The sequence below is a fragment of the Acipenser ruthenus genome, chromosome 13 (genome assembly GCF_902713425.1).
Source record: "Acipenser ruthenus chromosome 13, fAciRut3.2 maternal haplotype, whole genome shotgun sequence".
NCBI lineage: Eukaryota > Metazoa > Chordata > Actinopteri > Acipenseriformes > Acipenseridae > Acipenser > Acipenser ruthenus.
The window spans coordinates 7,358,541-7,463,474 of record NC_081201.1 but is presented as its reverse complement, the minus strand read 5'-3'; the positions used below and the strand labels follow the sequence as shown (position 1 = coordinate 7,463,474).

At 40.8% G+C, this 104,934-nt stretch overlaps 6 protein-coding genes across 10 annotated transcripts; 4 read left to right on the top strand and 2 right to left on the bottom strand.

Annotated features, from left to right (window-relative positions):
* The first annotated feature begins 6,905 nt into the window (after positions 1-6,905).
* Positions 6,906-20,265, top strand: LOC117418565 (ras-related protein Rab-40C-like). Its single transcript, XM_034031740.3, has 6 exons — positions 6,906-7,884; positions 11,998-12,058; positions 14,040-14,100; positions 14,455-14,532; positions 15,572-15,794; positions 17,169-20,265. Exons 1-6 carry the CDS (start codon positions 7,731-7,733, stop codon positions 17,441-17,443), a joined length of 852 nt encoding a protein of 283 aa, XP_033887631.1. The 5' UTR covers positions 6,906-7,730; the 3' UTR covers positions 17,444-20,265.
* Positions 20,266-21,635: 1,370 nt separating this feature from the next.
* wfikkn1 (WAP, follistatin/kazal, immunoglobulin, kunitz and netrin domain containing 1) lies at positions 21,636-25,600 on the top strand. Its single transcript, XM_034031739.3, has 2 exons — positions 21,636-22,354; positions 23,350-25,600. The coding sequence occupies exons 1-2, from the start codon at positions 22,079-22,081 to the stop codon at positions 24,898-24,900; spliced, it is 1,827 nt and encodes a 608-aa protein (XP_033887630.3). The 5' UTR covers positions 21,636-22,078; the 3' UTR covers positions 24,901-25,600.
* Positions 25,601-28,741: 3,141 nt separating this feature from the next.
* LOC117418226 (transmembrane channel-like protein 5) lies at positions 28,742-48,650 on the bottom strand. 5 transcript variants are annotated; one of them, XM_059035599.1, is made up of 24 exons: positions 48,563-48,650; positions 48,375-48,464; positions 44,281-44,455; positions 43,209-43,435; positions 41,598-41,690; positions 40,720-40,845; positions 40,404-40,506; positions 39,583-39,667; positions 39,121-39,372; positions 38,654-38,826; positions 37,754-37,898; positions 37,229-37,384; positions 36,784-36,953; positions 34,390-34,471; positions 33,849-33,946; positions 33,479-33,574; positions 33,225-33,300; positions 32,895-33,028; positions 32,319-32,495; positions 31,851-31,929; positions 31,209-31,298; positions 30,834-31,052; positions 29,921-29,966; positions 28,742-29,132 (listed from the first exon to the last, which is right to left on the bottom strand). In XM_059035599.1, the coding sequence occupies exons 3-24, from the start codon at positions 44,352-44,354 to the stop codon at positions 29,023-29,025; spliced, it is 2,811 nt and encodes a 936-aa protein (XP_058891582.1). In that variant the 5' UTR covers positions 44,355-44,455; positions 48,375-48,464; positions 48,563-48,650; the 3' UTR covers positions 28,742-29,022. The 5 variants fall into 5 exon arrangements, with proteins under 5 accessions (XP_058891582.1, XP_058891580.1, XP_058891581.1 ...); XM_059035597.1 differs by having other exon boundaries at positions 48,381-48,464; XM_059035598.1 differs by having other exon boundaries at positions 48,375-48,650.
* Positions 48,651-50,514: 1,864 nt separating this feature from the next.
* On the top strand, positions 50,515-62,953 carry LOC117418227 (transmembrane channel-like protein 7). The gene is made up of 16 exons (XM_034031019.3): positions 50,515-50,703; positions 51,719-51,989; positions 53,258-53,406; positions 53,805-53,960; positions 54,072-54,157; positions 54,513-54,658; positions 55,001-55,148; positions 55,488-55,658; positions 57,717-57,871; positions 58,016-58,127; positions 58,239-58,336; positions 58,619-58,802; positions 59,023-59,153; positions 59,599-59,754; positions 60,025-60,103; positions 60,568-62,953. Exons 1-16 carry the CDS (start codon positions 50,688-50,690, stop codon positions 60,736-60,738), a joined length of 2,229 nt encoding a protein of 742 aa, XP_033886910.2. The 5' UTR covers positions 50,515-50,687; the 3' UTR covers positions 60,739-62,953.
* A 1,196-nt stretch (positions 62,954-64,149) lies between these two features.
* Positions 64,150-70,049, bottom strand: LOC131740192 (uncharacterized). Its single transcript, XM_059035595.1, has 10 exons — positions 69,944-70,049; positions 69,639-69,717; positions 68,311-68,502; positions 68,023-68,075; positions 67,803-67,917; positions 67,440-67,508; positions 67,032-67,070; positions 66,621-66,733; positions 66,413-66,495; positions 64,150-66,177 (listed from the first exon to the last, which is right to left on the bottom strand). Exons 1-10 carry the CDS (start codon positions 69,988-69,990, stop codon positions 64,418-64,420), a joined length of 2,550 nt encoding a protein of 849 aa, XP_058891578.1. The 5' UTR covers positions 69,991-70,049; the 3' UTR covers positions 64,150-64,417.
* A 563-nt stretch (positions 70,050-70,612) lies between these two features.
* Positions 70,613-82,953, top strand: nomo (nodal modulator). The gene is made up of 31 exons (XM_034031016.3): positions 70,613-70,882; positions 71,910-71,999; positions 72,175-72,220; positions 72,357-72,457; positions 72,818-72,924; positions 73,032-73,104; positions 73,195-73,347; positions 73,557-73,694; positions 74,401-74,490; positions 74,630-74,735; positions 74,957-75,107; positions 75,411-75,588; positions 75,771-75,912; positions 76,051-76,182; positions 76,384-76,520; positions 76,772-76,859; positions 76,958-77,021; positions 77,250-77,345; positions 77,456-77,665; positions 77,784-77,866; positions 78,000-78,159; positions 78,402-78,528; positions 78,814-78,927; positions 79,100-79,227; positions 79,527-79,668; positions 79,747-79,830; positions 80,460-80,570; positions 80,700-80,801; positions 81,124-81,243; positions 81,380-81,472; positions 81,662-82,953. Exons 1-31 carry the CDS (start codon positions 70,754-70,756, stop codon positions 81,791-81,793), a joined length of 3,627 nt encoding a protein of 1,208 aa, XP_033886907.3. The 5' UTR covers positions 70,613-70,753; the 3' UTR covers positions 81,794-82,953.
* The last annotated feature ends 21,981 nt before the right edge of the window (positions 82,954-104,934 follow it).

Below are 104,934 nucleotides of genomic sequence, written 5' to 3'. Positions count from 1 at the left end.
AATCACAGGTACTCTTAGGTCATCAGGAAGCATTTCCCATCTGAGAAAGACAAAGCTTGAAAAATGCCTTCTTTTGTCACTAAACATACAACAAAGACAATGATGTCTGTGTTTTTTATAAGCCTGAACAGATTCGCTTAGGATTTTGGTTTGGGATTGTCGTTATACACCTAGTTGAAATTCTTGGTGCTCAGAGTTGATTTAGCCTGTTTCTGAAACATGTCCAAGTAAAAACTGTTTCAGATGAAAAAAAAAGATAGTATATTCAATCAAACAAGTCTGCTAATGTTTTTTGATATTCATTGATATTACCTTTAATAATTAATATTCTTTAATTAATATAACCCTATTTCATTGGTATGACATCATTTATACTTTGTTTTCTGAATTAATTACTAACTCTTATTAAATAATAGAAAGTCATTGGTAACAGGTGAAGTAGAGTGATTATTACACAAAACATGTGCAGAGAATGACTGCTGATTCTCCCTTGTGATCATTATAAAGGAGATGATGGAGGTTCAGCAATCCTGTGGTCCTAGGACTCAGATTCTTTTTGTTTGAGGTGCAGGAGGAGTATAATGAGCTGTAATAGCCTGCCATCTGCAATGTAATGAGTGAAAGGGGGAGCTGTAAGTGATGCTGCCTCTGCTAGGGACCCCAGGGGTGCATGTTTGTGTGTCATCGGTCTGTATAGACTGCTCAGTTAGGTCCAGATGGGCACCCTCCCAAGGGACTTCTCTTTGCTATGGACAGACACAAAGAAAACTTTCCTAATTTACATTTTAATCTATGCCATGTTTTTTTTATTCCTCTTCACTAAGCACTTATCCTCGCTTCCATTAGCCTTTCTGTTAACCCCTTAATAGCTGTAATAATTGGTAAGGAACAGGATTGAAATGTCAATGGGTGCTCAGTACTGTAATATACAAAGACTGTAGAGCTACCTGGTATAAAGCATATTCAAGGAACGAAAACCCAGCCAATGTTGTGTACTGTATCTTTTTAATATATATATATATATATATATATATAAGAAGGTTGTTTCCTTGTGATCCCTTGTTAAAAATAACATTTCTGTAAGTGTTTCCTGTAAGATTTTATCAGGATAACAAACACTGTTTGGTAAAACAAACTGAAGGCCACCCCTTTTGGGTTTTGCTTTCGGTTATTTTAATGTTAGACAACCAGCATTAGACATTAAAAACCATTGCATTAATACATGGCAAACCAATATCTTCCAAAATGTATATATTTTTTTAAATGATAATATTTACTATAAAATACACATTTCTCTGTTTAATTGTACAGTTGTTGCTATACCATATGTACTTTTGTACAGGTAAAGTATGTTTATCAAACATATGTTCTTACAGTGTCAAGAGGAAATGGCTGATGGTGTTTAGGTGGTGAAATTGCTGCAGCATATGCAGTAAACATCATTAGAACCGTTATTACAAAACACTTCTCTTCCTTTTTTAACCCTGTACTCCCTGCTTATTGCTTTTTACAGGGTGCTCCTTCACACCACGATGCAATCTGTTTAGCAATATCGAAATTCGGCTGTTATGAACATCATCATGAACATCCAGCATGTACGGACACTGTTATTAACATCACCATGAAAATCCAGCATGTACGGACACTGTTATTAACATCATCATGAAAATCCAGCATGAACGGACACTGTTATTAACATCATCATGAAAATCCAGCAGGTACGGACACTGTTATTAACATCATCATGAACATCCAGCAGGTACAGACACTGTTATTAACATCACCATGTAAATCCAGCATGTACGGACACTGTTATTAACATCACCATGAAAATCCAGCAGGTACGGACACTGTTATTAACATCACCATGAAAATCCAGCAGGTACGGACACTGTTATTAACATCATCATGAACATCCAGCATGTACGGACACTGTCATTAACATCATCATGAACATCCAGCATGTACGGACACTGTTATTAACATCATCATGAACATCCAGCATGTACGGACACTGTTATTAACATCACCATGTAAATCCAGCATGAACGGACACTGTTATTAACATCATCATGAACATCCAGCATGTACGGACACTGTCATTAACATCATCATGAACATCCAGCATGTACGGACACTGTTATTAACATCATCATGAACATCCAGCATGTACGGACACTGTTATTAACATCACCATGTAAATCCAGCATGAACGGACACTGTTATTAACATCATCATGAAAATCCAGCATGTACGGACACTGTTATTAACATCACCATGAAAATCCAGCATGTACGGACACTGTTATTAACATCACCATGAAAATCCAGCAGGTACGGACACTGTTATTAACATCACCATGAAAATCCAGCATGTACGGACACTGTTATTAACATCATCATGAAAATCCAGCATGAACGGACACTGTTATTAACATCATCATGAAAATCCAGCATTTACGGACACTGTTATTAACGTCATCATGAAAATCCAGCATGTACAGACACTGTTATTAACATCATCATGAAAATCCAGCATGTACGGACACTGTTATTAACATCATCATGAACATCCAGCATGTACGGACACTGTTATTAACATCATCATGAACATCCAGCATGTACGGACACTATATTCATATCTAGCACTCTACTCAAAATAGTTAAAACAAAGCCTGGTAATGCATGGCTTAGTATATAGTACATCCTCAAGATGACTTAGATCCTAAATGCAGTGTAACAAGAGTAAAGGAGCAGTTGAAATAGGTTCAAACAGCTTCTTATTGATTAGATTGTTAGACTTATAGTCAAAACAGTCAAATAATAATTGTACTAGTTTATTTTAGTTTCACTACATATCTTACAATTCTGTTTTTTATAGTTATCAGTGTTATGCACTTATAGTCTTGCACTTTACTGAGGTTTGTTTTTATATTATGCATAATCACAAGCAGTTTATGTTTATATTTCTCTCCAGTTAAAATACTTTTTTTTGTCGAAACCCCTAAGACCTTTTGAATAAGCTGTGTAAAGTGTTCTGCATTTTAATGAGCTGCACAAACTGCCTTTCAGAGTAGCAACGATACACACAATGCTAAGCCTGGCCCGGAAGGGCATTAAACAACACAGTGATAGATTTAAGTGCAATCAATAGGCAAGGAGGAAATAAATGCATTAAGTGTGATCAATCCAGTGGATGGAGGCTGGGGCTGTATGCACAAGTTGCAGCCAGATTACAATTCGCTCCACTTTCTAAAGTTTTCATCTTCAGGGGGTGTTGCCACAGGTTATTTCCCCACCCTTTCATCTTGAATCAGTTCAAAGTGAAACGAGTTTGGTATTCTTAGTGGAAAGCAGTCAGCATGACTATCATGAACTCACAGTAATGTGTATTTAAATGTGAGTGTCCTTACCATATGATCTTCAACGTCACTGGCATTGCCACTAAAATCATAATTGTATCATGAAGTATAGATCAATATCAGTGTCAGCATGCAATATTTGTTCCATAACCATTGTGTTGCTGGTAATGTTTGCAAAACACAACAAAAATTACACTTTTGGAAGATATGCGATCACATTAGACACATGTCAAACAGGATATCTCAAGGTTTTGGTCACCTGTCTCAATATGTCACACTAATGTTATTTATATAGTTTCACTATCAAATTTGGATGTTGATGAATCTATTCTCTGGTTTTTGAAAGGACTTCATTTTTTACTCATTCTTTCTACTTAATAAATGAAAGCAAATGTTAGTAGTATTGAGGGGGTACCTCTTATTCTAAGTGATGGAAGGTGACTCAAACCAATAATTTTAAAAGGGAACATTAATCCTTGCATTGTAAGGTAAAAAGACTGATATATGTTGCATATGCTTATCATTTATCTCATCCATCACTGATAGATTTAAAAATGTTGGGCAAAGCATTATGTATATGTATACACACACATGTACCTCCTTCCAGATTCCAGTTGACAGATTTTTGGTTTGCTGTCTGTGTTGACCTGCCACTGTTGGAGCCCAATTTAGTCTCTCCAGTTCATCCATTATTCACAAAGCACATGCTGAGTCGGCAGATCGCCCGAGGGAGGGATAGGGTCTCCGAGGAGGAGTGCTCCAGAGATTGAGCCTTTCATTCCAGACTCGAAGTGTCTGGGCAGGTTGCATCTGAGCACACCAGTCCAGTGAAGTCTTCCCTCTAGGACTTGATACTACAACAAAGGTTCAGGGCTATTTGAATCCTGCTTTGTGAAGAAGTCATTTAATATCAATATATCCACTTCAGTTAGGAGAACAGTTAGTTGGTTATTTTAAATCAATAGAAATGATCACATCTGGTTTTCAAGAATGGCCTTGGAGAAGCTGACAGAGCACATGACCTACACACAGCACAAGGAATAGAACAAAGGAATAAGAAACATGCTCAAAAGGACATCCAAGGTATCATTTATAGGCTACAAAGCAGTACAGGCTGACAAAAGGTACAGTAAGCAGAGGTGAAGTATAGGACACTGGACCCATATCACCCTTATGAAAAAAACATACACGTTATAGTATGCTATTTCATATATATTTATTATGCATTTGCAATTAGGGGGCTATATTGGTAGTGTTATTGTCAGGGCTATACAATATTATAGCAGAACTGAGCTCAATATAAGACCTTTGCTATGATGAAACCGGAGGTTACCTCGTCTGGGCATGAGTATAATAACAATTTGTTGAACATTTCACTTTCATTGAAATAGAATTTACGATGTCTCATTGAAAGGAGGTCAAAGTAAGGCTCCCATGGGGTAAATATGATCATTAAATAGGGACATAACACAGGTAGTAAAATGCATTTTCAATTGAATCCTACCCTAAAAGATTAGCTTTTATTAGGAGCTTATATCTCTGAGAGTCTTACAAACTGTGTTCAATATGTATGAGCTTAGCACTGTGGCCTAATGTTTAGGGCAAAGATCCAGCTCAGATCCTGGCTCTCTGTGTTACACTTTTGGGTGAGCAATTCATTTGATATCCTTGAGTATCAGTTCCATACAGCACAGGCGATCTTGATATTTGTATTACTTATTGTCATGGTTGCATAGTAAAAACCTGGTGAAATTATGGTAAACTGATAAAATTATTATACACATTTACCAAACCAAGGCTATTATGCAGAAACAGCAGGAAACGTTTCACTGCCCTCAGAACACTTTTCAGCAGCGATATTATTGTGCATGCCACCAGCAGATCTATACTACATGCATTATTGATTGTGCAAATGTACACTGTCTCAAATTCATTGGGCAGTGTATAAATAATGCACATTTCTCCAGGGTCATTGTGCTGTTCCATAAAAAAAGGCACAATATGGTCTTTTGCATGCAGTGGACCAGGCTGCTTCAGCAGGCTACAAGAGGAAGAAACCCCATCAACAACCAGCCATGCTATTTAAATTGAAATTACATCTTTAAACCATGGGTTCTTCAGAAAATTAAATGTGGCATAAAAATGCATTCTTGGGATTATCAGAACCATAGTGCCCGCCTTTTATAGGAGTTCTGCTATGCGATTGGTTGGACTAAAAAAAGCTATTAAAAGCTATTATTAGCTATTATTCACACGGTAGTACACTAAGTGAGAAAATAAATGAAGAGATCATTCAAACAAATTTGATGGACAGATTGCAAAGCAAAGGGATTGTTTGCGTTGTGTGTTATTTAGCCTTATTTGGAGACACAATGGCACGCCTTTGATTTTACCTTGATGTTCGATGAATAATTATCTTGGAATGTATTCTGTTGTGTTTGCCACCTTATTTGAATCCGTACTTTAATCCATTGGTTTACTGCCAACGTCTTTTTTTGACATTCCACTATTGTTTTAGTATCTTCATTTTAAAGAAAATCAAATTAAATATTTGCATTAGCAGTTTGTCTGTATGCTCAGGTGAAAATTAGTGGTTGCTAGAAAAAAAACACTGGACACCCCTTACATTTAGCTATAGTCTAGGCAGCAGATGGGAATTACAGTTTATGTACAGTATGCATTATTCACTTCAACAATTTCTGTGTTGCTTATCAATTCTGTGGTACACATTTTCATACACTGTTTTTCCCATTGCAGAACTGAGGTTGTACATGACAATAACCACGATTCCACCTGGGTCCAAGGCGTTGTTAGGGTCTTGTGATTGATAACGGTTTGTACCTATCTGAGTGCAGTTCAAACCTTGTGACCAATGGAGCTGACGGGAGGCGGGTTTTGTGTTCGCTCTGTGTGGGCCGACTAGCTTTCAGTGTTAGTGTGTATAGTGATAGTTGGTGGATATTGTTTGTCGGGGCACGAAAGAAAGTACATAGTAATACATATGCATTTGGCAAACGATAGATAGATATATACTTACTTACATACATATTTATTTATTTATTTATTTTATTGTTTTTACCACGCCGGGGTTTTGCAGTTTGTGAAGAGTCTACACGATATTGGACCGAAGAAGAGGGAGTCCGGTTGGTTGGTGAAGATATCAACAGCGCCGGAGTTTTCTAACTTTGTTGTTCAGGGCCACACTCAGACCCCGGATGCAAGTAACAGCAGTGGCCGGGTTTTAAGCGCTTCTGAGCGGACTACACTCAAGCACTTCCATCTGCTGGTTCGGAGGGGAGAATTCCTGTTTATGTCTTGATTAAAGAAAAAAACACCCAGCTCAACACAAGAAAGCACAGTCGGTTATAAATGTTCTTAAAAATGTATGTTTTATTTTGAATAGGCAACCGGGACTAGTCTAGTGCTGCTTCTGACAGTCGACTTCTTCAGTAAAGTAGCCCTTAACATAACGGAGACTATCTGGGCTGTAATTCAACCAGATATATATATATATATATATATATATATATATATATATATATATATATATATATAAGCATAAGCTACACGGTGTGATTTATTTTTACGGTATGTGATCTGGGATGGCTGTTTCCTAAAAAGGTTACGACACTTTTAAGACTAAAACCAACATTTGCTCTCTTGTTTATGCCGAGTTTTTTTGGAACATTTTCTTGGGTATTTTTGAAATACTTTATTTGTTGATAGTTTTAACCCCAAAACGAGAACAATTAAGAGACTTTGCCAGGGGACCGCATCATCACAAAAAACAACGATGTGTTTTGTCCCCTTGGGTACCGGATTGCATTCTGCGTTTCCTGTCCAGTTTTTTTGCTAAGCAGCAATCATGTATTTAATAGCAGGACTAATCGATTACACATCAAAACCAGTATTCTGGTTATTTGCTGGTGGCAAGCGAAGTTGGACTTGGATCAGAAGATAAATACATTGTGTGTCTTTATTTTCTTTTACTTTATTCTGAACCCTAGACATATAATTTGGAGAGCTGTTGGTGTTCTTTGATTAGGAAAATCCTGTAACAGAGAGAGCTGCCTCTGTGGTATACGTTTGTACTTTTTATGTCACGGATACAATTCATATAATGATAAAAGTCGTCGTTGTCAACGAACACATTATCAGTTTTTGTGTCCTTGGCCTAAGGAGCTTTCAGGTCTGATCAGAGGCAGAATTTCCTCTGTCAGAGCCACATAGGAATAAACAAGGGGCTTTGAAAGCTGCCTTCCAAGGATATTAAAGAGGACTCGCTTTCAACCTGTGCTGTGGATCAGGAGTGATAGAGTGCACTTCTTCGGGTGTGCACCCATATCTCCAAGCTTGCTGTCAGGTACCGATGCCAGAAAGGATGGGTACTCAGGGCAGCCCCGTCAAGAGCTATGACTATCTCCTAAAATTCCTGCTGGTGGGAGACAGCGATGTAGGGAAAGTGGAGATCTTGGGCAGTCTTCAGGACGGGTCGGCTGAGTCCCCCTATGCCTACAGTAGCGGTGAGTGACTCAAAACAACCATCATATTTCACTGATTAGCACAACATCATACATATACCGTTTATCCTAAGGCGGAGGTGTGCAGCATAGGTCAGTATGACTGATTCCAAGTTAGGATCCATGTATTTTTCTGGAAAAAAAAAACAATTTTGTAGCGTGTATCTGAGGTGTGTTGTTCGGTTTAAGGTCCATGTTAGCATTGTACAATATAAGCTAGTCACTCTCTATGATGAGTATCACGGTTAACACAAGCTTGAATAATCATAATAGGCATTATTGAAACCACAGTGAAAATCCTCATTTCAAACCAGACACCTTGCTGCTGGCAATTAAGTGATTCTAAACACCTGTGTGGGGCAGATCCCATCAGAACACAAGTCCCCAACTCCCCAGCGATGACATCCCACAGTTCTTAGTACTGGTCTGTGAGAGAAAGCACTGTACAAAAGATAGCATAGTAGATGTATATATATTTTTTTTTACTCTGTATTTTTGTGAGTAAAATAAAACAGGAAACACAATTAAGAAGGTTCATATTGTTAAAAGTTGTACCATTTGACAGTTAAATTTGGTTTGTACAAAAAATCTTTCAAATTTGAATCTTTAAATCTGACGAGGCCCTTTATTCAAATTCATGATTTCCGTCTCAAAATGCCAGTGCACACCTTTTAAGCTAGTGTGAGAAGGTCATTCTGATCAAATATGAAAGACTAAACATCAGTGTGAGGAATGTGGAGCAGAATTGAGACCCAGGTACAAAAAGTACTGAACTGTAGTGCTGTGAAGTGTCTGAACTTGGAAACAGGTGTGTTACAAACGTGCCCCAAAAACTTTAAGAACGTTTATTAATAAGGGTCTTGAGACCAAACGGGTTGAGAATTAAACAAATAAGCAATATGGAATTGAAAAGGTTACCATATCAAGCTGATAAAGGTTTCTTTGTGAACTGTGCAGCCTCAAATAAACATATGTAGACTTTGCTGGTATAGTACTAAGGCTTCGAGTCATGTCAAAGAAAAATATCTTATTTGTCTAGTTTGTCTGATGCATAGATATAGAATCGGTTAGTGTTGAAAATTGAGACTGAGAGTCTTGCTACTGTACAGGGACAATATACTGCTGTGCATCACTTCATGGAGCACCTTGCTTCCACTTCCAAAAACAGACTTAATGGAAGAGTAAAGCATGTACAGGAAATGGAAGAACTTGTGTTTGTAAGGGTTTTGTCATTTTTTTACATTCTCTTCTCAGGGGTTTCCAAAGCTTAGCCTTACACTCCAAAATAATGGTCTAATTCTCCCCCAAGCTGCTGCAGCAGCAATTGAGAAGTGTGTCTTGACAATTAAAGGCCCCCAGACACATAACCTTTTTTAAAATGACCTAAAGATACATTGAAACAACTGTTGAAATCACAGTTGAGTTAGGGTTTGAGTACAGGTTTGGCAGCATGCTTAAGCTTTCTGCTGAGGAGAGGGTTTCAGGAGGACCCCAGATTATGCAGTGTTTTTCAATTTTCTGCCATGATGCATGGCCTGATGATCTTGTGGACTTTGGTGATGAACAGTTAGAAGTTTCACTGAATTGGTATAGTGACCTTTTAGCAAGGAATGTTGATGCAGTTCACCCAGAATGGAGAATGCTTGAAACACTCTGTTTATGGATAAATCATTTATTTGTTTATGGGAGGTCATGCTAACAAACAAACCCTTTTGCACAGATTTAAAGACAAATCTTCTACATTTAGTAGAAATCATGCTTGTGCTGCCAATATCAGCTGCCCAGTGTGAACGTGGATTGTCTGCACAAAACAGAATTAAATCCAAGCTACACAACTCACTTAATGTGGCAGCTGTTAAGATCTTGTGAGAATCAGTGCAGAGGGCCCTTCCCTTAAAGTTTGATCCAGAGCCTTGTGTTAAGTGCTGGCTTTCCTCGGGTAAAAGGAAACGAAGACCAAATTACACATCCTGGCCAAGTGATGTAGACATTTTAACTGTTGGCGACACTGTCTCAGATTGTGAATAAGAATGATTTGATAGTTGTATACATTTGTTAAGACAACATTCCAATTAGTTCAGAGGGCTGAGTTAAGGAACACATTGCCAAAAGGCAGAACTGCAGGAAATTGAAGTTCACTTTTCAAGAACCTTTAGGTCATACGTTGTGGCAGAGGAAAATGAGGATGTGATTCCATGTATCCTGTTACCCTGAGTAGTCTGTGACTATGACTTTCAGGCAATAGATTTGCATAGAGACCCATTTTCTCCTCCAGGCCACTTTCATAATAGATATAACCATTTATTTCCATTGCACCTGCTACAAATAGGTTGGAGCTACAGTTCTAAAACAATGGACAAAACTTGCCTTGACTAGTCGGAGTCAAATTAAGATATTATGCAATTAGGAAGGTCTTACGAAAGATAGACTTAACATCCCCAGGCTTGATCAATGGAACTTGCGAGAAACTACAGTAAAAGGTCAAGATAACTATCTAAAAACTGAACATGATTTTTGTTGTGCAAGAGATTTGAAGAACAAGTGTCTGGCACTCTGAGACCACGAATTTAGCAGGACTGACAGATTTAATAGAATAGGCTTAAATGAAGTAACAGGGTGGCCAGCAGCCTTAGACTTTGGAATGAAGCAGTTTTGCCAGGTTTCATTGTACAGCACAGGGGCTGCAAGGACTCAAGTCCCAGTCTGAGAGTATAGAGAACTGTGCTGCACCAGAATTAATTGGATGGCTAGCAGTCCAATAACTAGTACCAAACAAAATCAGTTCTGCCAAAATTGGTACTGCAACAAAATGAATCGTGGGATTTGACTGTTCAATTTTCTAAAGTTGTGATTTTCTTTTTTACAGTGCAATACTTCCTTCAGATTACTGAGCATTTGAAATAAGTGACTTAAGGAGCAATAAAGCAATATAACTAAGGAACAAAGAGAACAGCTTTAATGGACTCTGGACAGGAACTGAAATTATAATTGAGAGGCAGCCTTAAGGACAGTGATTTTGTTTTTGTTTCCTAAAGGGGACAGACATAAGAGACAGAGTCTGAAGACCTGGTTAATAGGAGGAGATTGTTAAGGTCCTATCACACCAAGCGTGTCGCGTCACAGTGTCCGTGTAACATTCTTTTTTTTTTTTTTTTTTTGTGGAGGCTCACATCGGCCGTGTAGTGTAAAACAGAGTCTGTAATCGACTGTTTTCCTCTGTGTGCGTCCGGCTTATTGCAATTGTGGTGTTATGTTGTGTGCAGTTGTATAACTGAGGGTAGCATGACTGTTGTCAAATACTTGAGTCTCAATCATGACAATCTTACAGTGATGTAGATTGTCTGTTTCAGATTATTTACCAAATATATATTTAAACAGGAGTGTGTTTAAATATTCGGTCCTTTACAGGAACACCCAAGCAGCGCCTTTAGGATAGAATCAAACTGTATGCTAATAATGCTTAACATATTTAGCCAAAACAATCCAAATATTGAAATATCTGACACTCCCCTGGTAAACTGTCAGTAACCACTAGCTGTAGCAGTAGCTAGTGCCACAAATACCAACCAGATTTATTCTTGCCATATATATATATATATATATATATATATATATATATATATATATATATATATATATATATATATATATATAAGCATTCTATTGCCAACATTTTCTAATTCTGATTAGTGTGAATTCATGTTTTCAATTGAATAGAGTGTATATGCTATTTTCAGGCAGTTGTTTTGTAGAGCTGTGAGTTGTGGTTTAAAGTTCCATTACTCACAGGTATACAGTACTGCCATCACATGTGACCAAAAGTACATCTGACCAAAACTGAAATGCATAATCTACTAGTGACAGAATAGTATAATTACTACCAGGTCATGTTTGTATTGCTTGCTCTGCCAAGAGTACAGCATGGCCACTTAAATTTACCTGTGCCTTCTTGAATGGTTTTTCTGTCCTCACAACACAATATGATGTGCAATGTTTTATGATATGCAATATTAAGTTTTCCTGCCTTGGCTTCCACGAGCTGACACAGTTTGGGGGGTGGGGGGTAGTTTAATTTTTCATCGCTTTCTGATTTAATTGTTTCATCTTTTCTTCTAGGAATTGACTACAAGACCACTACAATCCTCCTGGATGGGAGACGTGTCAAACTGGAACTCTGGTCAGTGCTATACCAGTGTTCTGTTGTGTAAACCATCTGTAAGCTTTACCACTCTCAAGTGTGTGATATGATTATGTTTAACATGTAAGTTTATATATAATACGGTGCTCTATTAGGAAAGATGTGTTGAACAATTGAAACAATATTAGTGTTTTTTACAGCATTGGTTGTGGGTAATTCCTCCAGTCAAGCTATGTTGTATTCCTATTGTAACTTAACCTAACTTAAACAGCACCAGTAAGATGAACTAATAATGTTGTCTTGGTATTTTTTGGCTTCCAATCTGCATTACTGTTCCGGCAAAAGAGGACATTTGTGTTTTGTTAATCCAGAGTTTCTTCTGTTGGTTTGTCTCAGTATATTTCCTGGAATGTGAAAGCATGCAGTAAACAGAATCAATGGTCTGAATCAGATGTAGGATGTTGACAAATCATTAGGTGATGAGCACTGCAACTGGAGACGTTTGCCATTTTGGTTTACTGATATTCAATGCTTTAAAAGCACATTTTAGATAGTTAGGTCTACACTTTCAGTATTACATATCCTGTAATTGCAGAACTACAAGCTGAGTCGAACTTTGTTCTGCTCAACAGAATGTATTTGTCTGACAGTTTGGCACATATTAAAGTATGTCCTCCAGCCCTGTTTCCTAGGTCTCAGATGTAAATGATAACCTGTTGCATTTGTGAGGACAAGCAATGCTAACTGCATTATTTATTTAATTATGTAATTATTGTATGCATTTGTCTTGGTTAAAGACAAAGTGTGCTTTCGAGAGTAGGTTAAACCCACAGTTGTGAGGGGGCTATGTGGGTTACTAACTTCCTGGCTTGTTTATGAGGTGTAGCAAATAATTCAATTTAACCTCACTTGAAATAATAATAATACAATGTTTGTTATGTCTCATTAGGATTCTGATTTAGGTTATAAAAAATAGAAGGATGAACTTCAAATAACAAAACTGGAGGCGCGTTCTCTGTTTCCTGCTCCACTGCCTTCAGTGTTGCACATTACCGCATGTCCAGTATTTTAGTTTCTTTCCTGTTTGTGAAAAGTCCCCTAGCACACTTCAAAGCTGTGTGCCACCCCCTACAGCTTCTAATTACAGTAGACAGCTAGTCAAAAACTAACATCAGCTAAGCTGCCTATTCGGCAGCGTCCTTCATCATCCCTGGCTTTCACGGCCACACTGGGAAAATGAACCTTACATGTAGACAATCGGAGCAATTCAGCTCCTCATCCGTTTGATTCAGATCTATTGAATTTTGCAATTAGAATGTTCCTGGAAACACGTGGGTTGCAGACACACCTACAAGGCAAAAGCCTCAGTATCCAGACCAACTAGGTCGACACAGTAATATTTTGCAATTATTGTCTCACAGTGGTGGTATGATTCCAACTCCTTATGAAAACTAAAGCGCTTCCAGGTGACACTAATGAAGAGTGATTGTAAATTGGAAACAAAGTCTTTATTGTAAAATTAGGTTAATGTTTGGTAATTGTTTGAAGATTAATAAAATAAAACAAGAAACTACAGCATTTTAACAAATACAATTGATAGTGATTTTTAAAGTTTCACAGTATTTTTCTAGGCATCTATTAAATGGCTTAATGTTTATCTTAACCCAGCTGTTTGGTTTGACTTAGATTTGTAAGATTGCAGTAATTCCTGCTCTATTCCTGCATTGGCTGTTCAAGGTCTTCAGTTAGTCAGTTATGGTATTAAGGAATGTGGATTTTTGACTGATTCTCTGATTGTAAAATGATGTAGTTTTGTTTTGGAACCAGTTGCTTGGTTGCTAGTTGCATTGAGACATAATGTATCACAAAATAATTACTGATTGCAGTATCATGGAAGAATATTTTTCAGGATGAGGGCAATGTCCAGTATATTTCTGTTTATCTCCAAACAGTCCTGCTGTTGTATTGTAAACTCTTCATCGTTCCTTTGTATCTGACCCCCTTTCTGTTTGTGTTTCAGGGACACATCAGGACAGGGCCGTTTCTGCACCATCTTCAGATCCTATTCCAGAGGGGCGCAGGTAACGGGAGCTACATTCTTTTTTCAGGGAGTTAGGAGGGGTGGGTCCATCAATTGGTAAAATTAACAGTAGCCATATTAATTGAAAACACATCTTTGCACCGTTTAGTATGAAAGACAAGTCGGGTACTAGAACAGGTTTAACCAGTCGGGCAGATGAAGTGGTGTGTATATAATATGAGAAAGATATGACAACAGGCTTTATCTTGAGGAACACGAGTTGAGGTCTTTGTTACTGGCTGCTAAGTGTGATGCAATCTGCCCTTGGAAAGGCGGGTGTGGTTTCAGTTTTATTATCCTGTTGTAATGATGCCCTGATGTAAGGTGTTATTTTTTTTTTGTCTTTCGCTCCAAGGGAATCCTGTTGGTTTATGACATCACTAACCGCTGGTCCTTTGACGGCATTGACCGTTGGATCCGCGAGATAGATGAGGTAAGGAGTTGCAAAGAAACTTGTTTGCACTTGTTGTCTTATGCATGTCAATTCTGGTTTGAACTGGAGTTCACACACACTGCCATCTGTTAGAATTTGAGTTAATCTTTTCTTGACTTGAATTATCTTTGTCCTGCCCGTCTCTGCTCCCTGTCTACTCTGATATATGTGCTATTGGCTGCACACCAATTCCATTTCAACTCTGAACTTAAATTACATTTCTGTCTGAGATATAGATTTTAGTTTGTATTTATGGATAGTTTTCTTTTTTTCATTCTGAATTCTGTGAAAGAACTGATAATGCTGGGAGAGGCAGGGCTGGCAGGCTCCCCCACTGCTGCTGTTGGACAATGTCTGTTACTGGTGTGAGCCGGTGTTCACTATTGTGTGGCTTCTCAGATTCCCACCCCTGTGGTGCTACACCCCACCTCCTCAAGTCACTTTAGTAACTTGAAAATAATATTTGTGGATTTGCATTAGCTCCCCTTCTGCTCAAAGACACATACTTTAATGCCTGTTCACGCCCCTTCTGTTTCCTGCCTCCGCGGAAGGAGCTTTTCCATTTCCCTTCCCTGTTTGTTTGGGGGTGGGGGTGTTATTTTAAACCTTTCCTTTTTGAGACAGACACTTCAACTTGCTGCTCCTCCATAGAGGGCCTTTAGCGATATCATTCAGATTTCAGAAACAGGATTTGACAGCTTGAAAGCTTCTGTACAGACAGAGGTGGCAGTGTGTGTCATGTATCAATGCTGGTCCCAGCACTAGGTTTCGAGCAGTCTAGGAAATACTAGTATCGTCAGTACCGCACTTTTTAAACACAAAAGAACACCAATGCTAAAGGGGGTTTCACCTCTTAGAAGATTTAAGTAAAACTTAAACAACTGTCTGAAAAAAAATGTAGCAGTATCAGCTAGTACATTCATCAATATAATGTTCCGTGTGGATATGTGGACTTGTGGAGAATGTCCTTTTTCAATCCTCCACACCTTTTTATAGAGAGAATCCACACCCCTTAACTCCTGTATGTCTGTTTTACCAGCATGCGCCTGGAGTGCCGCGGATCCTGGTAGGAAACCGGCTTCACTTGGCATTCAAGCGTCAGGTGCCAACGGAGCAGGCACGCGCCTACGCAGAGAAGAACGGCATGACCTTCTTCGAGGTTAGCCCCCTCTGCAACTTCAACGTCATAGAGTCTTTCACGGAGCTCTCGCGTATCGTCCTGATGAGGCACGGCATGGAGAAGTTCTGGAAACCCAACAGAGGTGAGGGGCTGCAGAGTTTGTGCTGGATGTATGGTTTGAATGGTCTGAGCAGTATTGGGGGAGGGTAAAAGATATGAATTGGGGTGACAGAATGATTAATGATTCCATAATACAAATGCAAATCTGCTTGCAGCCTAGATTTCCAAGTGATCCTTTGCACTGTACCTTTAGCCTGTTGTTAGTTTAGAAAAATTGGCACCTGCCCACAAAATAGGAGTAAATATAATATTGTATGTAACATATATTTTGTCGCAATCAGCAAAACTCTCCCATTACTGTCCAGTAACAGCATTCTCCTGATTTCACTCCAGCTACATTTAATTAGAGACAACAGTCTCTTGTAATTATTTTTATTTATTTTTTTTACCACAAAATTACATTTTCCCATTTCCCATTGTAATGTACTGTCTACTGTTGGCTGAGCGTCTGCTCTGGATACATTAGGCAGCATTAGAAACATTCCTTTATAGGCACTGCCTGAGTGCAACTAATGCACCACTCTGGTGTGTTTCTTCCAGTTTCCAACAAGTGCCAATGAGAATACATTAAGAGCAGGAACTGATTGAGTGTTTTTTTTTTTTTTTTTTTTTTGAGTAAACAATAAATTTGCATTACCTAAATATGCACTTAGCAAATATCTTGAATATTGTAGCTGAAGATTATCATCCATTTTGTGTGTTTTTAAAAAAAAAATGTATTTATACTCCCCTCCCCACGTCTGTGAATCCTGAAATAAGAACTGTTGTAAGAGTTTTGTCTGTTTTCAGCAGTACAACGTGACTGCCCTCTAGTGGATAAGTGGAAATCACTCTCTTACCTCATGTTAACTTTGAAAGAGACTTTTTTATTTTAGTATCTAAAAGAATTAAAAAGTATGCTTAATGTAATTTAACAGATTGAATAGATACTCTCAAATAGTATGAATGTATACAGAGTGAGGCAACTTGACAAACATCCCTGTCTGGATACTGAATAATAAATGAACCCGATTTCCACTTTTTATTTATTTATTTATTTTTCAAATGATTTGTACCATTCAGCTTTTGATTAAGTAGGGGGGCGAGTAGAGGCTCTGTATTGTAGAGCAATAGACCAGCATTGTCATTCCCTTGGCTTTAAGAAAAATGTCTATCAGCTGCTTGCTTCACAAAAAAATGAAGTATTTTATTATACAGGTCTTATGACAGGGAGTGAAACACAGCTTTGTACTATTGTGCGTGCAATGCACTGTACAAATCTGCATTCCTGTGTGTGTGTGAAGATAAGCCGTGTTTAAGAGAGTAAGCATTTTGAAGTGCTGTCTGTTGTGGGAGGTTGTTTTTGTGTGTGTTTGTGTGTGTGTAATAGCTTTGTGTGTTTGTTTCCACGCTGCAGTTTTCACCCTGCAGGACCTGTGCTGCCGAGCCATCGTGTCGTGCACCCCGGTTCACCTCATTGACAAGCTGCCGCTGCCCGTGGCCATCAAGAGCCACCTCAAGTCCTTCTCCATGGCCAACGGGATGAACGCTGTCATGATGCATGGTCGTTCCTACTCGCTCGCTAACGCGCCCGGGGGCCGCAAGGGGAACAGCCTGAAACGCTCCAAATCCATCAAGCCCCCCCAGAGCCCTCCTCAGAACTGTGCCAGGAACAACTGCAAGATCTCTTAGCGTGCGGGTGCAGACCAGAGCCATCAGACCTCAGCAAGACACAGACTCCGCCTCCGTTTAGGCATTTTCAGGCTGCCTCAGTCATAACGAAGAACTCTCCACCCAACCACAGACAAGATTTGAAATTCCTGCCCAATAACCTGCACTAGTCTCTCCTTCTATAAGACATCATCTCCCCGATCTCCCTATCATTGGTTACAGGGGACTCATTTAATCAGGAATCACCATAATGCCTCTTCTGCTTAGCCAGAAAGCAATGCGCCTGGAGTCTGACTATAATGTTTTTGAATTATACTATTTAATTATTGTATTTTTTTTTTTTCTTGGAGAAACAAGAGACCTTTTCATTATTTTTTGCACTGAAATTCCTCTGTGTGCTGCTTTACTTTCCGATGGTGCTTCCCTGGGATGTTAAAGGGACACTTTCGGGGATGTGAATGTGCAAGTGAGCACAGTGGCTGAAGCAATAAAATGTGGCAACCATGCCTGCCTTGAAGGATTCTGTTTAGCCGTACAGACAGGGGAGCTTCAGAGATTCATGAGAGGTTTTGGGGGTGGCATCAAAAAGCATCCTCCCCTGGACTTAGAAATTACAACAGCTTAAAAACAAAAAGCCTTGCTGTTTTTTTTTTTGTTTGTTTTTTTACCATTACTTTGTATTTATCTCTTTCTCACTCTCCATCTCTGGAATTCTGAGTGATTCACACTCGCCTGATTCTTTAACGCACTAGTCATTAGTTTCATCATTTTGCACAAATCATAGAAAAAAATGAGTATCACAATGTGTTATTCAGAAGGAGTAGCAGTCAGATTTTCCTGTGTAGTCTCTCTGGACAATTATACATTGAGAGTGGTCAGTCCCTGAATTTTAAACAAAAATGAAGAAACTGATACAGGCATTCAATACCTCTCTATGTAAACAGAAAGTTAGTCTCCAGTGCGGTCAGTCCCTTGCCTTTCACAGGATTCATTCCTGTGCTGTACCTGCCTTGAGGATGTTGGACCCTGATGTATACAAATTTAATGAGAGCTGCATCTGAACATGTGTGCTACTCCTTGCAATACAAAAATACACTGCATGAATCGCTGAATCACAAAAATTCTTACTGTAACGATTTCCACAAAATGATGGGAGTTTATCTGGGTCCAAATGATCCTTCAGTTTGTTGTATTTGTTATAGCTTTTAGACACTCTTTTTTTAACCTTTACAAGATGGACACATTTCAGTTTTATACTGTGCAGAATTGGTTTCTCCACAGCAGGGTTAAACTTTAAACTTGTCTGTTTTTCATACAGCCACGTTCCCAAACAACCCCTTCAGTTTCATATTAGGCTCTATTTGACTTATTTTCTCCTTGGATAATACTGTATTGTCCTCACAATTTTAAATAGGAAGGACTACTTAAAATACACTAGCTGGGGCTCCACTGTAGACCCTGTCATTGGAAAGCACACCATTGTTTGCATCAGGTAATATTAACTAGGATTTATTTAGCATGCCTTATTATTCCCATGGGTTTTTGGGGGCCATAAAGAAAAGACGCCTAATGAAGGAATGAATCTAATCTGCTGTTTGAAACTCTGGCTATATACTAAATCAGGTGAAGTAAAACCCACAGAACTATTTGTACTGGAGCTTGATATAGAGACAGCAGTCTGCAACACTCTTAATGTTTTTCATTTGCTTATCTGGTATTTGGTATGCAACACAGTTGTCTTCCAGGCTTGTCTTCAGCAAGTTTATTGAAACTGTCCATTGTTATCAGACCAGTCCTTGTCCCAAAACTTAGCTTAATACAAACAAAGAAAAACTGTTGAAGCTTGCAGTTTGAGGTATGCAATATTCCATACTGCTTATTCTAGTATGATATTGTACCCACAACACAGTTGCATCTTTAATATTGTTTTTCCTTTTAAAGTTGTTTCAAGTTGCTTTAATAGGGGCATCCAAATTAGGGTTTTGGTGCTTTGACAACTGCTCTCACCAGGTTCATTATTAATACTCTGCATTACCCTTCTGAAGTATAATTTGGGTTCACAAAGTTCTTAATTTCTACACCTTATAGTTACTAATGGCCTGTGAAAGCTGATTAACAGTGAAGCACCACATGGAGAAAAGGATGAAGTTAGGAAGTTGATGTGTTATATGTCCCATAACCAATTATTGTTTTACCTTACTGGCTAAATTGACAGCTGCTGGTATTATGGTCAAGGGGTTATGTTCAGAGGAGTGTAAAGAAATGCGATTTGAATTGTTTTTATAACTGCAATCTCATTATTTGAATACCAGGTTTCTCTTTTGCTGCAGTACGTACAACTCCCGTATGAATCAAAGGTAAACAGTGTCATAACAGGGATGTGATATTAGCCAGAATAGTCCAGGGTTTTTTTTTTATTTATTTATTTTTTTTGGCAAATGCAATCAATGTAAAGGGATTTTGTAGAAAGTAATAAAAAGCAGTGTTCTTTGTTGGGTTATTGTTCAAGATGGGTGACTTATATCACCTTCTGATAATGTATGCACATTCCTTGCAGACGTTTTAGGAGTCGCTGGAGCTCTTTAATGAGACACAGTTGGTTCAGGCCACTGTGTTGTTTTCTTCCCTGCAAGGGTGGAAAAGGGAACATGGGTATGTTTTTATTAATGTGTAAACACTATTTTTGTCTGGTTGAAGCTGCTGGGTGAATTTAATGAAGAATGCTTTTTTTTTTTATAGGTGTTCTCAAAAAAAGCCCTTGTTTTTTTTATTCTTGATTGTACATTTTTAACGTTTACAGACTGTGAAATACAGCCTTTTTCACAATAAAACAGTTAACAGTATACCTTGGTCTTGTGTTAATTCTTATTCCCTCGTGATCTTCAAGGTGTTACTTGTGTTCATTTTTATTCTCAGCAGGGATGATTTTGTTTTGGCCTGCATGCCTGTCTTTTCTGGTATTGCTTATTTAATTTTTTTCCCCTAAAATGTGCTTAAATTTTAGAACTTTTAAATAACTGACCACCATATGGCAAGTAAAAAAACACTGTAGAACCTATTGCGAAACAATTGCAGACTCGTTCACACTTCCCCTTTTAACAACTGGGGTATTCCAGTCTAAATAAATTAGAATTTTTCTACTTCAGTGTTTTTTTTGTTTTGTTTTGTTTTGTTTTGTTTTTTTCCACTGGATAAAGTAGCCTCTCCAAATTCACTAAAATAGAGACAAACTGAATAGATTAGCCTTAGTTTAAAATTGATGTGTTTCTTTAGCCAAGTATCTTCCCCAGGCTTACAAAAGCAAAGGTCATGAGTCACGGAGAAGTCAAGAGGTCATCTTGGATCAAAGAGGAGGAAATAACTTCTTGGAATCTCCCAGCCTCCCCTCCCCCCCAGGGGTCAGTAGACAAAGCAGGGTAGCAGTACAGTGTCAATCTCTTTCTGAACTTTTTAGCACCAGAATGAGGCATCTCAAGGCTTTGTGTGACTGAACGGTGGAGTCCGCAACCCAAAGTCTGCTATTCCAAAACAAAACACACACACGCACCTTAGCTTGTTTTTCATATTTATACCCATGGCAATAAGGTATTACAATATACACTGGTGTTTTATTTAAAAAAAAAAAAAGATATCTTTAAACTTTATTTTTCATTGTGAGATAGCAAGTTGCAAAGTTTAACCCACGGGGCTTCTCATAAAGGAAAGAAATAGTGCATTCCTGAAAACTGCATTTGCCAGAATGTTCAGGTAGGGCTGCCACTTAACCTTGACCTGTCCAACAAATAGATCTCAATCTAGGCCATATGGGATGAACTTGACTGTCACTGACATGTCTAAAGAAGGTAACTCCAGATTTACCGTGTTGCAACTGGTCTGAGTACAAGGGTTAAATGCTACGGTATGAGTACAGAATAGCTAATTCTATGTTCATGCTGCAAAATAATTCCAGACATAATATCCCTGTCCAGAAAAACTAGACAGTTTCAATTAATTGGTGCCCAATTAGCAGCGGCGAACTGAACATTTTCCAAAACTCCACAGCTTTGAAGAATGGGATGCCAAGGCTGCCCATGCAGTCGACTGTGGGATCGAGTCCCTGCGGATCCCGCCGTCTCTTTGATCCCTTAACAATGTTTGTCCAGTCGCTCGGTGCGGTCTCTCTTTTTTAATAAAAGTCCCAGACGCTTGAAAGTTTAATGAGGGCGGTCAGGGGGCAGCCCTTTCTGCTTCATGGCACACAAAGACCGTATTTGCTCTTTTCACAGTCTACTGAAACTCGCCCAAGCTCGTACATTCAACTCAAAGCCAGGATCAAAGACAGTTATGGAATACAGTTTACTTGCTACATTTAAATTTGGTCTTTTCTTATTTATATCTTTTAAAAAAACATTATAAATTCAATCGTCGTTGCCGTTCGTACTGGATATTCAAATCATTTTCCGAATGGTTTTAAATATGTGAAATGTGTGACATATTATTGGAAACGGGACTTTAACTTATGCAATTCTTTTAAATTGTCTTCAGTATAAACCAAATGCCTGTAGTGGACTTTTAAACGTGTACTGTAGCTACCTTGCCGTTGCTGGAATTGCTGTATGTGGAAATGTCATTAGACGTAGTTTCCATACTGGGTTCCTATACAGCACAACGTTCACAATGACTACCTACTTTCTGAAACAGCAGGAGACATGGGTTCAACGTTATTCCATCAGCCGCCGGGGATATGCAATGGTTCAGAATTTGCCTAGTCGCAGAGTACTTGTGTCGCTTCTTCTTGGGCTGGCGTTTTCTACTTTATCGGTCCCAAAAACACAAGGCGCTAGCCTCGTTCATTCCAAACCAAGCCACCTCGGCGTATGTCCCAACCAGCTGAACTCTAACCTGTGGGTGGACGCCCAAAGCACTTGTGAAAGGGAGTGCAATGTTGACCAGGTGAGTCTGTGTGTCTCTGTTTGAATCAGAGCTTACTTCAAACTGAAGACAGAGGCAGGCAACTGTACTATATTTCTCAATGTTCAGTTTGAGGCATGGGCTGCATTTAGTTTGTCGCAGCTAAATTTGAGTATCCCACATTAGTGATGATATTCTATCAGTATTCAATACTTGCGTGTTTCCTATTTCTTACATTCTTCTTTTGTTTATTTGGTTAATCGAGTGAATAATTACGGTCGTGACTATATATCGTACACAGACATTTCTTCATTATTCTCTTAGCTAACGTGCATTATCCCAATGTATTTTATAGAACCAAATTGAAACCTTTGTGTGTATGTATTGTGCTAGATTAAAATATTGAGTATTACATATTGCACGGATTCCTGTGCATTGGGGAGACTTAGGGTACACTTCGTATTCATTTGGTAGCGGTTGTAAACTAGCCAGTGTGTTCCAGAATATGTGTGTGTCATTAAAATAAATAAATAAATAAATAAATAAATAAATAAATAAATACTGTTTTCATGCTGACGGAATCACATTGCAAAATACGTTTTAAAATGAGGTTTAATTCAATGAGCACCATTTGTTTTTTTGTGAAATTAACAGTTTGTGAAATTAACAGTTTGTGATAAACATTGCTTATATTATTATTATTATTTGTTTATTTAGCAGGCGTCTTTATCCAAGGCGACTTACAGAGACTAGGGTGTGTGAACTATGCATCAGCTGCAGAGTCACTTACAACAATGTCTCACCCAAAAAACAGAATACAAGGAGGTTAAGTGACTTGCTCAGGGTCACACAATGAGTCAGTGGCTGAGGTGGGATTTGAACCAGGGACCTCTTGGTTATAAGCCCTTTTCTTTAACCACTGGACCACACAGCCTCCTTATACATTGGATATTTCTGTGTTTTAATAAGAATAGAGGGCCCTGATAAGGTGTCTGGAAAATTCACAATTGCTAGTTCTTCCCCTTGCTTTCCTCCAGGACTGTGCTGGCTTTGAAAAGTGCTGCACGAACGTGTGTGGTCTGCGGAGCTGTGTGGCGGCTAGATTCTCTGATGGTTCCCCTGCCCAGCCTGACAGCCAGGGTGGAGGAGGTGGGGCTGGGGCAGGAGGCGGGGATGGGAGCTTGAGCTGCCAGAGCTTCATGTGCAGCCAGCAGGGGGCGAGCTGCGACATGTGGGAGGGCCAGCCTGTCTGCAAGTGCCGGGACCGCTGTGAGAAGGAGCCCAGCTTCACCTGCGCCTCCGACGGCCTCACTTACTTTAACCGCTGCTACATGGATGCTGAAGCCTGCATCCGGGGGGCCACTCTCACTGTGGTCACCTGTCGTTACCACCTGGCCTGGCCCCACACCAGCCCTATACCAGTGGACACCACTGCCCACCCCACCCCCACCTCCCCCCAGGAGGAGCCCCTGCCCCCAGCCCTCTACAACAACCCCAGACACCAGTCTGTCTACCTGGGGGGCACTGTTAGCTTCCACTGCGACGTGGTGGGCAACCCCAAGCCCGACATCACCTGGGAGAAACAGACAGACCACCGCGAGAGCCTGATCATGAGGCCTGACCAGATGTACGGCAACCTGGTGATCACCAACATCGGTCAGCTGGTCGTCTACAATGCCCAGCCCGGAGACACTGGAATCTACACATGCACTGCCCGTAACACTGCCGGGATCCTGCGCGCAGACTTCCCACTGTCTGTGATACGGCGTACCCAGGAGGAGACATCAGAGGACGGTCTGGAGAGTGATGTCAACCCTGGGATAGATCGCCCCTTCTCCCCCGGGGACTGCCTGGAGGAGGTTAACAAGAGGGATTGTGGGGAGAAGCATGTGGATTGGTACTATGATTCCAAGCAGGCCGCCTGCTTGACGTTCACCCACAGGGGTTGCCAGGGCAGCAGGAACCGTTTTGAGACCTACGAGGAGTGCTGGGTTGCCTGTCAGCGGGAGGGCATGGGCATCTGCTCTCTGCCCGCTGTTCAGGGGCCGTGCAAAGCCTGGGAGGCTCGCTGGGCTTACAACTCTCTGATCAAGCAGTGCCAGGCCTTTGCCTACGGAGGCTGCCAGGGCAACGGCAATAGCTTCCACAGCCGGGAAGAGTGTGAGGACAGCTGCCCCCAGCGAAAGGGTAGGCCCTGCAAAGCCTGCAAGCCCAAAGGCAAGATGGTGCCAAGCTTGTGCCGTAGCGACTTTGCCATTGTGGGCCGGCTGACTGAGCTGATCGAGGACCAGGATTCAGGGATCGCCCGCTTCAGTCTGGAGGAGGTCCTCCGTGATGAGAAGATGGGTCTGGCCTTCTTTAACACCCGCCACCTGGAGGTGACCCTGGCCAAGGTTGACTGGAGATGCCCCTGCCCCAATGTGACTGTGGAAGAGGGCCCCCTATTGGTCATGGGAGAGGTGCAGGACGGCATGGCCATGCTCCAGCCCGACAGCTATGTGCGGCCAGTAAGTGACCGCCGTCTCAAGAAGATCCACGAGGTGCTGGACAAGAAGACCTGTGAGCTGCTACAACGCTTCCAGGACTAGCCGGTAGCTGCTGAGGAAATTACATCTATAAAAACCCCATAGAGACTAAAATATCCTTGTGTAGTGAAATGGTTGGTTAATCCCCAGGCTTGTGGCATCGACTGCCTCTATGCACAGGTGATTCAATGACAAATGAATACACAGGACTATGAAACTTACTCACTCCATGGTGTATAGCTGTGTGTGAGGAGATACTGGCAAGCACTCGTTCACTAGGGGAGGGCCATTCTGTAGCACGTTTAATAGGTTTAGGAAATAGATACCATATCAATATTGCAGATGTAATTGCTGTGTATTAGGAATTTGTTTTTTTGTTGCTAGGGGAAACATTAAACTTGGATGTTGATTGGCTAGCATTTTTCTTATGTCAGCAACTTAATCCTTCCTGCTATTGCATTGGCCAGGAAGATGTTTTGATATAATCATTTGTATCAGCTACATCAATAGTACTTTTCATCGAACTTGCTAATGCAGTAATACGCCTGTCATTGTACCTCAGATCTAAGCCTACCTCAGATTAAGTATTAAAAGTATTAAAAGAATAGTTTTTTTGAGAAAGCAGAATTGTAGTGTATGTCCTGACACAGAATCTGTGTTACCTAGTTCAAAATGTTCGCCTAGCGTAGTTTCATTCTCATTGTATATTGCATTTATTTTAGGGTTTTGCAAAGTAACATCTGAATAAACAATTTAAAAAACATGCAGTTTATTGTGTGTTATAAAATAAATTCTATAAAATACCCTTATCTAACTTATGATTTATTATAACAATTTTGTCTGGCAATGCAAAAGTCAATTTGTTACCTCGTAACACAGGTAATTTTGTGAGAAATAAAACAAAGAAAAAAAAATCATGTTAAGTTAATTGCAGTACGTGCTTAGTAAACATGGAGCACTGTTTTGGCTTCTTGGTTTAATTGTTCAAGGTTGAATGGTCCTTAGGAGTGATGTTCAGTTTTCATGTTTTAACAGTACTTTTGCTCTCCCAGGAAGAGAACAATCAAGACTAATGTTTCATTACCATAGATGCACTTGATACAACAGCAGACCAATTTAACACAAAACAAAGAACAATGACTCAGAAAGAAGTCCAGGGGTGAGTGAGTGCAGTGTTTTATGACTTGTATCTCTGGGATTTTAAATAGCAGGTTACTTAGGAACACGTGTGCTGTTAACGGCATTTTCTGCTCCAAGCTAGACACAACTTGACCCTGTAGCTTGTAGACTGTGCAGCAGCATTCTGCTGTGACTGTGGTGTGTTCTCTTTACAGAAGAGGAGGCACTTGTTATTGGCTGGCCATTCCACCTGCAAATCAAGAAAAAATAATAAAAAAAGTCTGTCACAGGAGAAACTACACTGAATTACACCTATAAAACTAGGATCATTCCACCTGTCCCCTAATCATCTTTCAATAAATAAACTCTACGAACCTCTTCAATCAGGCTTTAGACTGCTACATAGTACTGAAACAGCCCTTGTCAGTACTATGATACATTTTTTATCATTTAACCCTTTTGTGTACATCCACCTGCCATTATACATTCTTTTATAATTATAGCCTGACAAATTGCTGGTTCATACTTAGGTTTGACGACTAGCTCCCATGAATTGGCACACAGATAACTCCAGGCTCCAAGTACAGCAAAAGGTTGATTTGCTGGCAGATAAACAGGAATGCCCCACACGTTTTTTAAATAAAAGACACTCCACTCTCTCTCTCAAAACATCCCGTTCTGCTCCTCTAGCACTCCCAGGAGGGAGGTGTCCCACAGACCCCACTAAGGATTTCTACCGGGGTGTCGGATCAGACAACAGAATCTGTGTCACTGGAAGAGAAGCATGTCAACCTACAGAGCTTAATACCAAGAGGCAGTGTTGCCCACTGCTTAGAGCAGGCAGGGGATTCTAGTGGTGGGAGTTGGGCTGAGTCCCACCCCAGGTCTCCCAGCTCTGTGACGAGTCCAGGGTAAGGGACGGCTGCACATTCCCAAGTCGCAGTGCCCCTCTGTAGACATATACTAAAATGCAGTTGTTATTGTTTGCATATGTATGACTTCAGAGAATCCTTGGCTAATCTTTTTACATACCACAGCAGTATCTGAAATGGGAACACAATTTGCACCTGCCCATGTGCAACCAAATTCCCCTCAGTTTACTGCCTTTGAAGATCATTCGATAAGCACTTTATGATGTTGAAAATACCATCTCTATAAGTGCAGTGCTCCCTCGCTATAAAGCTTTCGATAATAATGTGCCTCGGATATAACGCTCCTACAGCAGGTCCCCCAATTCCCTATACTAATGATTCATGCAATATTTCTACAGTAAATACAGTACTGGTGTTGTTCAAACTGTAAACAACTTCTCAGTCTAACTTCGGTTTCTGTCTCTCCCTTTTGATACAGTTTTAGTCAGATGTGTGTTGTTGTGTCTCGCGGCACCCTCACCCCCGCGCTCATATTGTGTGTCCCCCGAGACCCGCGTTATAAAGACGTGCTTTCTGAAATGCACAAGAAAGAAAATGGAAAGATGTATTATATACATTATTTAAGCTTCTGTATCTAACACCGGTCCCCGATGCTCTGTACAGCGCCATGATCGACAGGTTGAGATCCACACATTCCCTGAGCACAGTCAGGATTGGATCCTTGTTCCTCTCTGCAGCATTTAGCTTTTTGCTTGCTGGGAGGATAATGGGATCTGTAGTCTTTCATACTTGTCACAGATAACATCACAGTAAGCTGAAAAAGTTTAAGAACTACATTACCGACAAATTCTTACCCCGCCCATTGCTTTTGCTTGTCAGATTGAAGTTAGTGTTTGCGGTGTGGGTTCATATCTTTCTCCCTAGGGTTGATCTGCGGTCATTTCACAGAGCGTGTGTTCACAGTCCGGTACAAAATCAGATTCTATTAATCTTGTTTATCTGGGCTCATGCATTCCTGGCCTACAGATCTAATGGAATTACACCTTTTTAGAGATTGATGTGGAGTTGACCAAACATTTATTTTAAAATGATTATTTGAAATCACAGCAGGGTTTTGGAGTTTAGAATAAAGCAACATTCATGAAGAATATCTTTTATCCAAATTAATATTTCTCTAATTTTTGTAATTTTACAATGCTTTTTACACATATATTTGAACCTATGTCATTTAATTACAATCATTAAACTTAAACCATTCAACTGTGGTATAATATATCAATTCCAAGGATATTGCAGCGTAGTATTACCTAAATGGTTAGGTCAATATTAAAGAGTTACCATCAATGCTAGCTTTGTATTAGGTAGTTACCCATGTCACAAGGGCTTAGTATTCAAATGAAGAACACACAGTCTGAATTGAGTAGTTATTTTAGTTGAACAGGTTCAATATAATCATTGGGATGGCTGCCACATGACCAATCAGGTCAAAGGAGAGTGTTATTCCCCCAAGTATTCCAGCAGGATGTGTTCTGGATCTGTTCTCTTAAACAAATTCACTTCCCACCCTATCATGGAGACACGACCTCTATACATTGCAGTTGTGATCAGGTACACGCCCATGACCTGCATCCATAGCATATACAATGATACATGAAATGCAACAAATGGGAATGAGCGATACAAATGACCAATCAGGTATGTGAATTATAAGAACAAGCGGTCTCAATGAGCTACATTCACAGTATGTGAATAACTTGTGTGGACTAATGTCAGTGTTTCTGAAGTTATATCCTTTGCTTCAGAGTTTAAATACTGTATCAACACTTCCCAATCTCTTAAGGAATCATCCAGTTATTCTAAAGCTTAGAAAGAAGGTTTCCATTTTGGGAATAAAAAAAACCCCACAAACACACTTTTCACATTTAAAATCTGCTGTATTTAAATATGTTTCAAATATATGAATTCAAAATCGACATTCTTTTTGCAATTAAAAAAAAAACTAAATCTCTACGACTGGAAGACACTCAGGTTTAAAGCATTCAAGTACAGAAAGTGGAGTTTTTGATAATGAACGTTATCAATCGCTATGCTAGGTCAGCCACACGCAGGTGCAAAGAGGTGCTGAATACAACCAGGTTGCTCCACGCAAGAGAACTGTGCGGCTTGTCTAAGGTGCTGGATTAATCCACTATCTTTAATATCCCTCCTCTTCATCCTCTTCCTCAGCCTGCCTCCGTGCGAGAAGAGCCTGCACCAATGCACTGGGGACAGGGGGCCCTGTGCTGTCTTCCTGGGAGTACGGATCTGTAGAGAAAGAGATATTGTGCATTTTAAAAGGTTGTAACAAGTTTTGAGATTACACATTGGGTGCTTTTGACTGAAGCAAGCTTGCCTACCATAAATTTACACATGAGACCTACCTGCTGTCTCATGTCTTTTTATTGCTAGTCAGCCATTTGTGTACAACACAAAAAGTATTAGTTCACTGTTAATGTGCAAGATTTCACTTCATTGTCCCTGAGTGGCTCATCCAGTTTAAGTGCTGCCGCTGGGAGCGCAGGATGAGTTACACAGCTTGGACAGCGCCGGTTCGCATCCAGGCTGCGCAAAGAGGCCGAACTTTGCTGGGGACTCCGAAGGGGGCGTCACATTGGCTTGGATGCTCCAGCGGTGGGGGATGGGAAACTGGCAGGGACTCTTTCTCCTCGCTGCGCAACAGCCAACCCTACTGGCCAGACACAGAGCACATTCAGTGGATAAGAGGCAGGGCTGGTCTCTGTTCTCCGGAATCGGTAACCCGACCACCTCTGCTCTGGATTGCTCGGCGTAAAATCGATTCTGGCTTTAGGCTTGTGAGATCGGAGGACGCTCACACGCCCTCAGAACGTCTGTGCTGTGTGGGGACTCGCTGCGGTGAGGAGAAAAAACATAACTGGACATTCCAAATTGAGGGAAAAATAAATAGAAATAATAATTGTTCACTCTAAATTAAAAAAAAAAAAAGATTTTACTTCATTGTGTTTTCAAAATAATACTTTTGGAATATATGCTCCACCTGGACTCCTGGATATTGACCGGTGTTTTAGACTCACCTTCCTGCAGGTAATCGGCTCTTCCTGGATATTCCCTCTCCGAGCCCTGAAAAAGCAAAGGGGGTTCAGTCCATGGGATAAAGGTAAGGCTAGTCATGCATGGAAACAATGGCAGCCCACTAACCTACACACATTAAAGGAACTTTAATTTGAATCTGGCGGAGTCTGCTGCAAACCAGCTGCCTAACATCCCTTAGGGAGCCTCTTAACAATGTAATCTGTTACACTTCACCCTTCTGAGCCCTTGCTTATCAGCTGCAGACAGTATATGAATGCAGGTCCTAGCACCCATGTATAGTGTGCAAGCTAGCTGCATCACATTCCACTGCTCCAGAAGGATCTGTAATAGATTCAACAATAAAATACATGTGGTAAAGACTTTACCTGACACTACACAAGCAGAGATTATGGGTGCTTTGGATTGGGTTTAATGAGCTCAAGTTACTTGTGTTACCATTTGCAATCCACCTGCAAGAAGTGTTGCAAGGCAAGCATGCAAAGTAAAGAAAGGCGAAGTTCAAGCCCACAGTGCTTGGAAATGCAGAAACAGCCCATTTTCCATTTTGAGAGTTCTTTTTCTTGGACCGCTTTTAGAGGCAGCGGTGGTAAAAAATATATATATATCCAAATGAAAATTCATCAGAACCTTTATGAATTTTAGTTTTCTATATATTTTTAGATGTGTGTTTGCAAAATACTTTTTTTGTACTACCATTGTTTATAAATGACAGGCAAGCAATCTAAACTGAAATCAAGAAATATTAAATCAACTGCTTTGGAGCGATAATATGTTTTATAGTGTAGCTCTTGTTCTAAAAGCTTGTAAAGGAGATTGACTTTCTACCTGCAGAAGCGGCATGCTGTTAAGGCTAGCTGTGTGGAGGCCCGCTGCCCTGTCCCGCCCCATACTCACCAGCATGGAGGCAGTCCCTATACCCTCCTGTACATATCCAGGCAATGCTGTGTCCCTTCCTCTGGAACGCGGCTCATATTCAGGCATCCTGCCCCTTCCGGGGCTTCTTGAACCCTGGTCAACAGTTGACACCCTGCCTCTCTCTAAGCCTCTTGAACCCCGATCCTGACTCCTTCTCCGGCTCCTTTGGAAAGCTCTCGAACCGGTGCGGTGGCTCACCTGCAAGGAGGAAAAGTAACTGTAAGTAAGTATCTAGTGAAAGTTAATGCTCCAATGTATGCTTGATTTTTGTTGAGTTTTACTTTTGCCCATGGTGCATTGTTAAGACTGCCATGCAGAAAGCATTGTTCACTGACCCCAGTGAGGGTCACTGACCTCTGCCCCTCCTCTCTGTGCTGTTTGAGCGCTGATCTGAGCCTTCAGCTTCTCTATCTTCTCTAACAGGAAAGTCTTGTCCTTCCCCTCCTGAAATGAGAAGTCCCCATTGTATGTGTTTTCTTACTCAATGCAATTCATATGTAAGAACAAAATGATACCAAAATCATGTTATTTTACACTTAAGTAAATATTGGTGTATTATCACTATATTACATAATTTAGACTTCTGCACACTCAGCTTTATCAGAATAGAAGTGGGCCTTGTCAATAGCCTTTTGAGCTATAAGTGAATGTAAAGACCTTTATAAAAGTTTACCACACTATAGAAAAGTGTAATAAAACATAGTGAAAGCATGGTAAAGCATGGGTAAGCATTGTAAAGAATAGCAAGGTATGGTAAGACAAATTAATAAACATGGCAAACCTATGATAAACTATGGTAAATGCATGGTAAAACTGCTCAAATACCATGGTGAACGTTTATAAGGGGATGTTAAGGAGATGTCAAGCAGGAAGCAGGAACATGCTTTAATGACCTTCGGGGCATGTTGAACAAGACCAGGCATGCTTTTGAGGCTAGCAAACTGTCATCAAGGAAGGAGTTGCAAAAAGGAACTTGTGAATGAGAAACAGACTCACGTTAGAGATCTGTTCCTGAAGAAGGACGATGAGGACTTTGCGCCCTGCTACGATCTGCCAGTAAAGGTAGATCAGAATCCTGAGAGAGAGAGAGAGAGGGAGAGAGAGAGAGAGAGAGGGAGAGAGAGAGCGAGAGAGAGATGATAGAACTGTTCATCAAGCTTCATGTTTTCATTAAAAAAAATAACCAGATTTAATAAGGAACTAGCTGTTATATAAGCACTGCTGTCAGACAAAACACACATAGTAAGTATCACAATCTGTTGTGTGTGCAGTGAAATACTGCAGATTTTAAACTGATATTGAAATCTGTGTTTAATTTTATAACATACATAAGGTTAAACGCTTAAATCAGCAAACAGCAGCATAGTGCTAAAAACAGACCAACATTTTTAGGAGAAATCCATCTGAATGCTTTCATCCCTGAAAAGGGGAGTAGCTCCTGTATTTAAATCAACAGGTACCCACAAGACAAGGAGTGTGATGATGAGGAAGAACAGGACGCTTTTGATCAGGTTATTGTAGATCCACACAGCACAACTGGACCCGTGGAAATCGATATCCACAGAATCCATCCACTGAGACACGGCATCGTAGGGTACAGCCAGCCCTCGGAACGGACCACAGGACTCAGAGGGGGCCTTCCTGAAACAGGGGAGAGGGCAGGGAGAGTGACAGGATGAGGCAGGCATGACTAGTTCAGTCGATTCAATGGTGTCATGCACTGCACCCCAACGAGTGAAACAGCAAGCAAGTATGACAAGGGGACCCCTTGCTCACTTAGTATCATTATATCCCTTAATAGATAATCATCTTCAAACATGAGCAACATACTATCTACTACAAATGCAGACAAACAGCTGGGATATTTGTTCTTCATTTTACCCTCATAAATGGTGCAGTACCAGTCTTGGTAGTTGCCATTGGCCCTGTAGAAAATGTGACTGAATGTTGCCACAGATGTGGGGATTAACATACAGAGTAGCACTGTATTGTTATTCCATTGAATCCCACAGAGCGGCCAGTGATTCCAGAGAGCCCTACCTCCAGACAATGAATGCCACCACGGACAGCGCCCCGGAGAAGGATGGGAAGAAGAGGAGGAGGATGAAGGTGGTCATCATCTGAGCTGCCCGCCACGATCGCTTAGGAGGTTGGCAGTTCTGCATCAAGCTCACCTTAATGTATTAAAGGCATCAGGCATTAAAAAAAACAAATTGCAGACTTCTGAAAAAGCTTTCCACTTGGGACACAATTTATTAAGCAAGTTATCTTTCATGGTTTGACACCTAACCTGGTATAATGAGTAGAGACAAAATAAAGGAAAGAAATAAGGTAGCCCTACTGGCAAAAAAAGTCTTTTACACATCTTACCTTTTTAAGGTAAAAGATCAGGAAGAGTTTTATGATCTGAATGGCAGGCAGCAGCGGAGAGAAGAAAATCCCAATCCTGCAATAATAATTATAATAATATTTACTTTTTGTTACAAGATCTACTCAAAGTTTTAGGAACATGGTTAGTGGGGTCAAACTTTGCAGTGGTGCAAACTTAAAAAAAAAATAATGATCGCACTTGCCACTAGATGGCACTGCTGCACAGGAGCAGCTGAAAATGGAGAGAAGCTTACCAGGCTAGAGTCTGTGCGTAGATCAAGTCTAGAACGTTCCGCGCAATGTCAAACTCCGGAACTCCTAGACCACTCAGGCACTTTGTCCCGATCACACTGAAGTTGGGAAGGAGGAGGGAGAGGATAATAGAATTATACACAATAATGCTACACTACACAAGACTTATTCTTATTCAGCATATAATAATTGTGTAACCTAAACAGGGAACTTTATTTGAGGATTGTATGTATTTGAGAACAGTATTTGATCAGCATTTTGCTCTGCTTTGGGGAAATTTATAAAAAGAAAACTTTGTGCGGACAAGAATTAAACAATAAAATATACAATACATGTCATGTAGCAATTCCTAAATAGCAAGTCAGTACTCACTTGTGCAGGAACTCCCCGAAGAAGGAGCCCAGGAGACAGAAAATGAAGTCGATGATGATGAGCCTGTAGATATCCTGCCCCACGAACGTCTCCCAGCACTGCGGACCACATCATAAACCACTGAGCTCAGCTCCATTCACAAACATTCCTACACAACCTTAACAATATAACACTGCAGACCACATCGTAAACCACTGAGCTCAGCTCCATTGACAAAAATTCCTACACAACCTTAACAATACAACACACAACACTGGGGACCACATCATAAACCACTGAGCTCAGCTCCATTTACAAACATTCCTGCACAACCCTAACAATACAACACATGGTGGTATATGTAGTTATAGTAAAAGAAACATACTGTATATACCAATTCATAATATTTGAATACATTGAGAAAGATATATAGTTGAAAGGTTTGTAAAGGGATGATTTCATAAGTATTACTACACTGTACATCCTGCTTTGTCAGAATTGCAGGAATGACAATGTATTAAAAAACAAAGACTCCATTATTATGTTTCTACAGTATACGCACATTGATGTTATCATTTTCCACAACTTGTTCCAGCCAGAAGTAGCAGAGCATAGCCAAGATGGACATCTTCAGAAGAACGTTCCTGGGGGCGGACAGACAGACAGACGGACAGGGTAAGAGATGATATTAATGTTATTGCTGGATCTGAGTTTAAATGAATAGTTTTCTCTTTCTCTCTCTCCCTCTCTCTCTCCCTCTCTCTCTCTATATATATACTGTATATATACTGTATACAGACGTGCTCAAATTTGTTGGTACCCCTCCACAAAAAACGAAGAATGCACAATTTTCTCTGAAATAACTTGAAACTGACAAAAGTAATTGGCATCCACCATTGTTTATTCCATATTTAATAGAAATCAGACTTTGTTTTTGATTTTTTATTCAACATGATATTGTAAATAATAAAACAAATGAAAATGGCATGGACAAAAATGATGGGACCACTAACCTAATATTTTGTTGCACAACCTTTAGAGGCAATCACTGCAATCAAACGTTTTCTGTAGCTCTCAATGAGACTTCTGCACCTGTTAACAGGTAGTTTGGCCCACTCTTCCTGAGCAAACTGCTCCAGCTGTCTCAGGTTTGATGGGTGCCTTCTCCAGACTGCAAGTTTCAGCTCTTTCCATAGATGTTCGATAGGATTCAGATCAGGACTCATAGAAGGCCACTTCAGAATAGTCCAATGTTTTGTTCTTATCCATTCTTGGGTGCTTTTAGCTGTGTGTTTTGGGTCATTATCCTGTTGGAGGACCCATGACCTGCGACTGAGAGAGCTTTCTGACACTGGGCAGTACGTTTCACTGTAGGTATGGTGTTCTTTTCTTTGAAAGCTTCATTTTTTTGTCTGTGAACATAGAGCTGATGTGACTTGCCAAAAAGCTCCAGTTTTGACTCATCTGTCCAAAGGACATTCTCCCAGAAGGATTGTGGCTTGTCAATATGCATTTTAGCAAATTCCAGTCTGGCTTTTTTATGTTTTTCTGTCAAAAGTGGAGTCCTCCTGGGTCTTCTTCCATGGAGCCCACTTTCGCTCAAAAAGCGACGGATAATGCGATCAGAAACTGATGTACCTTCACCTTGGAGTTCAGCTTGTATCTCTTTGGCAGTTATCCTTGGTTCTTTTTCTACCATTCGCACTATCCTTCTGTTCAATCTGGGGTCGATTTTCCTCTTGCGGCCGCGCCCAGGGAGGTTGCCTACGGTTCCATGGACCTTAAACTTCTTTTTTTTTTTTTTTTTTTTTTAATTTAGTCGTCGCCAATTATTTTTACCCCGGTTTTCACCCCAATTTAGCATGCCCAATTATTATCTGTATCCCCGGCTCACCGCTCGCAACCCCCCGCCGACTCAGGAAACGGAGGCTGAAACACGTGTCCTCCGAAACGTGCTCCTTCCAAGCCGTCATTTTTCGCACTGCAGATCCACAGCAATGCTACCAGACCTATAGTGCCGGAGGACAACACAGATCTGGCGGCTCCGCTGCAGAGCCACAGGCGCCCTATCAGCCACAGGGGTCGCTGATGCGCGGTGAGCCGTGGATTCCCCTGCCGACCTAAGCCCTCCCTACCCGGGCAGCGCTCAGCCAATTGTGCGCCGCCCCCTAGGAACTCTCGGTCACGGTCAGCTGTGACATAGCCTGGATTCGAACCAGCGATCTCCAGGCTATAGGGCACATCCTGCGAGGAGCGCCTTTACTGGATGCGCCACTCGGGAGCCCCCTTGACCTTAAACTTCTTAATAATACTTGCAACTGTTGTCACAGGAACATCAAGCTGCTTGGAGATGGTCTTGTAGCCTTTACCTTTACCATGCTTGTCTGTTATTTTCTTTCTGATCTACTCAGACAACTCTTGCCTTTACTTTCTCTGGTCCATGTTCAGTGTGGTGCACACAATGATACCAAACAGCACAGTGACTACTTTTCTCCATTTAAATAGGCTGAATGACTGATTACAAGATTGGAGACATGTGTGATACTAATTAAAGAAACTAATTCGTTTGAAATATCACTATAATCCAATTATTTATTATCTTTTCTAAGGGGTACCAACAAATGTGTCCAGGCCATTTTAGAATATATTTGTAGAATAAGCAATAATTAATCTCTTTTCACAGCTTCTTTGCTTTATTCTATGACATACCAAAGGCATGCAAGTATACATGATAAAATAGCTTTTAATTTCATCACTTTTCAGGAGGAATGAAGCATTATTTCAATGAGCTGTAAGGGTACCAACAAATTTGATATATATATATGTTGTTTTGATGAGGCATTTTAAACTCAAAACAAGGAAGTTAGTTATCTTGGATTCCTTAATATTGTTTGCAGTGAAGGTGAAGGGAGAGAGGAGAGCCCCTATGAAATCCTGGAGGGGGAGATGCACATACCTAATGATGAGAGCGTAGATCTGGTGCCGGGGGAAGGTGAAGGGCTCCACCTTCTTGAACAGGGAGTAGAGGAGTGGGATGACCAGGTTGATGAGGGACACCACGACGGGGAGGAGCAGAGTGCCTGCCTCGGCTGTCAGGCTCTGGGATGCAGGGGACTTATTGATCAACTGAGAGACCACAGATAGAGAGGGTAAGAAACCGAGTCGGGACAGACACGATAGCTCCATTACTGCAGAACATTCCAACTCAAGCACAAGTGAAGGAAACACCTCCCCAGGATTTGGTCCACATGAGCTGGAATGATCCAGCTGGGAAGTGAATTTCCCATCATACTAAAATACCTCATGATGTCGCCATGAAAGTTTCCAGGTGTCAATTTTAAGGAAGTGACTCCAGCAGGGGAGACAGGGGCTTCAGAGGTGTTGCTCAGTAAGTGACTCACATTCATGTTGTAGCAACACAGGAAGTAGACGCCGGCGCAGCAGCCTGCAGCCATCCCTGTGGAAACGAGCCAAGCAGCCACGTGGATCCCAAAGCGAGCGAGTTTCTGGGATAACGTGAGCGAAAGATTCTCATTGGTCTTCTCAGCCAGTGACTCCTGGAGGAAGAGAGAGCATGAGTGTGAAAAAGACCGATGAGGAGAGGGCTGTGTGTCTATACCACAGCCTTGTTATTATTCATTCATTCATTCATTCATTCATTCATTCATTCATTTAAGTCAAGTTTATGGTATACTATACGGCAGCATCCTCTTATCCACAGAAGTGTATTGCCAGGAAAGCAAATGGACAGCTGATGCGTCTATAAAGAAATTTTGGCTGATCTAGCCTAGATTATATCTATCTATATCTATATCTATCTATAGACCTGAAACTCCTTAACCCAGATATGGCATTTTGGCAACAAAGAAAAAAAAAGGTATTGGGTATTTGAGCACTGGGAGCTGCACTCCCTCCCGCTGCCCCACCTTGAGCTGTGTGCGCAGGTTGTCCTGCCTCAGACGCACAGCTTTCTCGTTGACTACACTGAAGTCCCAGCTGCTCAGCAGCCTCCCAGCATTGCCGACCACAGCCCCAGCCAGCATGAAGTTCTCCCGGAACGAGCGTGCAGCGCTAGAGAGAGAGAGAGAGAGGTCTGTTTTTAAAATGATAATATTCTGGATTGCCACAGAATCTTCTAACAATGTTCTAAATCTGCAATCTAAATTGAATGTACATTGTTTCTATTCCAGAATACTAGTGCCACCTTATTACATAGCTCCCCTCTGGTTCTCAAAACACTGACCTGTCTGCCTTTTATTTACTGTGTTCAAGATAGTACTGTCAATGTAAACTGTAAATTGCTAGCTGCTAACCAATCGTATGTGAGGGAGATTTATTTGCACATCAAATATGAGTAAAATACAATAGAAAATGTTTTTAACCACATTTTCAATTTGCTGCTCATCTTTGGTTTACATTTAATTCCACCCATTCTAAGTAGAAATCTACTGGTGTTACTAGTAAAGTGCAATCAGATAGGAAATTGTGTTATGTGTGTGTAACGGGCAGTGTTGTGTGCCGTTGTGGATTCTGTCCTGTCCCCCAGCTCTTTTGCACTGTGGATGTTCGTGCCCAGCCTCCACCATGTTACATCAGTGGGATATATTGCAATACTACAACAGTAACCCTCTGGCAGAGTTAAGGGAATCATTGAAAAGCATGTAGTTACAGGTGACTAGAAACAATGCATACTTCTGTTTTTCTGTACAAGCTGTCTGGGATCCAAGCCATTCCTTATCCTCAATATAAAAATGATTTTCAGACTGTCAAACATAGCTAAATGTTATGATATCAAAAGGTATAGACTGGTAGGGCAGGCGACTCACCTGTAGACAAGGCTAATGCAGCACAGAACCAAGTAGGCTCCGATGGTGAAGAAGTATGCCAACTGCATGTTGTACTGAGGCATCCCGGATGTGGAGTTACCGCTAGCACTACCCCCAGACACTGTGCCATTTGAGTAGAAACCGTAATACAGCACAGAGTTGCTGAAATAACCCTGGGGACAGAGATATACAAATACTGTACAAAAAAACATACCAAGAGCACTGTCTGAATCACAGATTTCTTTTATTTAAACAATAAAAATAAAGGCAATTTATAGATAAATATTAGATGTTGACTTTTATACCACTGGTGCAAAATATATTTTGAAGCATGTAAGCCCTGTCTGTATTTAGTTTGGACAGTTTTAAGATTAAATGAATAGAACCTATTAGAAGGTTTCTGAATCTGGACATCACCCCTAGACTCACTCATAGACTCACACTCATAGTACTATTTGGTCACTCACCGCTCCGGTCAGTATCTCCAGCCCGCGGAATGTCCCAGTGTTCTTGGCCTCGTGGTCAAGCAGCTGTGGCACGGTGATGAAGCCGAAGTTGACCAGGAAGGAGAAGATGTTGAACATGAGCAGCCATTTTAGGAAGAGGAAGTAGGAGAGGACACTGGTGCCAAACTTACCCCCGATCTCCTTCAGGGTGCCCTGCCAGAGCTGCAGAGCCTGGGGCACGGCGGAGAAGCTGGCACCGCATCTCCTAAAAGACTGATAGAGGGAGAGACAAAGAGCAGAGGAGGGTCAGTACAGGAGCACTGCTCATTCAACAAACCACAACCTACACAGAACTCCGTGCCAGTTAGTAACAGGAACGAGGAGTTCAAACTGTGGCAGGGCATCCTTATAAACAAGATGTTGCATTTCTATATAGGCTGCATGTTTGGTCAGTGTATTGCGGTATGTCTCTCTGGCTCTCACCATTGAAACGTTCTGTGAGCAGTCCGTACAGCAGTTCTGTTCCTGGTGCTGTTTCTCAGACGTCTTCTTAAGCAGCACTTTCTTCCTAGGAACGACACCACAGGGGATCATGAACATAAGAGAGGAGAGATTTTTTGCATCATGACTAAGTACCACCAGCCTCTATCAAAATAGCCTAGCTGCAGTCTTACCCAATTCTGACTGAAACATATATGTACATATAGGAAACACACTTGCAACAGATTCTTGCCAAGAGGACTCCCTGACGACCAATAAATACCTGTGGTTATACTAACAATCACCAGAAAGAAACCCCTAGCTACAGGTTTCAGCAGTTGTTATCATTACCAACATGTTTCATCAAGGGAGGTTTCATTTAGAAACATAAAGGCACCTACTATATTTTTAACAAAAAAAAAATGCATTTTATTGTGTTCTCTAGAAGGTAACTTGATCTGCACTTATTGTACACGTGGTTAAATTGTATTTGCAGCATTAAAAGTGACAATTTGATTCATTCTCAGTGACTCCTGTGTTCATCTGTGTGTAAACAGCAACATAAGCTGCTGTTTAATTATTAAACCACAGCAGACAAATAATTTAGAAAGCATTGCAGCTAAAAAGGCCATGTTTGCATAATGAGAATGACAGGACACATCTGATAACATTTACAAGTCCTGTTGGAGACCAGGTAAAACCTACAAAGACGTTATTAACTATCCGATACTTGGGTACAATATTTAGGGACTGTGTGCTTCATTTCAGTTCATGCCGGTGAGAAAACTAAAAATGAGGGGTAACCTTTGGTGTGCCCCACCCACCTGATCTGGTCCTTCTCCTGGAGGTTCATGGGTAGCTGGCGGACAGCTCGGACACGATCCCTGGAGGACATGGCAGCCAGCTCTCTGACCAGATCCTGTCTCTCTGGACAAATAAGAGAATGAATAGAATTACAATGCTGTCTCTTCAGTGTTACACTTAGAAGAGCTCAGCACAGCCATTTTTGCCATAATATTTATATGCTATAAATGTACTGTGCTTTATTGAGTCATCTAACAGACCTATGGTCTTTCTATAGGGATTATCACATTGCTGTGTGTGGGATTGTTTTTTTTATGATAGAAGGTGTTATTGTACCTTCCTCCAACACATCCTGGAACTCATCCTCTTTAAATCCCAGCCTTTCCAGTGCGGAGGTGCTCAGCGTTCCTGTAGGGAAGAGGCTGTATTTCCGTACTCCTCGCTGCCTCACCGAGCTCTCTCCTGCCGGCAGAACACAGTCATTACAAACGCAATCTCCCCTACACCCTGGCACCTTTCCCTCTCCTTTCAAATATTAAAGCATCAAAAGCCAAAGCACGACACAAAAGCAAGCAACAGAGTGACAGGGATAAGAAGGCTGCTTCAGTTTATTACATTTTGACAATAGTGGATTTCCTGTATACCAGTAGGATCTTACAGTTAAAACTACCTTGGACTTTGAGAGCTGGGCTTTATTTCTCAGAAGGGACTTCTCCTGTGCTGTGGGCTCAAAGGTTAATGAGCCTGGCTCTAAACAAATCCCTTCTTCTCTTCAGTTAATCTCTTGTACACTCAAAGGGCTGCTTCAACAACACTGCTATACTGAACTGTGGAATGCCCTTGAACACAGAGTTCTCTATAATGTATTGAATTTGCTGAAACAAAATATATATGAAATATACAAGAAACATATACAGGCTTTGTTTGCCAATGCTATATGTACTTTATGTCATGTGTAGACCTAGATCCAACTATATTTATAAGCTGAATAATTACAAGGAACTGTTTTTTTGGGAATGTTAGTACGTATGAGAATTTCCCTGTGAACTCCACTCCTTCCTGGTATGGTTAATCAATGATATCGCTGAGTTACCACACAATTAAAGTGTTTTTGAGGCGATTTCTGCCAGGAATACACCGTGTCTGTATGTGTGTGGTACAGGGGTGTCTGTGTTGACCGTGGGAATGGGGTCCAGTGAAGGGTTGCTGTTCACCTCCTTGTCTGTATGCTTGATGGCCCTCAAGGGAGTTTTGCTGCCAGCCTGGGGGTGCCAAGCTGTTCTCATTGGCTGGTTCCCACTCGAACCCTGGGTTATAAAATAATTTATTTCTTAGCAGACGCCCTTATCCAGGGCGACTTACAAGATATCACATTATTTTTACATACAATTACCCATTTATACAGTTGGGTTTTTACTGGAGCAATCTAGGTAAAGTACCTTGCTCAAGGGTACAGCAGCAGTGTCCCCACCGGGGATTGAACCCATGACCCTCCGGTCAAGAGTCCAGAGCCCTAATCACTACTCCACACTGCTGCCCTGTTATCTGCCAATAAGAGAGAGCAAGAAAGAGAAAAAGAGGAGGGTGTCAGGTGAACACTGAATTTGGAAATATCACATGGTTACTGTCAACATTTACTGTTGACGTCAAATTCAACATCAATATTGACACTGAGGTGTCAAAATGCATTGAATAATCACACATATTTATTATGTGAACGATTATGACTCAAGTGTTCTGCTTTGTGTGACTGCCTCCTGTGATATCACTGATATTTAAATGATTTTTGCAGGTGGTGTTAGATTCCAAACAGAGCATAAGAAGAATGGCATTCAAACTATTGAATTAGTGGCGATATCTCTTAGGTTTCCCATAATATCTGTTCCTATATAAAATCACAGTGGTAGTCTCCACGCTACACATTTCTAATTCTAACCAGCCATAGTTGTAGCCCTGCCTCAAGATACATCAAGCTTTAAAACTCTTTCATCTTATAAACAGATTAGTTTGTTGTTTGTTATCAGCATTGCAACACAATTTGTCTTAAGAATAAATACACAGAGGTCAGTCGTTTATAATCAGGTAACAATTCTGCAGAATGCTATTTAATATCCCTGGGGATGGGGCACAAAGTGGAGGCGTATGTCAAGTAACATTTAGAACGTCCTGTCTAGAGAATTGCTTGTGCAGTTGTGAAGAAACTTCAATTTCTGTCCAAGTTATTGATAGTCTCAGAATGTGAGTATATATCGGGATGCTTGTCAGTGTTAAGTCACATACTGTGGATGTCGATCATGGTGATGGATGTTTTCATAGTGCTAGCTCAGCAGGGGCAGGGGGACATGAATGCTACTGACATACTTGTTACTCATTTATTAGCAGATCTCTTTACCCATGAATGATTATCTTAATGGCTGATTCTCACTCTGTTTTATTACAGTTCTTAACAGCACAGTCACAATGTACCCATGTGGATAGGTATCCCATTGAGCATGAGATAGGACACAGTCCATATAAACTCCCTTGAAGAGGTATGAAAGGGCTAGTCCACAGAAAATGCAATGAGCTTGGTCAAGTAAAAGTGAAGAAATAATAAAATAACAAGTATAGACTAAGAAATAGATCTGACTGGATGGCTCTATCACTGGATTGATATCCAATAATAATAACATGTCAAATGTATTCATAATGCAGTATGTACAGTAGAAAGTTATAAACAATGTACAGATTATTTATAAACGCCTCCAGATTGTTATCTTACTGTGCTAGTCAGGTATACTGGCGCAGCCTGCCCTCCTAATTCCATGGAAGATCAGCACACTCACCAAACCCATTGTGGACCTGGGGGGAGGTGGAGGGGTACCGTTCACCAAAATCCTGTTCAGAAGGTAGGGGTCTCATTGGGATGGTCTCTGTAGTGTCCCAGGGGCCTCGCTCCATATCATAGGGAGGCAACACCTCCGGGCCGCCCCTCCCTGCCGGCCCCCCGTCCCACCGTGGCCTGAAGTCTTCACTCGCATAGGGGTTCTGGTGCTGTGATCTCTGAGGTGAGCTGCAGAAAGATAAAAGAGTAAACACTGAGACATGACTGGGAGGCAGTGTGGCTAGTCACCAGAGCTGAGAAACTGGGAGGCAATGAGGCCTAGTGGTTAGAACTGAGGGACTGGGAGGCAATGAGGCCTAGTGGTTAGAACTGAGGAACTGGGAGGCAATGAGGCCTAGTGGTTAGAACTGAGGGTCTGGGAGGCAATGAGGCCTAGTGGTTAGAACTGAGGAACTGGGAGGCAATGAGGCCTAGTGGTTAGAACTGAGGGTCTGGGAGGCAATGAGGCCTAGTGGTTAGAACTGAGGAACTGGGAGGCAATGAGGCCTAGTGCTTAGAACTGAGGGACTGGGAGGCAATGAGGCCTAGTGGTTAGAACTGAGGAACTGGGAGGCAATGAGTCCTAGTGCTTAGAACTGAGGGACTGGGAGGCAATGAGGCCTAGTGGTTAGAACTGAGGAACTGGGAGGCAATGAGTCCTAGTGCTTAGAACTGAGGGACTGGGAGGCAATGAGGCCTAGTGGTTAGAACTGAGGAACTGGGAGGCAATGTGGCCTATTGGTTAGAAATGAGGGACTGGGAGGAAATGTGGCCTAGTGGTTACAGCTGAGGGACTGGGGGGCAGTGTGGCCACGTTGTTAGATCTGAGGTTCTGGGGGTTAGGGTAATCTAGTCAAGTACAGCTGAGATGCTGGGAGGACAGAAATCCTGTTTTTTACACGAACAGCGTTCAAGGCTTAAATCTGTGGAAATTAGATGTGCATAGAAAATAATTCTGGGGTCAACATCAACAGGATAATGTTAACTAAAATGTGTGCAAATTGATTCGAAGTGTAAAGTGACTCGGGACGCACCCTCTGTCCATTTCCAGGGTCTCGGAGTGGTGGTACGCAGGGTTCAACACCCCATCCCTGTTTTGCTGTGACATGACGGAGTAGTCCTCTAGCCCTCTCGAAGCACCTCAATTCCCTCACAGCGTCATTTGGGGTCCAGTATCCAGAGTTAGGGTTTAGGTCAGTCAGTCCACACCTGCCATAGACACTGGGATTAGAGCAGGAACATGAAGGAAGAAAACAAACACATCATATTGCCTAGCATTTCCATTTTATAAGTGGAAGTTCTTATTTAAACAAATATCTGTTACTTCCTTATTTTATTGTAGTTGTATTTAAATAAAAACTTCTTTTGTGGATATTCATGAAGAGTGAGTCTGGATGGAGACAGTCTGGGGCATTAACATGACAGCAAACATCCCTTTGAACTGTTGTAAGTACAGTAGTGTTGTACATCTTAAACTATGCTACTGTTATGATAATGTATTCACACTTTTATTCTGATTCAGTAGCACACTGTTACTGATTCATAGCATGGTACTGCTGTGGATATCAAGCGGAATGTTTCATGCCATTGATAAATCAAAACTTGAAGTTACTGTGGTATCAGTCTACCAATGGCAATTGTACAGTACCTGTGCTACTATTGCCTTTAACTTCTGCATTGCTATTGAAGTTCAGTGTAAGGAGTTAATAATTCACATTTTCAGAACTGCTATAGGATACAATTGCACCTCTAACAATCATTTCTATACATTGCTCAGGGTTAAGTTATGTATGCCTATTTTGCTAGGAGACAGACTGGTATAGCAAGCATCAATGACGAAGAGAATGGAATTGGAGGCTGGCTGAAATGAGGACATAACAATGACAGCACAGACGTGGGTGTGCTAGTCTTTCATGTAACTGGAACTTGAGTTCCCTTTGATGTTGAATATAAAGGTCAGCTTAATGAAAAGTCAAATTCTATAGATGATCTGTATTTACAATGCAATACAATGCATTGTATCATTTTCATAAAGCGCTTTACAAAGAGTAAGAAAAACATACACTTTAAAAGACAACAACGTCTTCTGTCCCTGTTTGCTGGCTGGACCCTTACCGAATCATATTTAATTGCAATGCAGGGGATTACAATGGCAATTCAATGGTTCTGAGTTATGTGGCAATAGTAGCACAATGAATCGTTGCTAGCAAAACCAGTTTCAACACCAGACTTCCATCAGAACTACTGTTTTTCCAAATGTATTGTGTTGTCTTTGCTGGTAATACAGTGGTATGCTTATGGTTTTGCTATGGTTTCCTTTTGGTTATTTTTCCCGTTACAAAAAATGTAATCCATTACACCTTAAAGAGTAGGGTACTTTATAGCCCTAATATTAGAGTATTTACGAACTCAGACTATCAGTGTAAAGGGTTCCTAAAAGTCCACCTACACCCTGCAGCCAGAAGGAAATCGAAGCCTTGGCAACTCTCACAGAGCAGTCCATTACAGATTCATGTGAAGATCCTGTTTCACTTAGCTCCTCCCAGGTAACACAGTCCACACGTAAAAACAGCACTGTGTAGATGTGGGGAAAACTTCCTCTTTAGAATGTTACTTCCTAATGTGTTTATTATTATTATTATTATTATTATTATTATTATTATTATTATTATTATTATTATTATTTACCTTTAACATACAGTAGTGTCTTTTTATTTTTAAAGAGCAAATGTTTACTGGTCCCCCTTTCAAATATTTTGGTTCTTAATTCAGAATAATATTTAAAATACAACACTACAGATAAGTTTTGCCTTTAAAATATCTGTATATTACAATATTCAAGCAGAACCTAAATATATTCAACAGAAGGAAAAGGCCCAGTAATAACATTGCCAGTGCTAGAAAATAGATTTTAAAACCTCAGTTAGTGCTTCTATTTTCTTAGAATTGTTGGAGTCAACTTTTCATTTGTAATTTGTTTTATTAGCTCTGTAGTAAAACAGGGCTCTTGTGGCATTTAAATGTTTTATTTTTTGTAAACAAGGAAGCTGCATAGGAGCAGGTTGTCAGCTTGAATTAACTTCCATTCAATGTTTTGCCAAACACTTGTTCTTGCATTTAAAGAGACTGCATCTGCATATGTATATATAGCATAAGATCATTACTATCTTATGATATTAATGATCTCACAAGTCAAATGCCTAAGACATTACATTATTATCTATTAAATACGGATCTGTAAGTTAAAAATGTTCTGGCACATAGAATACCTTTAACTAAAGTATTGTTTAATTCTCTGCCGGCTAGTTGTTTCTGATGAGAAATGTAAAATTCTGTCAGACAAGCATTGTGTGAATGATAACAGTCATAGTCTAACATTATCATAATACACGAATAATGAAAGAAGAGCACAGTGTCATACAGTAAGTTTCAGAAGATAACCTGAAATCTTTTTATTTTGTGATTAAGGGTTTGGATTTTTGTGGCATGCAGTAGCCCAGTGTTAGTTGCTATCTGATGTACTCATTATGTTTTTTTAAGCATAAAGCTTGCACTGTTATGAATAAAGAAAATCAAATACAATGTCTGTCCATCAGTTGGTGCCAGGCCTATCTGTTTTCAAGTCTGATAATAACATATGACGTCAGACACTGCATTTGCACACAGGTCAAAGTTCAATACAACCATTTTTATCACTTTATATTTATCCTTTCATAAAAAAATGCTCGCTCAAGATTCAGAGAACTTTTGGTTTACAGTAAACCAAAACATGAACTTCAATATATATATAAATTAATTTATATTTAAATTATACATTCCTAGCAACTCAGTCTCAAAATATTTAGGGATGATTTTGAAGTATTTTAATCAACTCAACATTTTAAAAACATTACTGTTCTTTAAAAGTGACTGTCTTTGAATGTTGAATTTCAAAGAAACGTGTGCTTCTCCACTTAATAAAGCGCCTCTGCTCCGTGTCAAACCAATTCATCTTTTAAAACATTTTTGTGTAATGGTGCCTGTAGTTATAAAACGGAGCCACCTCTCAACATTCTTATTGCTTGGTGCCTCAAACCCTGTGACAGGTGGGGGGTTGCAGTATTCATTAAAACAACAACACATCCTAAACACAGTATGGTGCTAATTAATGTCAGATCTTTTCAACCATGATATACGGCACTGGAACACAACTTGTCTTGCTGACGCAGGGTTCTGAATGTCAGTACTGGCACACTGCCAATGGGTGGACACTATTGAAGTCCATATTAAATAGTTAATTTACTATTAAATCAGAAGCTGTATTTATGTAATTTGATACATTACATTTAGATTTAACTTTTAACAAAATTTTAGTAATTTATAATAACAATATAGTTAAATAGAACATTAAAATAAAAAGCAGATAGATGCCAGTTAAAAATGCTCAATAAAATTACAAAGTAGCCTGTCCTCAGATGAGAACAATGGCACGTAATGGGTTAAGGACTGTTTGGCTTGGGAATGTCTTTTTTAAATATCATTTTGATTAATTAAATCAAACTGTCGGTTTATGAAACCTTTTCCTGCTTGTTTGACATTTTCTCTTTTTTAAAGTACTGTTAGTGTAAGAGAATATTTATAAATGCTTAAAAAAAACGCTATTTTTTTGTTTCATTTTTTTTGTATGAATAGTTACCAATGTGTGTTCCAATTCCAACTTTTATGAGAATTTCAAGCAGGATAACATGATCGCTGAACAAGAGAACCGTGTGCGTTAATCTATTTGGCTGTTTATATATATATATATATATATATATATATATATATATATATATATATATATATATATATATATAAAAGGAACAGTTGGCTTTGGTATATGAATTCAACTTGTAATAAACACACACACACACACACACACACACACACACATACTACAATAACCCGCCAGTCATTTTCAGGGCTGCATCGAATGATCATAAAAAAAACACACAAAGCAAATATAAATTCAAATTCCACGCAAATATGCATTAAAAACACATTTAAAAAACAGCTACCGTTTCTCCAATTACACAGTTAAATACAAATAAAACAACATATTCAGCCTGCTATACACTTTCACTAAGAAAGCAGTACGAGGCAACCGCACCTGTGCCTGTATTGCTGCCGGGATGAGGATAGCCTGCTGGGTTGGCGATCAGTCAGGGTCTCTGCAGTAGGAGAAGCAGCCGACTCAGTTCTAAATTTTTTTAAAAAAAAAGTAAAAGCCGATATAATGTATCCACGTCGGTTTAGACAGGCTGTAAAAACGACAAATGCTAGTGATAACGTTCTTACTTCTCCAGAGAAGCCTACAGCGATCTGCAGTGTTGAGCTTTCTTCGGATACAGATAATGCACCCACAGTAACAGAGATCATATCGGGTTACACCTCCCGGAACTCTGATAACAAAAAAAGCTCTGTAATAAACGACTAGAACCATTCCTGTTTATCATGCTATAGAATTTGACGTTCAATAATTAGAGGTGGTAGTTGTTCGACTGCTCATGCTTACAGTATAAAAGCACCTTTGGACTCGTCCCTTTCACGGGATTATCCAGAAGATGTTGCCTAAAGTGATATTATCGTTAGATCTGTTTGTTGCTGAAAACATTTGTTTTAAATACAAACTGTAATAAATACATGTACAGTACTTCGTATATATATATATATATATATATATATATATATATATATATATATATATATATATGAAGTACTGTACTTGAACATCAAGAGTCTAAAATGAATTAACGATACAATTGAGCCATCCTGAGTGTGAGACCCACCCAGACTCTGCAAACAACAAACAAGTGGACTTTGGTTTGTCTTTTACTTAACATGGTTGATGACTAAACAGAGACTACTTTTTCATATTCTATGCCGTTTTGGGTCAGCACCTATATGAAAGATTTTTAAACTATATATATATATATATATATATATATATATATATATATATATATATATATATATATATATATATATATTGTGTATGTGTGTTGAAATATAGCGGTACAGTACACAGGCTGTGAAAGAACCTAATCTTATTTTTGTTAAAATAGGTATATAGAATGGCTCTTTCCTCCCTTGTATATAAATAAAAACGAGAATATAAACTGTTTGAACCACTGCAGGGAAGGTTATCGTGAACAGCACGGTGTTGCATTTCATTTAATTGGCCTGCACTTAACAACAGGGGACTGGAGCCACACAGGTGTACCGCTATTGGTGACTCGTGGCGTGATCACAGAACAAACAAGCAACCACCAGTTCCTCATTCCTTCCGTTAACTCACGATGAGTCACATTTTGATTATTAATTAGGGCCTAGTGTGTTTTGTATGCCATTTTAAATTTACAGTCTGGGTTTTCTTCTTCGTCTCAATGCAAACGAGCTGTTGCCTCCTGAAAGAAACCAGTTTAAATACTCAATTTAATACCCTATGGAGTTCTCTGTAATGTATCATAGATTCAGAACTTTTTAGCCAGTCCTTCCTCAGTAAACGATTCAGAACCCTGGACAGTTCTTAACACTGTATCCCAGATTCAGAACCCTGAGCAGTTCTCAATAGCGTAATGGATCTTGGGTAAGGTCTATATTCCCCAAAGGATATGGGCATTGCGAGATTATATGTAACAGTCAGTGAAGCAAAATAGAAATAACAAACATGATTTATAAGGCTTACAGTAACAACCTTCATAAATATATCAGAATAATAAAACCTACACCTATTACAAAACTCAAGAGAATAACTAAACAGTCAAAGCAAATGTAATAATTTTAAACCCCTTCAGATAGCCCATTGCAACGTATATTCCTGTAAGGATACGCTCTTTAAAATCAACATTATGTATAGGGCTCATTAAAACAATAGCTGTTTTATCTTTGTTTTAGGAAAAAATGCCCATTTGTTTCACTAGACCAGATGTACTGTGCTTTTGTTGTCCTAAAGAGTGCTTGGCTTTATGTTAATTCAATTGTTTAAATTCGTTTTTCATTTATCCTTAAGCTACAAACCATCAATCTTAAATTAAAATAAACGTTTTTGGTCCATACAGTTCAGACAAAACTAACGTTTTGCCTCAATCTTTGCCTTCAATTGTACAAGCACACTCAGCTTGTAGGCAAATAGGCAAACGGAAGTACTGTTTTGTAAAATGTGGAATTATGGAATATCCTAATACATTTAGGTAATTTAGCCTATTGTAGCTAGTTGTGTCACATCCCCGACTCTCCTCCTTTCCAGGCGGAGCACTGACGTCTCGTCCTGACAGAGAGAAGGGGGGAGCGGAGACCGCAGGCTGAATACCTGGGCACAGCAACAGCAAAAACAGACTTTTTTTACACACATCAGAGAACCCACAGAAACCGACCTACACTGAGATCGACCCTAGTCTGCCACAGCACCAACCCGGACAGGATGGAGTCCGACGGGGGTAAGTCTGCAGTTTGCCCGCTCGCTTGTTCCCATCCCGCAGAGCGTCCAAACTTAGTAGCCGGGGGGAAGGTATTTTTAACCGGAAGTTGAATATCACACCCAACTTTTTTCGGAAATTTGGTTTCAAACAAACTGCAAAAAACTTGATTTTATAAATTAGTTCGATAATGTGTTAGTAGTGTAGTGTTAAACGAGACTGTGTTTACTGTTCTGTCATAAAATATTTTAGGTGGATTGCATTTTTCCAAAGAGTTGTTGACAAGCTTGGACAGTTACCCCTTTATTGTTGATGAAAATAAATACTGTTTTTCCGCCTCTTTTTTGTTTGTTTGTTTGTTTTAGTTTTTTGTTATGTTTGTTTGTTTGTTTTTTAAATGTAGCACTGTGCTTTATTTATTTACGCATCTGTCATTGTTTCAAGGAGATAACTTTTTTTTTTTTTTTTTTTAGTTACGGTCTATTTCGGATTGTGTGTTTACGAATTGTTAAATCTCCTTTTGCCCGCTCAAAATGATTCTTAACAATATTTTCCAATGAAATTCAAGTGATTGAGGTACACTAATATTTACTTTTGAGGTACACTAATATTTACGGACTGTTTAATTTGATGTAATGTTTAAAATTATTATTGTATGCTGAGAAACTGCCACTTGCCGTCCACCCTAACTCTGAGATTTAAATTGAGTACTGGTGCTCTCCCAAGCAGAGATGTTGAAAAAAGTCAACACTCTAAAACCACAAAACTAATTTTTAAGACTGCTTAACTTCAATATCGAACTTTTATCATCTTTAGGTATAGACTTGATAATCCTTTAACACACACTGGTCCTATTCAGTCTGTTTGCAAAATTCCTTAGATTAACCAGGAGTGGGCAGTTAGTTAGTGGCCTATTGGGGAAATTAGTCCAGGGAATGAGGATTGTCTAATGAAGATATTTAATGAAAAGTTCCTACACCAATAAACCATGACCAAATTGTCTCTGTCTGTCTGTCTCCCTTGTCTTTCCCTGCAGCTGTGTTCCACGCAAATTCTGTCAGCTGTCCGGCCAGTAACCCGCTGCTGGACCAGCTGCCCAGTTACCAGTCTCTGCTGTACCGCAGGAAGCCGTCAGCAGGGGGCAGTGGGCGGGAGCGCAGAACGAGCACCTCCCGACAGCGAATGGGATCATCTTCCAGCGGCAGGTGGGCGGGGTTCAGCACAGAGGCAAGGCTCCCAGACCCCACCCCACAACGGCCGGTCCGAGAACTGTCCGTAAACATGAAGGAGAAGCGGCGGCTGGCCAGGTGAGCCGAGTGTGTGAACCCTGATATAATAACACAAGCCAAACAGCAACGCTGAGCTTTTTAAGTTTGTTCATAAGGGAAGCAAATTGCATTTAAAAGATGAGACCCTTTCTCATTTGTGTAATTCTCAGGTGTAATTGTAGCCTGATTGAGCGGTGGTAAGGAAATGTATTGTGGGTCAGGTTACACAGGACCCATTCTGTGAGCTCACTGTTATTGAATTTCCAGTCTGATGAGAAGCTAGAGAGTATACCCAGCCTGCCTTTAATCCTGACCCTAAAGCTGCAGCTTCCACAGATATTAAATATACTAACTGTGAATAGTGCTTCATCACTAGTCAAGCCGAGTACTGTGCTTCATTAATGAGTTGTCATATACAGTATAGGTATATTTGTTTATAGGCTGTGTGGTCCAGTGGTTAAAGAAAAGGGCTCATAACCAGGAGGTTATACCAAATCCCACCTGAGCCACTGACTCATTGTGTGACCCTGAGCAAGTCACTTAATCTCCTTGTGCTCCGTCTTTCGGGTGAGACGTAATTGTAAGTGACTCTGCAGCTGATGCATAGTTCACACACCCTACTCTTTGTAAGTTGCCTTGGATAAAGGCATCTGCCAAATAAACAAATAATAATAATAATATACACTGCCCATAAATACTGTTTTAATACTTGTACTGTGATTCTTGAAATGTATTTTTGTTTACGACTGTAAGTCGCCCTGGATAAGGGCGTCTGCTAAGAAATAAATAATAATAATAATAATAATAATAATAATAATAATAATAATAATAATAATAATAATATTGAGATCACCATTCAGAAAGAGCAACCCTTAACTAGTAAACCTTTAGATTTATTTCACAAGAAATGTTAATGAGGTCTGTTTGTGTTATTTCCATTATATAACCTTTTCAGTGTTTCTTCTTTTCTCTGAACCCCTGATATCCCTTTATTGTATTACTTGTATTGTAACGCTTGAAATGTTTTTGCCTACGATTGTAAGTCGCCCTGGATAAGGGCGTCTGCTAAGAAATAAATAATAATATTGCCAATCTCTATAAATTGTATAGGTACACAACTATAATGAATTGTATAGTTACATAAAATTGATAGACAGGGCACCAACCCGTCTACCCAAATGCCAAAGAGTAACTGTGTGCCAAGTATAGTTTTAGATTGAGAATTAGAAGGTTGATGAAAAGAGAATGTCTTCCTCCTTGACGGATCTGCTCACTTGCTCCCTCTGAAATCTCTCTCTGGTCCTCAGGGAGGAGCGACTAGAGCAGAGCAAAGACCTGAGCAGGTGGGAGCGGTTTCACCTGAGGAGATTACGATCCTGGAGGCGATTCAGAGATGAGAGCCATGAGGTGCTGTTAACATTGCAGCTCTGGAGGAAAGACATCCACACTATAGAGGGTGAGAGTGTGTGCGAGAGAGAGGGAGGGGGATAAAGAAAGATAAGGGAGAGTAAGATAACCACGAGAGGTGCTGTCTGTCCTGGCTCTGTGGAGAGAAGAATCCACAGTAGGGGTGGCCAAAGTTGTCCCTTCCACTCCTGGTCTTTGTTCGAACCCTGTTATAAACTGCTTAATTGAACCAATTAAACCTCCATCCAGACCCTGAAGTAGGTAATGATGTAATTTTACCTTTTAAACCTGGGCTGTTTAAACCTAAACCTCCAGGACCATGATTGGACAGTGTTCACAAATTATGAACTTGTCTCGGATAGTAAGGTCTTTGCTCTGCCTTTGGTCCAATAGCCATTAGCCTGGATTTTGAGCCTCAAAGCTGACAGCCTTTCCCTCGTTTTCAAGGTAAATTCGGTACCGGAATACTGTCGTACTTCTCGTTCTTGAGATTCCTGGTCCTTTTGAACTTCGTGATGTTTATCCTGATATTCGGCTTCATCACCCTGCCAGTAGTCATCTCCTCATACGGATTTGGAAACAGCACCTCCACCTACACAGAAGGTAAGACTTTAAATAGGACAATAACAAAAGGCTTTGGGCCCTTGTCCAGGGCTGTTAGTTAAAGCAGGCCTATGACATAGTTACACCCTGTCTGTGTCCTGTGTCCTCCAGTGAGCGATTGCACAACGTACCCTAGCAGCTCACGCCAAGGCCTGGTGATCTTCCATCAATACATAATAGACCTGCTCTCAGGAACGGTAAATATGGGGCTAAAAACATGATCTGTTTTTGAATTAGTCTAGGATAGGCTCAGTGTTGAAAACCATTGACCCTTTTATACTAATAACAAGATTGTGTCTTCAGAAACTTGCTGAAACTTGGTTGATGCTATCAGAATATAAACCAGCATTGCGGTTCTTGATAATAATACAGCACCTGTTTTATGGGTAATAGCACAGGTTATTTACAAACACTGAAAACAATGCACTTTATAAAATATCCCAATGTATATATGAAGATTGTAGACCCTATGTCATCCTTTATTATTCTCACTGAGTTTATTAAAAGTGTTTCTAGTGGTGGGGTATAATTCATTCCTCTCTGTGTTTTTAGGGTTTTCTGGAGCAAACGTACCTGTTCTATGGCTTCTATAGAGTCAGTACTGTGCACTTCACTAAGTTTATGTACAACGTTCCTCTGGCATACCTTCTAGTGACCATCGGCTACCTCTTACTCAGTCTTCTCTGGATTGTTAAAAGGTAATCCTGCAATTTTACTATGGAGATCTGAGCTTAGGGACAGGAAGGCACTGGATGCGTTAAGTGTAAGTAAGTGAGCCGCTTAGAGCAGCTCGATGAAAGAATCCACTTAGCGGCACGTGCTCAGTTCTGCTCCCCCTGAGCAGCTCAGCGCTCTGCAGAGCAGGGTTCATCAGTGATCCGAGCGAGCAGGAAAATTCTCGCTCTGAGCCGTTCGCTAAGTTACCTAACGCACCCACTGTGGCCTGATTGTTTGAGATGAGGGATTGGGAGACAGTGTCTAAAGGAGCCTGACCTTTATATGTCTGGTTATTTATTATTTATTTATTTATTTACACCTAGGTCTGTGGAGGGGTTCAAACAGAATCTGGTCCAGGATGAGGATCACTTCCAGAGCTTCTGCAACAAGATCTTTGCCGGCTGGGATTTCTGCATCACAGATGAGAGTGCTGCTCGGCTGAAACACAGCAGTCTGCAGTACGAGCTGAAGGTGAGAGCTGCCTGAGCGACACTGGTTTATACAGGTAGGGCGGCTAAGAGGATATCTAAGTGGCACACTTGCATACATTTAGCTATTTCTTGAAAGCTAATGAAGCTAATGAAGGTTATATCTTGTGAGCCATCGGACAGAAACGGTCGGATGATTTTACTGGGAACTCACAGTGCTGGATCTGTTCTGGAATGAATTTGCCCGGAACACCATTGTGAGTTATGTTATTTACTTACATGATTTTAAAGGGGCAGGGTGAGGTTTGGAGGTACACTTGTGATCTGCTCATGGTTTTTAATTAAACCTTATCCACCAGCACTGTGTCCCTCCTCTCTGCAGACAGACCTGGAGGAGGAGAGGATCAAGCAGAAGATTGCAGAGCGAACTCGCACAGAGAGGGCCCGCATCTACCTGCTCAGGCTGGTCCTCAATCTCTTCGTACTGGGAGTACTGGCAGGCTGCTTCTATGCCATCTACAGAGCCACCATCTACTCTCAGCAGACTACGCAGGTGCGTACAGCAGACAACAACACAGTGACCATCTTTCCCCAGCAGAAGATGATTTTTCATGTTTTATTTTTTTGTTTAACACCTTTTTTTTTCTTGTTTCGAACAGCAATCAAGAAATGTAATCTGTTACTGGGGAAAGATATGAAGTTAATTTACTGAATTTTCTGAAGAAAATTATCTGTATATGGAGCTAGTGACATCCAGTGGCCAGATATGTCCACTAAACATTACTCCTACAGAGTCAGGTGTACCATTATACAGATAATATATATACAGTGCCTTGCATAAGTATTCACCCCCCTTGGACTTTTCCACATTTTGTAGTGTTACAACCTGGAGGATTTTTTGTCACTGATCTACACAAAATAGTCCATAATGTCGAAGTGGGGAAAAAAATCTACATATTTTTCAAAATAATTTACAAATAAAAAACTGAAAAGTCTTGATTGCATAAGTATTCACCCCCTTTGCTGTGACACCCCTAAATAAGCAACCAATTCCCTTCAGAAGTCACATAATTAGTTGAATGGAGTCCTGCTGTGTGCAATTAAAGTGTCACATGATCTCAGATTAAATACACCTGTTTCTGGAAGGCCCCAGAGTTTGTTAGAGAGCATATCTAAACAAACAGCATCATGAAGACCAAGGAGCTATCAAAACAAGTCTGGGATAACGTTCTGGAGATGCACCAATCAGAGTTGGGTTATAAAAAAATATCCCAAACTTTGAACATCCCCCAGAGCACTGTTAAATCCATTCTTAAAAAATGGAAAGAATATGGCACAACCGCGACTCTGCCTAGAGAAGGCCGTCCACCAAAACTCAGTGACCAGGTAAGGAGGGCATTAGTCAGAGAAGCAACCAAGAGGCCAATGGTAACTCTGAAGGAGCTGGAGAGATCCACAGCTGAGATGGGAGAAACCATACATGGGACAACTATAACCCGGACACTCCACAAAGCTGGTCTTTATGGAAGAGTGGCGAGAAGAAAGCCATTGCTGAAAAAAACCCATATCAAATCCTGTTTGGATTTTGCCAAAAGGCATGTGGGGGAGACAGCAAACATGTGGGAAAAGGTTTTCTGGTCTGATGAGACCAAAATTGAACTTTTTGGCATTAGTGCAAAATGCTATGTGTGGCGCAAAGCCAACACTGCTCATCACCCTGAGAACACCATCCCCACGGTGAAGCATGGTGGTGGCAGCATCATGTTATGGGGATGCTTTCCATCGGCTGGGACTGGGAAACTGGTCAGGATTGAGGGCAAGATGGATGGAGCCAAATACAGGGAAATTCTAGAGGAAAACCTGTTTCAGTCTGCAAGAGACCTGGGACTGGGGCGGAGGTTCACCTTCCAGCAGGACAATGACCCTAAACACACAGCCAAAGCTACACTGGAGTGGTTTAAAAACAAGAACCTGAATGTCTTAGAATGGCCCAGTCAAAGCCCAGACCTCAATCCAATTGAGACTCTGTGGAAAGACTTGAAAATTGCTGTTCACCAACGGTCCCCATCCAACCTGACAGAGCTTGAGCAATTTTGCCAAGAAAAATGGGCAAAAATTGCAGGATCCAGATGTGCAAAGCTGGTAGAGACTTACCCAAAAAGACTCACATCTGTAAATGCTGCCAAAGGTGCTTCTACCAAGTATTGACTCAGGGGGGTGAATACTTATGCAACCAACAAATGTCTTTTTTTTTGTTGAATTAACTTTTGTGTCACAATAAAAAATATTTTGCACCTTCTAAATGTTAAGTATGTTGTGTAAATCAAATGGTAAAAATCCCAATTAAATAGATTTTAATTCCAGGTTGTAACACTACAAAATGTGGAAAAGTCTAAGGGGGGTGAATACTTATGCAAGGCACTGTGTGTATGTGTGTGTGTGTATATATATATATATATATGTATATATATATATATATATACACACACAGTGCCTTGCATAAGTATTCACCCCCCTTAGACTTTTCAACTGGTGAATGGCTAGTGCTTTACCTTACTCTACCAATTAGCTCTCCGTATTATAGGTTTACAATTTGTTTTGCTCTGCACAGATAAAATCCCAAAACTTTATACTTGACCTGATCGTGGAGTACCTGCCCTCCATTGTCATCACTTTAGCCAACTTCATCACCCCACTGATCTTCGACGTGATCATCCAGTTTGAGGACTACACCCCTGCCTTCGAGATCCGCTTCACGCTCATGCGGTAAGCTGCCCAGCTCCTCATCTTCACTATGTTGACTTGCATCGCGCTTGTTGATTGCTGGAATTGTGGCTTCTCTTTGCAAGGCTGTCACGGTGTAGGATTTCTGAAGCAGTGACCGCGTGTCTGTGTGTTTTCCCCTCCCAGGTGTGTGTTTGTCAGGCTGGCCAGTATCGGGGTGCTGCTCTTCTCCCTCTGGTCCCAGATCACTGCCTGTGTGGAGCCCTGCCCTTGCGGGTACAACCACAAGCTGTACCCGGTGAGTGAAGTGGGATTGTGGGTATGAAGGGGAGATGGGAGTGTTCTTTGAGCCCCATCATGTTGACGGTGAATTTCTAACACGCCCCCTCTTGTTTGATTTGGGTTGCAGTGCTGGGAGTCCCGAGTTGGCCAGGAGATGTACAAACTCATGATATTCGATTTTATCATCATTGCAGCTGTTACAATATTTGTAGAGTTTCCAAGGAAGTAAGTACAAATTTCTGCCTTTTGTTTTATAAACAAAAACTGAAATAAAATGGGGCTACTGTGTGTGTGTCTATATATATATATATACATATATACATACACGCATTAAAGAAAGCATTTATTTGGACTTCTGATTTTCCATTACTTTATTCCAAAATGTGATGCAACCTTTCAACTTAGCTGGCTCTATAGTATTACATGCTATTTGATGCAACCTTTCAATTTAGCTGGCACTATAGTATTACATGCTATTTAATCTCTGTCTCTCTGTCTCTGTCTCAGACTCATCGTGATGCACTGCCCGTGTGCGCTGACTCAGTGGTGGGGCCAGCAGGAGTTTGCCATCCCGCAGAACGTTCTGGAGATTGTGTATGGCCAGACAATCTGCTGGATCGGAGCATTCTACTGCCCCCTGCTGCCTGCCATCAGCACCATCAAGTACTTCATCATCTTCTACATCAAGAAGGTGCCCGTTGGCTTTAACTGTGCATTGCATACTTTAAGTAATAAAAAGTCAAAAACTTTTTGTTTCACAAAAGGGTTGCATAATTATTTCAAAAAAAAAAGTCTCAATGGTCACCCCCAACTGCAGATTATTATCCTCGTGGAGAAACCCAAATGGTTGTGTTCTGGCAGCTCTCACCCAAGGCAATGCCTCTAACGCACGTGCCTTGTGTGCCTCCCAGGTATCTCTGATGCAGAATTGCCGCCCGTCGACTCGCCCTTTCCGGGCCTCCAGCTCCAACTTCTTTTTCCTGGCTGTGCTGCTGATCGGCCTGGCAATGGCCTGCGTGCCTGTGGGAGTGAGCATTGCAGAGTAAGTCCCTCCGAGAGAGAGAGAGAGAGAGAGAGAGGGGGAGAGTCCTGCTGTCCTGCGCGTGTGTGTGAAAGAAAGGGGCCTATCTGATTCTTATTTCTGGGATTCACTTTATTTTGGTTTCATATGTTTTATTTTTCATTAAGGGCTCTAATGAAAAACAGAGACACAAAAATGAGGCATGCTTTTTTGTACGAAGCTGTCTTACAGATTCATATTTTTTTTTATTTTTGACGAGTGTACAGTAAATTTAAATATATCTAATTTGTTGAGCCAAGCAACAGTGAGCTGTTTAATGTTGTTTTCAAAGAAAACCGTTGATGCTGATGACTTTAATTGTATTAAGAGCCGTGGTGGGGGGATTCTATCTTAGACTCCTGTTATAATAAATATGACAGACACTCATTGCCCACAATCACAGTGTCCCTTTCGCTCTCTTTCACAGGATCAACTCCTCCAAGGCCTGTGGCCCCTTTGTGAACTACACCACCTCATGGGCAGTGGTGCCTGACACCATAGACCAACTGCCCCCCAGCCTGCGCTCCTTCCTCCTTGGTGTCAGCTCCGAGGCCTTTGCTGTGCCCTTCTTCGTGGTCGTCTGGTGAGCCTCCCTCTACCACAGCGGTTTAGCCCTTTGTTAGAAACCTCCCCAACGACTGAATAATGTTGACATTTTCAAAAGTGAGGTTAGGGTAAATACTGTATGTTTCCAATAATAACTGTTCACACCGGTCACAAATTCTAATAAGATAAATAAATCTTAACCACAAGTAGTAAGTAACAACGTTTCCAAGAATGTTTCACTTTATAGACCCTGACAGCTATGTTTTGCATTTCCTGTCCTAATATTTCTCGTGTTGTTGTTCGGCAGCATGGTCATGTTTTACTTCATCGCCCTGGCAGGAGCGCACAAGCGCGTTGTGAACCAGCTGAGAGAGCAGCTCATCATGGTGAGCACTGCACACACTCACTGCAACACTGTGGTCTCACAGTATTACCTTAAGTAATAATTGTATATTCCCTGTACAAACTGCAATAGTTATTTTATGACTTTAATGGTTTGTCAATGCAACTACAGACTACAGTGCTCCCCTGGCTTCCACTTGCCCCATAATGCCATTACACTAGCTAAGGCGGAACACAAAGTGGGAACACTGTGTTTTGTTTAAAAATATACATATATAACTACAGTACGTTGGTGTTTGAACTTCAGTATTTTTCCAATGTGATCGTGTTAACAAACAGCTTAGTATTAAAACCTATCCAGACCTCTTTGACTGTTTTTTATTTGGATGTCTTCCTATGTGGCCTATGATTCTAGACTTCCGAAAGACACTGCATATTGACACAATGATCCCTATTGTTCTTTCTTTTGACCTGCCAAACCTGGCCTTTTTTCCCCCCTGCATTTCAGGAGGGGCGAGACAAGCGCTTCCTTATCCAGAAGCTGTACCAGGCTCAGAAGGAGTCCTGGATGTCTCCACACCACAGATCAGGTTCAGGAATCAGCCAGCCAAGGGGGTCGGGCCAGCTGTCAGGGGTGTTCCTGGAGCAGCACACAGGGGCCAATATGACGCACGCCTGACGCAGAGACACAGACTGGCACGAATGCTGCCCTGGCACACAGCAATAGAACGGAACACATTGGAGTTTTTGTGCTGATGCGAGACAGACTCTTTATTCACTTGTTACAATTTCTCTTAAAGGTTTCTTGGGCCACTATACCTGTCTGTACTATTGAAACTGAAAAGCATGTCCTGGATATCCATGGCTACAAGCCTTACATTATCTAGCTGCAAGCCAACCTTTTTTAAATGGGGTGTGACAGGCTGGCTCGCAGTGGTGAGGTGTGGTGACGTCACGGACCAGGAAGTAACTGAAACCAAATAATGGATGGGCAAGTGAAGCTGAATGCTACTGCACTCAGCGTGTTTAATTAACCAAATAAACAAAACAAAAGATTTAAACAAAACAACAAAACAAAGGGCACGAGGGCCAAACGAATCAGACAGACAAACAAGTAAGTGTTGTGCTGGCTAATCCAGCACGTTTTAGCAATTGTTTCTAAATGCCGTTATTCCTCCTTGCTCGCTCTCTCCGCTCCCTGTACTCTCCTCTGTACACTCCACCCTGCAGAACGGACAGCTGCCGGTTCTTGTACTCTGGCCGAGGGGTTAACTAGTTGTTAATTATCTTATTACCCCTCGGCCAGAGTCTGCACGCGTTTGGTAAGGATGCATGACTGTCAGCTAGTTAAATAATCAGTAGCTGATCAGTCATGCATCCTCACAGGGTTTTTTAAATATAAATAATAAAAGACGCAGAGCTTTTAACTGCGCCGCAAACAAAAATACAAATAATAATAATTAGGGGCGGGACACTCCGCCACATGGGGGTAAAAATGCACAAGGACAATATAAATATTGTGGCCGTTGTCCCATCTGACACTATGTGGTCATCTGGCCAATTTTTATAGGAACAGTAATTTAGGTCATTCTTCCACAGCTGCTCAGAATATATATGTATTTGTTAAATTGTTTCAAACAGAACAGAGTTATAGAAAGCTGTTCTTGCCATTACAAAGCTAGGTTAGTTCTAGGATGCTGTAATCTGCTTTTTGGTGAAGTTGAAGCTGAATGTTTATTTCTGCTTTTTGTCTAGTCTATTCTGCCACAAGCCCGGCAAGCCAGTGACTTTCTTCTCTTGCTCTTTCAAAAATGCTTTTTTATTTTGTGTATATACCATATTCCTTCAAATTTAAGATGCACTTTTTTACCAATTTTTTTCTTCTAAAAAATAGCCTGTGTCCTGAAAATACAGTATAGTGATGCGTGTATTAAAATCGCCAACCAAAGATGTGACCGCACGAGTACACAAACAGCAACGTGACTGACTGGCAGCTGAAAGGTTCCCTCGTAGTTCTCCTGCGGAGCGGACGCTCTCCTCCTCCATGTAAACAAAGCAAGCTTTCGCTTAGCACCCGCCTGTGTAGCTATGCAGCAGCCTCAAACTGGTGCTGCTGTGTTAAGCAGGTTTAAGCTCCCCGAGCACGCCCCCCCAGTCAGCTCATCACCGGGAAAGCCTTCCTGTATTCCACAGCAGCAGCGTTTTGATATTAGGCTCAGTTCTAATCAGACCCCTGTATTTTTCTACTTGCCAAGCAATACCACAGTTCACAAAAAGAGAGAAAAACATGTGAGTAATCACAACTGGAAATGAGAAGCAGCTCATAACTGTAATGCTCTGTGTGACAGCAGACTGGAAATGAGAAGCAGCACATAACTGTAATGCTGTGTGTCACAGCAGACTGGAAATGAGAAGCAGCTCATAACTGTAATGCTGTGTGTCACAGCAGACAGCTGCGAACTGCCTCCATGCATCGTTTTCTTATAGGAGTAGATGCATCTTTGTAAATGCATCTTTATTTGATTTTGATGGTGGGAAATGTGGACTGCATCTTAAATTCGAAGGAATACGGTAATTACTGACTCAAAACTTAAAAACTGCTTTTTTTTCTTCCACTGTCTGTGGATGAAGACCACATTTCTGCTGCAGCTTGCCGCTGAGTATAGAATATATAACTGGGTGAAGGTGGTGTGGAAAAACACACATGGTTTTTAATAACTGCTGTTTATTTATATCCCTTTTTGAATGTTTTTTTTAAATTATATTGTTGTTTTAACAAAACACTAAACTGGTCATAATGTACAAAGGTATAACTGATATATGTGAACAATGGTGTTGCTTAATCCGCTATAAAACAAATGTTTGGGAAATAAAGTGTTTTTTTTTTAAGCACTGTTGATGTTTAGTGTGTTTGGTGGTTCCAAGTAGCTTTGATCAACCTGGCAGATTTTCTGAATATTGTGAGACAAACTGGCGATAGTGTAACAGGCAGAGTTGTGTGATACACTGCCGTTATGGATTCTGTTCCCTGTCGATGAGATGAGGTTAAAAGCTCTAAAACCACGAATGCAGATGAGCATTGTGGTTGAGACACTTGCTTGTGGTGCACAGGGTCGCTGGATCGCACACAGCCTCTGCTCTGTTACACCAGACCCTGTATAAAAGTATCTGGTTTTTCTTTTTGTGAATTTAGTAGATCTGGCTGCAGTCAGCTTAGCCTCCCGCACTGCTCTAGACTTGCACTCCCACTGTTATTTATGTTTGATCTGATGGCCATAAAGCCATAAGAAGTTGTTTTACTGCACATATAAATACATCAGTCACTATGTGCTCTGGACTCTTGACCGGAGGGTTGTGGGTTCAATCCCCAGTGGGGGACACTGCTGTTGTACCCTTGAGCAAGGTACTTTACCTAGATTGCTCCAATAAAAACCCAACTGTATAAATGGGTAATTGTATGTAAAATAATGTGATATCTGTATAATGTGAAATAATGTATAATGTGATATCTTGTAACAATTGTAAGTCGCCCTGGATAAGGGCGTCTGCTAAGAAATAAATAATAATAATAATAATATGTCAGAACTAAATAAAGAATGACTTGTATTTGCACAGGAACAATCTGTTTGTACCTGTATATTATTATTATTATTATTATTATTATTATTATTAATTTCTTAGCAGACGCCCTTGTCCAGGGCGACTTACAGTTGTTTCAAAATATCACAGTACAAAGTATCGCATTACAAAATATCATATTATAAGAGTAAAGTCCATTAAAGAGCAAGTAGTAAGTACCATAAATGGATAAGAACGATTTCAAATAAGAGCAATTACAAAAAACGTGAATACGGATGCCTATAAGAGTAAATTATTATATCTAATCATTTTCAGCAGAAGGCTTTTATTTGCCTGGTATTGTTTGGGTATTGAATGGTGGCGAGTGCCAATAAGTTGTCAGTTGTGAATGATGCAGTGCTTCTTCTGTCCTGTGGATGGTGAATGATCAGTGAATGAATGATAAAACACAACCAGAAAAGAAACCAATGGAAATACTTTCACGCATTTTTTTATATTTTTTTTATTGGGTTACACTGCAAGCACCTTTATTGCGTATTGTGATTGCATAGCCACTAAAATGACTGTAAAAGAATCACCACTGTGCAAATCATAACAGAAATCATTCCCTCATATTTTAGAGCCCACGTGAATGTACTAGATTCTTACTTGGTGCCTTTAGATATTTCATGTATGATAATTCAATGGCTGATCATTTATATTTCCCAACAATCAGCCCCTTAGACCACTGTATTGCCCCACAATGTACTCCACTGCCTTGCTTTTTTAAAAGGCTACTCTCAGATATGAAAAGCATGATAGCAGCTGGGACTCTCAAAGAGTGCAGAGGTGACGATGGTGTCGCTTCTAGCAGATAGTTCTGAATTGGATACATCTGACAGCACAGAGCTTGTGTCAGTCATCAGTAAGTTCAGAGTGTCGGTATCCTCGTCTCTCTTGCGTGGCGTGTGAGGCTCACAATCTTCTGAAAGGGAGTTGGGAGGGAAGAGTGCTTCATAAAGGCTCAGCGTCGGATCATTATGGCCAGGGGAAGCCTCTCCCCAACCACATGCCTCTTTGCCCTGCTCCAGGGAATGTTCTGTGATCTCACTGGCAGCTACTTGCCCTCCACCATGGTCTTTCCTCTCATCCTTCGACCCTGGGCTGCTGGTGCTGAAATCAGTATCACAGGAGGACATTGCCAAGCAGCTGTGCAGGAAGGAGTGTAGTGGCTCGGGGGTGATCCCTGCCTTACCCTTCTGATCCCCAGCACTGTTTTCTGATTCGGATGTCTCTCGCTGCTGACGATCTTGCCACAGATTTGTTTCTCTAACTTCGTCGGACCTAGCCTGGAGATCTCTGGCGCTGTGGATCTGGTTAACCTTTTCAGGTAGCTTGCAGTCATGTGTTTCCAACCCGGGTTGGTGATCCAGTCTTCTTTGGCAGTCTTGATGATCAACTCTTTCAGGGTCAGTCTGGAGATCTCCAAGGCAGATAGCGCTCTGGTTAACTTTCTCAGGAGACGTGCTGCTGCTGCTATCGACTTCATCAACTGCCTGGATCTGAGGAAGCGACTCGGCAGAGTCAATGACTGGCGTTTCTGGTCTCAAGGTAGCCCCCAGATCCTCTGACTCATTCCTTTCCACTCTCACACCAACCTGGTGCTTTCCATACTCAATGCAGCCCTCACTCTGAGCTGAACCCTCCCTGTCCTTGCCACTGTCTGCTACATGGAGTAACTCGTCTTTCTCTTTACCTTCATTCTCTGCTTTCTCCACTACACAGCGACACTCTTTCCTCTCTTTGTCACAAGCATATTCATATCTCTCTTTCTCCAGGATCTCATCTCTCCTGTCATCTCGTGCGCACTTCTCACCCACCTCCTCCCCACACATGTCTTTCTCCACAGCGCTGCCCTCTTCTCTCTCTCCTTCAGGAGCATTCTCGTCTGTGTTATCAGGACACTCTTTTCTCATTCCATTATATAGGCCCTCCTCCCCATCACGTCTACTCTGCTGTCTTTCATGGTCCCCTGCTTCAGCTTGTTCTGTTTGCAGCCCCTCCGGCTCTCCGTGAGGTTTCTCACACTCAGTAAGTCTGCCCTCTGACTTGGCCACCTCTGCTTTTTCACCTGATGGCTTCTCTGTCTCGATAAGCCTTTCCCTACCCTCTCCCCCAGCTCTATCATAACTCTCCTGCCGTGATTCCTCCTGAGTGTTCGCCACTCTGCCTCGTGACCCGTGCTGGGATTTGTGATCTGATCTCTTTCTGAATCCAACTCTGGATCTAGGGGCATTCCTCTGCTCCGACCCGGCCAGGATCCTGCCCTTTCCCTCACTATGGGGAATCACGCCATCCTTTCCAAGGCTGCTCTTCCTCTGCCTTGTTTGTGTCTGTTTGCTGTGAACCCTCCCGGCACTTGGGGGCGCCCCACTTAGCACATTATAGCTGGAATCTGAGCTGCAGTGGGAAAATGACTTCAAGGAAGCCCTGGTGGTGTCTGCTGCAGTTCTTTCCCTCCTCTTCACCACTTGCTTTTGTTGGTCCTTCTTGTTGAACTCTAGAACAAACAAAAAAAGACAGTACAGTAAGTAGGGCCATCAGGGATATTTTTGGATGACATTCAAAGGGAGTGCAGGATGAACAAAGCTGTATGACAAGCCCCATACACCCAATTCAGTGACCTGAAGCATTCATATGGAGTTATAACTTCTATACATACTTCATCCCTGATCTAGTGCTAACCCATAAGCATCCAGTCTATACAAGCACTGTACAAGAATGACAGACCCTACCTCCTTCATCATCTCTGTGCTGGGTCGGTACACTATAATCTTTCTCACTCCCGTTCTCAGCCAAAAAACTTGATTCTTGAATTCTTTCAATAAAAAAAATATAGGGAACATTATTATTAGAACGAGGCGCCAGACTCCTTAAGATTATTAGAGAGGCATATAAACATCAATAAAAGAGCATTAAAAAAGCAATCCCCCATCCCCTCACCTATCCTCTTCTGTGCTGTCGTGGGTGCAGAGGGTTGAGGTGAGAGATGAGCGGTTACACCTCTGCTCTGCAGCCTCGCCTTCACCCCCCACAGAAGAGGCTGTGTCTGACCTCTAGGGAAAGAGGTGATTGGATAGCAATAAGGGATTAGCAAGTAGTAATCTCTACCCACAACATGCATGGTATCTTCAAAATTTGTGCTGTTGCCATAAGGACACACAAGGATATTTTTGTAACTGATTCTCTCACACAGATCTGCCACTCTGTGGGTGAACATTCAGCAGTAACTTGTTGAACCAAATCAAAGCCTGAATGGCATCAACCTTCGAAACACCTGAGTGTCATAAAGCTGCATTTAACTTGCCTGATTCAGACCATCACATTACTCATATATATATATTGAAACTGTACCTGTTTCCTTATATGTATTTGTGGTAAGGAGTTCCAATTCTGAAACACATTAAAGCAGAAGAAGTTTTATGAATCTCAGTGTTGTGTGTAACATCATAGTTGGTTTTGTGATATACAGAAATAGCCCTAAACTAATTTGATTCTAGATTTACAGTGAAAGTCTCCACACAGTACACTAGCATCGTTAATACACTTACCTTCAGTTTCTTGATTTGATCTTACCGTTATCTCTTTGTTTATGACATTTTGGGGTTATACATTTGGTGCTCCTGAAGTGTTAGGCAATTTGAACCATGGCATTGCCACCCTAATCTATTTCAATGTCCACTGTGCGCTTCTAGCAAATCAGAGTGTTCCTTTCATCTGCGTACCATGTTTAGCAAAACATTAAATATAAAAATGACAAACCTTTGATTGGTCTCTCTCCACTGAGAGATGGAGTACATCCTGGTCACCGGAGCCAAGCGTCAGCACTTCCTGTTTCAATTAACATAATAAAAAAAGGCTTTAGATCTCTTTTCACTGGCCACTCAGCATTGTTGAGTTAAACGTTACATTCAGAGTAACTTTGAAAAACTTCTTACAGTGCAATAAAGGAAGCACAGAAGCAATTGTATTAGAGGTAGGGGTAGTAGTGAAAATAGAAGCTAAAGGGTAGGACATTAGAATTGTATATCTTACACCGTTAAGAAAGTATGCATGCGGCTTATTTGTAAGTTTACTCAATGCACACCCCACTGCAGTGTTATGGAAGGTTTGACCTGAACTTACTGTGGCCACAATGAGTTTGGAAGCTGAGGAGACCAACCTGACCAGCTCCCCCTTTGTGACGTAAGGGGGAGGGACTCGCGAGACAGATAAGGCCTCTGGCCAATGGCTTGGTGCTCTGGAACAGGGTACAGAATCAGCTTGTTACAGTGGCATTAACTGTAGTCAATTCACACGGCACACAGAATCCTAATTCACTCACACACATACACAATCATTTTACCTCTTCCTGCCAGTGTAAGGCTGCACTTTGTAGGCACCAAGGGGAACAACATTCTGAGAGAAAAGATATAAAATATTAAAAAGCAGAGCTGTGTAAATACATAAAAACTGTGCACAGCTACTCAGACGTTTCAAGATTTTCAGTGTAATGTAGTTTGAACCCGCCAAGGGCCAAGCACCGTTTACAGAAGCTTTCTGACACCTGCTACTGTTACTTTGAATACTTGACTGTCTGCTGCCATACTGTGTCTACTAAACTCAATTCAATGCAATGCAATCCTAGTCTTACAGTGAACTGAATCTTGGTCATTGCTGTCTGGATTTTCTTCCTGACTGATTGCTGCCTGACAAGACTAAGCGGTGGTTGTCTGCTCTCTCCACTTCTCTCCAAGTCCAGCCGCAGCGTTGCTCTGTCCCCCGAGTCCCTGAAGTAGTGCTTCAGACTGCGGTCATGCAACCTCCCCGGGGCCAGCAGAGTGCACTGTGAAAATACGAATTGAAATTCTCTAAAAATAAGAAGGGGCACCATTAAAATATATTCAAATGTAAGCTCTCTTTGTATATGGTACATGGCAAGGGTTTTAATACACCATACAGCTGACACAGCTGTAAATTCACATTTAGAGCCTCTGGTATCATTAAAAAGTCACCATTGTACCAACAGATAGACAAATAGATTAATCCGTTAATAATCCCCCCCCCCCCCCATTGTGACACTCAATAAGTTACGCACTAAAGAATGCCCTATCCACGTTCCATTACAATTTGATAGGCATGTTTAAAGATATAGGTAAAAATGTAAATCTGGCATATGTCAGGGATGCCTGCATAATAAAGTTCCTATTCATAAACTCCAAGAACCTCTCCAACTGCCCATCATATCCAATTAAAGAGGCAATAATTCAGAATGATAGATAGTATAAGTCAGCTAACACGTATACACCACAGTATGTGCCTTGAGTAAACAGTTACATGTTGTCATGCAACAATAACGTATACACTAGTAATTCTTTCATGAAGGTAAACCAATCATTTCTGTTCGACGTGTAAGAACATGCTTAGGGAGTAGGGGGTGACTCATGCTATGGGCTAAAGCACTACCCGAACATCACCAGACTACAGCTCCTATTAGGCAATGTAATACAAAGAACCTGGGGATAGTTCCTTTAATGTAGATTGAAGTCAAATTTTATAGTGTATAATTTAAACTGGTCATATGCCCTATTGCCAATCCCTGGTCTATAAGACCCATAATGCAGTGCTACTTCACTTGTTTAAAAACAGAGACTAATACATGGCACAATACCGCTGAAATAAAAATAAAAACACTATGTAAATAGTACTGTCAAGTAAAGTTGTAATTTAAATAAGGTTGAGAAATAATTATATGTCTGTTCTTTAATTGGTATAGAAACATACAGGGTGATTATAAAGTGAATTATAAAGCTGACTTTACTTGTTTCATTGCTTTGTGGGGCAGGTTTATCCACAACAGCAGTGCAAACTAACATCCTGTCTCTATGCATCTATATTGACTTATTTTGTTAATATTATGAATCATTCAGGTCAGGCAATACGATGGCTGTGTGATGAAATAGCATGATTACCCAAACTTACCCCAGTCCTCACAGCTGTCCTGTCAGCAACAGAAAGATCAAATCCATCTTCTTTTCTCTCAACATCAATGTAATATTTTCTATAAAGAGAAAAATTAATACAATATGAAAGATATAATAGGATTAAGCCACAGACTTTCATGAGGCAAGATGACTTCCAGTAATAGCTGCATTTTTAAGATACATGGGACTACAGTAAACATATCTCAATAACACTGCTTAAATAAACTCCCCTCAGCAATCACCTAGGAAATATGAACTTTAAATTCATAGAGATGTATTTGTTAAAGTCACAATTCAACTCACAGTCTCTTGGCCACTGAACTGGTAACATCCCTTGATGACAGTGGCATATCTCTGCCTATCCTTTGATACAGTATATAATACGGTCACTAGCACACTTTATAGTCCAGTGAGATACGTGGCTGTGTGTAGAAGTTGTTCCCTCAGATGTTTCTCACCTGCCTACACAGTATCCAGGTGTGGCCTTGGAGACACTTTGAATGCCTGCATAAGCTGCCATGTATCTACAGTACAGTGGGTAGGGTAGTCATGCTAACCAGTCACAGCCGGACTGAACGCTGCCATTGTAAACAGTGTTGGCTGTGGCAGTCTCACTATTATGTTGAAATGTACACTTTAATATGGAATTCCTTTGTGGCTGTTTGTCCTTGTGTGTGCTCCACCTTTTCAAAAAGCAGATATTGTTGACCACTTTGTGGTTACATGATAACCATAGGTACTAGTATCACAATATTTCTTTACACACGCATCATAAAGATTAACAACTGTCACAGTGAACTAACAGAACACAATGTCATCGTATGCAATCTGATATTTAGTTAATTTCTCACTTGCAATGGCAATTGCCTTGGTTTGTGTCGGTTAAGTCGTCAGGCATGTAGTGCCGACTCCAGCCCTTTAGATGTCGCTATATCACACAGAGACCACGCACACTCTTTCTGCCCCGGAAAGGCATTGTCTAGGAGCGGAACCGGCAGCCTCGGACTTGCACAGCAGCGAGTGATAGAAGACACAGCTCGGAGGTTGGTAGTGGCTACACAGGCAGCACAGAAAGCAAATTCAGCACAGATAAGTACAGACAGACCGGTAAAGATGGTGATGGTGTGGGTGTTTTTGGTGTTTCTGAGCGCAGAGTTAGCTCTTATTAAAGGCGAGGATATCGTCGTTGGCTGCGGGGGATTCGTGAAGTCGGACCTGGAGATTAATTATTCCCTAATCGAGGTGAGTGTACCCGCAGCGGGCCAACAAGAGCGAGTCATCGCTCACTGACTACCAATGTCTGCCCCTGCTTGAATGAGAAAAGGCCACATTGTTTATTTTCATTATAAAAATAAGAGAACAAAACGTTTTAAAACGGGGGGAGTGCAGACTGTGAGTTAACTACTCATTCATAGTGCAGTCTGTCAAACTATAGTCTCTCAAACCTGGTTCAGTTTTCAATAACCACCAGGTAGCCAGTCATGCAAAATGACTCGGTACTGTACTGTCACCAAATGTCATTCGATTACTTTTAAAATATAAATATATAAATTACACTAACAGGAGAGTGTGAAATTATTGTTGTGGTTTTACTACAGCCTGAACAGGAGGCAGGTGATCACCCCGTGAGTGCTGACGGGAGTTTAAAGTAATAGGATTACATTGGGGGCTGGGAACTGGCTAAATCTAAAAGTCAATGGATTATCATTGCCAATGCTATTATATCTATTTCACTTTATAAGCTGCTGTAACACAATTTGTATTAACTAGGTCTGTTGTCTAATGTAGCTATTAGCTGAATTCTTAGTCCAGTTCCTGTATGACACATGAATTAAGCAATAAACTTACTGCTTTTTCCAAAGCAGTCCCTTTTCACAGATTGACTAGGTTTCAGGGTAAATAAAGCAAAGTTTGACAGCATTTCCAGAATGACCTAGTTGCTAAGGATCTTAAGATTTATTCAAACGTGCTTGTATCTGGGTATCTCAATGCTGGAAGAATACAAGCATGCTGGGTATGATAAAGCTAAAAAGAAACTAGTTTAAAGTTTTGTCAGTGTTAGAAGTTATTGTTGAAGTGCCCAAGTCCAGTAAAAATGGGGAGGTCAGCAACCTATATATTATTATTATTATTATTATTATTATTATTATTATTATTATTAATATTTATACTGAGAGATGGCATCACACTCCTTTTCTCTCAGCTACTTCCCTGCACACAGTTTATTGCTGTACATTTAGCTTCATTGTTTGTTTTGTCTCTATTTCAGATAAAGCTGTACACTAAGCAGGGATCACTGAAGTACCAGACAGACTGTGCCCCCATTAACGGGTACTTCATGATACCACTCTATGACAAGGTGAGCTAACACAAGGAGAGCAGTGCACTTTTTATATAAGACTGGAGTGAGAGGGGGATTCGAGGAACATGGCAACAGGTAGAAAGCGGTACTGTGTAACGATTTCCGCTGTCCCTGGCATTCGTTTTTCTAGTTCCACTTTCTCAAACGGTAATTCTCTCGCTTTCGTTTTCAGGGCGATTTTGTTTTGAAGATTGAGCCTCCACTTGGATGGAGTTTCGGTAAGTTAATGCACTGAGATTTGTATGTTCTGCAAGGTGATATTCAAGTTTACCCCTGATTGTCTTATATCCTCAATACATTTCAACCAATGTTCTACCTCTCTCTCTCTCTCTCTCTGACACTCACTGACTGCAGAGCCTACCAGTGTTGCTCTCCATGTGGATGGGGTGACTGATATCTGCACCAAAGGAGAGGACATCAACTTTGTCTTCACTGGCTTCTCTGTCTCTGGAACAGTAAGTTGTAGTGTGGTACAAAATACAGTAAGGGAACATAACATTTGAACCATTATGTTCAAAAATATTAGCGATAATAATTTAGAATTGAAAATATTAGTAAATATTACCTGTATGACCTTCAATGTCATTCAAGCTTTTGAAGGTCAATAGTTAAATCATGGTGATGTGGTATCACACACAGTAACTTATTAACTAAAAGAACTATGCATTTACCAACAAATGGTATTGCATGCCCTGTCCTGTGTAGCTGGATATTTGTTGACAGAGTACTGCCATCCACAGCCAAAATGTGTATTTCCTTCTTTTGGTTAGAGAATGCCTTGTGAATATGGAGTGTTTTTCCATTGTAACCCTCAGGTGCTGAGCAAGGGTCAGGAGTCTGGGCCTGGTGGGGTTCAGGTGTCCTTGAGGAAGTCTGGAGATGATGCTGACCTGCAAACCATCCAGACACAGCCAGGGGGCAAGTGAGTGGTCCAGCCAGCAACTCACCTAGCACAGTTACATGGACTTAAATAACAACTTAATAAAAATAGGGTTTTGAAAGCATACAGTAACACTATTTCTCCAACAGATACACATTCTTGAAGGTGCTGCCTGGTAACTATGATATCTTTGCATCTCACCCCACATGGACCCTGCAGCAGGTAAGAGATTGCAGACCTCTGCCCCCTAGTGGGGAAAGTGCATGCAACTGATTCTGGGTGTATAACCCTCTCCCTGGTTCTCTCCTGCAGGGTACCACCTCTGTACGTGTTTCTAACACCAATGCCCAGGCCACAGCACCCCTGGTGGTAGGGGGGTATGATGTCTCTGGAGCCGTGCGCAGTGATGGGGAGCCCATGAAGGAGGTCACCTTCCTGCTGTTCTCCTCCACCGTCAAGAAAGAGGTGAGAACACAAGGATGACTGGCTCAGATTCTGCAGGATATCAGCTGAGCCATCGTATTGTTCTTTTTTTTTAAAACGTCTTTAGCTTGCTTGCTTACATGAATTAATTTCCATGATGTAAGAATTATAACTTTTTGTAGTATGAGTGTATAACATTGTGGTTGATTTCTGCTATGATGAGTATAACTGGCTGTGCTGCTCATTCCCAGGATATCTCTGGCTGCAGCCTGGCCTCGGTGGAAGGCTATGAGTCTGAAGAAGACTCACTGTCCTACCTCTGCAGTGTGCTGTCCAGAGAGGATGGCACCTTCACTTTCTCAACCCTCCCCAGTGGAGAGTACACTGTGGTGAGTACAGCATTGGGCACTCTGGTTGTCTGTCTCAGGGTTCTGCTAGACTCTACATTTTGCTGTTTTACAACAGCCCTAAACCAGGTGTGCTTAATAAGCTAACCAGACTGAGCACAACTTCAATTCCTGCCATCATCTACACCGGGTGACTCAAAATTACAGCCTGAATAGTAGTGGTGCAATTGGCACCCTAATTTTGTATTCGATTATCGATGCATTGACGTTATATTTTTCAAAATAAAGAACTAACGTTCATTTTTCTTAACAGAAAGATTTTTTTTAAAAGAAGCGCATTCTCATGCACTCGCTGTTTTAATGAAAACCGGCAACAGGAGACTTCAAACTGGGTTCTAATTTGATGCATCGATTCACCAATATGTAATCGAAGCTCTGGAAATTTATGGACAGATGATGAATAATCGATGCACGATTAATTGTTTCACCCCTAGTGAATAGTCCTTCATGACCTTCAAGTTGAAAGGGCAATGTCATCAAAGCAATTCATTCAAACTTTGGAGATTGATTTGATACATTCAGATATTCACACCAAGAGAAATAACTGAATGGTTTCTTGGGAGAGTAGAGAAATTCTTGGATGTGCAAGATAGCAATTTACAGTGTGATGGTGTGATTCTGATATTGTCAAGTGCTGCAAAATGATGATTGAGACATGCTTTATAAACGGATCTAAATTATTTTATAGGTACCTTTCTATAGAGGAGAGAGAATTACCTTTGATGTTGCTCCATCACGGATGGACTTCAAAGTAGAGCACAACAGTTTAAAACTAGAGGTGAGTGCTAAATGTTATGTTCTGAACTACAGAGGTTTCTAGAGTTGAGTTGACTACCGTGTCATACCAAATTAGGAGGTTGAATGGATCTGTACCATGTAATGTACATCCGCAAATATGTTGTTCTTTTAAATTGCAGCCCGTTTTTCGTGTGATGGGATTCTCTGTGACTGGCAGGGTTTTGAACAGCCCAGGAGGAGAGGGTGTACCCGATGCCACTGTGACCCTCAATGACCAAATAAAAGGTGAGCAGGTTGCTGACCCCAATATTGCAGTACATGATAAATATGAGCAGTAAAGACAAAGTACCTTCATTACAGTCCCCTTAATGTCAGATTGCAGTATTTTTACTGACAGTATTTCACCCCTGTGTGCGTGAATGCATTTCACTCTATTGATGACATTTGTAAGAATGTGTATAGAAGCGATTTGTTGACAAAGCTACCTGTCTTTCCCTGCCCTCCAGTACTGACGAAGGGCGATGGTTCTTTCCGCTTGGAGAATATGACTACAGGGACCTACACCATCCGAACCAACAAGGAGAGTATGTTCTTTGAGCCGATCACTGTCAAAATCGCTCCAAACACACCCCAGCTCCCTGACATCATCACTGCAGGGTGAGATACTAAGAGTGGGATTAAACTGGGGTATAGGAGCTACCAGGAACAATAATTCTACTGGAAACTTGGTGTTGCCAGTTAAATTTTAAATGGTTAATTTAGAATGTAACAAGTAAAAACATGGGTATATTATCAGGTGGGGCACTAGTGAAGTTACAGCAAAGGGATTTGTACTTGCAAGGCAAAGCATCATTGAAGGGAAGCCACAGTTATTATTTTATCACTGCGAGGTGAAGCATGTTTGAAAAGGAAAGATCAGTATATTTTGTACTCAGTCCTGACCTCCCTCTCTCCCTGCAGGTTCAGTGTGTGTGGCCAGATCTTGATCTCGCTCCTGGCCGAGGGGATTAAGCAGCAGGGCCGCTACAGAGTGACACTTACCTCCCAGGACAAGGAGAAGACATCCTCCCGCACCGTTGAGTCTGACCACCAGGGGGCGTTCTGCTTCCAGGCCAAGCCGGGAGAGTACAACATCCAGGTAACCAGAGAGCACACACTTTTGCTCTTTCATTCAATGTTTGCCATTATATGTTTCTATGTATCACAATGCAAGAAATCTTGGCATTTCAGCTCATTCTCAATACTAGCCCTTAACAGACTCATTCTCCCTTTTAATTATGTGCCCTTCTCTAACCCTCCTTCTTTTTTCTATCTCTTTAGGTGTCTTTGCCTGAGTCAGAGGTGAAGGCAGGTCTGGCTCTTCTTCCCAAGTCCCTGGCTGTGTCTCTGGTCGACAGGCCCCTGGAGGATCTCCGCTTCACTCAGTTCATGGCTTCTGTCTCTGGAAAGATCTCGTGCCTGGGTAAGCCAGCCTCCAGAACTGTTAAGAACAGCCATTCTAGTTTAATATATCACTGGAACATTACTGCTTGTAGACCATGCTTGTCCAAATGAAATGTTCTCTAGGCTGATCTGTGTAATAACTGACCCTTTTTCGCAGCTGTCTGCGGTGACCTCACAGTGACCTTGCAGCCTGTGAGCCGCCAGGGTGAAAAGCGCAGCGCTCAGCTCTCTGGGAAAAGGGACTCCATCCCGTTCTCCTTCGACAGTGTCCTACCCGGCAAATACAAAGGTACGGTCCGGATTAGATGTCCAAGTGTTTTTATTTAATTTTTTTTTATAAACACCTGCTTAGGGTTAGTTGTTTGTGTACTTGATCGAGTCGACAGCAAGTAAAAATTAGCTTATTCCAGGTAAAACAATTTTTATAAGGGAGGGGATTGGGAAGGATTTTCTCAGTCTGTATTTTTTTTTTTTTTTTTTTTTCCCCCAGTGAGTATCGGACACGAGGAGTGGTGTTGGAAACACAAGTCTGTGGAGGTGGAGGTGTTAGAGGAGGACGTGCTGGGGGTGGAGTTTAAGCAGACTGGATACATGCTGCGTTGCTCGCTGTCCCATGCCATCACACTGGTCAGTATATGCAAACTACTTTGACCAGTTCCTGGGTATGCCACAGAAATAAATATATTCTGTAACTTGATAGGCAGCAACAGTAGCAGAGGTCATCTTGTGTGATTGGGGGCTTTGTCATAGCATCAGTTGAATGGTGTATCCCAAGTAAACTGTTGGTTAGCAATGTGAGTGTCACTATTGCACTTTGAGTGTAATTGGTGCTGCTGTCTCTTCTTACTCTGACTGGGTTCCCCGTTTATCTGTTTCAGGAGTTTTACCAGGATGGCAGCGGTCCTGAGAATGTGGGGGTTTACAACCTGTCCAAGGGAGTCAATCGCTTCTGCCTGTCCAAGCCAGGTACTGCCGCAGTCATCCCTGCTTCCTAATGTACTATTGCAGAGGTATTTCTGTCTGTGCTGACATCACTAACCTGTCCCCACTCTGCTTCCTCTCAGGTGTGTACAAGGTCACTCCACGCTCATGTCATCAGTTTGAGCAGGACTTCTACACTTATGACACGTAAGAATCCTCCTGCTTCCAGTAACATTACCAAACCATGGGTTAAGATTATAGTAATAATAGTGAGTTTCTGTGTGTGCGCACAGGATTTATAATGACCAAGTACTGAATCACACAGCTAAAACTGTGAAATTAAAAAAAAAAAAAAAAAAAAGTTCTCCAGTAGTTTTTAACCATTACAAATTGTAATTGCACTTTACTATTCTCTAATTGTGTGCGTTTCCTCAGGTCTGCTCCGAGTATCCTGACTCTGACCGCCATTCGGCACCATGTGACTGGGGTCATCACCACAGATAAGTTAATGGACGTCACTGTTACCATCAAGTGAGTGGCAACTGGAGCTGGAATCCATACAGTCCTCTGTCACATTGGTTCACAAACTAGGTAGCCCTTTGCGTGTGTTTGTAGTGATTCAGTTTCTGTCTCTGTCTCAGGTCCTCCATCGAGAGTGAGCCAGCCCTAGTGCTCGGCCCTCTCAAGTCCCTCCAGGAGCAGCGTCAGGAGCAGCAGCTGCAGGAGATTGAGCTGCGCAGACAGGAGCGGGAGCGGAGAGGGGAGGGGGAGGGCAAGGAGAGCCCCCCCATCCAGGAGAGAGCTGAGGATCTGCACGGGCCCTTCAGCTACGAGTTCTCCTACTGGGCTAGGTACTGAGGTTGCCATTGTCTGTGTGCCTGTGTTTTAATTGATTCATATGAACAATTACTGGTAGAATATAAAGAAAAAAAAATACTGACAGTCCTTTTCCTTGTATTTGTTTCTCAGGGCTGGTGAGAAGATCACTGTAACCCCTTCATCCAAAGAGCTGCTGTTTTACCCTCCTGAGGTCGAGGCCACCATCACTGGAGGTGAAGAATAATGTCCACCATTCCCCAGTTATATTGTCCCTCGAGTGCTAGTTCATATTTTATTGAGATGACTCCTGTATTGTATTATTGTACCTTATTGTACTTATTTCCTGTGTGTGTGATGCCCTTCCAGAGAGCTGCCCAGGTCAGCTGGTGGAGGTGGAGGGGAAGGCAGGTCTCTTCCTGGAGGGTCAGATCCACCCAGCGCTAGAGGGAGTGGAAATCACCATCTCTGAGAAGGGGGCAGTCACGCCGCTAATTACTGTCGCCACCAACGAGGGGGGATCCTACAGGTAACAGGTTTTAAAGATGCAGTGCACCACAGTGTTGTTCAGATTGTAGTAATCGAGAATTCTTTGGTAGTTTCAGATCTTTTCAAACCTTCATGCTTCTGCAAGCAATGCTCTTGAGATGCAAAATAAAATATAAACAAACAGCATATGCAGGATATTTCCCTGTATTTAGTTATAGCGTAATTGCTGCTTTCCCTATCGGTAGTTCTCCAAGCTAATGCTGCATGCTGGTTTTTCCACAGTGTGGGCCCCCTCCATCGGGACCTCGAGTACAGCATCACTGCCAGCAAGGAGGGCTTCGTGCTCAGCCCGGTCGAGGGCACACAGGGGGGCTTTAAGGCCTTTGCACTGGCAGGTGTCGCCTTTGAGGTAAAGAGCTGCACCCCAACCTCAATGGGAAAGAGGCATCACAACAAAGATTAGTGTAATCCAATATCCGTTCTGCTAAAGACACATTCACTAGTCTGAATTGACTGTTTTAAAGTTATACACAGCTTATTGTTTTAAGTATGCTCACATGCAAATCTTTATCAACATACAGACTCTGCCTCTATAGAGATTAAAGTGGTCAAAAACATAAAGAATTGTCCAATTGGAAATAGCAATGTTCTATTTTCATGGTGGATAATGTTTGCTTTGTTTACCCCCACCCAGATCAAGTCCGAGGACAGCCAGCCTCTCTCGGGAGTTCTGCTGTCTCTGAGTGGAGGGCAGTTCCGCTCCAATCTGCTAACCCAGGACAGCGGAGTCCTCGCCTTCAACAACCTGGTACGCAGACATGCACTGAATTGTAATCTCCAGTAAGAGAGGGACCATTGAGACCAAAGCCTATCCAAGGTCATGCTTAACAAGTTAAAACTACCTGTTAGAGATATATTAATGTGCTGCGGTGTTTAAATGTCATGGGGACCTGAGCTGTCCTTGTACTTTGTGTGCACAGAGCCCCGGCCAGTATTACTTCAAGCCTATGATGAAGGAGTACCGATTCGAACCTGCTTCCCAGTCGATCGAGGTGGAGGAGGGGCAGACTTTGAACATAGCCATCACCGGGTACAAGACTGCATACAGGTGAGCAGGAGTCCTGAGGCAAGCAAAGACATGGTCTGTTTTGTATTTCTGAGTTAGTAACACTTTACAGTAGTACAACAAAGTTTGGTTTGCTGGAACCTGCCTGAAACATGCACATCCAGTTGTTTTTAATACATAACCCCAGAACCGAAAGGTTTATATTGTACTTTTGTACACCAAGTCAAACATTGTATGGAGGGACTGAACTGGAATCTCCTTTTGTGTGTTCCACAGGAGTAATCATCAATTCATATTAAAATCCGTGCTCCAACACTTTTCTGCCTCTGTTTCTCCTCCAGCTGTTACGGCACAGTGTCGTCTCTGAGCGGTGATGCTGAGCAGGGTGTGTCTGTGGAGGCGGTGGGGCAGGGCGACTGCAGCTTGTATGCTGAAGACACGGTCACGGATGAGGAGGGCAAGTTCCGCTTGCGTGGCTTGCTGGTGAGTACACAGGACATCTGCACGGGTCGCAATCTGAGATGCAACGTAGACCTCTAACTTAATAAATTGTTTCTACAGCCGGGATGCAAGTATCTGATCCAGCTGCGAGCCGAGGGCAACGACCACATCGAGAGAGCACTGCCTCAGCACCGAGCCATCGAGGTAAGTGCCAAAACCACTTCTATACCAGAGCCAAGTACCTTTTAAAGCTCATGAAAAACATTAGGTACTTCCACCCACCACCTGCTATAATAAATTCAGAACGACCCACATTTCAAAGACTGCATTTGAGCTCAAACACGTGGATCACAAGCCTATTATCACTTGTTTGACACTGTCAACAGTGATTGTCAATAGAATGTTAATGAGGCAATAATTAAAGCGACTGATGATATTCAACAATGTATGCAGCCATTTTGACTGTGAAATTGAGTTCAAATACAGTTTAAAAAATGCCTATGTGGTATTGTGTGTACTCTGTATGAACTCAGTCAGATTCAAAAGACTGTTTAATTATTCACACCCTTCTCTGAACCTGTTAGTTGAAAACTGCCTGTCACTTCAGATATTCTAAAGGTGCTTGAGTTGCATACTATGACCAGTTGAAGGATATGTCTGCTATGGTGTATACCACACTTTATTTGATTGTAGTCTGTAGTCAAAAATCTGTAGTCAATACAGTTTCCGTGTAGACTTGTACGTAATAGGATGTTCATATTTTTAACTAACATTCTGTATATGGGGTGGGTTGTATAGTTTGCCTTTAAGCTGACAGCTGTACATTTTTGCAGGTTGGCAACAGCGACATTGAGGGTGTGAACATCATTGCCTTCCGACAGATCAACCAATTTGATCTGAGTGGCAATGTGATCACCTCTCCTGATTTCCTCCCCACGCTCTGGGTAAGTGATTGCTAACTCGAGGTCAGTGAAGATCGATGCTCTTAAGTTTCTATTTAATTTGCAAGACAACAACTGAAACAGAATGCTGAAGAATAACTCATCATGTATATCTTATTGTTCTCCTAACAGGTGAAGCTTTACAAAACTGACAATCTGGATAATCCTGTTCAGACTGTGTCTTTGGGACAGTCTCTGTTCTTCCACTTTCCGCCACTGCTACGTGACGGAGAGGTACAGTACAATACACACCCAGCACTCTGCGCTCATGCACTTTTTGTTTTTCATTATTATTTTTTTTCACGTGTCAATAACTGGGTACAGCGGAGACTCCTCCACCAATGTTTAGAAGAAAATGACCCTCCAGGTTTCCACTGCAATGGGTGGCTTACAATAGACTAGGAAACAGATTGCTCAATGTAGTTTATATTGACAAACAATGTACCATAAATGTAGCTTCTTGGTTGCAAGAAACCACTTGATGTGAAGTTGCCAAGTGACTTTAAGGCACACTAAACCGCCTCTGTTTGACCCTCTCTCTCACTGTTCTCTGCAGAACTATGTGATGATGCTGGACTCCACACTCTCTCGTTCGCAGTATGATTTCTCTCTGCCTCAGGTCTCCTTCAGCTCCTCTGGTTACCACAAGCATGTCACGCTGACCTTCAACCCCACGGTGAGCAGTCCAGTGACCTTCCCTCCGATTGACTCAAGGGGGGGTTGGATTATTTTGCAAGGATAGCTCTGTTGTGTTATCCAAATGTAAGTTTGACAATTTGTTTTAACACATGTGTTTTGTGTGTTTCCCCCAGCGTAAACTGCCTGACCAGGATGTGGCCCAGGGCTCCTACATTGCACTGCCCCTCACCCTGCTGCTCCTGCTGGCTGCCTACAACCATGAGAAGGTACTTCAGTCTCCTACAGTACTTCTTATATTATCCATGTCACCTATGACCATTCTTGTAGACATGTTACTGTTGTGAATACAATATTACCATTTCGATGGGTGATACTGTGGCATTTTAACATTTAGTTTGTTCCCAGATGCGATGTGATCTTTGCATCTCAGCAGTGTGGTTTTTTATTTGTTTCAGGTGATCCCAGTGTTGGTCCAGCTAGCGAGCCGTGCTCAGGGGGTGCGAGGGCTCGGTCAGGCAGGAGGAGACAGCTCTGCCCTTGAGGATGCCAAACGCCAGGCCAAGAGATCGAAAACCAGGCGCACATGAGAAGGGGGCTTGGAGCAGAGACACACCCACCCCCACCCCCCTCCCCAGCCTAGACTTGGCAGAGCCTGGAGCCTCTGCCTTTCCATTGTATTGGGACATATCACTATTGGGACATATCACCATTTTGACAGTGAGAATTCCTGTGTTGAGATCGGTAGTGTTGGAGACTGTTTGACACTGAATGTTCCTCTGATCTCTCTTGTTGACCTTGCTCAAAACCTCACAGTGAGGTGAATTCATTTTACTGTATTCAATGTGTTCCAGTGCATGCTAATTGTAATTTTTGTGTATAGACCAAAATATGGGTATTGGGTATTGCCATCCATATAATTTAACAGTGCTGCAGTGCACACAGCATTGGTGATCCTGTGCACTGCAACCCTGTGTTCTGTATTTTGGACTATATATTTTATTATTTTTATTTAGTGTTCCTAAATAGTCAGGCACAGAGGTTTCCATCATTGATGTCTTGCACACATCATTGCTACCATTTCAAACCAGGTAGCCAGTTGTGCCGAGTTTAGTGACATAATTAATTTATACTAATGTATGAGAGGCTAGTGATTTAGCCCACTGCTCCATAGTGTGTGCGTGTATTTGTGAGTATAGAGGTGAATAATCTCGTTTGAAGTCAAAGACTGTGAAAGCCCTTTCAAAAAGGGTTCTATGTGGGGCATTAAAACCTTTGTATTCCTAGGACTTGATGGGACTGGAGAAGTAGTCTTGATTTTAAAAAATAAAATAAAAATAAATACAATAAAATAATTTGATGGGCCATTACTGCTTTTGTTATGAAATGTATTATTTATGGTTTCAAAAGTCCCGACTTGCAGGAAAACTGTTTCAATAAAACTCAGTGGATAATCACTTCCTGTTATCCACTGTGGTTACTACATTTCTTCAATTTCAGTTTGTTTTGGATTTTTAATGATCATATCTTTATTTGATATCCTGTCATTCAGCCTGCTTTTTCAGTAAAGGAAATTGATCATTGAATATTTATTGTGAAGGGGTGTTTTTTTTTTTTTTAATTTTTTTTTTTTATCTAGGGGATCATTGAGGATTTACTGGTATAAAACACATTTTTGGGGAGTGGAGATTGTTGGAAAGAATGAATAATTTTGAAATATTGAACTCAATAAAAATGACCTGGGTTTTCAGCTGGTGTTGCTTGATCTTTTAATTTTTTAGAAAATGTTACTTTTTAAGTTTGAAACATTATGCATTGTGAATATTACTCTGCTCTTGGTGTACCACTTAAGGAAAGTGGCATATTCTAAATGAGACCTATTTTAGTTCAGCTGCACAATAGGGAGCTGTAGCAATGCAACTGAACCAACCATGGAGTAAGCAACTGACCTTTCTCAAAACTCCCTTTAGGTGGCAGTGTTCTGCTGAAAACAAGTTGTTTTCAGGATGGTTTGGAAAAGGCTGTTTCTTCCATGTTACTGCTTGAGTCACTCATTTTAGTACTTCTAAAGAAGGGGTTTTGTGGTATCAGAATCATAATACAGTGCTGAATCAGTTAAATATTCAGATGTAATTTCAACACAGTGCTTAAATGTTGACAATGCATTGGAATGTGATTAGACAATACCTGTACTGTGATTCTTGAAATGTATTTTTTTGTTTACGACTGTAAGTCACCCTGGATAAGGACGTCTGCTAAGAAATAAATAATAATGTGGAAAACTGAACTGAATGCTTTAGAATCCCCCCCAGCAACATGTTTAAAAGTCGCACCTTCCACAATGGGCTGTCCAACTCTTTCAAAGGTGTTGCCACTTGTGAATCTGAACATGAATTAATGTCATTGTTTTCCATGTTCATATCTGATTAGTCCTAACTTAAATAAACCTGTGTGTCTTTGGACCAGCTAAAAATGTACGTACAAGGTGCTTCTAAAATGCACATCATAAAAAAATACAGTTTTGCAAAGCATGTGTGTTTTATGTTTTTGTTTCAGGTTTAAAGTAGACCTGTCATGGTGGACGGGAACACATACAGTCTAGATGAACATGTGAACTTGGTGGTTGTCTGCAAGTCATGCCATGAATGCAAGTGTTCCAGCCAATGGCAGAAAAAATGTTCCCAAAGGTTTATTCATATGGTGCATTGTTTGTAAATGCTTGTGTGTGTTCAAAACAAAACAATGTTTTCCATGAAACCATTAGGAGGCTCTTTACTAAAAAAAAATAACCAGCATTCATTGCAGTAACGGGTTATTTTTCAAGCACAGTATTGCAGCAGTCATCTTTCTCCATAAGAACAGTTTTTTTCGCTCTCTTTATTCTTTTGGAAACTTGGTTGGAATTGGGGGACTAATTATTACATTTCAAAAGAAGATGGTGTGTTTTAAGGTGTAAATGTTGAATTCATCCTCCAGGGATAAAGAGCGTGAGGATTCTGACACCTTTTAAAGACACAGGGGTGTCTGTATAGCAGCTATAGATGTGTTGGTTGCATCATGCATCCGACAACACCACCACAGCTCTGTTTACAGGAGGCAGTGTTGACACTCTCCTCCAACAAACGATCCCCAAGCACGCGTAACATAAATACTGCCTGTCTAGTTCGACTCCTACATCTTCATAGGGGGCCAATTCCCTCTTCCAGATGTTTTATTTTTATTATTTATTTGATAGTTGTTGTTTCGATCCATGTAACGTTTTGTCTTTTTCGTAGGCTTTGTTGGATGTTCAGTTTTTTTTCTAGAAGATGTGATTAGACAAAAAAATCTCAAAACATTTGAATTTGTTTTATTAGTTTTTAAATAAATTGAGACCCACAGATGCAAAGTATACAATGCAGTCAGGTTTTTACCCTTTTTTATTAACTGTTTCTTTTTCTTCCCACTTTTTAATACTTATCTGTTTGTTCCACTGCTATGATTTTGCTGTAAGAGTTAAAGCAGATAAGCAATTTGACAATAATAAGATGGATTTTAGAGGCGAGAAACTTGATCTGAATCAGTAATTGTATCTCCTGCTACATAACGAGTGGGGAGAGAGAGTGTTGCTGTTATAGACTGTGACCTGACAGCTGTACGTGCCTGTCTAGATAAAGATGTTAAAATTAAAAAATCATATCTTTGCAATAATTTCCAAAGTAAATGATAGCTACATGAGACCTTTATATGATTTAAGTAAAGTAGCTTTTAAAAATAAACTACATTTCAGTAATTCTGTAAGGATCAACTGCTGTACAGTAAAATTACTATATGAGTTATATAGCACATCAAAATCTACAAGATATTGTAGTTTCTATGGTTTCCCAATCTGGCTGTGTCTTTGCAGCACTTATTCAACACAAGTATGAGCCAGTATGATACTGCATTGCTCTTGTTGCTGTGCCAAGGCTGTGTAGGTAGCTGGTTTGTAGCGAACATACTGTACATGCTATAAAGTTTGCTGCAGTGTAATTCAGCAATGCTTAAATCTCTGTTGCCTTTAGGTATTAAAAGATTTTCTGTGTCCGTGAAACTGGCTGGCAGGTTGAGAAGGCAGAGTAAGCTAACACTGTTCCCTGGAGGAGTCCTACTGCCTGGGCTGTTGTGGACAATGCAAACTGATTGAAGGATACGAGGAAGACACTAGTGGTGGTGTTGCTCTATATAAGTAGTACTACTGCTGGTAAACTTAGCTGAACCTGTACTGATTAGATATGCTATGTAACACTGGGGTTGCAGAGAGTATAGTGGAATTCCAAGAAGTGTTTAACAACCTTTCCAAAACCTTTATCAAATCTGTAGGACACGTTCGGTGTACACTCAGGTGTTCAGGATCAAGGTCAAATCCTGAAGATAGAAATCAAGTCAATCTAAAGTATATCTTCAAGCAACCATTTGGTCCAGTCCTTGATGACTGGAGCCCAATTCTAAGTGTTAAGGCCAAACAAATATGTATTTGGCAGTATTCAGGATATGATACACTTTTAAGGTGTATTGAATTACAATAGGTGACAGGTTGTGTAATGTAACGCTGTGGATTCATCAAGCTAATCTGACACCGTTTTTTTTTTTTTTTTTATAAATACAGTTAATGTATCTCCATCAGATACTTTAGGTTGGCTGTATTAAACAAGATATGAACAGTACATTCAAGGCTATGCCATATTAAGTGGCCTGCTCCTAACCCCTAGCTGTATCTATTTACATTCATTAGCTGAGGTGATGGTTGTGCTCAGCTCCTGAAAATGCCTTCCTGCCTGTCTCCTCTGCATTAGGGCGGTCTGTGCCTTGTGCAGATTGAGAAGTCTGATTGCTGACATGCAGAGATCAGTCTCTATTCCCCTAGCACTGTGTGGTATGAAGACCTACATATTAAACAGTGCAGGGTTATGAAGATACTGTGTGTGTGTGTGTGTGTGTGTGTGAGAGAGAGAGAGAGAGAGAGAGAGAGAGAGAGAGAGAGAGAGAGAGAGAGAGAGAGAGAGAGAGAGAGAGAGAGAGAGAGAGAGAGAGAGAGAGAGAGAGAGAGAGAGAGAGAGAGAGAGAGAGAGAGAGAGAGAGAGAGAGAGAGAGAGAGAGAGAGAGAGAGAGAGAGAGAGAGAGAGAGAGAGAGAGAGACACTGATTTGAAATTCCAGGGTTGTATAATTTGTCAAGCTGGATGCCCTGAGTTATTACTCACTGTGTCAAGTCAAGCAAATATTTATTGGAAGTGTTAAATAATAAATGGAACAGTCAGCACATTTGTGTATCTGTCATTTTCACTTTTGATATTGAGCTCAGACTTGGCAGGCTGGGGGCGGGTTGTCTATAGAGTCTTAGCTGGGTATATGTTATAGTGCAAGTGTTACAGTCATTGGCAATCAGTCTTAATTAGGAACTAAGGCCGGCATTCATAAATCACAATATTTCTGAGTTGGCGAACACCCCGTAACTTTCTTCCTGTTTTCTGTGGCTACCTCCTGACCGCGTCACTTTTTTCACAGATTTATTTTTTGCTATTTGTATTCACATGTCAGATTGCTCCCAGAGTAACCTCTACTCAACTGCAGTGCTGTTTCTCTTGTTTTTACAACAGCAACGTGATGGATCTGAGAGACATTTATTACACAAGTACACTGCTACAGTATGTGACATTTAGAAATGCTCTGGGCAAGATATACCAAGATGTATCAATTTAATCTAACCAAAGTCCTGATTTTTCACCTTTTAAAACACCTGTGTGGGTTACTTGGTGCCCTTCTGCTTTAAGAGCACTTGCCTAATTTAAAAAAAATGCCGCGGGACATACAGTGTGAAAACATATCATATCAAAACAATCTCAATTATTTTTTACATGTGTGAAACAAATTGTCTCTCTTGACGTGGGCTGTGGTATACTATATGACTCAATCTTAGTGTCAAGCAAATGCAATAATCTGGGATTGCTTGTTACCAAATTATACTGTAATTTACAGTATGTTTTATATGATACTACTAACAGATGGATTGAGATGCAATGCAGGTTAATACTGGGGGGTTGGGATGCAGTGTGGTGAAGTGAATAGAGAGATATTGAGCTCATTTTTATCTCAAGCCAAATTCCCATTTAGTGGTAGAACTGGGAACAACTTGTCGACGCGCTCACTTGAGGAGTACATTTCTGTTGTCCTTGGGGCTATAATTTTCATAAATGATAGCATAAAAAATAGCCTAACAACAGTCTCCTTTCACTTTAGCGATTTCCAACGAGATTCTTTGTTAATTGAATAGAAGTAATGTCTATCCAGCAGATGGTACCCTGAAGTGAATAGACTAGTCCTATTTATATTTATATTGCATGCAGGAACAAACAAGCCGGTCTACATTTGCTTTGGGATTGCAGCGCCGTTATAACGGGCAGGATTTATCATCTTTCTGTGCTGTGATGTCACCTGTAGGGATGTCTGAAGACAACATGACTTCTAATGAATGTAGTGCCGGGGAAAGACTCACCCCTCAGGTAATCTCTTTTACACGCCTGGGTCACTCTCACACACGCACACAGGGTTGCTTCTTGTTGGGGGAATGGAATCTGAGATCATTCATCTCACTTAGTCAGAATTCAGAAAGCAGCCTGTTCACTTTATCCTGCCCCACTCATTATTGTACTTGTACAAAATCACCTCCCAGACCATTCAACAGGTCATCATGTACCTTTTGGTTGAACAATATCTGTATACACTATGATTGTCCTTGCCAATGCTTTTGTGTAAAGGTTGAGCAATTCCTCAGTTGTTTTATTTTTAAAACATATTTGTTGGAGAGCACAGAATACACCAAAGGTGCAGGGTTTTCTAGGACACCTGAATGGACACTGGACACTTCACAAGACACGATACAGCACACAGAAATCTGTGCAATAATGGAGGTGTCTCTGATTCAAATGGATAGAGAATAATGAGACCTGGAGATTAAGTCAAATTTTCCCCAGGACCATCCTGAGTGTTCGAACCCCACCTCTGCGGCACCTCGATATCCGTGATATTTTCTCCCAGACAGTTTCTTGCTCGGGTTCTTTGTTGGAGGAGGCTGGGTGGTCAGTTGAGCCCTGAGCCATGTGCTGCTGGGACATCTCTGCACATTCATTCTGTCTGAAAAGAAATGTTAGAGCTGACAGCAGCAAGAGCAATCCGAGAGAGATGCTCCCCGTCACAAGGCTGAAGATTATCTGCTGCCATGAAACTGTCTGGAGAAAAGCTCGTTTTAATATGCCTCCTTGCAATTCTAATGAGAATCTTTTTATTAGGTATGTGACCAGTTTGTTTCTGTATTTTGTTCCTTTTCTCAACCTCTTCATGTTTTTTTTTGCTGCTGAAAGTATGTATTTATTGAGATATTTTTTTTCTTTATTGTTTTTGGTTTGTAATGTGGAAGGGTATTTCAAAGTATTGATATTTCCTCTGTGCCAGAACTTTTCCTTACTATCACTGATTGGTTTCTGACTTGTTTTTATACAAAAAATAAGTAGAAAGGTGGGATTAGATTTGTCTGGCAATACGTTTCACTAGTCTTTGTAAATATTGAGAGCAGGAATAATGAACAGCTATAGCCAAAAGTGTTGCTTCACCCTATAGAATGAACTCATTTTTGTGAATGAAACCTGCTAAATAATGTTACGTTAACAATTGAATGACTTATCGCTTTGTAGTTTTCCATATACTGAAAAACTGACAACTATTATGGTTTCCAGTATAATTGCGATATCATTTTATAGATTTTTTGATTGTATGATGTTAAATAAAATATATACATTATGTTCATATAAGGTTTTTTATTTATTTATTTATTTACTTACTTATTTATTTATTTATTTTTAAGATATGTCTCAATCCTAAATTTCTAGGTGATGCAAAACATTTGGCCACCGCTGTAGTTGAAGATGTTGGTCGTGTGTGTCTGGAGCAGTGTAGTACAGCCAGGCTTAGTGCACAGTGCCCCTTGGCCTGAGTCTATGAAATTGAGAACGAGCGTCTGCTCCATATTGCAGAGCTCAGCCAGCGGCCTCTTATAAATCAGCTTCTCATCCCGCTCTGCTCAGCCCAGCCCTGTCAGACCCCAGTGTCAGACAACAAAACAAAGCCTAATGAGTTTTAATTAAAAAAAAAAAAAAATCCTCCTCGGCTGAGCTGGAATTTCCTCTCGGGTTAAACTAAACTCCTATCTCATTTCCAGGCAAAAGAAGAAGGAAACTTCAATTACAGCTAGGCGTGAACCACCAACCATCGCACTCCCCAAGCTAGGAGCTTAACCATGTCCAGAACATCCAGGCTGGTTTACATGACCAGTTAGAGAGCTTGTAACCCTTGCAGGAGGTCAGAATCTGTAACTGCAGTGCATCCCCCAACACTGCCTGTTCTGAAACTGCGAGGAAGATAATTGCAGTTATTTTACACTTACATTCATCAAAAATGCCAATTCAACCAATTAAACATAGTTTAAAGTACACCACCGCTAGTCTATCCTTTTCGAATCCTCCACCCACCCATGCAGCTTGTGTCCAATCAGTCAGGTAGGTTTGTTTGTGTACGCCCAAGCCTCCTATCCTGCTATGTGGAAAAAATCTGAGTGCAGGTGAGGGTGAAATGATAACATAATACATTTCCTGAATGGTGGCCCGGCAGTAGTTTGGTTGTCATTAGCAACAGAAGCTTTTGACAAATATAAAGCCAGGTTTGTCCCTAGTAACTGGCTTCCCGCTGCGAGAGTCCAGTGTGACAGCACTTTTATTTCTTTCTTCTTTTGTATTTCTGAACCCCTTTGACAGATGTAAAGGCTGTTAGACTGGAATTAAGGGGAAGGATTTCTCGATATACATCAGAGACCCACTCATACAAATCATTCTAGTCTGATTATTATGGCTAAAATGACTTCCTGTTGTTATTTCAGCTAGTCCTGTTTTATCAAGGCTTGATGTCACACGCCCCTCACTCCTTCTTTTATGTGCCATTTAAAAAAATATAGAAATGTCCACGTCAATTGGAATACTTCAATCAATCCATCTTTATTTTATATAGCGCCTTTCATAGTGGACCACCATCACAAAGCGCTTTACAAGATAGTGAGGAACAATGCATAATACATTCAATACAGTGAAATACAGGGCATAGTACATTAATAACAAACAGTAAAAAAAACAATGCAAATACATTAAATACAGGCATATTACATTAAATACAAGGCTAGGATGTGAATTCTAAACATTGTGGATGCATGTGTCATTCAGAATCGTACGAAATAGATGGAGTGAAAAACCTGAATAGCAATTTAGACAGCAGCTAATAACAGATATCAGGCTTAAAGAACATTGAAAGCAAGTGAGAACAAGTGGGTCTTGAGACTTGATTTGAAGCAAGCGACTGTGGGAGCTACGAGCACCAAAGCTCTAAAGCTAGAAGAGTGTTCCAGAGGGTCGGGGCCATGAAGCTAAAAGAGCGCTCCTAGTGTGGTGCACTGTTGCTTCAGTATAACAAGCAAGCCAGAGTTAGAGGACCTCAGCTTACCTGCAGGGACATAGCAGGTCAGCAGGCTGGAGAGATACTATGGACCTGTGTGATGAAGGGTCTTGTAGGCAAGTAGGAGAATTTTGAAAGTAATCCTGAACTTTACAGGTAGCTAGTGCAGCTGGGCAAGACAGGGGGTAATGTGATCATGTTTTTTTACATCTGGTAAGGATCCTAGCAGCGGTATTTTGAACCAGCTGCAATCGGTTTATGGCGCGTGACAGACCACCATAGGGAGAGTTGCAGTAGTCGAGTCAAGAGGAGATGAATGCATGACAAAGTATCTCTGCGTCCGGGAGGGAAAGGTAAGGACGGACCTTTGAGATGTTTCGGAGGTGCACAACAGTCGCAGTGTGGACCTCGAGGTATACATTTCCCCAGTAATTTTGCATGTTTCCCACAGTTGAATTTGACATGTCAGGGGAAAAAATGAGATACCTACTTGAGACCTTTATCTATTTGATGGCCCATTAGTGCTTGTTCAGAACACAGCTGAAGCAATTCTCTCGGTCACAGTGAGAAATGAAGAGTGATTAATGAAGACTGATCCATCTTGCAGCCCAATTACACCTTGCCCTGACATGTGCATGTGGCAGATGATTGGGTTCTGTACATCAGGGATAATGACTTTCCAATGTTACCGTTTAATCCCTGGAGAGGTCCGTGCCAGAACAAACCCTATAGGGGAGACGGGCTCCTTTTACAAGAAATATTTGCAGTAATCTCATATAACTGTCTATCTGTCTGTCTATGTTAGGATATCTATGTATCTATCTGGTTCTATCTAAAAACTGTGCATTAAAATATATGTGTAGTATGGTTTCAATATAGTTGATAGGGTATGGAATAATTTGGCTTTTTATCATTTTACAAATAAATCTGCCTCTTTTAAATACGTCATCATTTAATATTTCTACTTCATTATAACTGTAACTGAGGGAAAATTCCAGCAATGACCAGAGCTCGTTGAGATGGTCCAAGGAAAAACTGGTCAATTTAAAATTCTAAAGTCAACTGTTTGTTGTCCACACTCCTAAATGAATATATTTGCTGGCATGCCTTGTCTGGGGTTGTATATACCTGCTAGATTAAGTTTTTGCTCTAAACTCTTAGTTGGTCAGCAGGGACAGCTTATAAAATCAAACAAAAAAATGAAGTCAAGTAGACAAACGTTTTGGTAATACTGTAGACAAAGAGGTTTAAGAAAGATAGATTGATGGAAAAGTATGGGGGGTGTGGGGGGGGGGGCTGGAGAAAATGGAATTCTCATTTCTTGTTGCATTCAGTTAAAAATCCCATTTCAATAGGTGGTTCAAATTTAACCTTAAATAATTCACTCTCACTGTCAGATTCCAAAATTACATCGCAATTACAGTAAATGAGACAAAAGCCTCTTTTTAATGAATGACTTCATTAACTGTATCTGCTAAGGCCATTAATAACGATCAGACCCAGAACATTAATCTGCAGGTTTAAGAAATAAATGGGTAACTGCCTGTATTCCCACTGGAAACCCAAAGAGCATTGTATTGGCACAGATTCCAGCAGCAAACTGTAGCAGGTGCAGGGAAGTTATGCTTGTGATCTTGCTCTTCATTCAGTTGCAGTGTAGTCTCTATGCAGTTAAACTGAGTTTCATTTCAGTCCTTGTTTATGATTTCTCAGCAGCCCTCATTGCACAATCTGCCCGTAGCATTTGAAATCGATATACTAGCTCTCCTGATCAGTAATAATAATAATAATAATAATAATAATAATAATAATAATAATAATAATAATAATAATAACACTATGTAACACAATTGTAGTTCCTGGGTAGTAAGTGTTATTTCCTAATTGCTTATGCCTCAAAAGTATAGAAAATGGCTATTATTCCCCACAAACTTTGCTTTTGTGACCAGGACAGTGATATTTTGAAATTTACCTATTTCCAATGAGAAAACGGGCCAATTTGTGTCTTTTCGTTCACATAAAGTCAGAAAAAAACAACATATGAATCCAAATTAACATGTATTTATACTAAAGTAATACAAAAATGACTACAAAAGATTTAGAAGTGAGTAGTTTTTCGAGATTTACGATTATACTGTAAATCACTTTCAAGAATCAGCCCCCAAATGTAGTCTCCCATCATGTTCTCGTTATACTGTCCTTGGCAGCGGCGTTCAAAGTTCAGTATATCCTGGTGGAAGCGCTCGCCTTGCTCCTCCGAGTACGCTCCCATGTTCTCCTTGAATTTATCAAGATGAGCATCAAGGATATGGACTTTGAGGGACATCCTACAGCCCATTGTGCCGTAGTTCTTCATCAGAGTCTCAACCAGCTCCACATAGTTTTCGGCCTTGTGATTGCCCAGGAAGCCCCGAACCACTGCGACAAAGCTGTTCCAAGCCGCTTTCTCCTTACTAGTGAGCTTCTTGGGAAATTCATTGCACTCCAGGATCTTCTTTATCTGTGGTCCAACGAAGACACCGGCTTTGACCTTTGCCTCAGACAGCTTAGGGAAGAAGTCTTGAAGGTACTTGAAGGCTGCCGACTCCTTATCTAGAGCTCTGACAAATTGTTTCATAAGGCCCAATTTGATGTGCAGTGGTGGCATCAGCACCTTCCCGGGGTCCACCAGTGGCTCCCACTTGACGTTGTTCCTCCCCACAGAGAACTCGGTCCGCTGTGGCCAGTCCCACCTGTGGTAGTGCGCCTTGGTGTCCCTGCTGTCCCAAAGGCAAAGATAGCAGGGAAACTTGGTAAAACCGCCTTGGAGACCCATCAGGAATGCCACCATTTTGAAGTCTCCTATGACCTTGATGCCATCTCAGAAAAATGCAGATATGTATCCACTTAGGCAGCTGGAACTAAACTGAACTGGTGGGCTTAAGGCCCCTGTATTTATACTACTATTTATATTACTGGAAAGTTCTAGAAAGTTCTAGAAGTTACTCCAAGTTTACTCAGCACTGAATCTATCTGGAATGTTCTGGAAAATAGGTAAATTTCAAAATATCACTGTCCTGGTCACAAAAGCAAAGTTTGTGGGGAATAATAGCCATTTTCTATACTTTTGAGGCATAAGCAATTAGGAAATAACACTTACTACCCAGGAACCCAAAAAAAAAAAAAAATTGTTACACGGTGTAATCATAATAATAACCTGAAATTAGCGGTTTGAAAAAATCTGAGTGCAGGTGAGGGTGAAATGATAACATAATACATGGATTGTGAGTTGCTAAGGATACGTTTTCCTTTATTGGTCAACCTCATGAGAGTTCATTAGCTGCACTGAATTAGATAGTGGGTTGAATGAAAGCTTATGAAGGTGTAGGAAGGAACTCAAGAGGTTTTCACAATCCATAATTGTTAGGATCTGGGTGAAGCCTCAAGCTGGCGGAGCTGAATTTCAGGGACAGAGCAGTAGTTGAGTAGAGAAGAGTTCAGAGAAAGCACAATAAGAAAATCACTGTAGGACAGATGGGGGGGGTCACTGTTTAATGAATCACACTATTTGCTTTCAGACTGTTAGGCAATCTAGCAGTGTGAGACACAAGTTTGCTGCTTGATCCTCATCTCTCTGCTACACAAACCCCCTGTTAAAAGAAAAAACAAACTAAACATATTGCCACGGTAATAAGTATCAGACAATTCTGTTTTTTTAAGTGTCCCCTACCAGAGAGGCGTGACATGGTTCCTGTAAATATTTTCTCATATTTTCACAATAATGCTGTGAACACCAACTAAACTACTGTACCTATAGATTAAAACCTAATTCACATATTGTCCAATACGACACAACGTGGAAGGACGCAAGATAAACATGTTTTAACCAGCAAATAACTATGACAGATTCTTGGAGCGGTTCACAATAGTTTATAATTAACTTTAACATGTATTGATTAAAATGTTTGAACGATAGGACTGGACAAGTTATCTTAGCATGAGATTCCATTCTATTAACATTTTTATTGGACATCTAAGCATTGCCACGGATTTAATTTCACTATATTAACATTTTTATCAGCTCTGACACAGAATTGATTTACAAAAACCAACACACACAAAACAGCCAGTTAAACGCTGCATCATCAATCTCTTTCACACGGCATCTCATCCTCCTCTTTGTAACCTCTTGCCTGCTTTCTCAGTCATTTTTGTCACCCCCATCTTTCTGTCTCTTTTACTGTCATTCTGCCTGTTTTTCCCCCCACTCACAACCTTGGCTCCATTTGAAAGCAAGTAAAAAGTGATAGACACATTTTCTAAGAGGAATAAAGCAGGTGTAACATTATAGAATTGCTGGCTGACAGAACTCCATCTCTGACTGATTGTCAATGTTACTTAATGAGTGTCTAGTGAGAAGTAAGGCAGGTTTAAAACCTGCATACTGCAGGGGAAAAATAATGTGAATATATTATACTGTCTGGGAAATACTAGAAGTTGGTGAATTGATAAATAGTAGTAGACAAATCCTGTCCTGATTGCAGACTGGTTTATACATTGTAGACTGCAGAAGGAATTGACTGCTGCCCCAGTTCGATGCTGGAACAAGATGAGATTAAGTTTTACAGGCTGGTTTCACGGTGCTGCTGGAAATTTGGCAGATTGTTGCTCATGTAATACCGCTAACATTGTTTTCAATCATGCTCCAAACCGCATGCTTTCAGCTCTCACAAATGTTTCCTCACGTTTCTTTGATTTTATTTTTGAATCCTTTAGTTTTTTTTCAAGTTCTAAGCAACTAAGTAAATAATATACTAACAGCTCTGTTTTAATAAAGGGGTCTGTTCCTTTAAGAGAAGGTGTCCAGGCGCATCAATCAAGGTGAGCTGCTGGGACAAAGGGGTTGAATTTAGTTTGTTGAGAGTGGGGACTGTGTAAGCTTTGTGTAAACCATAGTCATCTAATCTCAACCCTTCTTAAAAGAGTATGGGGAGGGTAAGACTGGGGCAGCATTGGATCAGAAATACCAAGATTCATCAGACAGAGGTGTATGGACCGAAACACAGGGGACTGGTCCACCATTAGTGTTTACTGGGCTTGGAAGCCTTCTGTAGTGAGTACCAACATTTTTTTGTTTGTTGTGTGGAAATAATTAATTAATTTTGTTTCTGAGGGATGAAATTGACGTTATATTTTTTAGTGGTTGCTATTTCCCCTGGTGGTTTTGTGAGCTTTGGTGTTTGGCAATTCATTATTTGTGTATTTGAAGACTGGTAAGGGATGAATGCACAATAATCTGTTGTAACTGGCCAAGACGACAAAGAGCAGACCAACCCCAGTCCAATTATTTATTGGAACATGATCTGTCCAATAAAACACTAAAACACACACACACACTCATCGGAGGGATCGGGGTTGATGACAGAGAAGGAAGGCATGAGAAGGATGCCATTCTGTAAAGAATTCTCTGTGGATCTGGCATTTTCACACTTCCACCTTTGACTTTTTTTATAAACGTTTTAAAGCTATGCAGATGTCTATGTTACATTCTGATGTATACTGACAGGCCTGGTTAACATTTTCTAAGCAAATAAACCCTAAATAAGCAAATAACATTTCAACATCGCAAAGATTTAACTACAAAAAAATAAAATAAAAAATATCAGTTGCCATCATTTCAAATGGTGAAGCATAATTATTTACATACCACCGTTTTCTCGTCCGGTTCCTCAAAATACTTCCAAACGTGGCTTTGCCTCGTTCCTTCGTTTAGAGAATGCCATTTTATTATAAATATATAACAAACACCAGAAAGAACATGCCTGTCATTAACTGTATTAACCCCTGTGGACTGGATGGATACCATACCACACCTACTACAGCATGAGCACAGAGTGCACCAATGAAGTGCCAATTCGACCGAAAATAAAACCCGCCCCAGTGTCAATCTTTCTGTTGCACCAATTAGAAAAACTACTTGGGAGGCAATTGCAAAACCCCTTCCTTTTTATAATATCCGCCCTTACTGTGGCACCACAACAGTCGGATATGCGAATGACTATTGTATATGATGATACATTACTAAAATGATTACATTAAAAAAATATTTGTTTGGTGACATTTGTCACGTGACCAGTTATAATTATATTAATAAACATTTAACCACTTCTTTAGAGTTTATATGTTTAAACGTTTAAAATTCCCATCCCTATTGCATAGCTCTGTACTGTAAATCATTAAGACCCATAGTGACAGGCCCATGCGGTCTGATAGAAACGATTGCTTCCTAGTTGAACAGACTCTGGCACACGCAGATTATTCCATACAGACCCACTGGAGCACTCCAAGCCCTCCAAGCCTGGGACTGATCTGAATACATTCCTGAGGACATCTTTAAAATAGCTTCTCAGCCTTAAACAATGTTGGGAAGCTCCAGAACAGTAATGTAGGGCAGCCCTCCGGCCAGTCTTTAACAATTTATTATTTGTTTTCCTATTTCAATGTCAGCGCTTCATTGTTTTTCTTAAGGGAACATTTAAAGTGGCCCTGTGCTTTAAAAAAAGTTTATTATAAAATTAGCTCATTCCTTTGTGTTGCTATTCAACCATAGTACCATTGCACCCATTGTATAATGTCACATTTCTACCTACATAAAAGAACCCCCTTCTGTTTTTAACACAACACTGGTCGTTTTTTTTTTTTTTTTTTTAAACATACTTTCAGCATGAAGGTTAAATACTAGTTAAATTAAATTGAGGTGCAATAGGCGAAATTACAAATTACAGTTACCAACAAAAAAAAAAAAGAAAACGGTAATTATCATCCTTTTTAAATTCATACTTGAGTGTTCTGGCAGAGCTTCATAAAAAAGGAGACTGAAATCAATTGAAAGGATCTAATTGTGCTTCTCTGCTTCCCCATCAGAGTTGATTTGACAGCTGTCCGAAAGCACTTCATGTGTCTGGGAGATGATAGGAGATTTATCTTCGGCAAGGATCTTATCGTAATGGTCTGGCTGTTAGGAGCTGTCAGACATTAATCAGCACCTCAGCACTGCAGTCCAATGCAATGTTAGCAGAGCTGTCTACATGTACAGAAATGTGTTTGTGGGAGTGTATGTAGAGTATGTGAAGCCAGTTAATAGTAAAAAGTTTCCTACATTGACATCTAAGCGACTTAAAACCCAGGGATTTTTGGGACCCGAGCCTGGTTCTCATAAAGCTTGAGATTCTATGTGGTTTTGTTGTAAAAGAAAATAATCGATTTAGGTTTATACACCAGTAGGTTTTATAAGTTCACCACCAGCAGCCTTGAGTTTTGGAACAACTGCTCGAGGCTAGTAAAGATAATCTAAATCATCAAAACAGTTCCACAATGCCTTTGTTTAGTTTTGCCATAAAACAGCTGCCCTTAGTTTGAATGACAGCTCAGCAGATACAAGACCCGATTCGATCAATCACTTTCCAAAGACTGTCTGCAAACAATTAAAGCCAACAACCTTCCAGCTCAACACTGTGTGGCCTCCTAGATCTCAGCAAATAGGTTCAATGGGTGACATGCTAGGTGACTGGAGGATTTCAACACGGCTGCATTTCACATACCCTCTCCCCCTTTAAAACTCTGTAGGGTCTGGAAGAGAGTTTCACCAAACTCATTTTCACGTTCAATTGACTGTACATTAAAAATCTATTAATTTGTGTCCGACATAGATTAGCCTTCTGTACATTTTACTTTATCAGTTGATTTTCTAGTTTGTTTACATTCCCCAAGGTAGTTTTCAAATATTGCATGCTCCAGCTACTGCAGGTAGTTAAATGATGCATTGCATAGTTTAATGTGGAAAGAAATCACCCCCTTAACCTGCCTACATCTCCCTGAGAATCAGACTCGGAGTGTGACGCGCTGCAGCTCTGTAGCTCAGCAGAAGATGGCGCCGTGCAGTGGGTCATGGCATTCAGATGTGGTCCAGTCAGCTGTGAAGATGTGTGTGGAATCTGTGCTGGAACAACCAGCGACACTGGCCTTGAACGCATGCCCAAGTTCACACTACGTTTTCATCCATGAAAGCACAGATGTACTGTACATTTCCATCTGCTGTGGTTTCTACAGTGTCCTGACAGCTGCCGTCACTCCTACCTCTCTCCATCTCCCTCCCTCTCTTTTTAAACTTGCATGGCAATTTTGCATCCCCATTTCTTTTGCATTGGTTATGCTCAATGCTTACTGTAGTTCTGGTTAACCAGAGTTTTTACAATGCTTTAGAATTCCCATATATACTGTATCTGATTTATCAAGCTAGCTTGTGTTTTGTTTTCCTTTTCCCACAGTATCTCACAGCAAACTTTTCTAATGGTTGAAATGTTTATCTGAAGTTATGGATAATACTATAAATGTGATGTACAGACATATGTGTGTCTATGCGAGATCCAGACTGGCCAGGATTAGGTTTAGAACTCTCTGGTGGAGCTGAGCGTCAGGTTAGGTCCTATAATGAAACTATTTAATATTTAAAACTCCTGACTTGCTGTGATTGAGAACATGGGACCATTCCGTTCCATATGTTTTATTAAATACATTTTAATATTAGAGTATGAGGGTGAGGGACTGAAGCCCCCTGTCTGTCTGTTCATGCCTTTATCAACAATACTGGTAGAGGTAAACCCATGCATAAGTACATATAGGTTCATACTTCCTTCAAACTTTCACTATCAGTTTTGCGGACCTCTCTGACATGCTCTCTTGTGGACAATGAATCCAACGCCTCCTGTTTGTCCATCTGTAGTGCCTCGGTAGAAGAGAAGATGTCCACTCTTTAGATCTAGTAGCCCTTCGTCTTTTCGCCATATTTCGCTTAGTCCTCTAATGTTCTACTTGATTCTTTTAAGTTCTTCTTCTAACTCTTGAAGTCTTGCTTTACCTGAAAGAGATCTGCAGTTGTACGTGGCCAGGGTCAGTGTTCTGTGGCAGCCTAAAATCGTAACCCGGTGATTCTTAGCACCCTCTGCCTTCGTGCCTAACCGTCCGCTGCCTTGGCCAGTGGCAATCCAGCCTCCGGGGTGAGTTGGTGAGTGTCCCTTCCACTTTGACCGAGTATGTTACTCAAGCTTTCACAGCATGGTTAAACCTGCCAGAGTCAGGGGACCCCACTGTACTTCATCTTGAGAACCCATTTTCACCCTCCTGCCACTTTGGCAGTGGAAGTTGGACTTTAGGAGGGATATATATATATACCACTCCCACTCAAAACTAGTAAAATTAGGCAGCTAGAACTATATTTAGTACAACTAAAACAAATTACTGTTTAGAACTATATATTTGAAAAAAAATGCATATACTATACATATTTTTGTTGCAGATAAACTATATTACTACTTATAACTACATATCCATTGTTGAATGACCACTGCCTGTTCTACGTAACGAGAAAATAAATGCCATAATTAGGTTCAGAATGCAAGACGAACTCAAGTAGCAATTACTGCTTAATAAATTGCTGACCATCACAACTAACTTGGAAGTACAGGTAGAAAATTGTAAGGAAGCTTTTTCACCAACAGTGAAGATTGAGCTCTTTAATATATAAAGGAGCGGGGACACAAACTGATCTGAAATCAGATCAGAAGTGTTAGGCGCATTCTATAAACCAAGGGTACAAGCTCTGCAATTCCCATCCACAGTGCGTGTTTATGTGTGTTGGTGTTTCAAAATGCAGGGCATTCATTTTTTTTTTATATATATTTTTTTTGTCTCCGTAAGGTCTGCTCTCTCTGGCTCTTGCTTCTTCAACGACATAGGTCTTGTATCTATGGAGATGGAACTGAGCAGTTGCCATGGGAACCCCCAGTATAGCTGCCTTGTTCTGGGATGAGCTGCAGTCAGGCCTAAGTGAACATTGTATTTGCTTGCCCCACAGAGTAAATATATTTCCAAAATATAGGAAAGTTGATTATTCTGTCCTCGATGCCAATGGTAGCCCCACATCCTATTTTCTACTTTGTGATCTCTGTTTTGTATCGCAGGTTTTAATGTTACGTAAAAAAATGAACAGAAGGGATTGATTTTGTGACAGGGGAATAGATATTTAGAATAAATGTCATTCTAGCTGCTTGAAGTGAGTTTGTCGTGCACATTCAGAGCTGGTAAAGGCAGCAGAATCGATCTGCCGATTTAATCCAACAGCAGCTGACTTTACAGTCAATACATCTGAAATGCCAATCCGTTTTTAATTAACTGTGACACAGTATATAAAGTGCAAGTGGTGCTGTAACAGGGGGATTTGTTACTTGTGTGGGGCGTCACTGAATAATAATGAGTCAGTGTGACGGGGTACACCCCGCCCCTGTGGGTATTTGGTTTTAGTTTGTATTATTTTGTATTGTCTATTGTGTTACTATTACCGGTATTTGTATGTATGTATGGGTGCACAGATTAATTGCCTTCCCTGCCAAAACAGTTAACGTGCAGAATGTGCCAGGGCCCAATTGAATGATTAACGAGCAATCGAGCCCAGCCACAGCTGCATAAAAGAGGCAGGGGTCTCTCTCTCGAGTTGGGTTTAGTTCAGAGGAGGAACATAAATTAAAGGTACAAATATAAATAACAATTGCTACTGGTGCTGGCTTTACACCAGCACGATACTTCTTCACTGTGTTTGTCTGTTTGTTTTGGCCACTGTGCCGTTTTGTTTTGGTATAAGTGTTTTGTTTGTTTAAATGTTTTATTTAATAATAAACATGCACATCAGCGCTTCATACCTCACAGTACTGTGTGTGTCTCTTCCTGGTCTGACATCACCACCAAGCCTATTCGTGACAGGGAGACACAGAGCATTGCATTGGGTGTTAACACACTGCACACACTCGCAGATTTTATTCAGTGCTGCCACTAGGGTCCCAGCAATGGTAGCCCTAGTGTCAGAATTAATAAAGAAAACAAAGCAAACTAAAAATAAACGTTTGCAACACAAGGCGAGCCTAACCTCATTAAAAGGAACCTACTACACTTCGAAACTCTCTCCATACCGTTTGATCAACATCCCCTAAACTAACCTACTGCTGTTGCTCCCGAAGTCCCGGCCCCCAGCGACTCCGGGTTGTTGCAGCGGTCCTGGCTGAGCAGAGCCTTCACAGACACCGTCTTGCAGTTGAAGGGTTTCGTAGTAGTTATCCTGCAGAGTGGACACTCTCCTCCTCGATATCACAAAGAGCCTGTGTAGCATGGCAGTGCAACGCCTCGAGCTGTGGCGCAGATGCCTTTTGCGCTGTGCACAGCCTCCTATATCTACCGGAAGCCATAATAGTAGTACCGTATTTCATGTTAGATTTTGAAATGTCACTTTTTTCAATTTTGGCAGTTTTTTGTTAAGCATATGGAAATCTACAAAGCGGTATGTAATTTAATATGTTAACGTAACATTATTCAGCAGGTTTATGAAGCAAAGGGTGATACAAAACGTTTGGCCATAGCTGTGGGCCATAACACACCTTTCTGCACTCCCTCAACATGCAGGGAGTTTCTCTTCTGTGATCTCTGTTTAATTTCCATTACCCTGTTCGACAGAAATAAAACTTTGTAGCTCCCCTGGTGCCATTTAAAAAAAGAAGAAAAAAAAAACACACATAATTTATCCTTTCAATTATTTGACATTATTTTAAGCATACGGTTAATGAAGGGTGAGAGTGAGGATATTCAATTGTGGGGTCGCCTTGCCGTGTCTCTGCTGATAGCGTTTAATTAGCTTTAATTAATTTTCTGGATTGAAGTGAGATGGAGGCTGCTGGGTAGAGTGTGACTACAGCTCCACACACCCATGACTGCTTCTGTTGCAACTCTACAAATCTACTGCAGTTTAACTGCAGCTTAACCGTGGGTTAACTGGATGTCTGTTACTAACTGCAAAGTCAAATTGGGACACTGTAATTATACCAGTGTATTAGCCTGAAGAAATGCTAGCAAATCCATTTGAAAACACAGTAACGTATTACATTTACTGTTACTGATTTGGAATCACAGTACTGTAATGGCATCATTCTACTAAAGTCTGTATTGTACCTGCCCTATGGTACCATTGCCCCTTATTACAGAACCATCGCTATGCCATTGTTATACCATCCATAACCTCAAATCGCTCTTTCAGAATGCTAAGGGAAAACTATAAGAAACTAAGTCAATTAGACAAACATTTGAGCCAAGGGATTTTATTTTTGTGTAAACTTGAACATGTTTTTTTCAGCCTGCTTCTCAGGGTGCCTCACCTTGGCACAGGGGGGCAGCACTAAGTGAGACAGAAACATTATTGCTGGGCTTAACTGCCAGGTCAGCAAACACCACCTCTATCTGTATAGTGTCATCGCAGTATTGATCTGCAGCTATAGGGATGTGGGGAGGGAGGACAGCATCTAAGGGCAAAAAATATAAAAAAATAAAAAGTGCTAAATAAGTGTGTGAATTACCCCAGTCCTAACCCATCTGTTAAGAAAGGCATAGCCAGCATCTGTTTCCATTCAAAATCCCCACCTCAACCATTACAGTAAATAGATCAATATTTGAAAAGGAAGTTAAGTTAAAATGCAGGCAATTTTTAAAAAAGGATTAAAAAAGCTTTGACAGTGGACACTGTATTGCACTGTTGTAGTACTCCGACAATCTGTTCACTTTTAGGAAAGGCAGCAATTGTGGTTTGGCAATCAACAGGTTTCTTTCAATTGTGATAATACCAGAACACCAGAAAAGAAGCAATACACCTGCATATCTGCCGCACTCCTACTCCCTACCCCCTACCCTTTCCTCTGCTTGTACTAATTCAGAGCACTTTGATTGCAGCTTATCTGCAGTCCTTTGATTTCCAGAGTGAGATGTACACACACTCTCCAGTGTCTCGGGTACAGGGGTGATGTTAGGTTTGAAGCTCATGGGTGTCCCGTAGGCTGCTCTTCTTTCACAAGACTGTACTGTACTGTGGCACTGCACCATATCAGGACCACTGTGCTTTATTACTTTCAATGCATTTTGATTGCTGGTAATGCTGTTGTCAGCAAATAGTTTTACTTGGGTTTCTGCTGGGTAATACACTGGAATTAAGCCAATAGCATTTATCACAGTATGTGGCTGAGAAAGACAAGGGGATGCTGGGATACTAGCAGTTTTAATTGAACAAACTGCCTATATATGTATAGGATAGAAAGAAGTGTGTTTGGGACCCAGCAGAAGCACTTTTCTGCAAACTGATCAAGCAGAAGATGTTAAATACTTCTATGTAGTGTTCTGCATTTCCGGTTTATTCAGAATTTTACCGAAAAATTACAGGATTTATTTTTAACTGAACGTCTTTTTTTACTGATTACTGATTGTATACACGATTTGTTGTCTACTGTTCACTATATTCTAGGAAATACACAATATTTTGATTAAAATGCTGTTATATGTTGACTCCGACATTGTAATAAGCAGCCCTACATTGCATTCTAGGATACAGCAGGAATGTTTAGACGTCAAAGGATCAAATAACGTTCAAACGTTGCACATGGTTCTCTGTCACAAACACATTATCAACTGATTCTGTTGGCCAATCAAAGTCTGATTATTGTGGCAATTGCTGGGTGTATTAACTAGCTTCATCAAAAACTAAATTGAAATACTTGAAGGAAAATATAATATTTTTAGTGGATGAGGAATGGGGAGAAAACATAAATCAGTTTATGAATATTCAAAAGAAAACAAATGTTTCATAGTATACAAAAAGTCAAATAGCAGAAGTGGGTCATGAGATAGAGGATGCATAGCTCTGCAAAGAATGCTGTATTGAGGTTGTTCACGTTGACAGACTAAAAGAACATGCTGAAAGTAAGCGACACATTAAACTAAAACAAGAAAGTGAACTGAAAGACTAGCAACCCAGTGTTAATGAGTTAGTCAGAGCTCTGTGCTTTGCTAGACAGCCACTGTTTATTGCAGTCCATCAGCTAAAACAGCACAGTTGTTATTGCAAAATAATCACAATCCTCCCGCACCATTCATTGATATAGGACATTAAATTGGCCTCAGTAAGAGTCTTTTATTAATATATAAGGTTTTGGAAGACGAGCATTGGTATATACATTCATTCACATACATTATAATGATAGACAAGTTCAGTGAGTGTGTGATTAAATAAAAGACAATAATACTTTGGGGTGAATGTCAGAGTGGATACTGGATTCGCAGTGTCTTCTCAAGACTGTGTTAAATGACCCATAGTTTAGC

Bases quoted from the DNA above. Each gene is read 5' to 3' on its own strand.
- LOC117418565 (XM_034031740.3), top strand. From the start codon at position 7,731: ATGCCAGAAAGGATGGGTACTCAGGGCAGCCCCGTCAAGAGCTATGAC. The intron at 7,885-11,997 runs GTGAGTGACTCA...CTTTTCTTCTAG, and splicing joins CCCCTATGCCTACAGTAGCG to GAATTGACTACAAGACCACT. The intron at 14,101-14,454 runs GTAACGGGAGCT...TTTCGCTCCAAG, and splicing joins CCTATTCCAGAGGGGCGCAG to GGAATCCTGTTGGTTTATGA.
- wfikkn1 (XM_034031739.3), top strand. From the start codon at position 22,079: ATGACTACCTACTTTCTGAAACAGCAGGAGACATGGGTTCAACGTTAT. The intron at 22,355-23,349 runs GTGAGTCTGTGT...GCTTTCCTCCAG, and splicing joins GGGAGTGCAATGTTGACCAG to GACTGTGCTGGCTTTGAAAA.
- LOC117418226 (XM_059035598.1), bottom strand. From the start codon at position 44,354: ATGTCACAGCAAAACAGGGATGGGGTGTTGAACCCTGCGTACCACCAC. The intron at 38,827-39,120 runs GTGAGTGACCAA...CTCTGTCCCCAG, and splicing joins TGGAGATACTGACCGGAGCG to GGTTATTTCAGCAACTCTGT. The intron at 36,954-37,228 runs GTGAGTCACTTA...GTGGTCTCTCAG, and splicing joins TGTGTTGCTACAACATGAAT to TTGATCAATAAGTCCCCTGC.
- LOC117418227 (XM_034031019.3), top strand. The intron at 55,659-57,716 runs GTGCGTACAGCA...TGCTCTGCACAG, and splicing joins ACTCTCAGCAGACTACGCAG to ATAAAATCCCAAAACTTTAT. The intron at 58,337-58,618 runs GTAAGTACAAAT...TCTCTGTCTCAG, and splicing joins TTTGTAGAGTTTCCAAGGAA to ACTCATCGTGATGCACTGCC.
- LOC131740192 (XM_059035595.1), bottom strand. From the start codon at position 69,990: ATGCCACTGTCATCAAGGGATGTTACCAGTTCAGTGGCCAAGAGACT. The intron at 68,076-68,310 runs GTAAGACTAGGA...CTTTTCTCTCAG, and splicing joins TGACCAAGATTCAGTTCACT to AATGTTGTTCCCCTTGGTGC. The intron at 67,071-67,439 runs GTTTGTCATTTT...AATGTGTTTCAG, and splicing joins TGGAGAGAGACCAATCAAAG to AATTGGAACTCCTTACCACA.
- nomo (XM_034031016.3), top strand. From the start codon at position 70,754: ATGGTGATGGTGTGGGTGTTTTTGGTGTTTCTGAGCGCAGAGTTAGCT. The intron at 72,458-72,817 runs GTAAGTTGTAGT...TGTAACCCTCAG, and splicing joins GCTTCTCTGTCTCTGGAACA to GTGCTGAGCAAGGGTCAGGA. The intron at 75,913-76,050 runs GTAAGCCAGCCT...CCTTTTTCGCAG, and splicing joins TGGAAAGATCTCGTGCCTGG to CTGTCTGCGGTGACCTCACA.